The 142,082-nt window shown below is 47.6% G+C and overlaps 2 protein-coding genes and 2 pseudogenes across 4 annotated transcripts; all 4 read left to right on the top strand.

Annotated features, from left to right (window-relative positions):
- Positions 1–33,140: 33,140 nt before the first annotated feature.
- LIMA1 (LIM domain and actin binding 1) lies at positions 33,141–96,018 on the top strand. 2 transcript variants are annotated; one of them, XM_040988718.1, is made up of 10 exons: positions 33,141–33,277; positions 46,687–46,732; positions 54,878–55,288; positions 68,857–68,941; positions 72,926–73,074; positions 75,918–76,025; positions 82,430–82,487; positions 83,805–83,917; positions 91,797–91,930; positions 94,348–96,018. In XM_040988718.1, exons 1-10 carry the CDS (start codon positions 33,159–33,161, stop codon positions 95,354–95,356), a joined length of 2,232 nt encoding a protein of 743 aa, XP_040844652.1. In that variant the 5' UTR covers positions 33,141–33,158; the 3' UTR covers positions 95,357–96,018. The 2 variants fall into 2 exon arrangements, with proteins under 2 accessions (XP_040844652.1, XP_040844644.1); XM_040988710.1 differs by having other exon boundaries at positions 33,158–33,277; positions 83,808–83,917.
- LOC121161829 lies at positions 71,119–71,700 on the top strand (annotated as a pseudogene).
- A 5,006-nt stretch (positions 96,019–101,024) lies between the features above and the next one.
- On the top strand, positions 101,025–131,002 carry CERS5 (ceramide synthase 5). 2 transcript variants are annotated; one of them, XM_040978960.1, is made up of 10 exons: positions 101,025–101,287; positions 118,094–118,199; positions 118,736–118,866; positions 119,438–119,495; positions 122,407–122,457; positions 123,125–123,217; positions 126,836–126,964; positions 127,045–127,151; positions 128,126–128,282; positions 128,982–130,138. In XM_040978960.1, exons 1-10 carry the CDS (start codon positions 101,097–101,099, stop codon positions 129,282–129,284), a joined length of 1,326 nt encoding a protein of 441 aa, XP_040834894.1. In that variant the 5' UTR covers positions 101,025–101,096; the 3' UTR covers positions 129,285–130,138. The 2 variants fall into 2 exon arrangements, with proteins under 2 accessions (XP_040834894.1, XP_040834901.1); XM_040978967.1 differs by lacking the exon at positions 128,982–130,138 and adding an exon at positions 130,151–131,002 and having other exon boundaries at positions 101,039–101,287.
- Positions 120,187–120,340, top strand: LOC121164165 (annotated as a pseudogene).
- Positions 131,003–142,082: the final 11,080 nt, after the last annotated feature.

The following is a 142,082-nucleotide window of genomic DNA, read 5'->3' as shown; positions in this document are numbered from 1 at the left end:
TTTCCCAGGTGTAGTAGCAGGGAGCCGGATCAGAAGTGGAGTAGGCAGGAATGGAATCAGTACCTTACCTATTATTTGCCGAACTTCCGCCTGCTGCGTCGACCCTGCCCTTCCCTGAAATGGTGGACGTGGCAAACCTGCTGCTCCACAGCACTGCCCCGCCCCTCCCCCCTTATTTATTCTGTAACAGAGTTTATGATATGGAAAACTTTACAGTCCCTCAAGCAGGTGCTGTCTTGGATAGGAAAGTACTGTCTCTGTTTATTTCACTAACCGTCAGTAGGTCATCCTGATAGACTTGGTTTTTGATTTCCGCAATCATTTGATTTTTCCATAAATGGAAATTCAGGCTAATCCCCACGTCTTATTTTCCTCGAGACCCATCTTTCAGAACAAGTGACATTTGCTCAGATCTGGCTTCTGTCTCCGACACGCGAGGATCTCGGTCTGTCCCAGCGTGGTACCCAAGTAGCCCTGTCACTGTTGTCCTCCTTAGACCGAGTGAACAACTTTCCTTGCTCTTCTGTCCGTCTGGTTTTCTTGACGTGACTGCTTCTCCATCTGCTAATCCAACCTCCACCAGCTCAGTCTTCATGCCCCTTAAATGCAGTGTTTGACACCCACTTGACCAGCACATGGCACACCTTCTTCCTGTTTGATTGATTTCCGTGGCTTTACGACTCCCTTTGCAAGGGTATCTGTTTGTATGTCTTTCTTCGTGTTTTATTCTCTTATACATAAACACATACACATATTTTTGTACATTTATACTATATTCCAAATTAAAAACCTGGAAAAGTGATAAAGAAGACAAAACCATGTATATTCCAAAATCAGGGAATTTCATCCTGCTCATGTTGTTTTTCCCTGACAAACACACATAAGCACCCGGATGATTGAGCATGTGCTGTTACAGTAGATGTGGTTTTGCCTCTCTTGTCCTTTGTTATTTTCCATACCCTCTGAATCATTTATAAATAATAATTCTTGTGGATGTTTGATACCCTACTGTATTCATGTTACCTAATGTAACTATGTTTTTGGATCTTCTTAAAAATATATTTTGAAGTGAAAAGCCCGAGAGCTAATGTATTCCTCAGTCTTTGTGCAAGTCACTCATCATCTCCTTACGTGTGATTCTCAAAAGTTGAATTGCCACTCAGAGGACATGAGCATTTAAAAATGCTCAAGCTGCTCCCAAACCATTTTTCATAAAAACTAAACTGGTTAACATTCTTCCTGTGGCAAGTATGAATGCCACTTAGGTCATCTCTGGTAAAACTGATTTAAAAAAAAAATTTATTCATTTTTATTTGAAAGGCAAATTTTACAGAGAGAAGAGAGACACAGAGAGAAGTCTTCCATCCACTGGTTCACTCCCCAAATGGCTACAACAACAGCCAAAGCTGAGCCAATCCGAAGCGTGGAACCAGGAGCTTCCTCTGGGTCTCCCAAAGCCTTGCTCCATCCTCCATCGCTTTCCCAGGCCATAAAACAGGGAGCTGGATTGGAAATGTAGCAGCTGGGACATAAACCAGCGCCCGTGTGGGATGGCAGTGCCACAAGGCTGAGGATTCGCTTGCTGTGCCACCGTGCCAGCTCCAAAACTTATTCTTTATCTAAGTTTTTACATTTGTATCAGTAAAAGTGACTGTGTGTATTTCTTGAGAGAGCAAACATTTCCCATGCATTCATTCCCATTCCTGTGTCTTCTGTGAATTGTCTTATTGGTTAATCCTATTCTGTTTTTATTTGCTTGTTAACATTTTAATTCTATTGGCTTTCTGTTTGAGGTTCTTTTCATTTACTTGGGGATGTTTTCAGAGGGAGCACAAATATTTATTAGTGCAAATGGAATGAATAGAGTGCTACCGTGGGACATCACGGAGCCCTGCGGGGCGTGTGCTCAGAGCCAGGTTGCTCCCTTGGGGTTGTGGCCAGCCAATCAGGCGATCTCGGGCGTCACTCATTGACTCAGAGCCCCAACTGTAAGATGAGAGGGTTAGGCTATTGATCTCAAAGTCCATACAACCTCCGTGCTGAAGGAGAACTTTAGAGCTGCTCTTTCCTGGTCACTCAGCCTCGTCCCCAGCCTGTCACCTGTTCTAGGTGTATGCAGCCTCATGCAGCCACGGCAGTTTCCACTCTCATAGCAAGGTTCAATGGAGCCTGGGGGAAATTGAGTTTGTTGTTGCTTTTTCATTTTCAGGATAGTAGAATTGAACAGATGAGTACAGCATGTACCAGATACTCCCACAAGAACCTTGCTGGCTGATGCTGCAAAATCTTATCATCCAAGTGGATGTGTGATTTCCACTCTCCCGGACGGAAGCTATTTTTACTGGGTGTTGTCTGTGTGTGATTTGTATCTGGTGTTCATCTTTCAGGATATTGTTTTCAAATACCTAACCAATTGTTTGCCTTTTAATTTTTTATGTGATAACTTGTAACTTATCTATAAATCTTTTTATTTGGGGTTGCTTTGTGGCTTTTATGTTTAGAAGGTATTCACCGTAGTGATAGGTTAAATGTTTATTTTCATTTGCTTCTTTAAAAAAAAGTCTTAAATGAATAAATAAATCTTTTATTTTTCTTCTTTTTTGGTTATTATTTTGCATGATACAGTTTTGTAGGTATAGGGAATTCCTCCCTCCCCTTTTTTCTCCCCTGACTGTTTTCCCATATTAAATAAATGAATCTTAACAAAAGGTCTGGGGGTGGCCAGGCATTGCGGCATAGCAGATTGAACCTCTGCCTTTTCTACAGGTATCGCATGGTCATCAGCGGCTCCACTGCTGATCCAGCTCCCTGCTGATGTGCCTGAGAAAGCAGCAGGAGACAGCCTAAGCACTCAGGCTCCAGCATGTGTATGGGGTCTCAGAAAAAGCTTGTGCCTCCTGGATTCAGGCTGGCCCACCCAGCTCTGACCATTGCAACCTTTTGGAGGATGAATCAGTAGATGGAAGATCTCTGTCTGTCTCTCAAATAAGTCCATTAAAAATTAATTGTATTTATTTGAATGGCATCTACTTGCTCATTTACTGCTGCAGTGGTTACAACAGCCAGGACTGGGCAGGATCCAGGTCTCCCACGTGGGCAGCAGGACCCCAAGCACGTGGACCATTATCTGCTGCTTTCCCAGTCACATCCGAAGCAGGGCCGCTGGGATTCAACCATCACTGTAATGTGGGATGCCAGCATCCTAGGCAAAAGCGTAACTTGTTGAGCCCCAAGTTCAGCCCCTCATTTTCACCTATTTTTATGATATTATTTTTAACTCTTTGTCTCAAATTTACTTTGGAGTCCCGTATTACAAAATTAGTGCTTTTGCACATCTGAACTCCAGCTCCACACGCCTGGCTTCCTGTTGAATTCCCTGCATGGTGTCTGCATTGCGCACCTGCCTCTGCCCCTTCTCCTTCAGGAGGAAGTTTGAGGTTGCCTTGAACACTTCGGTCCTTCTCTTCTCCCACCCTGAATCAATCACCAAGCTTGCTTGAGGCTACCTAATAGTGATCATGGCTCTTTTATCTTCTAATTCACTTTTTTTTTGGGGGGGGGCGGGTAGAGTTCTTGAGCAATCCCTAGGGTTGACTTCAGCTTTTACCTTTCAATCCAGATGTACCATTAAAGAAAAGGGGGTGGGGGACACTAATTTTCCAAGCATGGTCCTCTTCAGTGCCAGCATCAGGGTTACCTGGGAGTTTGTTGACATGACAAACACTCAGATCCAAGCAAGATCTGGGTGCGTGTCAATGTGCTGGCAGGAGGGAGCTGGGAATCGGATGGTTAAACAAGTGTCTCCAAACTACCCAGAGACACACTTGAAGGAAACCGATGCCCAAATCAATTATGTCTAGACCCCTCCCCACTGCCCACCAGACAGCCTGATATTCCAGGTTTATCTCCTGAGGTGCCCCACACCCCCAGCCTGGCACTAGAGCCTTAAAGTGACTCACTGTTTCCTGGACTGGCCCTGCCCTTTTCCTGTCTCCTGCAGTTCCCACAGCCACTTGCTCCTCCCCTTCCTCCAACCCCCCTCACTTCCCTGGAAATCCTTTTCTTTAAGGACCTAAATCAAATGCTACATTATTTTAATTTTAAAAAAATCATTTTCTAATTGCTTCTATTTAAATAGGTGGTGCCCGCCCAGAGTTCCCTCAGCACTGTTTTTACTTCATCTTGGCTCAGTGTTCTTGCTGTTTATGAATTATTGCTTCATTGTAATATTATAAGCCTTGTAAGTGTGAAAACTTTCTTTTTCATTTTGTACCCATTATGCGTTTAGAAAACAAATACTCAAGCTCATGATGTTCGAATACTTTGCAAAGCTCATGGAAAATGGAATTACAAGTTGTTTTGGTGCAAAAACTTTTTAAATCCATGCATAGTTTTTCATACTACCCATTTTACACAAACTTATTTAAAATGTATCAGGGATGGGGCCAGCACAGTGACACAGCAGGCAAATCCTCTACCTGTGGCACCAGCATCCCATAAGGTTGCCAGTTCATGTCCTGGCTGCTCCACTTCCCATCCAGCTCCCTGCTTGGACCCCTACGTCTATACTGGAGACACAAAAGAGCCCCCTGGCTGCTGGCTTCAGACTGGCCCAGGTCTGGCCATTGCAGCCACTTAGGGAGTGAACCTATGAATGAAACAGCTCTCTCACACTCTGTCTCCCTCCTTCCCTCCCTCTCTCTCGCTTTCGCTCTCCTCTCTCTACAACGATTTCAGGTAAAAATAAAAATAAATCATTTTTTTAAATGCACCATGGTATGGGTAAAGCCACTGTTTGCAACATCAGCATTCCATGTGGGTGTCAGTTCCAGGACTGGCTGCTCCACGCTTGATCCAGGTTCCTGTTAATGCGCTTGGGAAAGCAGTAGAACATGGCCTAAATGCTTGGGCTCCTGCACCCATGTGTGAGACCAGAAGAAGCTCCTGGCTGCTGGTTTTGTCCTGGCCTGACCTTGCCCCTCCAGGGAGTGAAAGAGTGGATGAAATATTCTCTCTCTCTTTCTCTATAATCCTTGTAAGTAGACAAATAGATCTTTTTAAAAATTTTTGTGAGAGAAAAAGAGAACATATTTCCATCCTCTTGTTTAGTCCCCAAATGCCTGTGACTCTGGAAGCTAAGAACTCAGTCCAGATTTTGCATGTGATTTGCAGGAACCAAGTCACTGGAGCCATCACTGTTGCTTCCCAAGGTGTACATGAGCAAGAAGCTGAAGCAAAGATCCAGAGCCATGGAACTGGAGCGGTAGCCTAGTGGCTAAAGTCCTCGCCTTGCACATGCCAGGATCCTGTATAGGTGCTAGTTCTAATCCAGGCAGCCCTGCTTCCCATCCAACTCCCCACTTGTGACCTGGGAAGACAGTTGAGAACAACCCAAAGCCTTGGGATACTGCACTTGTGTCAGAGACCTGGAAGAAGCTCCTGGCTCTTGGTTTCAGATCAGCTCGGCTCTGGCTGTTGAGACCACTTGGGGAGTGAATCAGTGGATGGAAGATCTTCCTCTCTGTCTCTTCTCCTTTCTGCATATCTGACTTTCCAATAAAACTAAATAAATCTTTTTAAAAAAAAAAAGATCCAGAGCCAGGACTTGAACCCAAGCGCTCCATTATAGGACGTGGGCATCTTACCCCAGTGGCTTAACAGCTATGTTTAGTGAACGTATCTGATCTTGCAGAGGTACTGTTGAAAGTAACTATGTTTCCTTTTGTATCAGACTTAGAAAAAAAAGAGACATCTTCATTTGCTTTTCAGCTCCTCTCTTTCCTCTCCAGTCTTCTCCCCCACCCTCTAGCCACATTATTCCTACCTCAGCACCTTTGCTTCTTTTCTCTGCCCATCTGTTCGCCTGGCTGGCTGCCTGTATCCTCCCTGCTACAAATGTCATTCTCTGACCACTGTCCACCGAGCCACCCTTTCCCACCACCACTCCAGGCACTCTTGTGTTTCCTTCGCAAAGCCCATGGCACTCGTTAGGAGCCTGCTGCCCCCCGCTGGAAGGGAGGACTGTGTCTGTCACTGTTCATGTTCCGGCCGTCACACCCGCAGCATTGCCCAGCACATAGTAGGTGCTCAGGAAATCTCTGCCATGTGAATGGATGAGCCTTGAAGATACGCTTCAAAACCATTGCCATTGCTATGATTTCTAACAGACAGCAGCTCAAAGTAATTCCATCTGGGTTCACATCGGGTAGCAGTCTCCGAAGATTTCTGAAGGTTACAGGACAAAGGTTTGGCTGTGGTGACAACTGGGGTTCCGTTCCATCTCTGGTTTTCCGCGGGGTTGCCAGGATCCAGGCCACCATTCTGTTGGACAATACTAGCCTCTTAGCTCTTGTTACAATTCAGCAGCAAGTATAGCAGACCTGGGATCCAGCTGGCTGGGAACCTCATTCAACGAGAAGTTTCCTTCTACTTCCCTTCTCTGGCAGAAAACTACCTAGACTCCTGCAGGGAAATGACATTATTCCATCAACCTAAATGTGACAGTGTTTGACAAACACTTTCAGCAACACCTCCGAGCAAAAGGCTTCTGATTAACCTTTGGCTAAATCAGACATTGTAACTAATTAGTTCTAATTTCATCTTGTTTCTCTTTAAAATGTTTTTCTTCTTAACACAGGCTTGATTTATTTTAAATAATGCTTCTGACAGTGGTTTTTCATTTTGTTTTGATGTTACCATCAGTAATTTGATCATCAATGATTTAACCCTCATAGTCATATTCTATGAATTCATGTCTCTTCTTCAGAACTTGAGGCTTAAAGGATGGACATTTTGCAGAGTGGGTTTTTTTTTTTTTAAGATTTATTTATTTTTATTGGGAAGGCAGATATACAGAGAGGATGAGAGACAGAGACAAAGATCTTCCACCCGATGTTTTCACTCCCCAAGTGGCCACAAAGCTGGAGCCGATCCAAAGCCAGGAGCCAGGAGCTTCTTCTGGGTCTCCCATGCAGGTGCAGGGTCCCAAGGCTTTGGACCGTCCTCGACTGCTTTCCCAGGCCACAAGCAGGGAGCTGGATGGGTAGTGAGGCCAGCTGTTGCAGGCATTTGAAAAGTGAACCAGCAGATCGAAGATCTCTCTGTCTCTTTGCTTTCAATTACGTAAAAACTTATTTACTGGGGCTGATGGCATAGTGTCTTAAGCTAGTACTTGTGATGCCAACATTCTATATGAATTCTGGTTTGAGTCCCAGCTGCTTCACCTAATCCAGCTTCCTGCTAGTGCACCTGGGAAAGCATCAGAAGATGATGGCCCACGTAAGTCCCGCTACCTACTTGGGGGCCCCAGATGGAGCTCCTGGCCCCCGTCTCAGCCCTTACTACTGTGGTCATTTGGAAAGTGAATCGATGTATGGAATCTCACCCTCTCTGTTTCTGTCTCTCTGTGATTCTGCCTTTCAAATAAATAAATCTTTTGTAAAAAATGTATGTACTAAATCGACCAAAAAAAAATTGAAGTCCAGGGAATTTTCTTGATTTTGTTCATACTTTCTGAAAGATCATTGCCCAATAAATTTCTCTTAGTTTTTATAGTTCCATAATTTACTGCAGACAAACAGGAAAATGTAATTAAAACATGAACATTAAGATGAGCATGTATGTCCCCAGTCCTTCAGAAATAGAATTAGTGTTCATTAGTCCAGATAAGTAGCAGAATTTTGTCACTCCCACGGCTGTGTGATTTGGTAATTCTTTATGTAAGCAGCCCCACTTATACTTATCTTTGGCTAACACATTGTCCTGTTAGCTTCTCAGATTTTTGAAGAAGGAAAAGATTAGAGAGTTTGCCTAGAGAAGACTCACTTTTTAATAAACGTGTTTAATTCTCTTGCTTGAAGGGATTGGTTAAATTGATCTGAAATGGCTCTTCAGATTGAGCAAGTCTTGAAAAAAGCATATCATCTAGAGTTTCAGATAAGAAGAATGGACACTAGGCCTTTCCTGGAAATGGCCAGGAGTGAAACTAAAGAAGCCCTGTGTTTGGAGAAACCCTGATCAATTATTAAGGACAGAGGAGCCCCGTAAGAAGGTGGTGTCTTTAACAGATGCTGCCTTCTGAAAGCAAATGTCTCTGCGAGTGTTTCTTCCACCTTCAGGACTTAGCAAGACTCTTCATGAAGTGTGGAACTTGTGGTGTCTCAGCAGGTCCTAGATGGTGCAGGTGCAGTTTGGTTGAGGCAGAAGGCTGCTGGCTACTGACGTGACACTCTTTTTCATCCACATGGCAAACATTTGTCACACCCCTGCTGCACCGGACCAGTGCAGTGCTGCGGCTGATATGCAGCATGGAATAGTTAAAGGTTAAAGAAGAGGCAGGCTGTTGGAAGGACATCTAGGGTTTGTATGAGTCTTGTCCAGTTGGAAATTTCCACATGCTGCTTCTATTAACTACACTTTTCACTATTTTACACCTTAATCTTGGGGTTACTGACATCAGAGTCTATTTTTACCAAAAAAGATTTTTCTTACTATGTTTACCAAAATAAATTTTTTTAAAAGCCTGCATTGGATTTGTTGGCTCTTACAATGAGTTAATTATCAACCAAGGAGGGAAAGGTCAGGAGGGAAGGAACCAAATGAATAAACAATGAATTAGATTTAAGGGAGAGCTAAACTTAAGTTACAGCTTATAATTTCTTAATTTAAAGGAGAAAAATATTAGAAAAGTTCTGAATGGTTCATGATAACCTACAAATTTTAGACAGAAGTCAATTTTGCAGGGTTTTTTGTTTGTTTGTTTGTTTGTTTTTCTGGAAAGGCAGATTTATAGAGAGAAGAGACAGAGAAAAGGTCTTCCATCCGCTGCAGCTGGCTGCAATTGCTGGAGCTCAGCCAATCTGAAGGCAGGAGCCAAGAGCCTCTTCTGGGTCTCCCACGCTAGTGCAGGGTCCCAAGGCTTTAGGCTGTCCTCTACTGCTTTCCCAGGCCACAAGCAGGGAGGTGGATGGTAAGTGGAGCAGCCGGGACACGAACCAGTGCCCATATGTGATCCCACAGCTTCCAAGATGGAGAATTAGCCAATTGAACCATCATGCTGGGCCCCCAAAGTCAAGTTTTAAAGACTGATTGAGTTGTTATTTATCTGTTTGATATGTGACAAATACCACAGCTATGTAAAAAGTTAATTTGAGTTTTATTAGTGCAAGAAGATACTAAAGTGCATAGAATAAGGTAATAAAGGTAATCCAAGAAGATTATAATTATATTATCTGCAACTTAAAAGTTCTTTTTTTTTTTTTCTTTTTAGATTGATTTTTATTGGAAAGGCAGATCAGATTTACAGAGAGAAACATCTTCCATGTGCTGATTCACACCCCAAATGGCTGCAATGGCCAGAGCTGAGCCAATCTAAGAGCAGGAGCTTCTTCCAGGTCTCCCACACAGGGACAGGGTCCCAAGGCTTTGGGCCATTCTTCACTACTTTCCCAGACCATAATCAGGGGGCTGGATGGGATGGGAAGTGGAGCAACCGGAACATGAACCGGTGCCCATACAGGATCCTGGCGTTTGCAAGGTGAGGATTTAGCCACTCAGCCCATCACACCAGGCCCAGCTTGTGAGTTCTTGTAGAAGTGTTAGTAACACCTAAAATATAGCCCTCCAAGGTATAATTTGATAGACTTAGTCTTTGTAGTGCAGTGAAAACAATGTCAGGATTTTAAGCAGGTCTGGTGTTCTTGGTGAATTCACCACTTTTGGGGCTGGTATTGTGGCATAGCAGGGAAAGATTTTTATGCAATAACAACATCTTACATAGGGTTCCAGACTGAGCTCCGTCCAGCTCCCTGCTTGTGGGAGCGTCTGGGAAAGCAGCAGAGAATGGTCGCAGTACTTGGGTGCCTGCAGCCGTGTGAGAGACCTGAACAAAGCTCCTGGCTTTATCAGTTGCGGCTGTTTGTTTAGGGAGTGAATCATCAGATGGAAGATCTCTCTGTCTCTCCTCCTCTTTCTGCAACCCTTTCAAATGAATAAATGTGTTTTTTTTTTTTTTTTAAAATAGTATCAGTTTCTCCAAGATGACATTGGATGGCATTTTTCATTGGTGGCTTGACAGGAGTAACTTGACCCTAAAATTACTTTTCTGGTTTACTCTCTGCATTGGAGATCATTTTATTTCCAGCCTACTCTCTTAAAAAAGTGAGTAAGAGCCAACATGTATTCAGTTTCCTTGTTGGGGGATGGCGGTCCAGTTCCTTGTCTCAGATGCACACAAGAATTCACAGATCAGTAGACATCCCCAGAAGGTCAGGAAATGGACAGCCGTCACTCACCTAAAAATCCCTGTCCCCTTGCTGGAAACCCTGCTGCCACCCCCACGTGCCTCCAGGTCACCAACAGGGATGACAACAGAACCTCACTCCAAACTCCCACTCCCTCTAACTCAAGAAAAACGATTAACTTTTCTAACTGTTTGAGTGGACAGTGATTCTTCTTTTGAGTACATTCCTATGAATGTGAAATAAGCAGTTAAAACTGTCTGATAAATGATAAATGCTCGATAACGGATAGGTTTGCCACCACCACTATTATTATCTGTTAAGCATTTATTTTAGCAATGAGCCAAAGGAACATTTCAGAGATGATGAGACTAAAGCATAGAGTGATTTTCCTGATGTGAGTGGTAGGTTCAGTATTTTGGCTTGGGACGAAAGGAACCTCAGGAACAGGCAATGACATGTGGCTCAGTCCATTTCTAGAGTCAATATCCACAGAAGTCAAGGCCGGCCCAGGCCACTACTAAATATTCAGAAGACGTGCTCTGCGGTGTGCTGCTAGAGTATGAACTTGAAGGTCTGCAGATTGTCTCAAATTCCTACGAGTGTGACCTTGAGCGAAGTGTTGCGTTTTTCCCAGGCTCTATTTCTTCCTCTACGAGAGCCATATTGGCTTCATGCTATTATAAAGATTAAGCGAGTGAGACCAAGTGGAATGGGATGGTGTACATAGAGCACCTGGCATACAGTTATTGCCCAGTAATCAATCCCCAAGTTTATGCTAGAGAGGGCCAAAAGTTTACCTCAATTCTGACTTATACTATCTAGGAGCAAGGCAGGTAGGGCCTGGGTCAGCCTCCTCATTCTGACCAGTAACCCTAGGATCAAGCCAAGTGCTTTTTGCATTAGAATCCTCAGGGACCCTTTTCAGAAAAATTAGCACCACCATCCTGAAAACCTGTAGATCGGCTAATAGAGGGTGGCTGCTGAAGCGCCACACAAAACTCGTCTGTTAATGCTTGGGTTGTCACATCGCCTGTCAGGCTCCTCCTGGGCCAGTGCTCTGAAAGGAATACTAACGAGCAGCCAGGGGCGGGCACCCTGCAAAAGGGAACTCGGCTGAAACGAGGCTCTCGTCTGTATAGTCAAGAGGCATTTCTGTTTGGAAAGAATATTAATGAGGTCTGGATAAGAATCAGACACCGGGAAAGGACAGCTGCTCTGAGAGGCAGCTTGAATTGTACAAGGAGTTACACATGATATTCAGAAAGTCTTTGTGCAGTGAAAGCCATTAAGTCGTAGAGATAATAATTTATAAATGACATTTTAAAAATAAATGTAGTCTCAAAAAGTTCAATGTATTGAATGGCCAATACACATTTTGAAATATGCCCAGCCTCACCCATGATTAAATGAATTAAAACTAATGAAATCATGTACCATTTTCACATATATCCTATCAGGAAAAAAAATCTCGCTCTGCCTCTTCCTCTTTCTCTATGTAACTCTGCCTTCCAAATAAAATAGATAAACCTTTATTTAAAACCTTTATTTAAAAAAAAAATACCCTAAACAAAGATTTGAAAAGAAATGGGTGAAGCTGGGAGTTGGGTGCAGGTTTGATCACCTGTCTGCTTGGCCAGGTTGGAGTCCCAGTCTAGCTTCTGATTCCAGCTTCCTGCTACTGTACATCCTGGAAGGCAAGAGGTGATGGCTCAAGTGCTTGGGTTTCTACTCCCCACACGGGAAACCTGGATTAAATTCCAAGATTCTGGTTTTGTTCTGGCCTGGGGCATGTGTGGCGAACTAGTGGGTAGATGATCTCTGTCTTTGCTGTGTGTGTGTACGTGTGCCTGCCTTTAAAATAAAATTTAACATTTTTTGGACCCGGCACGGCAGCCTAGCGGCTAAAGTCCTCACCTTGAACACACCAGTTTCCCACATGGGCGCCGGTTCCAATCCTGGAAGCCCAGCGTTCCCATCCAGCTCCCTGCTCGTGGCCTGGGAAAGCAGTCGAGGACGGCCCAAAGCCTTGGGACTCCACACCTGCTTGGGAGACCCAGAAGAGGCTCCTGGCTTCAGATGGGTGCAGCTCTGGCCGTTGCAGCCACTTGGGGAGTGAATCATCGAATGGAAGATCTTCCTCTCTGTTTCTTCTCCTCTCTGTAGGTCTGATTTTGCAATAAAAAATAAAATCAATGTTTAAAATTTTTTTAAAATAAAAGTAAAATGAAACTTTTTTTTTTTAAGGAAATGGGTGGTTTTTCCACTCAGGTAACACCCTTGGGACGTTCTTCCCCCATCAGAACTTCTAATACATTCCCAAGTGGGCATGTTCCCATTCCGCAGGTGCTGATGCAGTGTGAGGGAGAAGGGGCACCCCTACCCCTTAGCTCCTGCAGACACAGGAGAAAAAGAGTTTGAAACATTTGTCCCACCCACCTTCCTTCATACCTGGACTCTCCTCACCCTAATTGGAGACCCACATGGGCATTCATCTCTCTCAACTATGTGGACAATGTTAAATAATAAGTGATTTTTCTTATTAGATATAAACATTTTGATGTTACAAAGAGACCACTCATTTCTTTCTACTAGTATCACTCCACGATTTTGGCACCAATACCTCTGCAGCTGACACAAATGAATATTTATAAATTATCAGAGCCTTGTAAGTAGGTTTGTCGAGACCGTATGACCTGTCAGCTAAGCCAAGCCTGTGTTCTGTTAGCTAAACCTTTAGCATGTGTAATGGATGTGTCTTAGACACGGAGGCCTTCGAAGGCTGAGAAGCTCCAGCTGTAGCTTCAAGCAGCGTGCCAGGTGCTGTTTGGCATTTGTTATCTCTCTTTATATTTCAAAGCACCCTGTAGGGCAGGTTTATCATCCTCCTTTTACGCAGAAGCAAAGTGAATTGCACCTGCTCTACCTCCAGTCAGATCTGGGATCAGCTGATGTGTGCGTTGTTTTCCATGGCCTCCAGACAAACACATGAGCGGAGGGGATGTGAGCAGCGTGTGGGGACACAGAGACTTCTCAGGGACCTCATCTAAGTGACTTTCCAAATAGAATCACCTTTGGGTCTTTAAAAAAACATTTTAAATTGTAGTTCATTTATTTATCTGTGCCCTCACCAACACTTGTCAGACTACAGTTCTTTTAGCCACACTCCGCAGGAAGAAATATTTTTGCATTCCTACCCAGTTTATGGTAGAATTTACAATGTACACTGTGTGGGGGACACTCTGACATTTTCTATTGAGTTTGGTTGTTTTTAGTGAAAGCCGACATGCAGGTTCTGACCAGGGTAACTGATTCATAACTCAGTGATGGTGACTTTGGTTAGAAACACACTCAGCTATTTCAACGCCTTCATTTTACACACAGGGAAAAAACAAGACTCCGAAGGGGACTTGTTCAGGGATGTACTAAAAGTTGGCGGCAAATTTGAGATGAGAGCCCAAGCCTTTGGCTTCTGGCTTTACCTTTGACATCTCGGTAGATTACACTTGCTCTCAATTGCAGCGGATAAACACAAAACAGAGGTGAACGTTTGGCCCAGCGATTGGGTGTCCTCATTGCTATGCCCACACACCTCCTCGGAATGCCAAGGTTCCAGACCCAGCCCCGCTTCTGATCCCAGCTTCTCTGGGAGGCTACAGGAAGTAGGGTGCCTGCTGCTCCTGTAGGGGGTCAGCATTGGCTTCCTGGCTTCTGGCCTCAGCCTAATGCAGCCCCTGTTACTTTGCTCAGGCATTTGGGGAGTGAACCAGTGGATGGGAGCTCTCTTTTTTTAATCCCTCCTGCTCAAATACAATTTCAACATAAATAATTTTTACTCAGACTATTTTTTTAAAGATATTTTTTCTTAAGCAACATTTTAGACCTAGCAAAACAACTACAGGAGAAAAATAACTACATTTTAATGATCCTGAGTCCCTGGCCTACACAATGGTTGGATGCTCCCTGGGTAGGAAAGCTCTTAGTGAATGAGACAAAATGGACCTCCAGTCAGGCAGATCAAGCTTATCAGTTCAATCCTCCAGGCTCAGTTCGTCCAAGCCTCATTTTACTTTTGGTTCAGGTACGTTTATCGATTTATTAGAACAGCAGAATGGCGGAGACAGTGACAGACCACCTCCATCTGCTCGTTTACTCCCCAAATGCTGCAAGAGCCGTAAGTCAACCAGGCTGAAGCCAGGAGCCAGGAACCCTGCCCCTGTGTCCCACAGAGGTGGCATGCTGCCCCCAGGGCGCACGTTAGCACAACTCAGAACCAATCCTCCATCTGCTTTCCAAGGGCAACCATTTTCCTTCCAATGCAGATCTGAATGACATATAAAAATCTGAAGCAGGCAATATAAAAAATCAGTTATCCTGCGGTTTTTCTGTTGTTGGAATGTGTAATAGGACTTCAGCCCTTTAATTCTTTTGCAACATATGATGAGGAAACTTCTGACACTAGAATCACTTCACGGTTCTTGCTAAATATGGTTTTTCTGGGCCCTACTCCAGATCTGATGAATCAGAATTATGGGATGGGACCTGGAACTTAACAGTGTAAACAAGTTTCCTAGGTGATTCATATTTTCACTCAAGTTTGGTTATGACTTAATTTCAATTTTGTCCTCCCTCTTATTTCTTATCTTGACTCCTGTCAGATTTCTGGAATTACTATCTGGATTCGGTCCAGGCAAAGCCAGTAAGTATTTATTAGTATTAATAGGAAGATACCTGAATTATATAAAAAAGAGGGATTGAACATAGCAGCCTGAATTGATGCGATGCAGTGTTGTTCTATTAAGTGTAGCGTTGCAAACTCTGTTTTGATGGCTGTATCCACAGTGATTTGTTTCGGGAGAAACCCAAGCTGCTATATTGTTTCATTTTTTTTCTACCACCCTGCCCCCAAAGCTAGTTTATAAAAGTAGCTGAATCCAACAGATGACTTCAGATACCTGTTATCCCTGTATTCATTAGCAAACACTTGGGGGCCCACCATCTGTCAGGCAGTGTTCTGAGAGTCAAAATGCAATGTGATCAAAAGATTGCAATGTGATCAGTTTTTAAGGGTAAATCTAGTATCTGTTTGGAGTCCTACAGCCGACCCCTGCTGCTCAGCTTCCCCACTCAGATTCCTGCAGGTGCATTCTAGAGACAGAAGAGGGTGGCTGAAGTACTTGGGGCTCTGTGAAGTTTCTTGGCTTCTGGCCCCTTGCTGGCTTTTGGAGATATTTGGGAAGTGAACCAGCAGATGGAGTGTGTGTGTGTGTGTGTGTGTGTGTGTGTGTGTGGTGCCTTTTTAGGTAGATGAGGAAGCGCAGAGGTTAGTAACTGATCTGAGATCACACAGCTGTTGTATGGTAGGAAAGTCAAACAACTGCCTAACTCACTTTGTGTCACTGTGTTAGTTTTTAATTAATTATTTATTTTTTAAAATAATCTTACATAGTTGATTAGGGTACAAAGGGACAAGGGCTACAGGAAAGTGGGTAAGACCATTGTTTTCACACTAATATCATCATTTTTCCCCCTGTATCTGGGATCAGGGGAGAAACAAAGGGAGAAGCCCCAGCCGACCACCCATCCTAGGTCCCCGATGTGGGGCATGCTCCAAGGGTCCTGCTTAAGCAGTTTTGATAGTTCAACAGTTCTGAACTCCTGCAAATCTCACCGCTCTAAGCACGAGGAAATCACTTCAAAATCCACTGGCTGACATAGTCTCTTCCTGGTTGGGGTTCTGAGATCAGCAGTTCAGTTCGAGGGATCTCCAAAGAAGCTTCGTCTGAGGTGATCCCAGACCTGATTCTTGTGTGTGCTTGCCAGTACAGGGTCTAGCACAGTCCATCGCTCCAATCAGCTTATGCACATGCTGGTCTTTGCAATTGCTGGGTCAGTTCTGTTTCCAGCCCTGTCTTCCACACTAACCAATGGGTGTTGCAGTCCAGCCCAATCCAGCCCACTCCATACTCGGCCCCCACACAAACCAGTGGGAGCTGCAGCCTATTCAGGGTGACTCCCCATATCCCCACCAGGCCTGCTCCCTCCCCTGGTTCCCAGACTTGTTCAGTCTGTCCCACATCCCATTTAGCTCCCATACATGTCAATGGGCATTGAAGCCTAGTTCAACCCAACCAGCCCTACTTTCCAGCCCACACACATACTGGTGGGTGCCTTTCTGTCTAGCTACCCCTGCCTCTGTCCTGGTTTTCGTGCTCTCCAGTGGGAGTGGTAACCCACGAGGGAGGTGCCCACTATTTCCCTCCTAGGTCACTCCTACTCCCTGATTATGCACTCTCCAGGTGGTTCTGCAGTTTGACTTGACAGAATTAGCCCCCAGTGCCAGCCTCTGCCAGCTGATGCTGCGGCAAAGACCAACCAACCCTCACCCACTCTACTTTTTGCTTGAACCAGAATAGTCAGCCCAACCTGGCTTTTCCCTGATCTAGCTCGCATGAGGCCCACAGGTGTTATAGCTCTGCCTGGTCTGGTCTGTCCCCATCTCAACTCAAGCTCTCCAATGGGAGTGGTTGTCCAGCAGGAGAGCCCACATTCCCCCTGCTGGCTTTGCTCTCTCCCTCCCTGGTTCTCACGTGTGCTGTTTGGGCACTGCAGCCACATCTGGTACAGCTCACTTCACCTTGGCATTCCTTAATGTGCACTGGCTTGTGTCATGACTAAACTTGGCCTGACCCACACTCTATTCTGGTGTTCAGAATTGCCAGCGGTTGATGTGAACGGGTTCAGCCTGGTCAACCTATGCCAAATGTATGCTGGTGGGTATCTTTCTCTGGCCTGGTCTGGGTTGCTCCATATCATAATTCTTGCACTCACCTGTAGGGACTGTGTCCCAACAGAGGAGTTTCCCAAGCTCCTCCATTAGAACCTCTCCCATTGCCAGATCTTGCGCATACTGGTGGGTCCATCATCAGCCCTAGTTAGTCCACCTCCTGTCATGTTAGGAACAGTGGCCTTTCCTTGCTAGCCTTCAATCCATTCCAATTCTTACTGTTGGATATTTCAGCCCAGCCAAGGCTCATATATATCCAGACACTGCTCACACATGGTTCAGTAGGGGCAAAGACCCAGCCTAGTCCATCCTATATCTACCCAGGTTCTCCAGAGCACCAAATGGTGCTGACATCTAGTCCAGTTAGGTGTACCGAGTCCCAGTTCACACTTATGCCAAGGGAGATTACAGCCATATCCAGACCAGAAGGCAGCCACCACTCTGGCCCCAACACTCTCCCTTGGGAACCCCAACCCAGCAAGGGTGTACACTCACAACTCCCCAACCGAGCCTATTCCCAGCCCTAGACTACACACATGCCAGTGGTTGCTCTGACCCAGTTGGCTTAACCCCTAACCTGTCTCAGCCCTTGCCTTCGATGCTGTGGTCTAGTATCCCTGGCTCATGCAGACCAGTCGGTATAAGAGCTTAATTTGGCATGACCTATGCTCCGTCCTGATTTCTGTTCTTCCTTGTGAGTTAAGGTTTGCTTGGCCCTGCCCGGTCCACCCCCTTCCAGTTGCAGCTTGGCCCACCCCACATCCTAGTTTAGGATGCACATTCGGGTGCTGCTGGCTTGACCTGTCAGTTCCTTTACCCGTAAGTGATGGCAGGTTCCATGGTCACACCTAGCTTAGCCTATCACCACCCCAGCTTGCGAGCTAACTAGTGGGACTAGTATTTCTACAGGGTTTAGCCCACACATCCCGCACAGAATCTACCCCCCAGACCCGGTTCTCTCACATGCTAGTTAGTGTCTTGACCTTGCTAAGTGTGACACGCCCTCTGTTCCACCACTCAGTCAGGTACTGGTACCTAGCCTTGCCAGACAGACCCCCATCCATAGCTTTCATGTGGACTGTTGTGTGGCAGTCAGTGATGCTCTATGCTAACAGCCCATCTCAGGATTCCCATGTGGGCTGGTCAATCAGTCTCGCCCAAATAGATCTTATGGACTCTCCCCTCCAAACCACCAGGTCTCAGCCCCCATGCTTGCCAGAAAGTTCCATGACCCCGTTGCTGGGAATCACCAAGAATTCATCCCTCACCTACACTCACACTAGCCTTATCCATGGATGTCCCAAGGAAGCAATTACATATCCTAAAAAACCCAGAGCTCGCCACCGGACAGCCAGCAGGCAGAGCCTCACACCCAACGGGCGCACTGGCCACCAAAGCCTAAGACTTGCTCACTGTGTGGCAGCGGTGACTTTGGCTAGCTAAGGTATGTAAAAGTTTATAATTTTTTTTTTTTTTACAAAAACTCAAAAGAAGAAATTTGCACATCTCTCTACAATTAGAAAGAGGCAAAATAGGAACCTCTCAATTGTCTTTTTTTTTAAAAGATATATTTATTTTTATTGGAAAGGCAGGTCAGATTTATAGAAAGAAGGAGGAACAGAAAAAAAAAGATTATTTTTTTCTAAAAGATTTATTTGTTGGGGGCTGGTGCCGTGGTGTAGTGGTTAGGGTCCTCGCCTTGAATGCGCCAGGATCCCATATGGGTGCTAGTTCTGGTCCCGGTGGCCCTACTTCCTGTCCAGCTCCCTGCTTGTGGCCTGGGAGGGCAGTCGAAGATGGCCCAGGGCTTTGGGACCCTGCACCTGTGTGGGAGACTCAGAAGAGCTCCTGGCTCAGGGCTTTGGATGGGCTCAGCACTAGCCGTTGCGGCCGCTTTGGGGGTGGGCTATCGGATGGAAGATCTTCCTCTCTGTCTCTCATCCTCTCTGTATATCTGCCTTTCCAATAAAGATAAATGGATCTTTAAATGAAATTTTTTTGTTTGTTTTGTTTTTATTGGAAAGTCAGATATATAGAAAGGAGGAGAAACAGAAAGGAAGATTTTCTCTCTGCTGATTCACTCCCCAAATGGCCATAACTGAACCAGTCTGAAGCCAGGAGCTTCTTTGGGTCTCCCACACAGGTGCAGAGTCCCAAGCATTTGCACCGTCCTCGACTGCTTTCCCAGGCCACAAGCAGAGGAGCTGGATGGGAAGTGGAGCAGCTGAGACATGAACTGGTGCAGAGATTGTTACTGATCCATGTGGGATCCCGGTGCTTGGCAAGGTGATTATTTAGGCCACTGCTCAATTGTGCCTAGCCCTTTAAGTTGTCTTTGTAGCTTCAGACCTTGAGTACGTTTTATAGCATCATATTATCTTCTCTACTGATTTGTTTGATGCAAGGAAAAAATTCACCTGTCAACTTCTGTTTAGGGAAAAATAAACTTAGAGGGGTAGAGAGGTTGAGAAAGTAAAACGCAGGTAGTTTGGCCTATGTTGTGTATTTTTGGATAGTGGAAGCTATTCCCCTGACTGGATGTCAGGAAGGCTTTGGGAGTCGGCTGATGTAAATGGTGAATACTTCCCTGTGATGACTGAGCCGAGGTGAGCCGCTTCAGAGATCTGATGCTTGAGTGGTTAGTCCCTGGAAACAGGAGAGTGAAAAAGAGGAGTCTGAAACCATTTAAGAATCGTTCGAAAAACAGGAAAGGAATCTGGAAAGTTGAATTTAAGAAAAAGTCAGGGAAAGTAAGATTGCAAAATGAAGAGCTTCATGAACCATTCAGATGGTGACAGAGTGATAAAAGCTGAGCCAGGGCTCTGGGATGAACAAGAGGTCTGTTGTGACCTTCAGGAGAACAATAGCAGTGGGATGGCGGGAGTGGAAGCCACCGTAGGCAGAGGAATGGATGGGAGCTGAGAAAGTGAGCACGCGGAGACCAGCTTTGACTGACAGCAGGAGAGAGGTGGGGTCATAGCTGACGGAAACGAGATTTATAAGAGAAAGCCGACTTTAAAAGCTTGATAAATTCAAGGCATGCAGATATTCATCTTTATATCCATACCTGTTAAAAATGGAAGCCTGTGTGTGTGTGTGTGTGTGTGTCGGGTGCACACATTGCAAGGTGCTGGTGGAATCAGTTTCGGAGGAGACGTGGCCCCCGGCTGGACAGTCCCCAGGCCTGACTCAGCGAGCACAGGGACGGACACCCGCATCCCTGGAAGGGCAGAGAGTGAGTCAGTGAAGACCAGTGCTTGTGAGTGGCTTTGAAGGCTTAACCTCATTCCTTGATTCTTTGGTGAGCAGCTTCCCTAGGGGGAGGTTGCTTCTGTTGCACAACTTGGTTTTTTCTTGCCCTTGTTCTGTTTGTTTGTTTGTTTTAAGCCACAAAATCTCCTTAAAAGGAGACAGAGATTGTTACTGCAGTGACTGTGTCCTGACGCAAACATCTGGTTCCTTATGACCCCTGGGAACGTGGTCAGTGTTACAAACATCCTATTGTCTGGGTGCATGTTTCTGCGGATACCTGGCGGAGTCTCTTCTAAGAACAGTGGCAGCAGTGATGCTAACATGCCTGCAAACTTGTCTGTCATCATGCTTCTGGACAACAAAGTAGAGAGCCCTTTGTATTTGGTATTTGAAGTTATTTAATGATTTCATTTTCTTCATAGCGTTGGAGTCTACATCAATGTTTGAATAAGCTAAAATTACTGAATAACTCACAGTACTAAAAAACAATAGTATATGCTTTCTCAGCAGTCTTGTTTTGTTTTGTTTTAAGATTCATTTCTTTTCATTGGAAAGGCAGATTTACAGAGAGGAGAGACACAGAAAGATCTTCCATTTGCTGGTTCACTCCCCCCGCACCCTCAGTGGCCAGAGCTGTGCTGATCTGAAGACAGGAGCCAGGAGCTTTCTTTTTGGTCCCCCACGTGGGTACAGGTCCTTGGGCTTTTGGGCCATCCTCAACTGCTCTCCCAGGCCACAAGCAGAGAGCTGCATGGGAAGTGGAGCAGCAAGGACATGAACTGGCAACCATATGGGATCCCAGCACACGAAGAGGAAAGATTAACCTATGAGCCATTACACCAGGCCATTTCTCAGCAATCTTAGGACTGCGTGATATCAGAGAAAGAAGTTACAAGTTCCTTGTTCCTAGCTCTGACCCGGGCTACCCCCAGCTGTTGCCTGCATTTGGGAAGTGGAGGGAAGATCTTTCAAATAAGCTGCAAATAAATAAGAATAATAAAATAGATAAAATACATGTACTATTGTGGAAATAATTGTAACTTAGATCCTGCGGAGGAGGGGAGAACCTGTATTTGAACATTTTCCATGTTGTTTTGATTTAAAATTCCTCTTTGTACCTTGAAGTTGTCTTTTTTTTTTCTTTCTTTTAACTAGTTGCTCCTTTTTACTTGTTGATATTCAACTAAAGAAATTCTAAAACTCTGCAATCTCATTGTAAAAGATAACATTTTTCTCTTAGTAAGCTTGGACTCTGTTCTAGTTTTCTGTCTGTATTCAGGCAGCTATATACTGCTTGCTCAAGTAATCTCTTGGGACAGAGGGGGTAGGAGGGAGGAGGGGTGGAGCTGAGATTGCATTTATAAGAACAGGATTTTATGAGTGGCTTCTGGGAGGGCTATTGTGGTGGCAAGTCCATTTGCTTTTGTCCCAGCCTGGCAGAGAGATTTCCCTGGCATAGGTGAGTCTGTAAGTAAATTTGTTAGAATAAGTTTCGTGGTGCGGCCAAGGGCCTCACCCTGAGCAATAGCTTAAGGAAGCAGATACCAAACTCCCTGTGAGTCACTGCCCAACCCTTCGGCTGTTCAAGGACCTTTGTTCTAGAAATCTTTATCTTCGGGCCACATCTCACCCAGGACTCCTGCCCCACTCAGGCTCCCTGGTTTGAGAAAAGGCATTGACCAGGGATTTAAACTGTAGCTGTAAAGTACATCAACCGGTAGCTGGGAAATGTGGCTGAGGCCCCTCAATGCAAAAAAAAAAAGAGGGAGATTAGGTTGCTGGATTTCAAAACATCTGTCAAAGTGAAAACTGTATATGTATCTACAGCTCTCTCCTCAGTAGTCTCTTGCTCTCAATTAAGATTTGTTCCTTTAAAAGGCACAGTGGTTGGCCTGGCACAATGGCTCGGTGGCTAAAATCCTCAGCTTGCCAAGCACCAGGATCCCATATGGGCGCTGGTTCTATTCCCAGCACCTCTATTTCCCACCTAGCTCTCTGCTTGTGGCCTGGGAGAGCAGTTGAGGATGACCCTAAACCTTGGGATCCTGCACCCATGTGGGAGATGTGGAAGAGGCTCCGGGCTCCTGACTTTGGACCAGCTCAGCTGCGGCCGTTGAGGCCACTTTGGGAGTGAAGCAACAGACAGAAGATCTTCTCTGTCTCCTCCTCTCTGTATATCTGACTTTCCAATAAAAATAAATCTTTAAAAAAAAAAAAGGCAGAGTGGTAGACAGGGCTGGCACTACGGTGGATCAGGTAAAGCTGACACTGGTTCAGGTCCTGGCTGCTCCACTTCCAATCCAGCATCCTGCTGATGTACCTGGGAAAGCAGAAGAGGCTGGTCCTAGTGCCTGGGCCCCTGCACCCACGTGGGAGAACCAGAGGAAGCTCCTGGCTGCTGATTTCAGAATGACCCAGACCCTCTCTCTCTCTCTGTAACTCTACCCTGCAAATAAAATTTTTTAAAAATTAAGGAAACAACAAAACGGAATGGTTAAACAGAGAAAGAGAGACCTTCCATCTACTGACTCACTGTCCAGAAGCCTTTATGAGCCAAAGCTGGGCCAAGCAGAAGCCAGAAGACTGAAACTTTCCGAGTCTCCTACTTGGGTGGCAGGGACCCCAGGTCATCTTTTTGCTGCTTTCCCAGGCACGTGAGTAGATGGATCAAAAGCAGAGCAGCCAGGACTCCGAACTGACACCGAGGTCCAGGCTGCCAGTGTCGGAGAGCCTGGGAACCCGCTGCATTTCAAGGCAGACTCCAGCAGTTCCCTTTCCTATAGATCTCATAAGCTAAAATCCCCTTCCTGTTTAATCAACTTTTTAAATTCTTTTTTTTTAATATTTATTTTTATTAGAAAGGCAGATATACAGAGAGAAGGAGACACAGAGTGAAAGATCTTTTGTCCACTGGTTCACTCCCCAAGTGGCCCAATGGCCAGAGCTGAGCCAATCTGAAGCCTGGAGCCAGGAGCCTGTTCTGGGTCTCTCACATCGGTGCAGGATCCCAAGGCTTTGGGTGGGCCTCTACTGCTTTCCCAGGCCACAAACAGGGAGCTGGATGGAAAGTAGAGCAGCCAGGATTAGAATCGGCACCCATATGGGATCCCAGCATGTGCAAGACTTGAGGCCACTGCGCTAGAACCAGCTTTTTTAATTCTTACGCTCAACTGCCTACCATTTCCACAGTCCTTCCTTCACAGTTGATCCGGAAGTCAGATGCGTGTGACTTAAGAGAATAAATTTGGAATCTGACAGTCTGAAAATAAGATCCTTATGTGAGGGAGATGGAATGGCTAGAGATACCACAGCTTGGAAACAGACCTCTGAAAACTGAGATGCTCATTTATAGTGGAGAATATTTCTAGCCAGTTTATAATGATTTTAAAATTTCCCTGAGGGCAGGAATGTTGATCTCACCATTCTGGGATGATGGAGTCATCCGTGGGTATCCACAAGGGGATTAGATTCAGGATTCCTCACAGATACCGAAGTCCAAGGATGCTCAAGCCCTTGTGTAACCTATGTAACATCCTGCACCATACTTTAAATCATTTCTAGACTATTTATAATACCTAGTCCAAGGCAGATGCTACATAAATAATTATATTATGCTGTATCATTTGGGGAATGATGTATGTCTGTGCATATTTCATACCAATGGAAGATTTTTTTAAGATTGATTTAGTTTTATTGGAAAGGCAGATTTACAGAAAAAAAGGAGAGACAGAGAGAAAGATCTTCCATCCATTGGTTCATTCCCCAAATGGCCACCTTGGCCCAGAAGCTGAGCTGATCTAAACCGAGGAGCTTCTTCCAGGTCTTCAATGTGGGTGCAGGGTCCCGAGGCTTTGGACCATCCTCTGCTGCTTTCCCAGGCCACAAGCAGGGAGCTGGGTGGGAAGTGGAGCAGCTGGGACATGAACAGGCACCCATATGCAATGCCAGTGCTTGCAGGAGGAGGATTAGCCAGTTGAGCCATTATACTGGTCCCTTCCAAACATTTTTGATCCATGGTCGATTAACTGGAGAATCTACAGATAAGGAAGTGGATCAGACTTCCATTCCTCTCTTAAGAACTGTTTGCTGTTTCAAAGATTTCTTCATTTCATTTTAAACGCAGAGTAATAGAGAATAACAGCTTCACTCTCCAAATGGTCTAATAGCCAAGGGCAGACCAGGCTGGAGTCAGGAGTCAGAAATGCCAGCTGCAATTTTAGCACTGCAAGCAGTAGCTTAACCCATTGCCCCACAGCCCCACAGCCCCCAGCCCCACAGTCCTATAGTTCCACAGTCCTATAGTCCCACAGCCCCCAGCCCCACAGCCCACAGCCCCATAGCCCACAGCCCCCAGCCCCACAGCCCCACAGCCCCAAGCCCCACGTCCTATAGTCCCACAGCCCCCAGCCCCACAGCCCACAGCCCCATAGCCCACAGCCCCCAGCCCCACAGCCCCACAGCCCCACAGCCCCACAGTCCTATAGTCCCACAGCCCCCAGCCCCCCAGCCCCCCAGCCCCACAGCCCCACAGCCCCACAGCCCCCAGCCCACAGCCCCACAGCCCCCAGCCCCCAGCCCCACAGCCCCACAGCCCCCAGCCCCACAGTCCTATAGTCCCACAGTCCTATAGTCCCACAGCCCTAGCCTCTAATTTGTATGGTTTTATAGCTAGGTCGTTTGGGGATTTTTCTACTCAGTTTTCCACCTTAGCCAAAGCGGAGGTTTGAGTTATTATTCTTTACTTCTAGTGGAAAGAAAATGGACTTTGGAATCAAACAGTACAGATTTGAATCTCAGCTCGGCTACTTTATAGCTAAATGATATTTGCAAAGTTAGTAGATCTGAATCTTGGTTTCTTTATGATATAATAAAACTAATTTATAGAATGGCGATGAGGATTGATATGTATGCTTTATGTAAAGGAGGTATTTCCAAGAGTCTGATTTCCGTCTTCAGCTATGAATCGGTTGCTTCCTACAGGATGTCATTTGGGGTTCCCCCCCCCCGATATGCATAACTGAACATACATAACAAAGAGAATTCTTCTTCCTTACTCTGTGTTGGTGGCATCAGCAGTTTTTAATTATTCAGGTTTGAACCGGTCAGTACTCTCTTCCTGCCTCTATGTTCCACCTCCCGTGATTTGAACCTCATCTTTTCCTTACACAGCTTTAGAATCTTCTGAACCAGCACCTTAGACATCAGTCTTTTCCCCTCTTAGCAAGTTGCCTTTTTTTTTTTTTTTTTTTTGGAAATATTTTTATTGGAAAGGCAGATTTACAGAGAGAAGGAGAGAGAAAGCTCTTCCGTGCTCTGGTTCACTCACTCCTCAAGTGGCCACAATGGCTGGAGCTGAGCCAATCGAAAGCAATCGCCAGGAGCTTCTTCCAGGTCTCCCATGCAGGTGCAGGGTCCCAAGGCTTTGGGCCGTCCTTGATGCTTTCCCAGGTCACAGCCAGGGAGCTGGATGGGAAGTGGAGCAGCCCGGATAGAAACCAATGCCCATATGGGATCTTGGTGCATGCAAGGCAAGGATTTACTCACTGAGCCATTGCACTGGGCCCAATCCTTTTCTTTTTTTTTTTTTTTTAAGGCTTATTCTTATTTGAGAGACAGAGTGACAGAAAAGGAAAGGCAGAGAAAGAAATCTTCCACTCATTTAGTTCTCCAAAGTGCTATAATGACCGGGGCTGGTCAAGCTGAAAGGATTAACCAGGAACTCCATCCACACAGGTCTCCCACGTGGTACACGGGCCCCACTGCTTGGGCTCTCTTCCACTGCTTTCCCAGGTTCATTAGTAAGGAACAAAGTCCAAAGCACAAGACTGCTATGCAAGCCAGCACTCGGATATAGAATATCAACATTGCAGGCAGCCTCCTATCTAGCTGCACCACAAGGGAGAGTAGTCTAGAACATGGTGGTGTTGAGTTACATGCCTTTGTTCTAAAGATTTATTTGTTGGAAAGGCAGAGTTAGAAGGAAAGGCAGAGAGAGGAAGAGAAAAAGAGAGCTTCCATCTGCTGTTTCAGTCCCTAAATGGTTAGAGTTTCCAGGGCTGGGCCAGGTCTAAGCCAAGATCCAGAAACCAATCGAGGTCTCCCATGTGGGTGGCAGGAACCCAACCCAATGAACTTGAGCCATTCCCACTGCTTCCTAGGGTTTTCATTAGCAGGAAACTAGAATTGGGAACAGACCCGGGACTCAAATCCAGGCATTCAGATATGGGGCGCAAGCATTTCAACCTATGACCTAACCGTTCGGCCTAATACCCACTCCTCTTGCTTTTACAGAGAGAAGGAGAGACAGAAAGATCTTCCATCTGCTGCTATACTCCCCAGATGGCCACAATGCCTGGAATAGAGCCAATCCAAAACCAGGAGCCAGGAGCCTCTTCTGGGTCTCCCACACGGGTGCAGGGTCCCAAGGCTTTGGGCCGTCCTTGACTGCTTTCCCAGGACACAAGCAGGGAGCTGGATGGGAAGTGCAGCAACTGGGACATGTACTGGCAACCATTTGGTATGCCAGCACTGCAGCCTGGAGATTAGCTTGCTGAGCCACCATGCCAGCCCCTATGGTTGCTTTTACAAAAACTTTTTGTGCTTCTTCATGAAAACTGAGTCATGCAGAGCTCTTATCTTATAGATATGGATACTGAGACTCAAGGAAGTTATTATTTTTATTTGTAGTAAAGGTCGGGCCTGTACTAAGCATAGCACCTTGAGACTGAACCTCACCCCTGCATACCCACGGGCTGGGTTAGAATATCGCCCAAGGTTTCCAAGGCTCTTCCCAGTCTTGCCTCATTCTGTCTTTTCCTATCTTATCTTCAGCTTCCCTAACAGATCAAGTCGGACTCACTCCTCAAAGTTGCATAGGTCGTTCCTCCCATCTGAGATGCGCCTTCCTTCTCCTGTCCTTAACTCTGTTGAAATGTTGTCCATTCTTAAGTCACAAGTCAATTCCATGTTGTTTTTTCCCTTTCTTTCTCACCAAGCCAGAAAGACAGGTCTTGGGTCTCTAGACCATGCATTGCCTCTGTAAGTAGTATGCCTTGTTGGATTTAGCTGTGTACCTGTTAGCAAGCCCCGTAGATTGTGAGCGCTGTTTGGGCATGGTGCCCTCCCTCTCCCTGCCTCTAGAAAGGAGTCCTTTGGGATGCAGCGAGTTCCGCTGCTGCTATGATACAGCATTCTGTACAGGCTGCTTCAGTCTCAGCTCCAACTCTGATCTATCCCTTAGTTAATGCTGAGTTGTTAAGCCTCTGCATTCACGTGGGTGACCTGGAAGAATTACAGATAAGGAGAGAGAGGAAAAAAAAAAAATTCCACCCACTGGTTCACTGCCCAAATCTTTTTTTTTTTCTTTTGTTTTTATTATATTTTTTATAATCTTTACATAGTTACTTAGGATAAAAAGGTTCAATTGCTACAGGAAAGTGGGTCAGACTATTATTTCCATATTGTTTCCTTCATGTATCTGAGGTAAAGGGGGATATTAAGGGAGAAGCCCCACCCAGTTTCCACCCACCCCAGGTCCCGGATGTAGGGTATGCTCTGAGGTTCTTGCTCAAGTGGATTTGATAGTTCCCCAGTTATGAATCGCTGCCAGTCTTGCCTCTCCGAGCACGATGAGGTCGTTGAAGAATCCACTGATTGACATAGTCCATCATAGAGTCTCTGTTTGCCCAGTATTTCGCTGCCAACATATTGCTGAGGTGCTTGATTGACTTGTTAGGTCTTCTGTCTTTACATGGTTAGGGCTCTGAGTCTGGCAGTTCAATTGGGGAAATCCCCAAAGAAACTTTGTCTGAGGTGTTCCCAGACCAGGTTCTTGTGTGTACTAGCAAGTACAGGGCCCAGCACAGTCCATTGACCTGATCAGCTGGTGGTTGTAATTGCTGAGTTGGTTCTGTTTTCAGCCCTATCTTCCACTGGAACCAATGGGTGTTGCAGTCCAGCCTGGTTCTGTCCAGCACATACTTGGCATCACTTAAACCAGTGGGAACTGCAGCCTAGTCAGAGCGCCCCACAGTAACCCCTACCAGGCCTGCCCCCTACCCTGGTTTGCCAGTATGTGTAGGAGACTCATCCACTCTGTCCCACATCCCATTTGGCTCTCATACATGTCAATGGGTATTAAAGCTTAGTTCCATCTAACCAGCTCAACTATCCAGCCACCCTGTCTAGACAGCCTCTCTGTCTAGCCACCCCAACCCCTGTCCTAGTTTTCGTGCCCTCCTGTGTGGGTCATTCTCCAAATCTTAACCCACTATTCCTCAAAGCCAACTCCTAAATTAAAAAAATTCTAGGGCCCAGTGCAGTGGCCTAGTAGCCAAAGTCCTCGCCTTGAACACACCAAGATCCCAAATGGGCACCAGTTCTAGTCCCAGCAGCTCCGCTTCCCATCCAGCTCCCTGCTTGTGTCCTGGGAAAGCCGTTGACGATGGCCCAAAGCCTTGGGACCCTGCACCCAAGTGGGAGACCCAAAACAAGCTCCTGGCTCCTGACGTCAGTGCAGCACTGGCCATTGTGGTCACTTGGGGAGTGAATCATCGGATGGAAGATCTTCCTCTCTTTCTTTCCTCCTCTCTGTATATCTGCCTTTCCAATAAAAATAATAAATAAATCTTAAAAATGATAAACACCTTGGAAAAAAGAAAATATGAGTTATCAATGAGGGAGAAGAGTTGCGTCTACATTTAAAGGATAAAATAAGAAGCAACTTACTGATAATAAATTCAACAGCAAAGATAAAATGGATATAAGTAACTCCATAAAAGGTTTTTATTCTTTATTTGGTAACTTATTTAAGAGATGGCTATTCAGAGAACTTGCATCCGCTGGCTCACTCCTCATATGCCTGCAAGGCTGGGCTGCATGCTGGTCTTCCATAGAAGTGGCAGGGCTAGGTGCGGTGGCCTAGAAACTAAAGTCCTGTCTTGAACGCACCGGGATCCCACATGGGCACTGGTTCTAATCCCAGGAGCACAACTTTCCATTCAGCTCCCTGCCTGTAGCCTGGGAAGGCGGTCAAGGATGGAAGATCTTCCTGTGTGTATATGTCTTTGCAATAATAATAATAATAATAATAATAATAATGTAATCATCTAGCTTGGGCACAGTGCAATAGCCTAATGGCAAAATCTTGCCTTGCAAGTGCCAGAATCCCATATGGGTGCCAGTTCATATCCCGGCAGCTCCATTTCCCTTCCAGCTCCCTGCTTGTGGCCTGGGAAAGCAGTAGAGGATGGCCCAAAGCCTTGGGATACTGCACCCACATGGGAGACCTGGAGGAAGTTCCTGGCTCCTGGCTTCGGATTAGCTCCAGCTCCAGCCGTTGCAGCCGCTTAGGGAGTGAATCATCAGACAGAAGATCTCCCTCTCTGTCTCTCCTCCTCTCTGTACATCTGCCTTTCCAATAAAAGTAAATAAATCTTTAAAATAAGTAAATCCTTTGCGGCCAGTGCTATGGTAAAGCCACCACCTGTAGCACCAGCATTCTATACAGACACTGGTACAAGTCCCGATTACTCCACTTCCCATTCAGCTCCCTTCTAGTGCACCTGGGAAAGCAGAGGAGCAGGGCCCAGCTGTTTGGGCCTGCGCCACATCTGTGAGAGGCTTGGAAGAAGCCCCCGGTTCCTGGCTTCAGCCTGGCCCAGCCCTGCTCATTGCAGCCATATGGGGCGTACACCAGCTCGTGGAAGATCAATCTCCCCTTAGCCTTCTGGCCGAGAGTAACCAAAACCGTGAATCGAAATGTAGGAATTAACTCCGCTTTGTCATGTTTGGTTCCTCAAGTAATTCATGCTTTTTCCACTTTTTACAAGTAGATTTGAGAACATATTTTACATACATCTTCCCCTTCAACGTGAAGTTAATGGCTGTAGAAGGAAATTTGCGCTTACATAAGCTTACCAAATGTTTTCACATGTTGGTTAACATGTCCTAAACCTGGCTTAAAAGGCCACTGTGTAGTTTTATGTAATTTTGTTTATCTGAGTTGTTGGTTGCTGCCCTGTCTTCTGCTCACTGGAAAAGGCTGACAGTGTTTGTGAGCCTGTCAGTTACAAAGTGGAAAGTGGTTTTCATGTGTTATTTAGAAGTTTCAGGTTTATTTCAAAGAACATGTAGACTGAAGGCCATAGAGTCCAGGAAAAAGCAATATGTCTTTAAAAGATTTATTTATTTTATTTTTAATCACAAAGTCAGATTATACAGAGAGGAGGAGAGACAGAGAGGAAGGTCTTCTGTCTGATGATTCACTCCCCAGGGAACCGCAATGGCTGATCCAAAGCCAGGAGCCAGGAACTTCTTCTGGGTCTCCCACGCGGGTGCAGGGTCCCAAGGCTTTGGGCTGTCCTCGACTGCTTTCCCAGGCCACAAGCAGGGAGCTGGGTGGGAAGTGGGGCCGGGATTGGAATTGGTGCTCATATGAGATCTTGGCGCGTTCAAGGCAAGGGCTTTAGCCACTAAGCCACCGCACTAGGCCCAGTAATAGTATTTTTTTCAAAAAATGTTGTTGCTTCCTTATTCTGTATCAAGGACTTTTGTCTTTTTTATTGCTCATAAGGACACTATGAAAAATCCAAGTTTTAGGGGAAGGAAGCTAAATGCATATGAGGGCAACACTGCTAACTGTAACAGCATATGTCTGTGTAACTCCACATATCTGTCTCTGACACAAGAATTCCTGACCATTGGCACACTTGTGGTATGCTACCTTCCAACTCAGGGCTTAATACAGATTAACCAAATCACAGAACTAGTCATATATTATAGATGTCAAGAGCTTTGGCACAAAAAGAGACTTATCTTTTAATTATGTCTTCCTATAAATATTTCAGAATTTTTTTTTATTAAAAGGGATATATGCAGAAAGAAAAGCCTTCCATCCGTTGGTTTGTACCCTGGATGTCTGCAACACTTGGGGTTAGAACGAGGCTGAGGCTGGGAGCGTGGTAGTACTACCTGATAAACCACATAAACTGCCTGATCAGCTGTACTCTGCGTCTGGCCAAGACAGCTTCAAACAGTGCCTTCTGAAAAGAATTCAAAAAGCACAAGGCAAATAGCAGGCATTTGGCCTAGAGTTTTGGCTAGGAGGCCCTCATTGCCTATCAGAGTGCTCATTCACGTTCCAATGCCTGCGATTTCAATCCAGCTTCCAGCTAATGCTCCTCAGAGGAGAGCAGATCATGACCCAAATACTGGACCCTGCTGCCCGTGTGGGAGACTCAGAAGGAGTACTGAGCCTTCCACCTGGGCCAGCCCTGGCTGCCCTGGGCATTTGGGAAGTGAGCCAGAACATGGAATGTCTTTTTGGCTCTCCTGCTGTGTCACTCTGCTTCCCAGATAAACAAATGTTTAAACACACACACACACACACACACACACACACACAAACACAATCCGGGTTAACGGATAGAGACGACATGATGCAAAAGTTTAGCTTTGACTGTTCTTTAAAGAGATTTTAGAAAGTAATATAAGCGTAATTTATTTCATGAATTTAAAGTCAATTATTCCCCAGTTGTTTGCAGACTTAAAAATAATAAGAATTGGGCCTGGCACGGTAGCCAGGTGGCTAAAGTCCTCACCTGTGCATGTACCAGGATCCCATATGGGTGCCAGTTCATGTCCCAGCTGCCCTGCTTCCCAACCAGCTCCCTGCTTGTGTCCTAGGAAGGCAGTCAAAGACCACCCAAGGCCTAGGGACCCTGCACCCTCATGGGAGACATGGAGGAGGCTGCTGGCTCCTAGCTTCAGATCGGCTCAGCTCAACTCCAGGCGTTGCAACCACTTGGGCGGTAGGCTAGCAGACAGAGGATCTTTCTCTCTGTCTCTCCTCGTTGTAGATCTGATTTTCCAATAAAAAAAAAATTCTTTAAAAACAATAGTAAAAAGAATTATAAGAGTCAGTGCTAATATACTTAAAATGCTTTTTAAAAATAAAAGTATGTATATTTATTTTTATTAAAAAGGCAGATCAGAACGAGAGAAAGATCTTCCATCCACTCCCCACATGGGCACAACAGCCAGAGCTGGATCAATCTATAGCCAGGAGCTTCTTCCAGTCTTCCATATGGGTGCAGGGTCCCAAGGCTTTGGACCATTCTTGCTTTCCTAGGCCATAGGCAAGGAACTAGACGGGAAGTGGAGCAGCCAGGACATCAGCTGGCACCTGCCTATATTGTATCCCGGCTCTTGCAAGGTGAAGATTTAGACAATAAGCTATCGCATTGGGCCCTTAAAATGCTTCTAATGCTCTTATAATGTGCCTAGTTCTTTAGCTGCATTATCGCTTTAAGTCTACACTAAAGCCCTTTAAAGATGATATTATTCTCATTTTTCAGCTAAATTGTGTCATTTGTTCTAAGTAGCGAAGTTGTGATTTCACTGAAGTCCTTGTTCTGTTATGCTAGCTGTGTCCTCTCATCTCTTCCCGACACCGAGTGGCTCCTGCTAGAGAGCTTGTGGGCAGAGCGCAGCCAGAGGAACCCCGGGTGCCCGTAGAACTTCATTTGGATCTGGCTCTTGTTCCTCCCCTGGGATGTAATTCAGAGGAGGGGGACATTTCACTCCAAACGTGTCGTTGGAAGAGACTTAAGTTCAGGAAAAGGCCAGTCAGTATTTACACAGTAGAGTCAGTCATACAGAGAAGGAGCTGGAAGAGGCCTTAGGGATCGTCTCATCTAACCTTTTTTTTTTTTTTTTTGCAAAGTTGGACCAAGATTGCACAGTCTGGGGGGAAAGCAGTGGACAAGTCTTATCTAGAGCTCTGCTCTGCCTGCCAATCCCTGGGCGCTGGAGACTCCTCCCCTGCATCTAACGTTCTGATTTTCTGTCCTCGTATAGGTCTTTCGGTATCCGTAGCCAAGATGGAATCAACTCCATTTAACAGGCGGCAATGGACTTCCATGTCACTGAGGGTGACAGCAAAAGAACTTTCTCTGGTCAACAAGAACAAGTCGTCGGCCATTGTAGAAATATTCTCCAAGTAAGTGCTGAGCCTGGTCTGGAGGACCATCTGTCTTGGTTGCGCGTTGCCATCTGTCAGGAACGGTGGTGAAGGAGGTGCAGGTGCAAGGGGGTGTGGTGAGCACCTCCTGGCTCAGGCACCCTAGAAGAGAAAGGGGGAGAGGAGGGTGGCAACTTGCATTTTTGTTTCATTGGGGAAAGAGTTACAAGCACAAAAGGCAATGATAACAAACATAGTTTCAAAGCAGAATGCCAGCAAGGACAACAGGAATCAGAGTGAGAATGGGACTGAGTTAAAAGAGAGGCCTTTGGGGGCCCGGCAGGATAGTGTAGTGGTTAACGCCCTCGCTTTGAACACACCGAGATCCCATATGGGCACCGGTTGTAGTCACTTGGGGAGTGAATCATCAGCCGGAAGATCTTTCTCTCTGTCTCTCCTCCTCTCTGTATATCTGCCTTTCCAAAATAATAAATAAATAAATCTTTAAAAAGAGAAAGAGAGCTTTATGGGCAGGAGCTGAGCAGAAAGGCTTTCTGAAGTTTAAGGCAAATTTTTCCTTTAGAGGAAGGGGGTGTTAGGTTATACTTGACATCTGCACTGCTCAATGTGAGAACCACTATATCCATGACTATTTAGACTTAAACTGGTCGAAACTAAAACATCATTTACAATTCAGCGTATCAGCTACGTCCGTCACATTTCCAGTGCCCGGGAACCTGTGGCTACTGTCTTGAACAGTACAGAGACATTTTGTCATTGCACAAGCTTTTGCTAAACAATGCAATCTGTGTTTGCCCGGCTGTCTGCCTGGTCAATAAAGGTTTATTGACACACAGCTGTGCACATTTGTGTATTGTCTGTGGCTGGTTTCCTGCTATAACAGTGGAGTTATAGTTGCAGCTGAAACCATGTCACCCTCAGAAGTCTGACATAACGACTGGCTCTAAGAAAAGTGTACTGACCCCTGCCACCCCGGATCATGACTTCTTTGTCTCAAGGCGCCAGTCCTGTGTATTTTATTACTGCTAGCGTGTAGCTGTAAGCCAGTGACTATGGAAACACTAGCAAATGTTCAGGGACTGGTGTATGTAAATAATGTGCCAGAACTGGCAAATACGTTGACCACCCAGAGGTGCCAGGGTACGGGAAAGACCTTGAACACACATAGGCTTACCTCATGAGAAGTGTTTCCAAGTAATAGGATGCTGCTACACATTTTGTAGAAGAAAGAGTTAAAGAAAGTGATTCTGGAAGCTGTATCAAGGACACAGTAAAATGCCAATAGAAAAATCCCGCTATCTGCAATGTCACCTTTTTCTTCAAGAACAAATGAATCAAACACCTGCTCTGTGTAAAATGCTGCCCTTCCAAATCCTTGACCTTGGTTCCTACTTGATGCAGTAGGGGTCAAAGTGAGGTGAAATAGCTCCTTTACAATACATTTACAATAACTCCTTCTACAATACATTGCAAGGACTGTTCAAGCCAGAAATAAAAGAGAATCCATAAAGATACTTCAGAGGGGAAAAAAAGAAGCAGAAAGCTAGGAAGCTACTTAAACTTAACCCTGACCTCAAGGAATTAAACAATATAATTTAGGTCTCCAAACTTTCCCGATCCTAAGAATGACCTGGGGTACTTAACTAATAATACGGTGTTTTGATTCCCCATGACTGTGTTAAAAACAAGTTGTCCACAATGTGGTGTCATCTGTCTTCTAGCTTGAGAATCTCCGACTTGTGGGCAGGGCTTGTCCGTGCCATACTCAGCTTCAGCCATGGTGACTGTAGGTGGGGGCCACTGCCGTCTAAAGGCTCCTTGCTCACCAACGGGCGGTGATGCTGGCTGCCATCTGAGATCTCAGCGGGAGCCGTGGTCATCACCTCCACACATGGCCGGTCCATGTGTCCGCTTGGCTCGCTGACTGGATATCTGGGGCGAGAATCCAGAGACGGAGGGAAGAGGACGAAGAAGGGAGTTGGAATCCGGGTTGCCTTTTGTGACCTAGCCGCAAAGCCATTCACTATCAGTCCTGTCACTCTGTCTTCATTAGAGGGGATTAACCAAGGCTGGCTTCTTTTCACAAGGGGATTCAACTCTACCTTCTGATGGGTGGTTTTTTTTTCAGAAATGTTTTAAAATCATCCTTGGTGACTTCCCAGGGCACTCCTCTGAAGATACTGATTTATCTGGGAAAGGCCTAGGAGCTTGTGTTTTGAGCAAGACAACGATATATATATATACATATTCATCTTCAGGGAAGTTTGAGGAGCACTGGGAATGGAACAGATGGACTTAGGAAACCTAGGTGGTAAACTTGAACATGAAGCAGAATGAGTACGTTTTAAGACAGGAGGTTCTAGCAAAGGATTACGGAAGCTTAACATGAATAAAGGGAATCAGGAATCAAGCCATCTGGCATGGAGAAATACAGAAGGGGAACAGGGACTGGTACGGTTCAGCTGGGACAGGTGGCCGAGAGAGCTGTGCTAAGGCCTGGATCTTGTTAGGTAACAGTGAACACCGTTGAAGGAGAGTGACAGGAACGGACTTGCGTGTTAGAACGGCGCATGTCACTGTGTCCGAGGTGTATTGGGAAGGTGAGCTAATTGCCAGCATGGAAACAATTTATGAGGCTGTCCCAGGAACCCAAGTGAAGGCTGTTGAGGGTGGGGGTAACATGCCGTGGCAAGGATACAAAGCAGTGTTGAGATATGATTAATGGGATTTGGCAGCTCCTTCTTCTGCAGAGAAACTTCTGTGCATTCTTACCCTTTCCACCTCTCTCATCCCGGCCTTGCTTGGGGTTGTCTCTGAGTAGTGGCTGCCAGCTCTTTCTGCATTTGCTTCTCAGAAATGTGCTGGGGCCGGGTGCTAGGGTCACCCCTCTGCTACCTCCCCAGTTCCATCTCCCATTTGTTGTTTCTCATGCTTGTATCCACAGCACACTCCTGCCCTCCCCCGCGTTGCGGAAGAGCATCGGCCTCTGGGACGTCATTCTCCTTTCAGTGTTTCTTGTTGCAGGTGTTGGCATTTCTAAGTGAGGCACAACTTCCTTGTACGGCATAGTCGTCACCCTGCCCTCCTCCAAGTGCTAGCAGCATGCCCTGGCATGACGAACAGAGAAAATAGGAATGCAGGAGAAAAGTCAACAAGATGAGAAACGCTTACAACCCCAGATGCCCAGGGCCGGGGGCACTTCTAGTGAGCAACCACTGTCCACATGGATGACTTTTGTAATAGTTTCACTCATAACTTCTTCTTTTTTTTCAATAGAATGTATTTACTAATTTATTTCAAACTTGGAGTGACAGAAAGAGGGAGAGACTGGATCTTCCATCCACCGGTTCTCTCCCCGCATGGACTAGAGCCAGGCCTAAAGCATGGGCACAGAACCCCACATAGGTCTCCCATGTGAGTGTCAGAGACCCAAGTACTTGAGCTGACATCCATCGCCTCGCCAGGCACACATGCAGGGAGCTGAATCAGAAGCATAGGGGAGCTGGGACTGGACCCCCAGAGGTGACTTCACATGCTGGGCCACAGTGCCTACCCGAAATTTCTCCATCTTCCCTGCTTGTTCAGCTCGCTTCTGGTGGCTGTGCTTCTGCCTCCTGTGTCAACCTGATGCTCCTCTGAAATGGCTCATTTAGCAAAGCCTGCTGGAGCCTCCCGAGCTTCCACTCGGTCTCACTAGCCCTGTCCTGGGCACCAGCCCCCTCCCTTCATAGCTTCTCCCGTCCCCTGCCAGTGTGGGCAGCCCCTCTGCAGACACTTACCTCTCACTCAGTGCCCTTTCACACCCTCTGTACTCTCCAGCCCAGCTACTTCCCCCAAGGCCTTGGATCTTGCAATAGCTCTGATTAGAGGAAGTCAGAAGGGCCTATTCATTGCAGGGGCCCTTTTCATCTTTCAGAAAGAAAATACAAAGGGACCTTCGATGTCTCTTCCTCATAGCATCATGGGTTTAACTGTCTTTCCCTCTAAAGGTTACTAAGGGCAAATGGCAATTATGCCAACTTGTAAATCCTCAATTCATTTCAGTAGAATCAGCATGCCAAGCATCTTGCTAGACTTTTGAGAGAAATGTATATTTCTTGTGGGTTTTTTTTTTTTTAAGATTTATTTGTTTTCATGCGAAAAGCAGATATACAGAAAGAAAGAGAAGCAAGAAGATCTTCCATCTGCTGATTCACTCCCCAAGTGGCCACAGCAGCCAGAGCTGAGCCAATCCAAAGCCAGGAGCCAGGAACTTCTTCTGGGTCTCCCATGCGGCTGTGGAATCCCAAGGCTTTGGGCCATCCTCGACTGCTTTCCCAGGCCAGAAGCAGGGAACTGGATGGGAAGCAAAGCCGCCGGGATTAGAACTGGCGTCCATATGGGATCCCAGTGCGTCATGCAAGGCAAGGACTTTAGCCACTAGGCTACTGCACCAGGTCCAATATATACTCTTTCTAATTCTAATAAACAATGTGAGAGAAAGTACTTTATCCCTGATATATAACTGAGACAGAGAGTAATCTGCGTAAGTTAATATTTAGCCTTGTTACTGTTTAGTACAGGTCTTTGATTGATTTTTACCTTATGTTGAGCTGGCTCTGGAGGACGAGTAAAATTGTATGTGGTAGGCTGCAAGATGGTGACCCATTTGTTCAAGGGCACAGAAGTGCACAGTGTTACACACTTAAGACAGCAAAAACCCATCAAGGATCTGGGGTTATCTTATAGTTTTCATACTAAAGGGAGACAGGGTGTAGTGCTCTTAGCCACAAAGTACAATATGAATTTCTTTTTTTTTTTTTAAGGATTTGTTTATTTTTATTGCAAAGTCAAATATATAGAGAAGGAGGAGAGACAAACAGGAAGATCTTCTGTCCAATGATTCACTCCCCAAGTGATCACAACGGCCAGTGCTATGCCGATCCAAAGCCAGGAGCTGGAAGCTCTTCCGGGTCTCCCACATGGGTGCAGGCTCCCAATGCTCTGGGCTGCCCTTGACTGCTTCCCCAGGCCACAAGCAGGGAGCTGGATGGGAAGCAGGACCAACAAAATTAGAACCAGCGCCCATATGGGATCCTGGGTGCGTTCCAAGGCTAGGACCTTAGCCCCTAGGCCACTGTGGTGGACTCAATACTAATTTCTATTTCCAACACCTAGTGATGGTTTTCTGATTTTATATGCAAATATATGCCAAAAGTATTTTTATATGCAAAAAAATATTTATTGGAAAAGCATAGTTACAGAGAGGGAGGGACAGACAGAGAAAAATCTTCCAGTTCACTCCCCAGATGGCTGATTTGGCTGGATCCGGGCCAGGATAAGGAGCTGGAACTCTTTTTGAATCTCTCATTTGATGGCTAGGAGCCCCAGTATTGGACCATTGTCCACTGCTTTTCCCAGGTGCATCAGCTCCCCGGCAGCCCCGCTTCCCATCCAGCTCCCTGCCGGTGGTCCGGGAAAGCAGTCAAGGACGGCCCAAAGCTTTGGGACCCTGCACCCGCGTGGGAGACCCGGAAGAGGCTCCTGGCTTCGGATCGGCATAGCATTGGCCATTGCGCTCACTTGGGGAGTGAATCATCGGACAGAAGGTCTTCCTCTCTGTCTCTCCTCTCTATATATCCGCCTTTCCAATGAAAAAATAAAATAAAATATTTTTTTAAAAAAAAGATTTACTAAATCTAAGACCAGTGTTGTGGCACAATGGATCTAGTTGCTGCCTACAACACCGGCCTCCCATCCAGGAGAATCTTTGGTTCAATTCCCAGCTGCTCTGCTTCCAATCCAGCTCCCTGCTAGACGTGTCTGGGAAGGGAGCAGATGTCGTCCAAAGTATGTTAACCCCCGCCAGCCACCTGGGGGACCCAGATGGAGTTCCTGGTTCCTGGCTTCAGCCTGGACCAGCCCAGATGGAAAGTGCTTGCTCACTCTCTGCCTTTCAAAATAAATAAAGCTTTCCTTTTTTTTTTTAAATTTAAATATACTATATAAACTTTAGGAGTTTCTAACCAGAGACTAGCCTCTGCATATGCATATGCAGGAAGCTTAATCTGGTTAGTTGAGTCTGACTTTTTAATTGTTAATACATTTTATGTTTAGACATACTAAATTATTATTTTGCCACAAAAGCTTGGGTCTCAGCGGTTCTTAGAACCTCAGCCTAATTGGTCTACATTTCCAACTTTATAAACCACTAGATTTGAGAGAAGAGTTCTTACTGGCAGGGTGATTTGAACAGCTCCCTTTAGTCTCCTGCCCTCTGACCTCAGCGTGACGTGACCCTTCATGAAAGTGGATTCGGGTAGAAGTCGGTTGCTTTACAAAAGGTCCCTCTTCGACAGATGATTTATAATTAAGGGGAAACTAGTTCAGCAGTTTTCAAGCCATCTTTGCCGAGTTCTTCACAGACCCTAGGGCTAGTTTTGGAGAGGATGGGAAGATCTAAAGGGCTAGGCCCATGACCTTCCACCCAGCCATCCCACTTTGATCCCTTTTATATGGAATACTCTAAATAAGACAGCATTTAGAAAGAGCTGGACGAGTCTGAAACCCACAGATCTGGGCAACCTTTGTCTTCTCACTCCTCTAACAGATCGGGAACTTGAGGTCCAGCAGGCATGAGTGAAGGTCAGGGAGGCCGCAGAGCTGGCAGGCGCCGCAGGAGGCGAGGGTTCCTCCAGGATGGGCAATGGTATCACTCCTCCTACTCATTATAAGTATCCATTCCCAGGAAAGGAGAGAGTTCATGCTGAGTTTCTGTGGCTCTTCTTCCTTAAGACAAAACTGACCATCGGCTCCCCCTGGCTAGCTTCCTCTCCTTTGGCTTCTCTGTAACGTTTCAGTGTGAAATCCTTCCAGGACTAAAGGGCACGCTGCGAAACCTTGGGAGTTTCCATTTTCCCTTTCTTGGCTCCTAGTTCCCTTTGCTCTGTTTGGGGGCGTGCAAGCCAGAGTCATAGCTCAGGAACTCTGTTTTCTGGCCTTAGAAAAATTCAAGACACTGTTACTACTCCCCAGATGATTTTAGCATCCTCATCAGCTGCCTGCCTCATAGCCGAGCATTGACAAGCAGTTGCAAGATTAAGTTCTGCTGTGAGGAGAAAGAGATGACACCACAGAAAATCCTGGAAGGGATCAGGGGTGTGGCTTTAGCTATAGAAATTTCATGGCAGATCGTTTTTCCTCAAATTGGAACTTCAAAATGCCCTTTCCCAAATAATTACCTTCACATTTCATGTCAGAATCTTGCACGTTGCTGTGGTTGTCTTTGAATAGTGGTTAAGGCTGGAATCCTGTTTGAACATTGAATTCAAAAGCATTAGGTCCAGAGTCTGTTGGCTTTCTGAGAACCCAAAATATACATGTACCAAAGGGAGCCAGCGTTCTGGCATGGTGGGTTAAGAGCAGCTGCCTGCAGTGCTGACATCCCATATGGGTCAGGGGTTCACGTTCCACTAGCTCCACTTCTGATTCAGTTCCGTACTAGTATGTTTGGGGATGCAGTGGAAGATGGCCCAAGTATTGGGGCCTCTGCAGCCACACAGGAGACCCAGGTGGAATTTCTGGCTCCTGAGTTCAGCCTGGCCCAGCACTGGCCGTCGTGGTCATTTGGTAATGAAGTAATGGATGGAAGATCTTTCTCTCTCTTTCCCCCTCTCTCCCTCCCTCTCTCCCTTTTTCTTTTCTTACCTTTTCTCCTGCCTCCCTCCGTGCGTGTGTGTATGTGTGTGTTTGCCTCTTTCTGTAACTTGGCTTTTCAAATACATACTAAGAGCAAAAATAAGTACCAAGGACTTGGAGTTAGCATTTGGTCTAGTGGGGAAAGATGCTCCACATGCCACATCAGAATACCTGAGTTCAATACCCAGATCTGGCTCCTGACTCTAGCTTCCTGCTGGTACAGACCCTGAAAGAGACCTGGATTGAGTTCCTAGCTCCTGGCTTTGGCACAGGCATTTAAGAAATGAACCAGTTGATAGTTGCTTTCTTTCTTTTCTTTTCTCTCTCTTCTCTCCCTCCCTCCCTCACTCCCCCATTACTGTTCCTCTCCCCCTCCCTCTTTTTGTTTTTAAAGGTTTATTTATTTTTATTTGAAAAGCAGATATGCAGAGAGATAAAGAAAGGAAGAAAGAGAGCTTCCTTCCCCTGGCTCACTCCCCAAATGACCACAACAGCTGGAACTGGACCAGTCTGAAGCTGGGAGCTTCTTGCAAGTCTCCCGCGTGGGTTCAGTGTCCCAAATACTGCCGCCGTTTTCCACTGCCTTCCCAGGTACATTAGCAGGGAGCTGGATTTGGAGTTGAGCTGGGACTCAAACCAATGTGTGCATGGGATGCCAATGCTGCAGGCAGAGGCTTAGTCTGATATACCACAACACCAAACCTATCTCAGTATCTCTTTCATACATACATACACACACGCACACACGCACAATTTTTTTTAAAATCTGAGGCCAGTGTTGCGATATAGTGGTGTCTTGGGTAAAGCTAGCACCTATGATGCTACCATCCCATTTTGGCACCAGTTCTTGTCTGGCTGTTCCACTTTCAGTCCACCTCCCAGCTGATGACCTGGAAAAAGCAGAAGATAGCCCAAGTGTCAGGGCCCTACCACTCTCTTGGGGGAGCAGGATGAAGCCTTTGGCTTTGGCCTGGCCTGGTCCTAGCCATTGCAGCCACCTGAGCAGTGAACCAACACATAGAAGAGCTCTCTGCCTCTTCCTCTGTAAGTCTGGCTTTCAAATAAATATTAAGGGGGAAAAAACACTTTGGAAGAAGCCTTGGTATAGAGCCTTTCTCACTATGTATCTTTGTAGCTAGAATCTTGTTAGAAGGGTTGACATGATGGCATAGCAAGCTAATGCCTCAGCCTATGGTAATGGCATCCCATATGGACAAGAGTTGGAATCCTGGCTACTCCAATTCTCTCTCTTTCTTTAAAGAATTATTTATTTGTTTTTATTGCAAAACATATCAGATTTACAGAGAGAAAGAGGGACAAAGAGAAAGATCTTCCGTCTATTGGTTCACTTCCTAAATGACCACAACAGCCAGAGCTCAGCCTGTCTGAAACGAGGAGCTTTCTTTTGAGTCTCCCACATGAGTGCAGGGTCCCAAGGCTTTGGGCATCCTCTGCTGCTTTCCCAGGCCACAAACAGGGAACTGAGATAGGAAGCAGAGCAACCAGGACACAGAAACAGCACCTATATGGGGTCCCGACACTGGCAAGGTGAGGATTTAGCCATTGGCCATCACACTGGCTACTCCACTTCTGATCCAGCTCTGCTTGTGCCTTGGGAAAGCATTGGAAAATGGTCCAAAGCCTTGGAATGCTGCATCTACATAGGAGACCAAGAAGAAGCTTCTGGTTCCCAGCTTCAAATGGGCTCAGTTCTTGGCCGTTCTGGCCATCTGGGGAGTGAACCAACAGAAAGAAAATCTCTTACTCCCTCCTTCTCTGTCTATAAAATCTGCCTTTCCGATAAAAATAAATCTTAGGGGGAAAGAATCTGATTACAAACAAAGGATGGGAGGGCACAACATGGTAACCTAGTAGCTCTAAGTCCTTGCCTTACACGTGCTGGGATCCCATATGGTGGCCAGTTCTAATCCTGGCTGCTGCACTTCCCATCCAGCTTCCTGCTTGTGGCCTAGGAAAGTGGTCAAGGACTGCCCAAAGCCTTGGGACCCTGCACCCATGTGGGAGACCTGGAAGAAGCTTCTGAAGCTTCTGGCTCCTGGCTCCTGGCTTTAGATTAGCTCAGCTCCAACCGTTGTGGTCACTTGAGGAGTGAACCAGCAGGCGGAAGATCGTTTTCTCTCTGTCTCCTTCTTTGTGTATATCTGCCTTTGCAATATGAAAAAATAAGGAAAGAAAGGAAGGAAGGAAGAGACAGAGAGAAAGAAAAAGAAGGAAAGAAAGAAGGAAGGAAGGAAGGAAAAGAAAGAAAAAAGGAAGGAAGGAAGGAAGGAAGAAAGAAAGAAAGAAAGAAAGAAAGAAAGAAAGAAAGAAAGAAAGAAAGAAAGACAGAAAGGAAGAAAGAAAGAAAAGAAAGAAAAAAGAAAAAAGAAAAAGAGAAAAACAGGGCCCGACATGGTAGCTCGGCGGCTTAAGTCCTCACCTTGCATGCACCAAGATCCCATATGGTGGCCAGTTCTAATCCCGGCAGCCCTGTTTCCCATCCAGCTCCCTGCTTGTGGCCTGGGAAAGCAGTCGAGGATGAACCGAGCCTTTGGGACCCTGGGGCCTGTGGGTAACCTAGAGTGGGTTCGTGGCTCCTGGCTTCAGATCAGCTCAGCTCCCGCCATTGTAGCCACTTGGGGAGTGAATCATCCTCCTCTCTTGTCTCTCCTCCTCTCTGTATATCTGATTTTGCAATACAAATAAATAAAGCTTAAAAAAAAAATAAAGGATGGGAATAATATTTCAGTGGGAGTTTCGAAACAGGAATGAAGACAATCATCAATGTGTACACCAGGTGTCACAGCTGCCTGGGTACTAGAAGAAGCCGGCTGACAGGGAAACTCTGATGATTTAATATGTTTCTCTAAGGACAGTAAAGGGACGGGAACCTCTGAGCTTATTTACTCAGCTAATCACTTGTAAATACCTTGCCTTGGAGAACAATTGGCTAAGTATAAACCCAACTGCTGATGGCTCTGGGTTTCAAGGATTGTTGCTGTAATGCACTGCAGTGGGTTATCCAAGGGGTGTGGAAAAGCAGGCTCAAGGCCCATTCTGCATTCCTGTTTAGCTGCAATCCACTGTGTTTCTGAACTCCCACTTCTGAGGAATCAGAAGAGATATTAGCACAAGTGGAAGAAAATACGTACACAAAGACATTTGCCAAAGAACTCTTTGTAGTAATGAAAACACTGGGAACGGGGCCGGGGTCATGGTGCAGTAGGTAAAGCTGCTGTCTCGGCTTCCCGTAGCTTCATGCCAGCTTCTGTCCTGGCTGCTCTGCTTCTGGCCCAGCTCACTGCACTTGGGAAAGCAGTGAAAGATGGCCCAAATGCTTGGACACCTGCCAGCAACAGGGGAGACCTGCTCTAAGTTCCCCGCTCTTAGATTCTGCCTGAATCAACCCCAGTCTTTAAAGCCATTTGTTTGTGGGTTTGAACTAGCATATGGAAGACCTCTCTCTCTCTTTCTCTGTCACTCTGCCCTTCTAATATGTAAAATAAATCTTTTTTTTTTTTAAGAATCCAGATGCCCATTAAAGCTAAAGGAATCTGGGTAAATGAATGAGCTTTTAAAATATTTGTCTTTATTTATTTGAAAGACAAGATTATAGATTGAGAGAGAGAAGTCTTCTGTTCATTGAGTCACTCCCTCAATTGTCACAACAGCATGGGAGCCTAAAGCCAGGAGCCAGGAGCCTCTTCCAGGTCTCCCTAGCAGGTGCAGGGTCCCAAGGCTTTGGGCCATCCTCTGGTGCCTTCCCAGGTCATAAGCAGGGAGCTGGATGGGAAGTGGAGCAGCTGGAGTGCTAATATGTGCCCATATGAGATGCTGGCATCGAAGACTGTGACTTAATGCACTACACTGCGATGCCAACCACTTAATGATTTTTATAATGCCAGAGCACCGCCAACATCACCAAGAACTGCCTAGACAACCGGAGGCACTCTGATTGCTAAATCAAGAGGTTGCTCCTTAGCACCTCTCACTTCCTTCCCCTCGCCCTGTTTTTGCTTTCCTTGGATTTTCTGGCACTTTCCTGGTTTCCTCCAACATCTTTGTTTCTTGTCATTCTCTCTTACATTCCTTCCTCCTCTGAAAACTAATAAGCATTTGAGTAAGTCCTGGACATCTCTCTCTCTCTCTCTTTTTTTTAAAGATTTATTTATTTATGTTGTAGAGTCAGAGGAGAGACAGAGAGGAAGATCTTCCGTCCAATGATTCACTCCCCAAGTGACCATAAGGGCCAGAGCTGAGGTGATTCGAAGCCAGGAGCCAGGAGCCTCTTCCGGGTCTCCCACACGGGTTCAGGGTCCCAAGGCTTTGGGCCATCCTTGACTGCTTTCCCAGGCCACAGGCAGGGAGTTGGGGGGAAGCAGGGCCTCTGGGCTTAGAACCAGCTCCCATACGGGATCCTGGCACATGCAAGGCGAGGACTTCAGCTGCATCAGGCCCTGGGCATCTTCTTATACTGCACATTCTTTGTAGATGTTTTAAAAAGATGTATTCATTTTTAGTTTTATTTGAAAGAGAGAAAGAATGAGACACACACGGAGAGACAGAGACCTTCCATCTACTGGTTCACTCCTCGAATGGCCACAACAAACAGAGCTGGGCTGACCTGAAACCAGGAGCTCTTCCAGGTCTCCGCCATGAATACATGGGCCCAATGACTTTGGCTCTTCTCTGCTGCAGGGAGCTCAATCAGAGGTGGAGCTGCCAGAACATAAACCAGTGCCCATATAGGATGCCGGCACCACAGATGGAGGATTAGCATGCTGTGCCATGACACTGGCCCCTCTTTGCAGATTTTGTAAAAATGATACCATCTACATATTATTTTAATACCATGTGTGGGCAAATACATATCAATAAAAAATAAATATAAAACAAATATAAAAATATAAATAACCTGCCCAGTCTCTCTTCCAAGGTCAGAATTGACACAGCTCTAACACCGAACTGTTGGAGTTAAAAAGAAATATTGTTTTTTACTGTTGTTTATTTGAAAGGCGAAGTGAAAGAGAGCTCTGGCTGCTGGTTCCTTCTTCCAGTTCCTGCAGTCCCTAGGGCTCGACCAGCTGAAGCTGGGAGCCCAGAACTCCTTCTTGGTCTCCCTGTGGGTCCCAGGGGACCCAGGTTCTTGAGGTGTTATCTGCTGCTTCCCAGGATACACATCCACAAGAAGCTGGAAGAGAAGCGTAGGCTGGACTTGAACCGATGCACTCCAGTATGGGATGCAGGGCTCTCGAGTGGCAGCCTCACCCACCATAGTGTAAGACCTATTCCCCAATTTTTATTTTTGAGAGGTAGAGAAAAGCCACACACACACAGGATCACGGGATGTATTTTCATGCTGCAAATGCCCAGCCTGCTCTGCACGAGGCTGAGCCAAAGCTGGGAACGAGGACGTCGATCCACGTTGTTTCTGTAGGTGGCAGAACCCACGCGTCGCAGAGTGGAATGCAGGTGTCCCAACCAGCGTCTGAACTGCTGGTCCAAATGCCTGCCTCACCTGTAGCTTTTTTTTTTTTGCTAGCGTTTGGCCTCCTGCACCTGGATCCTTTTGTTGTAACAGGGTGAATGACTGGAATAACTACAGGGCTGTTCTGGTTCTCTGCTCCTTCAGTGGAGTTGGTTAAGAACAATTGCTAGCAGAAGGAGGTATGCACAAATGGTTTCTTAAAGATTGAGAAATTCAAATGCAAGTTTAATAAGAACATTCCCTTTTCTCTCCTTCCCTGAAGGTACCAAAAAGCAGCTGAAGAAGCAAACATGGACAAGAAGAGAAGCGTAAGTATTCAGAGTCCCTGAGATGTGGGCGCTCCAGGGCGCAGCCGGGTGACCAAGGCCCTAGCACCCTCCGTGTCGGCCAGGCTGGACATGCGTTCCTGCTGCTCTGACTCTGAGCCATGCACGCAGGGTGAACTGGTGCCAGGTGCAGGAAACCTCACTCTTTCACCGACCTAAGGTTTTCCTTTTGAATCATACTTTTCTCTCCTGTGCTGAGTGAAGGATGTAAGGTCAAGTGCTTTGCCTGAGGGGAGTGAAATGGCTCCACCATGTACTTCAGTGGGAGCGCAGTGTCTCCTAGGCTGGCATCATTATTTCCCAAAGCAGAGGGCTGGAATGTTTCTGTCTGTGCACGCAAATGGTATAAGCTGTGCAAACTGTTGCGATTCTCTGGGTTCTTCGTTCAAAGCAAACTCCTTGATCCAGTCTGCTTAGAAGCAAAATACATAAAAGGCAAAAAGTCCAGAATAAACTCTCGAGTTTTCTACTCTCCCTGCTTCTAAACTTCCTGCTGGGCTGGATAATGTGTTTCTTTTGAAATCCTCTTCAATTTGGTCTTACAGGGAAGAGCTCATCTATTTGGGCAAGAATTCTTTAATGTGGCTGGCGTTACAGGAGCATGCTACTGGCAGCTTTCAGCATCTGTTTAAATTAGCACATGACTTGCTTCTGTCAGTCTCTTCTCTCTACGGGGTAAATACTGACCAGGACCTTGGCATCATTTTTCTGTAATTAGAAAATGGATCTCTGGCGCATTACAAGAAAAAAAGCTGGTGTGATTTCATTCAATTGCTGGTCTCTTTTATCCTTCTCTCTCCTTCTTGTTTCTGCCTTTTCCTCCTCCAATCCTTCTTTCCTTCACACATTCATTTCTCTGGTCTTCAAAGAATATCTACTGCACACCAAGCACTGTTTGAGGCCCTAAAAAATAGAGACTACAACTCTGCCCTTGTGGAGTTGACATTCTAGTAGGAAAAATGAAAAAAAAAAAAAGTGTGTGAGTGAGAGTGTATATATGTGACTGTGTGTGTGTGGGTGTGCGCACGTGGGAATGTCAGGAGCGATTAGTGCTGTGCATAGCCTAAGAAGGAAAGAAGGAAGGAGTGTGGTGTTGGGCCTCTGGCAGGAAAACATCGTCACAATTATCGGAGAAGATGAGCTAAGCAGAAGAACTAGCAGTAGGCACAGCATGTGCAAATGCCTGGAAACCAAAAGAGGTGTTGATGTACTGATGCAGTGTGTCAAGCTGCTACTTGCGATGCCAGCATCCCCTATCGGAGGCCCAATGTGAGTACCAGGTACTCTGTTTCTGATCCAGCTTCCTGCCTTCCTCAGAAGGCTGCAGATGATGCCCCAAGCGTTTGGGTCCCTGCCACCTGCATGGGAGATGGAGTACTGGCTTAACTTTGGCTTGGCCCAGCCCGGCTGTTGTAACCACTTGGGGTATCATCAGAGGGTGTATTGGTTTCTCTGTCTCTCTGCCTTCCAAGGAGAGAAGGGGAGAGAGAGAAGGAAGGAAGGAAGAGAGAAAGAGGAAGGAAGAAAAAAGAACAGAGCTGTCTTACAGTGTTTGAAGAATACAGAGAAAAAGATTAGGGTCATTCTGAGGGACTTTGCATTAGCTCTGAAAGCAAAGAGGCCTTTTGAGGGTTCATGTATAACAGTGATGTTATCTTTAAAAAAATATAAAAAATAATAATTTAAGTCAGATAACGCGGTTTCCTACATGGGTGACAGGGACCCAAGCACTTGGGCCACCATCTGTTGCCTTCCTAGGCACATTAGCAGGAAGGAAGCAGAGCAGCACTCCAATATGGAAGGCCTAGCATGTGCCAGGATCCCATAAGGGTGCAGTTCGTGTCCCAGCTGTTCCATTCCCCATCCAGCTCCCTGCCTGTAACCTGGGAAAGCAGTCAAGGACAGCCCAAAGCCTCGGGACCCTGCAGCCGTGTGGGAGACCTGGAGAAGTTCCTGACTTCAGAACGGCTAGGTCCCAGCTGTTGTAGCCACTTGGGGAGTGAACCAACAGATGGAAGATTTTTCTCTCTGTTCTCTTTCTCTCTGTAAATCTGAGTTTCCAATAAAATAAAATAAACCTTTAAAAAAAAAAGAAACCATGTAAGGGACATTTGTAATGATATGATATATGATATGAGATATCGTATGACAGCTGTAATGATATGATAATGAGCCGGACTCAGGTAGTATTGAAAGTGAAAAGTAGTGGTAGGAAGATAGAAGATAAGAAATAGAAGAACCAAGAAGGGTAACAATGTCGTTTTGTGTCTAAATATCATTAAACTAACTTAAAAAATACTATTTATTGAGATGGAAAGACTACAATAAAAGCAGATTTGGAGAGGAAATAGTAGAAGCCTAGTTTAGGACATGTTAAATATTGAGTGTTTTACTAACACATCCAAGTGGAAATGTCAAGTAAAAAGTTGGGTGTACAAATCTGGAATTGGAAGAGAAACAAACTGGAGATAAAATGGACCTGGATCAAAGAGTTACTGGTGCCTTAAGCCATGACGTGTATGAGATGAACCTAGGGAGCAGAGATGAGGACAGAGGGGTCCGATACCTGAACTCAGGGGTGTTGTAAGAGATAGGGAGGAAGCAGCAGAGAAGAGGAAGGGGAGGCGACCATAGGAAAAAGAGAATGGGGTTCTGGGAGCCGAGTCAAGAGTGTTTCTAAGTAAGTTGGACACCTGGGTAAGCTGAGAATTGTTGAGAATTGTTGATCGTATTGAGCAACCCGAAGGTCATGGATGACCCTGTACTGTTGGGGAGTGGTCGGATAAAGGGTTAACTGGATTTGGTTCAAGACAGAGAGGGATGAGAGACCAACAGTATAGACAGTCATTTGTGGAACATTGCTAACAAGCCAGCGCTGAGACATGAGAAGGGTGAGATATATTCCCTGCTATCTTGGAAGTATCTAGAGTCTGGAAGACAAATCTGAAAGCCCAGGTGTGATAAATATCATATTTTAGGAGGGGCCTGTAGCTGTGCAGTTATGCCATATCAAGGAAGGTTTCCCAGAGGAAGTGGTGCCTGACTGAACCCCAAGTGGCCAATAGGGATTAAGCAATGGGAGGTCCAGAGAGAGGCAGGAAGACTATGTCAGAGGAAGCAGTATTTTTTTTATATTATTATTTATTTGAAAGAGTTAGAGAGAGAGGAATAAACAGAACCAGGTCTCTTCCATCTGTCTATTCACTACCATCCCCCCAGATGGCTGCACCTGCCAGGACCAAGCCAGACCAAAGTCAGAATCCGGGAGCTCCATCTGCATCTCTCACATGGAGCATGGGAGGCCCATGCACTTGGGCCATCTTCCACTGCCTTTTCCAGACCGTTAGCAGGGAACTGGGTCAGAAGTGAGTGGCTGGGCCCGGCGCAGTGGTTGAGGTCCTCGCCTTGCACGCCCGGGATCCCATATGGGTGCCGCTTCCCTTCCAGCTCCCTGCTTGTGGCCTGGGAAGGCAGTTGAGGACAGCCCAAAGCTTTGGGACCCTGCACCCGCGCGGGAGACCCGGAAGAGCTTCCTGGCTTCGGGTTGGCATAGCATCGGCTGTTGCACTCACTTGGGGAGTGAATCATCGGATGGAAGATCTTCCTCTCTGTCTCTCCTCTCTGTATATCTGCCTTTTCAATAAAAATAAAATAAATCTTAAAAAAAAAAAGGAAGAAGTGAGTGGCTGAGGCAGGAACAGGCACCATATGGAATGCTGGCGTTACAAGCAGCAGCTTCACCTACTGTACAACAAGCACTCTTGGCAGGTAACATGAGAACTGTCACATTCACCAGGATTTTAGGATAGGAAATAGCTGGAGAGTGAAAGGCAAAAATGAAAGCTTCCAGCCAGGAATGAGTTTAAGATGTCTATAAATTTTCTAGATAGAATTTAAAGATCTATTTGTTCTGTTTTGTTTTGGTTTTTAATGGAAAGGCAGATTTACAGAGAGGAGAGACAGAGAAAGATCTTCCACCCGCTGGTTCACTCACCAAGTGGCCTCAATGGCCAGAGCTGAGCTGATCTGAAGCCAGGAGCCTCTTCTGGGTCTCCCACATGTGTACAGGATCCCAAGACCTTGAGCCATCGTCCACTGCTTTCCCAGGCCACAAGCAGGGAGCTGGATGGGAAGTGGAGCAGACAGGACATGAAACCGGTGCCCATATGGGATCCTGGTGCAAGAACCTAAGACAAAGGGACCCCGCCATGTCAAAGAGGGACAGAGAAGTCTGTAGAGAAAATTGAGGTTTAGCCAGAGAAATGGTAATAAATCTAGGAAACGGAACTGCACTCCAGTGCCAGCTTTATTTAAATATCCTTTGATAGGTGGAATAACTGAAGCCCAAACAAAGGAAGGGACTTGGCCAGGGCCCTGCATCTCAGGGTACCACTCATCCCCATCCCAAGTCAGATGCTCCTACAGAAAGGGGTCTGAGCTGCATGTCCTGGATGGGCCCTGGTTCACACAGCCACTATGAGCCAGAGGTAAATGTGCTGAGGTTCTCAACCAAGCTGTGCAGAGCTGATATCATATAGAGAAAGGAGGCTGCAACGTTTGCATGGCAACTGCTGCAACCTTTAAAAACTTTCAGCCTTCATGGCTTTCTACTGCCTTAGCCTAGGAAAATACTTAGGAAAAACAACAAAACAAAAACATTGCCTTGATTCAAGTAACACCAGCTGGCACTTCCCATTATTTTCTGTCCACTAGCCTGGAAACAGCTCAGACTGGAGCCCATAACCCAGGATCAGGATTTGGACACTCAGTTTAATTGATCATCGTTAAGAAATGTGGCTGGGGGCCCGGCACGGTGGTGCAGTGGTTAAGGTCCTCGCCTTGCACACCCGGGATCCCACATGGGCGCCGGTTCTAATCCCATAAGGCCCGTCTTCCCTTCCAGCTCCCTGCTTGTGGCCTGGGAAAGCAGTGGAGGACGGCCCAAAGCTTTGGGACCCTGCACCCGCGTGGGAGACCCGGAAGAGGCTCCTGGCTTCGGATCGGCATAGCATCGACTGTTGTGCTCACTTGGGGAGTGAATCATCGGACGGAAGATCTTCCTCTCTGTCTCTCCTCTCTGTATATCTGCCTTTCCAATAAAAATTAAAATAAATCTTAAAAAAAAAAAAAAAGAAAGAAATGTGGCCGGAAGAGTGGGAAGGGCCACCCACTTACAATAATTGTCACCAGTTCCTGGGTGCTGATATGTGAAATACCACACTGCATACATTGATATAGTCACATTTTTTAATCTTTTTAATCTCTACAGCAGCCTGTATAGTGTTACCCAGAAATTTTAAAAGCTACCCAAGGTCACTGGGCTACATGTTCATTGTGGAAGATAAATATAGTGACCCATTATCCAGTGGTAATCTAAGCTGTCTTGTCTTATACACATCAATGGTGTTCTCCAGCCTGCTCTTAGCTGCTGCTTTTGTGTGTATGTGTGTGTTTAAGATTTATTTATTTTTATTGGAAGGCAGATATACAGAGAGAAGGAGAGACAGGAAGATCTTCCATCCGATGATTCACTCCTCAAGTAACTGCAATGGCTAGAGCTGAGCCAATCTGAAGCCAAGAGCCAGGAGCCTCTTCCAGGTCTACCACATGGGTGCAGGGTCCCAAGGCTTTGGGCCGTCCTTGACTGCTTTCCCAGGTCATAAGCAGGGAGCTGGATGGGAAGCAGGGCCGTCAGGATTAGAAACGGTGCCCATATGGGATCCCGGGCGTGCAAGGCGAGGACTTCAACCACTATGCTATTGTGCCAGGCCCAGCTGCTGCTTTTTGTTAAGATTTGTTTATTTGAAAGGCAGAATCAGAGACAGATTTGCTCCCTTAGGTGGTCACAGCGGCCAGGCTGAAGCCAGGAGCCTAGAACTCTGTCTGCCTTTCCCGCATGGGTGGCAGGGACCAAGTTCTGCTTTCCCAGACACCTTAGCAGGGAGCTGCATTCAAATCAGCACCCACAAAGGCTGCCAGGGAGGGAGCTGCTTAACTTACTGTGCCACATGCAGCCCCTTACCTGTCGTTTCTGTCCTGTGCCTTCTGCTTCATCCTCAGCCTTGTCTCCTAATGCCTGAAGCAACAGCGTGGCCTAGGCAACACCCCCAGGAGTGATTTAAGGGGCCCCCTTGGTACTGTCAAGCCATATGGCATTGCCCTTCCCCTTCTTGTTGCCCCATTCTCACATCTGTAAACGTGTGCTCTTCAGAGCTCCTTTCTGCTTTCTGAGAGCTCTCCCTTGTGCTGGTTTAGTCACCGGATGCCCACAGCAAGCAGCTCTGGGCCAGGTAGAAGCCAAGAGACTAGGATTCTATCCGAGTCTCCCACGTGAGCGTCAGGGACTGACTTTCCGGAGCCGTTGTCTGCCCTCAAGGATCTGCATGAGAGCGGTGCCGGGAGTTGAACCCAGGAGGCATTCAAACAGGGGATGAGGCTATCCCAGGTGGCATCACTGCAACACATGCCTGCCCCAAGACGAAAGCGCCCTGTAATTAAAGAGCGTGCTGGGGCTGCTGCAGAGGGGTATTTAGCTAAGCCTCTGCCTGCCATGCCAGCCTCCCAAATGAGTGCCGGTTTGAGTTACAGCTGCCCCACTTCCAATCCAGATCCCTGCTTTTATGGCTTGGAAAAGCAGCAGAGTGACCCTAGTGCTTGGGCCCCTGCTCCCACATGGGAGATGCGGAAGAGGCTCCTGGCTTCTGGCTTACGATCAAGCTCAGCTCAGTCGTTGCAATCATTTGGGGGAGCCAGAACCAGGCATCGAATACAGCATTATAATGTGGGATGTTTCGTGTCTTAACAGTGTTGTAATAGCTAAGCCCACGCCTGGAGCGATCTTTCTTTGTTTCCGGACATAAACTTCTGCCTCTCTATCTCTGGTCCATACATGCTTTTCCCAGTGAGTCATCTTGGAAGCTACGATTTAAACACCAGAATCAAGCAGCTGTTTTCTGTCACTTCCCCTCCACCCCCAAGCTTTGCCGTCCCTTGATGAAGTGGCTCTCAGAATGCATTCAGAAGAGTAAGAGGGTGAGAGACTTAATTCCCAATATAGCCGCTAATCCTGTTTAATTCCCCCAAGTCTTTCAGTCCTGGGCTGTTTGTCCTTCCATTCCCAACTGACTGCCGGAGGAGGTACAGCTCACAGGAATGGAGGATCGGAAAGTGTCAGAGTTTGAAGTTTACCAGGAAGGTGGGGCTCTTCACTGTTTTCGAAGTACTCTCAAAGTACGTGACAGTTTTATGTCAGCGGGCGTGTTTCCTGGACTAGGGGACAACTGTGGCAATTCCGGGGTGGTTTGCAATCTGCCTTGACGTGCGTAGACTAATACCGTCTGTGGTCCCGGTGAGAGTGGACTCTTGCATGGGGAAGTGTGTGCGCACTTGATCCTGAGAGGAGGTGGTGACCCTGTTCTCACAGAGTACCTGCACATTCCTCAGCCAGGGCGCCTGAAAAAATGGTGAATTTTCACTGAGAATTTATCCACAGATGAAATAGGTAGAGAATCAAACCCATATGTAAAACTGTAATGAGTTTATGAGCATGTAGAGCACGTCAAATATGTTGATATTTTTGCAAACACTTGTAAAAGTGTGCTAACTTTTTTGAGTCGTCCCAGACCGCGGCAGCTCGCAGAGCCAAGCTCCTTAAGGATCCGAGCTGCTCCCACTCAGCTCCCTTGTGTCTTTGTCTTGTTCAAAGAAAAGCCAAAGGGAATTCAGTCATTCTGGAGTCTAATGAACTTTCATGAATGCAGAGTTACAGTGCTCAAAACACCTGGCATTTTGCTTTCTCTGATTTTCCGCAGGGATCTCGGAATAAAATTCTCTGCACTGTAATAACTATCATTAGAGCTGGGCTCCCCTTTCTTCTCCTTTTGTCCTTATAAGGCCATCCTGTTTTCTCACTTCCTGCTGCCGCTCCTGACTTTGTGTGTCTTCCCCTCTCCCTCTCCCGGGTGGATGCCTTCTCCATGTGGCAGGGCTCTAACTGTTCACAGCTGTCTGAACCGGCCAGGGGAGCAGCTGCAGCTTGCAGTTTCAACTTTCATTTCACAAAGAACAACATGCTGGAAGGTTCCCGCAAGGCAAGTCCTAAACGGCTCGCTCTTCTCCTCCTTCTAGAACCCTGAGAGCTTCCCCCCGCACTTGAGAAAGGGGACCCTGACTGTGCTGAAGAAGAAGTGGGAGAACCCAGCCGAGGCCCGCACGGACCCGCCGCGGGGCAGCAGCGTGGAGAGCAGGCACCGAGCCGGCCACCCTGCCACCGAAGCCAGCGCCTCTGCCCCTGGGCTCCGAGCCGACCGGCCGCGTCTGGCATCACCCCCTGAGACCCTCTCTCAGCGCATCGAGGACTGCGAGGCCCACACGACGGAAAGCAGAAAGATGGAAAACTGTCTGGGAGAGTTCAGGCAGGAAGTAGAAAAACCCGAGATTAGTGAGAACACAGAAGTTTCGGGCAAGATAGAGAAATACAACGTTCCGCTGAACAGGCTTAAGATGATGTTTGAGAAAGGTGAATCAGCCCAAACGAAGGTAAGAACGGGCTGGGGTTAAAAGCTGAGAAGGGCAACAAAGCTGTCGCCCCGGCTAGACAGCTGGAACAGGGTCCAAGTGTGTGTTCAGCGCGTCTCGTGGTTCCAGTTGAGTGAATGAGTTCTGTAGGTGCTCAGATTTGTTAAGGCTCCGACTCAGTTTCGTGTTAATTCAGGCACAGGCTGAAATTCAAGTAAGTAGTTATCTGAAAATGAAGACTTGCCCTTTTAATGCGTCTTCCTGTGGCTGCTGTCATTCCTAGCCCGGGGTGATGGAATTACTGCTGAGTCTGGCTCTGTGCAGGACACGGCTGCAGACTGAGGCTTAGTGGTCTCTCTGCTAGCTGAATCCCCTCTCCTCATCTCAACTTCCTCGTCTTTGCCTTCCAACAAATGGTTTCTACCGGCTAAAATCCTCTCCCAGAAAAAACCCATGAAGACAGCCAGACTGGCTGTAGCTTTCAGAGGTTTTAACTTGCAAATGCATGGGGTTGCATTTTCCTGCAACTGCTAATGAAATCTGATCTTTCGTGTGGATTGCAGAGCCAATCCCCAGAGGGCATTATTTAACTAGAAAATGAGTTACACATGCTGGTGACTTACAACAGAATCCAGGGACCGCAGAGCTGGTCAATTTTTCCAATTTTCTCATACTTTCCTACATATCTGGCTTTGTACGCGGGGATGGTTAGTTACAACAGTCATTATAATGAAATAAACAGATGCAGCGGAGGATGAAGCCATCATTGACTCCAGATTCCGTCTTGATGGGACGGCCGAATTTTTTTGCAGGCTAAATATTTTGGCCCTACTCCCTCTTTTTTGTGAAGCAATGGGAGAACACATCCTCTCTGAGATTTAAAAAAAAAAAAAAAAGACAAAAAGTTAGCTCATCCTGTAGTTCACAGTTGTAACTCCTGTGGCGTTGTCCTTATCTCTTGTTGCTTTCCTGCCAGGGAAAGCTCTTGAATGTAACAGAAGCACCTCTTTGAGGAGAGAGGAAGAATCTGCAAAGCTTTGTAAAGCCAGAACCCTTCTCCACAATCCAGCTTCAACATTGAAACCCGCTGGCAAGAGACACCACCAGGAGCAGTTTTGTTAGCTTTCTTCCACTCTCTTCCCTCCCAGTTTTTAGTCCTCCTAGGCCTGCCAACTCCCTCTTCTCCCTTTATGATCTTATTTAATTGAAATGAGAGAAAGAATTTTCAATGGAAGGGGGAAAAAAATGTCAGAAATCCTGAAGCGAGAGGAAGGGGCTTTGTGGTGACTCAGAGCACCATTGTGCGGCTGGTGTTCAGACCCCGCTCAGGGGCAGGCTGGCTGATGTCATAGCAGCGCACACAATGCGGATTCAGTGCAAAAGGCTGCTGCGTGTCGCAACTGGCCCGAGGTAGGAAATGACTGGGACCGCAGCAAGCAGAAATGCTGAGTGCGTATGAGGATCTGGCAAGAGACTTTTTTTTTTTTTCTGATAAGTGTTTAGCGAGAGATGGTTCGGAACAAACCTGCGTGTGCCTTGTTGAAACGATTGCTGGTGGCACTGGGCAGTCTGATGGCCGAAAGATGGGAAGGTGGAGGGAACTCGAGAGTCCCTTGGGGTTTTTTAGGTTTGGGTTTTTGTGTGGGGATGCCCTTTTTAACTTCCTGATTGTTGAATTACTTTATGACTTATTGAGCTGCTCAAGGAATCTACCTTTTGGTTTTTTAGGTGCTTCTGAGCAAGCATCATTATCCATGTTGGAAACAGTAGAGATCAGGGGGTTTTTTTAACTTGAATTTTAAGATTCGTTTGTTTATTTGAAAGGCAGAGTTAGAAGGACAGAGATTTCTTGTCCACTGCATCACCCCCAAATGGACCAGCAGCCTTGGCTGAACCAGACCAAAGCCAGAAGCCTGGACCTCCATCCTGGTCTCCTACTCGGGGTCAGAGGCCAGACCTCTTGGGTCAGGCAGGTTAGCAGGGAGCTGGATCAGAAGTGGACCAGCCAGGACTCAAACTGGTACTAAGCCAGGAGTGGACCAGCCAGGACTCAAACTGGTACTAAGCCAGGAGTGGACCAGCCAGGACTCAAACTGGTACTCCTATGCAATGCCGGTGTCACTGGAAGGCTTACCACACTGTAGCACAGCACAAGCCTCCTATTTCATTTGTGTGTTGATCTGGGTTTTAGGTAGCTGAGGTGACTATTCTGGGAATCGATGTATGAAAAACGACCTGCTCAGAGCTGGCATTGTGGCAGATTCAATTAAGCTGCCGCTTACTACATTGGCATTCCATGTCAGTAACTAGCTCAATTTCCCATGGCTCCGCTTTCTTTAAAAATAATAATAATAATAATAATTGGACAGGGAGACATACATACAGAGAGGAGGAAAGACAGAGAGGAAGAACATCTGTTCCCTGATTCACTCCCCAAGTGACCACAAAAGCCAGAGCTGAGCTGATCCGAAGCCAGGAGCCAGGAGCTTCTTCCAGGTCTCCAACGCAGGTGCAGTGTCCCAAGGCTTTGGGCCGTCCTCGACTGCTTTCCCAGGCCACAAGCAGGGAGCTGGATGGGAAGCAGCGCCATCAGGATTAGAACTGGTGCCCTGTAGGTGCAAAATGAATGCTTTAGCCACTAGGCTACCGTGCCGGGCCCCATTGCTCAACTTTCAGTCTAACCTCCTACTCATTGAGCCTGGAAGACAGCAGCCCGAGTACTTGGACCCTTGCCACCTATGTGGGAGACCCAGATAGAGTTGTTGGCTTCTGACTTCAGCCTGGCCCAGCTCTGGCTGTTGTACACATTTGGGGAGTCAACCAACAGAAGTTTTCTCTCTTGCTCGTTCTCTGACACTTCCTTTCAAATAAATAAATCTTTTTTTTTTTTTTTAAGAATTGGTCATCAACAGGTTATAAACAATATCCAAGTACTGTTGACCTTTGCATCCTTAAGCTTTAGAGACCTTAGAAGCTGAGAACCTGCAATCTCCTTCCTAGAAATCACCAAGCAAAGCAGGGAATTTCTGAAAGGCTGCTAAGGCCTGTGTCCTTGCGTTCCCAAGGATGCGTTTGGGTGAGCACGATCCTCGGAAAGGAAAATAAGGACCAGATATTAGGATTGCTTCTTTCTATATTTGTATTCAATTTGAATGATTACCCTTTCCTTAGAGCAGAGTGAACGCATTGCTGTAGCTCCAGGAAGGGAGGCTGCAGGGCAGGCTGCTCTGGGTTCTTCTGCACAGGCCTGACTGCTGCTGCTTCCTGCAGAGTTTCCTTCCTACGGGAGAGGAGTTAGATAAAGATACAGAAGATAAATAAAGGAAAATGGCTCTTGCCCCAAATCCCGAGAGACATAAACACTAACTAAGGAGGAAGGAATGAGAGATTCGTTCATAAATTAATAAAATTCCAACTGTATTTCTTTCTCGTTTTTCTTTTTTCCATTGTCCATGGCTTATTTTAATGCTTTCAGTTCATCATATTTTCGTTGATTTGCATTTATATGTTTTAAAGGTAACTCAGTACTTTCAGATAAAATAGAAGTAGGTATGATAGCAATGACAGTTGACCTGGCCCCATCCACCTCACTGCTGTCTGTGCTTAGACTCTGGCCCCTCAGCTTTCCCCCCCCCACCCATTGTCAGGATCGTAGGTATGGATATAACATTAAAGTACCAAGAAAAGTTTTGCTAGCATCAGAATAAAAGCATCTTTTCCCCAGCTAGTCCAACATTTTTGTGGTTTTCCTCCTAAGTTTCCAGAAGTGACGCTTGGTATTTTGTTCTACGTAACACCGGTGTAGGACAGTACGGATGTGTTGGTGTAGCAGAGGGGACCATGAAGAGAATACACAAGCAAGCTAAAGTCAAATCTGTGTTTATCAGATACTCCATGCAAGGACAACTGATCTATAGTCTGCATCCAAAGAAGCAGTTTATCCCTTCCTTGTTTACGTCTTCAGTATTCCTGTGTTGTATTCACAAGATAGAATAGCACAGAAGAAAGAAAAGAAGCAGATCTTCCATCCACGGTTCGTTCCCCAGATGACTGCAATAGCCAGGGCCGGGCGAGGCTAAAGCCAGGAATTCCATCCGGGTCTCTGTCACGTGACTGGCTGGGATTCAGGCGCCGTTATCTGCTGCTTCCCGGACAGGTTAGCAGGTAGTCAGACTGGAAGCAGAATGGTTTGTACTGCAGCCAGCACACCCAGCAGCAGCTTAATCTATCGCACCACAAGGCCCGTCCTTTCTTTCCTTCCTGCTTTTTTTCCCCCCAGTTTTTATCATTTTCATGTATTAGAGTATACAAGTGAGCATGTGCCAGTCCCAATTTGCTGGTTCATCCCCCAGACACTTGCAATGGCCAGGGGCTGAGCCGAGTCACGTCTTCTATATGGATGGCAGGAATTCCAGGACTGTAGTCAGGAGCCAGACCCAGGAATTGAACCCCTGCTTCTCCGGGGGTCATGGGCATTCTCAAATGGCTGCTTCTGTGTGGCCCTTCCTGCTGGACAGGTGCGTGTCCAGCGGGAATTCTCTGATTGTTACACACACACACACACACACACACAATAGCATTTTATCTTCTCTTGATTAAGAATTGTCTGTGTTCCCTTTTCTACTTAATGTGATATAATAAAAATATTTTTCTGCCTTGTTAGTATGTGTTAAGTAGATTATACAGGTTTTCTAAGAAGAGTATAACTCCAGAGATGTTCAGAATTAATATGTATAATTACGGTCATAATTTTAAATTGAATTCAAAGAATAAAAAGGATTTAACTGTCAACATCACTGTTAGGCCTAGTATAATTTCCTAACATAGGGGAATGTATCTTTAGTCAGCAAATCAGAAATCTCAAATTAACCTAAGATTTAACCTCAAGTAGATAATGCTGCTAGTGCTTCAAAGCTTAGCTGCCTGGGCCCAGCATCGGGCCCAGCACTCAGTATCCCAAATCACAGGGCCTGGGTTTAGATCCCAACTCCATTCTCCCATTCCACTTTTCTGTGACTGTGCACCCGGGGAGGCAGCATTGGTAGTTCAGGTAATGGGGTGCCCCGCCACCCACATGGGAGACCTGAGTCAATTGCCTGGCTCCCAGCCCAGCTCTTACAGGTATTTGGGAAGTAAACTAGCAAATAGAGATCTCTGCCTCCTGGATTTAAAATATACATATGGATAATTGGTTTTGCATGTTATTGTTAAAGGTAGTAAAAATTATCTTTTTTTTCTATCAATACCCGCTTTGCATATATCACATGGAAACTTTTTTTGGCTGATTTGGTATATTCATATATGGTTCAAAAGTTTGTAATTGGCAGGACAGCCTCAATGTTGCTCTGATGTTTTGTTCGTAAGCACATTGCTTCTGTATACTACACAGAGGCGTAAGTTAGGTTTTAAAGATACCAATCCAAGAACTCTGGTATTTTTTTTTCACCATTTCTTGTCCTGAATGGCTGACCTTGGTGTGCTGGCTGGAGACCAGTCATCTCTGCTTCTTTTCTTTTCTTTTTTAAGATTTATTTATTTTTATTCGAAAGTCAAATTTACAGAAAGATCTTCTATCCGCTGGCTCACTCCCTAACTGGCCACATCAACCAGAGTTGAGCCAATCCGAAGCCAGGAGCTTCTTCCCGGTCTTCCATGCGGGTGCAGGGTTCCAAGGCTTTGGGCCATCTTTGACTGCTTTCCCAGGCCACAAGCAGGGAACAGGAAGGGAAGCGGAGCAGCCGGGACACAAACCATATGGGATCCTGGCATATGCAAGAAGAGGACTTTAGCCACTGGGCTACCATGCCGGGCCCATCTCTGCTTATTTTCATACCAGCTAATTACTTGCCTGCTAGTTGCATTACAACAAAGCTTGTTGAAGAGTGATGTCAGGGGATAAGCTAGTGCCTAGGCCAAGTTGACATGCCTCAGTTTGAGAAATCAGATCCTTCATTTCCTCCCCCACCCCTGAACATCATCACCTTTGTCTCCCAGCTGCTGGACTCACTCCTGGATTAGACAGCAGAGGTGTGTATCCATATGAATGTGTTATAGTCACTTCCTCTAGTCTTCTCTTTGTTCGATGAGCTATAGTGTGCGAGAAATTCCCATCAAGCTTGCTGACGTAAAGATTCTAGAATTGTGAGGGACTTTAAGTGGTTATTTAATCCAGTGCACTGCTTATAGGCAGCTTGGATACTATAAACCCAGTTTTATAGATGGAAACAGCTGAAGTTAGGAAAGTAAGCCAGTATATCCAATGTCATGTGGCTGGTTAACAGCAGAACAAGGACTAGGGTTGTGTAACTTGTCGTATGCCCTATAGCTCTGTCTCTATGGATATTATAGTAACTGAATCAAAACAGCTGGCCAGGACCCTACGTAGCTTTGGAATTTAATGAGACTGGGAAGAGTTAAAAACATACTAACAGCTGTGCTCTCAAAGACAGTGATTCTCATCTCTATCTTCCCACATTTTGTACTTAATGAAAAGAATAAGGAGAATTTATTGGAATACAAGAGATTTGCACAGCAACTTAGAAGGTTGTGGTTTGCAAATTTTTTTTTTCTAATTTGAGAAGCAAAGAGAGACGGTTCCCACATCTGCTAATCCAATCCTCAAGTGCCCTCTTCCAGCTATCAAACGTAGGTACTTCAATATAGAAGATGGGTACTTGAGTTGCTAAGCCGTTTGCCTACCCTAACCCTGTTATTCTTATCATGTAAACTCAACACTCTTCTAAACACATGGTGAATAAACCAAAAAGAAAAAGTCAAGTAAACCAGAAATAAATAAATAAATAAATAAATAAATAACTTGTCAGTTATACTCTGAAGTTGATTATTTTTTATTCTTACTGTTATATAACTACTTTTTCTTAAAAGATGTATCTATTTATTTGTCTATTTAAAAGGCAATGAGGGAAAGAGAGAGAAAGGAAGGAAGGAGGGAGTGAGGGAGGGAAAGAGAGAATGTGAAAATGAGTGTTTCATTTATTGCTTCATTCCCCAAATGCCTTCAACAGGCAGCGTGAGGCCAGACCAAAGTGAGGAGCCAGGAGCTCCTTTCAGGGCTCCCGCATGGACAGCAACTATTCAGATCTTGAAGCACCGTCTTCTGCCTTCCCGGGCAATTAGCAGGAAGCTAGATCACAAGTGGAGTAGCTGGGACTCAAACCAGCCACTCCAGTATGGGATATGAGTGTCTCAAACAGTAGCTTAATATGCTGTACCATAGCAGCCACCACGCACAACTGGTTTTCAAGTGGATTTAGTTACTGCACGTTGTTTTGTGGGGTTTATTTCCAGTTTTATTTGGAAGGTATAGAAAAGAGAAGAACATAGATCTTTCTCATCCCTCACTCCGCAAGGGCCCAGAGTGCTTGGGACTGGGCCAGGTTGAAATCAGGAACCAGAAACTCGGTTGAGTACCCAACCTTGGTGGGCATCAGCTGCTACCTCCTAGGGTAGGCGTTAGTAGGAGGCAGAGCCAGGATTCCAATCCAGATACTGGGACGTGGAATGTGGGCATTCAATCATGGTCTTAACTGCTAAGCTGAGCATTAACCCTGGCTGATCTGTTTTTCTTTTCTTTTTTAAGATTTGTTTTTATTGGAAAGTCAGACATACAGAGAATGACAGAGAGGAAGATCTTCCATCCACTAGTTCACTCCCCATATGACCTGTAGGGCCAGAGCTGAGCCGATCCAAAGCCAGGAGCTTCTTCCAGGACTCCCACACGGGAGCAGGGTCCCAGATCTTTGGGCCGTCGTTAACTGCTTTCCCAGGCCACAAGCAGGGAGCGGGATGGGAAGCAGGGCTGCAGGATATGAACCAGTGCACCCATGTGGGATCCCAGCGTGTGCAAAGTGAGGACTTTAGCTGCTAGGCTACTGCGCAGGGTTCCAGCTGGTCTTTTTTATATACATCTTGCTATGGATCTAACTAATACATGGAGCTATCCTCTTATGGCAATGTAATATTTCATTATGCAGTTTAATCATTCCTTAATAATTGGATTACTTTTTAGCATAATAGGAAGCTTTTGTGCCACAGTAGGTTAAACCATAGCGTGGGCACCCACATCCCATAGCAAAATGCTGGTTTGAGTCCCAGCTACTCCATGTTTCTGATCCAGCTTACTGCTGTGTGCCCGGGAGGCAGTGGGGAATGGTCCGAGTACTTGAGAGTCTGCCTCTGACAGATAGACCGGGTCCCAGGCTCCTGCCTTCCGCTTGGCACAGCCCCAGTTGTTGCAGGCATTTGGGGAGTGAATCAACAAGTGAAAAATTAGTATCTCTCCCTGTTTCTTTCCCTCTGCCTTTCAAATCTGTGTTTACTTGTTCATTTTCTTTGAGCTATATTGCCAAAGTGTTAGTATCCTGGTCTAAAGATGCCGAGTGACTCAGGAACCGTTGTTCTCACATATATTCAACTTGTTCTGTAGGATTATGCTGTTTTATAACTAGTGCAGCCGGAAGACACACTGTCCATAGCTTTGTCAGCATTTGGCTTTACCATTCTTATCGGTTTGTGTTGTGGATACAAAGGATTATCTCTCTCTCTTTTTTTTCCTAACTGTGAGAATAATTTTTTATCGAAAGCTTAGAGGTATAGAAAATGCAGGGAAATCCTAGCCATAAAGAGCTTTAATTTTGTCCCAAGAGCATACCTAAAGAAAGGCATTTTTATCTCTGAATCCTTTGAGAAGTTAAAGCTAAATCTCCTCCCCACCCCTTGATCCCCATGTTTAGTTTAGCACAGTCCTGTTTTCCCATAAAAGCCTGCTTTCCCCGTCCCCTTGACTCTGGAGGATGGGAGAGTTAAAAGGAAAGTCAAAGTTAAAAGGTTAAAGGAAGTGGCTGAGTCAGTTCTCAGTCAATTGGAAATCAGCATTTATTTATTAGGTGCCAAAACTCAAGAGAATAAGCTTCTAAAGAGAATTTTTTTTTCTCCCAGAAAATAAAGCTGTAAGGGCTAGGAAATCCTACACTGTTACTTCTTTAGATCCTGACCTGCTGTGTTTCTTTAGAAAAGAAATTCCAGAAATTGGAAATCCTACAGTCTGCTGGCCCAAAGTCTCGGACTCTGATCGTGTTGGAGCACTTCACTGCCTTGGGTCTGCGGGTTTCAGGGGCATTCACGGTCAGCCCGCCAGGAAGGAGGACTCCAGGGGTCAAGTAAGACCCCAGACAGCACATTCCAGAAAGTCTTTAAGTGTCTTAACTTTTCTCTTTTCATGATAGATTATGAAAAGGCTCCTTCAAGAATCTGAGAAAAAAAAAAAAAACTGAAATGTAATGAAAGTCTATGAAAGAAGAGTACTTTGGTATCAAAATTTCTGTTATATGTTTGGGTTTTTTTTTCCCCCCTCTATGTCCTTGGGAATTATTGGAGCAAACACCTCCTTTTTCCTGTACCTCAGATAGCCACTCATAAAATTAATCTCAAATACACTGGAGATCTTGTTATTCTTGATATCTGAGTGGTTGGGCAGTGGAAAGGAACTGAAAGTGCACAGTGCTTCAGCTGGGCTCGCGTCACGTCATGTCATCTCAGGGCCAGTGGAACTGAGTGTCAAATGCATTGCTTCCTTTTTTTTATCTAAGACCAAATGGGTTATGTTCACTCATTTTTATAATGCTTAAAAAATTAGTTCTATGTATTGATACTATTATAGGACCAAAAGCCTTTTTTTTTTTACTTTTTAAAAAGATATATATGTATATATTAAGATTTTATTTATTTTACTGGAAAGTCAGAGTTATAGAAAGAGAAGAGGGGAGAGAGAGATCCTCCAAATGACTGCAGTGGGGCCCAGCATTATAGCTCAGCTGGCTGATCCTCCCCTTACAAGCGGCAGCATCCCATATGAGCACCAGTTCGTGTCCCAGCTGCTCCACTTCCCATCCAGCTCCCTGTTTGCAGCCTGGGAAAGCAGTCGAGGACGGCCCAAAGCCTTGGGACCCTGCACCCACGTGAGAGTCCCAGAGGAAGCTCCTGGCTCCTAGCTTCAGATCAGCTCAGTTCTGGCTGTTGTTGCTACTTAGAAAGTGAACTAGTGGATGGAAGATCTTTTTATGTGTCACTCCTTCTCTCTGCAAAGCTGCCTTTACAATAACAATAAATCTTTTTTTAAAAAAATGACCGCGGGCCCGGCGCGGTGGCGCAAGTGGTTAAAGGTCCTCGCCTTGCACGCCCGGGATCCCATATGGGCGCCGGTTCTAATCCCGGCAGCCCCGCTTCCCTTCCAGCTCCCTGCCTGTGGCCTGGGAAAGCAGTTGAGGACAGCCCAAAGCTTTGGGACCCTGCACCCGCGTGGGAGACCCGGAAGAGGCTCCTGGCTTCGGATCGGCATAGTATCGGCCCGTTGCGCTCACTTGGGGAGTGAATCATCGGACGGAAGATCTTCCTCTCTGTCTCTCCTCTCTGTATATCCGCCTTTCCTATGAAAAAATAATAAAAATAAATCTTTAAAAAAATGACCGCAACAACCGGAGCTGAGCCAGTCCGATTCAAAGCTGGGAGCCAGGAGTCCTGGATCTCCAACACAGGTGTGGACTAATACACAGATGGATTATTCCCACTTTTGGGGTCCTGGGGATAATCGTGTGAACATTTGTATACAAGTTTTTGGTTATGTTTTCATTTCTCGAGAGTCTGTGAGAGTACTTCAGTCTGTGGAGGGGCCTGTGCATTGGCTTAACTGGCTAATCCTCCACCTCCAGGTGCTGGCATCCCATGTGGGTGGCAGTTTGTGTCCCAGCTGCTCCACTTCCCATCCAGCTCCCTGCCTGTGACCTGGGAAAGCAGTCAAGGACAGCCCAAAGCCTTGGGACCCTGCATCCGTGTGGGAGACACAGAAGAGGCTCCTGGCTTCAAATCAGTTCAGTTTTGGCTATTTTTGTGCCTTTGAGGAGTGAACTAGTGGATGGGAGATACTTCTGTCTCTTCTCTCTCTAAATCTGCCTTTCCAAGAAAATAAATAAATCTTTTCTAAAAAATGTAAATTGTAAAGCTGAATAAAGATAAAATAAGCTGTATGTATGCTAAAATTTTTAGTTTTAGTTCTTATTAGCATCATTACAATCAAACCAACCCTTGGTCCTAATTTCTTCCTTTTTTTAAAAAAAATATACATATGTGTGTACATACATACATTATATATGTGTGTATATATACACACATGTGTATGTGTGTGTGTATCTTCTTTTTGAAAAGCAGAGTTGCAGAAAGAAAAGAGACAGAAATCTTCTATCCACTAGTTCACTCCCCAAGTGGCCACACTGGCTGGAGCTGGACTGGTCCAAGCTGGGAGCTTCTGCTTTTTCCATGGGGGCGCAGGGTTCCAAGGCTTTGGGCTACCCTCCACTGCTTTCCTAGGCCATAAATAGGGAGCTCGATTGGAAATGGAGCAGCCAGAACTTGAACTGGTGCCCATATGGGATGCTGGCGCTGCAGGTAGAAGCTTACTGTGCTACACCATGGCACCAGCTGCTCAGGTAACATATTTCCTATCTCCTTAGGAGTATGGGGCTTTTGGTGGGGGGGCTTGTTTGTTTGTTTTTAAGATATAAACATGCAGTTCATCATTTTAGGTTTTACTGCCAAGTTGATTGATCTACTGAACTGAATGGTTTCATCGCCATTTACTAAAATTTAACTCAAAAAGGAGGCACATGTTCCATATGTCAGGGTGGATTTTAGCTCTCTCCCCTATTCCAGGAGGTCTAGGGACAATGAGATGGGGATGACAGCGTTCAGTTAGAGGTTCCCGTTCCAAGCTGAATAAACACGCTCCACGCCCTGTGTGCTGTGGGGCATGTCTGTGACCTCACACGCATCGTGTGGCTTTCCAGCTTTATTTATTTTTAAGCTTAAAAATGTCCCCAGAGGAGTGGAGAAAGGTTTTCTTTCCTCCCTAACAAAACGGAAGACGGAGATTAGAACAGGATCACTTGAGCGCTTCTCTCATCGCCTCCCAGCTGGAAATGTTTCCATCTCGTAAGAGCCGGCAGTGTCCCGCATCTGGGCTCCACGCGTGCAAGCCTCAGCACCATCTCCCTGCGGTTTCAGGCTGTTTCCAGAACGTCAGCTTCGTCTGTCCGTCATAGCCACCCTGCTTCCTGCCGTAACACTAGCAGGGAGCACGCTTGTCCTTACACTGTGCCTTTTCCAGCAGAAGGTCTGCTGGGTTCTTGGAATGTTCTTGCAGTCTGCAGAGCACTGCCGCATGGAAAGCATGTTCCCACTCTCACACTGGATCGTTTGTCATCCTCCGTGGAGATCCAGCTTAGAAAGGAAAAGGATGAACGTAGCAAGTTACGTATCCGCGGAATGCTTCATTCCAAATCCGTGCCGCCTTCTTTTCTGTATATCCTGTAGATGCCAATGGGAAGGTGTGGTCTCTGCCCTCTGTGAGCCCAATAGTGAAGTAGAGAGCTACACGCTGGTCTGATGGGCACTGCAGTGAGATTACTCCAGATCCTTGAAGGGACAGCAGTTGCCCATCAACAGGGTAATCCTGCTGCAGAGAGCCTCACTCACAGCGCTGTGGTCTTCACAGCAACTTTCTGTTCCCGGAGACTGAGCTCATCCAGAGAATTGCCTGGGTCAGAAGGACCAGGTCCAGAACAGGCCTTCTGTGACATGGCAAATACTTTCGATTAAACTCAAGGGGTGATTGGAAATTTGGGAAAGCATATTGAATAGGAGAGTAAAATTGATTTATATTTTGAGGATAATTACTTTGCGTTGTTTGGGGTAATGGCCACATCAGAGAGAGTGGGTTCGATGCTGAAACAGAGCCAGTTGAAATGATAACACAGTGGCAGTCATTTGGTCTCACTCTTAAGATGTACATAATTCCAGCACAGAAATACCTGGATTCACATCCCAGCTCCGGCTCTGGATTCCAGCTGACACTCATGTGGCAGACTGGGACTGAGTCCCGACTTTGGCTCTGGCGCCAGCCCATTCCTGCCCTTTGCAGGCATTAAAAAAAAAAAAAGTACAAGGTAGAAGACATGAACAAAGACAGTAGGAGCAGGGATTATCAGGGATGGGGAGGAGGAGCCACAAATGCTTCCAACTGGGGCCACATACCATTCCCTTCTGTGATGGCCTAAATGACGGCCTTAAGGTAGTCGGGTCATGATGTCCAGAACAACCAGGGATGGACCAGGTTAAATCTAGGAGCCAGGAACTCCATCTGGGGCCCCCACATGGGTGGCAGGGACCCAGCCACTGGTGTCATCGCCTGCCACCTCCCAAGATGCATCAGGAGGAAGGCAGATCAGAAGCACAAAGCTGCGGGGACTCCACCCAGCACTCTGACGTGATATGTGGTAGTCTTTAGCAGCGGTTAACCTGATGCGCCACAACACTTGCCCCTGGAGTTGCTTCCCAGTCCCATTGCATGGCATCTGTGTTTCGGATTTATAGTGCCTTTATTTTTAACTTCTGAGACATGTCTGATATTTTCTGGATTTTCTTTATAAAGGAAATTTATAAGCCTCCTTTCTGATCGTTGCATCAAGATTTCCTGTCTTCTCTGCGACACTTAGCACTGGGTTTTGTTTTCCAAACAGAATCTTTGGGCCCATGGCCGAAGCTCAGGTGGAAGGAGGATCTCTGAAAACAGCTGTTCTCTGGATGACTTGGACATGAGCCCAGGTAAGCAGAGGTCACTGTGGGTGAAGTCCTCTTTTTTTTTTTTAAAGATTTATTTATTTACTGGAAAGTCAGATATACAGAGAGGAGGAGAGACAGAGAGGAAGATCTTCCATCCGATGATTCACTCCCCAGGTGAGCACAACGGCCGGTGCTACGCTGATCCAAAGCCAGGATCCAGGAACTTCTTCCGGGTATCTCACACGGGTGCAGGGTCCCAAGGCTTTGGGCCGTCCTCCACTGCTTTCCCGGGCCACAAGCAGGGAGCTGGATGGAAAGTGGAGCTGCCGGGACACGAACTGGTGCCCATATGGGATCCCGGCGTGTTCAAGGTGAGGACTTTAGCCGCTAGGCCACGCCGCCGGGCCCTGGGTGAAGTCCTCTTGGACATACCTTGTGGGCTCAAAGCTAACACGTTAAAAGATTTATTTCTGTTTATTTATTTTTAAGATTTATTTATTTTTATTAGGAAGATGGATTTTTACAAAGAGGGAGAGAGAGTGATGGTCTTCCAAGTAACCACAATCGCCAGAGCTAAGCTGATCAGAAGCTGGGAGCCAGGAGCTTCTTCCAGGTCTCTGAAAGGGAACTGGATCAGAAGCAGAGTAGCTGGGGTACGACCAGCAACAGTATGTGATGCCAGAGTCACAGGGTGGGGGTTAGCTTGATGTGCCACTGCTCCAACTTCCATTTTTTCTTTCTTTCTTTCTTTCTTCCTTTCTTTTTTTTCTTTTTTTTTTTTTTAGGATTTATTTACTTTTACTGGAAAGGCAGGTTTATAGAGAGAAGGAGAGATAGAAAGATCTTCTGTCTGCTGGTTCACTCCCCAAATGGCTGCAACAGCTAGAGCTGAGCCAATCCGAAGCCGGGAGCCAGCAGCTTCTTCCAAGTCTCCCGCATGGGTGCAGGGTCCCAAGGCTTTGGGCCATCCTGAACTGCTTTCCCGGGCCACAAACAGGAAGCTGGAAGGGAAGTGGAGCAGCTGGGACACCAACCAATGCCTTTATGAATCCTGGCGCATGCCAGGCAAGGATTTAGCCACTAGACTATTGCACTGAGCCCTGTTTTTTTGTGTTTTGTTTTGTTTAGGCAGATTTTACAGAGATCCTGCAGGCTCAACTCAGTGGCCAGGATCCCACATGGGCAACAGCTCATGTCCTAGCTGTTCCACATCCATCGCTGGTTCACTTCCCAAGTGGCCTGCTAGGGCCAGAGCTGAGCTAATCCAAAGCCCGGAGCTTCTGGATTTCCCATATGGGTGCAGGGCCCCAAGGATTTAGTCCATCTTCTGCTGGGTGGGAAATGGAGCAGCCGGGACATGAAATAGTACCCATGTGGGATGCCAGTGCTTGCATGGCAAATAATTAGCCTAATGAGCCATCACACGACCCCCTCTTCTTGTACTTTCAACTTACTCTCGTCATTGGTAACCTGTCTTATCCAAAGGGCACCTGTAAGGGGTTGTAAATGACTCCTCCAGAGCATCGCAAGCTTGAGAGCTTTCATACATGGACTGTATCCTTTATCATGATTATCTCCTGTGACCAAGGGTAACATGAGACTGTGAATAGAGTTGCTATGTTTGAAAGGGGACCTGTATAGGTTCCTCACAAAAGAAAAAAATAACAATAACACAGGAAATCATAGGCCTCCTAGTAATCGAAAACAGTGCAATCGAAGCAGAATGTGGGGGGCAGTGTGATGGTACAGCAACTTAAGCCAACTCTTGCAACGCCGGCATCGCTTATGAGCTCATCCCAAATGAGCAGTGCCAGTTGCTCCTTTTGTGATGCAGCTTCCTGCTGACATGCCTAGGAAAGCAGCAGAAGATGGCCCAAGGGCTTCGCTCCCTGTGGCCACATAGGAGACCTCGGTGGAGTTGCAGGCTCCTGGCTCCTGCCTGATCTGGCCCAGTCCCTGCTGTTGTAGCCATTTGCGGAGTGAACTGGCAGATAGAGAATATCTCTCCCCCTCTCCTTCCGCACTTTGTAACTTTGCCTTTAAAATAAATAAATCTTTAAAAACAGACACCAAAAAAAATTTTTTTAAGCATTGAGGCTTTTTTTTTTCATTCAGTGTGCCACCAAAGAGCTTCGTGTCAGCATTGGCTGCCACTCTACCCATTGTTACCAGCATTGTAAGAACAGTAAGTAGCGAAGTGCCCAAGTACTAGTGTGCTAATGTCAAGGGCCTTCTGTCTGAGTCAGAAGAAGGCAAGAGCAGATGGGTTCCCACTGTGTGGCTGCATGGTGTCAGAAATACAGGAGCAGCTCTCCTCTGAAGCCCTGGAGGCTTTCCGTATTTCTTCCAATCAGTCCATTATAAAAAGCTGTGGCAAAGATGGCTTTCATATTCAAGCAGGTCTCCACCCTTCCGTGTCATCCGCATTAACAAGGTGTTCTTCTGTGCCAGCGCCGACAGGCTCCACACAGGTGTGCCGAATGCTTTTGGAAAGCCCCAGGGCACAGCGACCTGGGTTCACACTGGCCAAGGCATCATGTGCCTCTGCACCAACCTGCAGAACAAGGAACCTGTGGTTGAGGCCGTAGCCATGGCCAAGTTCAAGTTCCTTGGACAAGAGAAAAACTTCAGCTCAAAGCAAAAGAGCGTCACCCAGGCTGGTGTGGATGAACTTGAAGAGCTGGCGGCTGAGAAGCAGCTCACATAGCTGTGGGCTCAGATACGTCCCATCATGGTCTCCTGGGCAAGTGCTGAGCACTCGCGAGCACTTCCACTACCCTGCCCTCTCGTCAGTCACATAATCAGTCGCAAATCCTGTTTGCTGTTAAGAAAAAGACAGCATCGAAATCTCATGTATCTTTTGCATTTATTTTCAACTAACCATAGTTTAGAATATACAGGGATCAAATATGTTGAAGGTTCCTTTTTTTGGTGTTAGGAGTGTTCGCAAATATTGTCTTAGAAACGATGATTCTATTCCTCATTTTCTTCTTCGTACTTTCAGGGGAAGAAATGAGCCCTTCGATTTCCAAAGTCAAATATGTAGAATCGTTCAACCATTTCAATCCCATTTGGGTTTTATGGGGGGAGGATGAGGTTTTTTGGGGTTTTTTTTTTTTAAGATTTATTTATTTTTATTGGAAAGGCAGATATACAGAGAGAAGGAAAGACAGGAAGATCTTCCACTGGAGCTGAGCCAATCTGAAACCAGGAGCCAGGAGTTTCTCCAAGGTCTCCCACATGGGTGCAGGTCCCAAGGCTTTGGACCTTCCTCTAAAACTTCCCCAGGCAGCAAACAGAAGCTAGAAGGAAAGTGCAGTAGCTGGGATACAAACCAATGCCCATATGGGATCCCAGCACTTGCAAGGCAAGTACATTAGCCACTGGGCTACCACACCAGGCCTTTTTCTTTTCCTTTCTTTTTTAAGAGATTTACTTATTTAGGGCCCGGCATGGTAGCTTAGTGGCTGAAGGTCCTCACCTTGAATGCGCCAGGATCTCATAAGGATGCCAGTTCATGTTTCAGCTGCTCCACTTCCCATCTTGTGGCCTGGGAAAGCAGTAGAGAACAGCCCAAAGCCTTGGGACCCTGCTCCCATATGGGAGGCTTGGAAGAAGCTCCTGGCTCCTGGCTTCAGATTGGCTCAGCTCTGGCTTTTGTAGCCACTAGGGGAGTGAATGAGCAGATGGAAGATTTTTATTTTTATTTCTCCTTCTCTCTATTCATCTGCATTTGAGAAACAATCTTCCACCCACTGGTTCACTCCCCTAGACGGCCACAGCAGTCAGGGCTTAGCCGGGAGCTTCTTTCCGGTCTCGCACATCAGTGCAGGGACTCAAGCACTTGCGCCTTCCGCTGCTTTCCTAGGCCATTCAGCAGCGAGCTGGATCAAAACAGTGGTAACTGGCACACCATCCAGAGCATGTGTGCGATCCGGCACGGCAGGCAGCAGCTTTAGAGGCTGTGCCACCACACCAGCACCTTCTTTGATCTTCCTACAAAGCCTGTTATTCATGTGCTTCCAGGCCAGTCGTCATCTTCGGCATTCAACCTAGAGAAAAACGAGGGTAGGCGAAATCTGGAACTTCCACGCCTCTCAGAAACTTCCATAAAGGATCGAATGGCCAAGTACCAAGCAGCTGTGTCCAAACAAAGCAGTTCAACCAACTACACAGTATGTGTTCTGAACCCTTCGTTTCACTATTTGTTCATTCATTGGGCACTGGGCACCAGGTCCAGGAGATGTCCCCTCCCACCCCCCAGCCGGCCCTTCTCGCTCTGCCCTGCCCCTTTCCCTTGCAGCTAAATCCTCCCCTGGCTTCATTGGGAACCCTTGCCTTGTTCAGCCCTGACTTCAGTCTCCTGAGGCTCATCTCTGCCTCACACCGAATTTTCCTGATGTTACCAGCCAGCAACGTCTTTGGGAACTTTGCTGCCTCTTGTAGTGACTGTTCTATCGGTGGTATTGTATTAGTTTTAACAGAAGTGCTTATTTTGCTTTTTGAGGGAAGAAGGGAGAGTATCTATCGGAAGGAAAGAACAGATGTTCACCATGAACAGGAGACCTTTTGCAATGCTTTAGTGAGACATCATTCACGTTAACATAAAATCACCATTTAAACTCTTCAATATAGTGGTTTTTAAACATACTTGCAAGACTTTGTAGCTGTCACTACGGTCTCGTTCCACAACAGTTCAGATATACCAAAAGCAAAGAACCCCCGTACGTACCAGTGCAGTCACTCCCAGTTTGTGCCTCTTGTCGCCACCCTGTCTCGGTGGTACTGTCCCATCTGGACAGTTGATACAAAGGAATCATCTGATACGTGGTCTACTTAATCCTTAATTCTTCTGGTGTGATGATTTCCTGTAGAGATAGCCCAGGGTTGAAAAGGGGGAAAGAAATGACAAGAAGGCAATGTGCTCAGTGAGCACAAACATCTAATATTTTAACTTGCCGTTTGTTAGATTCGCCGCTCGCCAAAACGTTAAATTCACCGACCACAAGGGAAAGAATAACTCGGCCAAATTTATATGAAAAGAATTCAGAAGGCCTTTATTTCAGGGAACCACAGTCACGGGCTGCCCTTCCCCATGCAGCAGACATAGATGTGAGGGAGTGGGCTGCAGAGGAAGAAGGGCGCGGAAGAGACGGGGAGGGGGCTTTTAAACGCTCCTTGACACGGAAGCGGAAACAGGGGGTCGCCTCGGCCCTTATTGGTGGGGGAGATGGGTCTGTGCCCCTCATTGGTGCAACGGTGGTCTCACTGTCTCAGGGGTCCGCCAGAATTCCACCATCTGGTCCAGGTCTGGTTGGAGGCAAACTCCGCCCTCCTCCGGTTACCTTGGTAACCATCACCATTTTACACCTTCCTATGCTTCCCTGGCAAGCTGCTACCGTGGCACCTGTTAAATAGAAATTATCTTTATAAAGTGATTTATTTCTAAATACATACATGTACAAGTCTTTCAAATTACAAACTATTAATCTCTCAATGTCCTAATTAGGATATAATTAGGATGTAACTGAATTTTGTTACAGACTGAATGGAAAGGCCTCATATTAGAAACTGTATTGTGTATCCCAACAGTTAAGCCTTCTTTTCTCTACACAATTAGGTTTGCAGTCTCCAGGAGTATTGTTCAAATGTTCTCTGGGCTCTGCGTAGTCATTTCACTTGTAGTCTTAGGAAACAGCAGTAAAGTGGAGCATCACAACCCACTCTTCGCTGTAAATGCAGATTTCTCTTGGAAGGCAGACCAAAAGACAGAGCAAATATAGGTGTTCCGGAACCTTCTGTTTGCTCTTGTTACAGGCTTTGCAGCTTTCTCACTGTCTTCCTACAGCAAACATTTCAACCAAGTGACTCCCTGACTAGAAAAACCAGTTTAGTGACTTTTTTTTTTAACTTTCAGTAGTGTTACTGCATTACGGTTCTGCCCCGGAGTTGTTAAGCGTTGAAAGTCTTAAGGAATTCTTGTAAAATGTGTGCATTTTATCTCATCCCAGAAGCATTCCGCAGGCCGTAACGAGGCACAGACTCCCTGGCAGTGGCTCCTGAGGCGGGGCTTTTAGCTGAGGTTAGACAGGGAGCAGTGGGCTGGGATGTGTCTGCAGTGCTGCTGGAGGCAGCTCCGCCTCCTAGATGTACCTCCGGACAGGGCCACACCTGCATGGGGCAGTCACACATTCCCAGGCCATAAATGGCTTGTTTCCTCCCATGCCTAAAGATCACAGAGAACAGAGAGGTGCTACGTTAACCAGATGACTAACGCCATAGCCATTTACTTGGTTAGCTTGATTTTACATCTCATTGGTAAGTTAACTTTAACATTCTGGCCAAAAACAAGTATGATTAGGCTTGCTCCTTGTGACACTACTAGTGCATGCTTTTTTAATGTTGAAGCTTTGAAATGATAAGTAGAATAAGGTATGTCTTCAATTTAACTTTGTTAGTATAATGTGTGAACTTTTCCTAAAAGTTTTTGAACGTCACGCAAAAAAAAAAAAAAAAAAAAGATTGTCATGTCATGAAGTATAATTTTGGTTTTGATGTGAATGCATCATCCCTGTCTCTCTTTCTAGGCCGGGCATTTATGTATCTGGTCAGTATGTTTTCTTCATTATTGGCACTTTGCATCTCCTTCTCCCTGCTCCAGAAGGGTCTTTTCTGGTCAGTCTCACGAGCTTTGCATTCCCACCAGCTGCGCTGCTCCAAGAGTGAATCACAAGAATGGTGTGTGCTGGGGCGTGGTCTCTGGATGTGTCTAACGAGCACCGGTTTTAGACTAGCTTCCAGATCCTTTAACTCTGAGGGGTGTGCCCACACAGCTGCTTTTGTCAACTCACTGCTTGTGAGAGTGAAAGGGTTGCTTTGACCTGAAGCCTCTTAGAAGAATTTGATGGCTTTTTTTTTTTTCCTTAGCATTCCAAGTATACTTAATAGATGTGCTATGAGGAGAATGGAATGGTGAGCTTATTTTTTTTTTCCCTAACAGATTATTTTTATTTTGTAGAATGAACTGAAAGCCGGAGGTGGTGAAATGAAAAGCCATAAATTGGAGCAAAAAGAGAATGTGCCCCCGGGCCCTGAGGTCTGCAACTCCCATCCCGAGGGAGAAAAGGTGGGTTCACACAGCTGCTCTCCAGCTGCCGAGGAAGCATGTGTTCTAAATTAGGTGCTAAAATTAGAAATAGCTGAAACTCCGGGCTATACAGTGTCTGGGAATTTGGTAACAGCTGCCAGGACAGATTGTCATTTTTGCAGGTCACATAATTTCAGTTGGGGAGTCTGGGTAGCTGACCAAATAATGAGCCTGCCTTGGAAAATGTTTTTTTGCTGAGTGAAGGCTCACGTGGCATAGAGAGCTAAAGTGACTTTTTTGGGGCGGGGGGGATGGAAGGAATGGAGAGGGAGGAAAGCGGACCAACAGAGAGGAAGAGAAGAGGGTCTTCCGTTTGCCAGCACCGGGCAGACCAAAGCCAGGAGCAGGGAACTCCAACTGAGTCTCCCACATGGGTGGTAGGAACACAAGATCTTGAGCAGGAAACTAATTTGGACACGAGCTGAGACTCCAACCCAGACACACTCACGCGGGATGCAGGTACTCCAAGGCGCGTCTCAACCTCTACCCCAAGCACTCACCCCTAGTGAATGTCCTCATTTATTATGTGTGCTATCCCTAAAATATTTGTATAGTCTTAATTTAAGTATGTACCTAATATGTGGAGATAAATATATATATATCTATTTAAAGATTTATTTCTTTTTATTGGAAAGGCAGATTTACAGAGAAGAGAGAGAAAAAAAGCTCTTCCTGGTTCACTAACCCCAAGTGGCCACAACAACTGAAGCTGAACCTATCTGAAGCCAGGAGCTTCCTCCAGTTCTCTCATGTGGGTGGAGGGTCCCTAAGGCTTTGGGCCATCCTCCACTGCTTTCCCAGGCCACAGACAGGGAGCTGGATGGGAAGTGGAGCAGCTGGGACATGAACTGGCACCCATATGGGATCCTGGTGTGTGCAAGATGAGGATTTAGCCACCGAGCCATCGCACTGGGTCCCCAGTTTGAAGGTCATTCAGCAGTGTGTCCAATCCATTTGGGGTATGGTTCAGCAGCAAAAGCTGTTATATCGAGTGTAGGAAATACTGGGTGGTAGCAGAAGCAGATGGGATGGGGAGCAGATCAAGGACTGTAAAACCGTGTGACAGGTACCAGGAGAGAGGCATCCTGGACGCTGGAGCTCAGCCTCAGGTCCACTTGATCTGACTTGCTGAAGAAGGGGCTCTCTGAGCCACATCTTGAGGAGTGTGTAGAAATAGGCCAAGTGAGTGTCAGTGTCAGGACTGGGCCTCCTCAGTTGCTGATGCCTGTGGAGTGGACAGCATGTCCAGATGCACACGAGGAACGTGACAGCCAGCTCATCTAGGTCAGTAGATGACTCGTCAGAGGACAGAAAGCAGAACAGCTTGGAGAATTCTCCTGGCCCGGCTTTACAGCACCTTCCTGGGTCTAGGGATGCACTAAGGTGGACTTGGTCAACCAGTGACCTTGGAAAGATTTTTCTGCTGCAATTAAACCAACTATTAAAACTACTCAGGTAACACTCTTGGAATATTCCTCCCCACGTTGGGGTTTCTAAGGTGTCACCAAGTGACTGACTCTCCTGGTGCTGATGAAGTTTGACAGCGAGAAGAGACTCCGCCCCTTCCTCCCCTGTGGACACAAAAGAAAAAAAAAGAATCATGTCCCACCTACCTTTCTCATGTCAGTCCTGCCCATCTTAATCAGAGGCACGCGTGGAGCATTCCTGTCAACTATGTGAATAATATTAAAAAGAAAATTAAAAATTTTTAAAAGAAAAATAAGCTAAGTAAATTAGGGAAAATTGCATGAGCATAAGAAGGACATACAGGGAACCCAGCATGATGGCTCAGTGGCTGAATCCTCCACTTGCAAGCACCAGGATCCCATATGGGCACAGGTTCGTGTCCCAGCTGCTCCACTTCCCATCCTGCTCCCTGCCTGAGGCCTGGGAAAGCATTGGAGAATGGCCTAAAGCCTTGGGACCCTGCATCCAAGTGAGGGACCCTAAGGAAGCCCCTGGTTTCGGATCAGCCCAGTTCTAGCCATTGAGGCCACTTGCAGAGGGATCCAACAGATGGAGGATCTTTCTCTCTGTATCGCCTTATAATAAATAAATTTTTTTTAAAAAAAAAAAAAGGGCATACAGACACAGCAGAGGCTTGGAAACCATATTGTGGCTTACTGATGAATCATAGGTTTGGGAGTTTGGCTGGAGTGTGAAGCACACACAGACAGAGAAGAGAGACAGGTGGAGGAAGGCCGGGCCAAGATCTGCAACGCTGTGCGTGCGTTGGAAGAAGTCTCACAGTCATGGAAAGTCACTGAATGCTTCCAAGAACTCACTTTAGTGTTTTATGCATTAATCATTAAATGAATACCTTCATTGCGGTAAGCAGCAATATTTATGTCAGTTTTGTTTATCATGCTGTCTGCCAACCTAAAACCCAGTCTCTTCAGTCTTCCTGTCCCTATGGAAAATCAAATGAGAGATGAAGGGTAAGCTTTCAAATCCATCACAGGGATTTATCTCAGGAGAAAAGGTCACTGATTCGGTTACGCCTGTGATGCCGTTCTTCCAAGACAAAAATGTTTTAACAACAATCATTTTCTCAGGCTGGCATTGTGACAGAGCGTGTGAAGGTACCACTGAGTGCTGATCCATGTCCCACCTGCTCTGCTTCCAATCCAGTGCCCTGCTATTGGGCTGAGGAAAAGCATTGCGAGGTAGCCCCAGTGTTTGGCCACCTGCTGCCCACATGGGAGACATGAAAAAGCTCCTAGCTCGACCCAGCCCAGCCCTCTAGGAAGTGAACCAGCAGCAGGAAGATCTCTGCTTCACTCTGTCCTTCCCCCACCCTCTTTGTAGCTGTGACTTTCAAATAAATAACTAAATCTTGTGACACACACACAGCAATAGGGGCTGGCGCAGTGGAGTATCGGGCTAATCATCTACCTGCAAGCGCTGGCATCCCATATGGGAGCCAACTCATGTTCCGGTTGTCCCCCTTTCTGTCCAGCTGCCTGCTTATGGGCTGGGAAAAGCAGCAGAAGATGGCTCAAGGGTTTGCACTCCTGCTGCCCTCAAGGGAGACATGAAAAAAGCTCCTGGCTTTGGCCTGGCAAGCCCTGACAAGTGCAGCATTCTAGGGAATGAACCAACAGCTGGAAGATCTCTTTCAGTCTGTTGCTCTCTCTATAGTTCTGACTTTCAAAAAACAAATCAATAAAACTTAAAAAAAAAAAACAGTCATTTTCAAACTTAAACACAGATTTTTGAACATATAATAACACATTAACATTTACAGTAACTCACACAGTATAAACAACATTAACACTTTATGTTGAGATAATACTTGATAGGCATGTGTTACACAGTAATATAATCATACAATCATCAAACACATATTTTTAGTGAAGTTGCATTTCTTTTTTATTTATTTAAAGAACAGAGAGAGACAGAGCAATCTTCCATAAGCTGGCTTACTCGCTGTTTGCCCGTAACAGCCAGGGCCAGGTCAGGCCAAAACCAAGAACGCAAAACTGTCTGGATCTCCAACGTGGACGAAAGGGCCCCAAGTGGCTGAGTCACCACCTGCTGCGTGCCAGGGTGTGCACCAGCAGGAAGCTGGGTGAGAAGACAGGGGGCTCACATAGGGTGCAGGCACCCCAAGCAGTGTCCCAGGCACTCCCCCACAACGCCCACCCCAACTTGTACATGTGGTTGCAGCAGTGGGCTCAGGCATCGGTCTCTAGGCCCCATGCTACGCGTTATGTTTTCCCCTTAAACTGCCTGTTTGTCTCCTGTTTCCAATGGGAGATTATTTCTCAAAAATAACTGAGTAAATATGTTTGGAATTTTCTGTGTATAATATAAAACGTTTTTAAATCCCTTCCTTGTCTACCTTACAAACATAATCTAGAAAATAATCCTCCGCAAAAGAATATTGGGGTTTGCTCTAATCAGATATCGCATTTCCTTCTGGACTTTTTTCATACTGATATGAAACTGGAACTCTAAACCAAACTAAAGGATCGGGACATTTAAATAATAGCCTAAAAAGACTTCAGTATGACTAAATGACAGACTGGGAAGTGGGTGTGGAAGAGAAGGGTTTAAGATAGTACTCCAGTGAGGTAGCCGAATGCATGGCCAGGACCCTGTGTGGGCGCTGGTTTGTGTCCTGGCTGCTCTGCTTCCTTTCCAGCTCCCTGCCTGTGGCGAGGGAGGGCACTGGAGGGTGGCCGGGTGGCTGGGTGGCCTGGGAAACCTGTGCCCATGTGGGGGACCTGGAGGAGGTTCCTGGCTCCTGACTTCAGACTGGCTCAGCACTGACTGTTGTGGCCACTTGGGGATTGAACCAGCAGATGAAAGCTCTTTTTCTCTGTCTCTCCTTCACTCTGTAGATCTAACTTTCCAATAAAAATAAGCAACTCTTAAAAAAAAATAATAAAAGATAGCACATATTGGGGCTAACACCATGGCATCGTGGGCTAAGCCCCCATCTTCAACGTAGGGATCCTGTATGGGTGCTGGTTCATGTCCCAGCTGCTTCCACTTCCAGTCCAGCTCCCCGCTTATGACATGGGAAAGTAGCAGAAGCTGGCCCAAGGCCTAAGGCCTGCACTAATATGGGAGACCCAGAAGAAGCTCCTGGCTCCTGGCTTCAGATCAGCTCAGCTCCAGCTCTTATGGCCATTTTGGGAGTGAACCAGCAGATGGAAGACCTTTCACTCCATCTTTGTTTCCCTCTAAAGCTCTTTGAAATCAAAATAAATACATACTTTAAAATACATATGTATGTTCTTCATGTTCACCCTGCAGGTTTGTAAACTGCAGAGGCCCGGTCCCTATCCTTCTGTTAGCCTCTCTTGTTAACCAATTCTTTAGCACTAGATGAATTTTTCTGACTTTTAATATAAACAGACTTGAAATGGACTATTTTACCGAAGTATTGTTTTTCCTTTTCTTGTAAGTTAATTTGTACTTTCATATCATGAAGAGTTTGATCAAATCTCACCTGTGGCAGCATCAAAGTCACACGGTTGCCCGTGTGTGGTCATGTCATGATTGGCATTCAGTTTACCCCAAAGGCTCGGGGTGATCACATTGGAGGTGAGAGAACAACAGCCTGAGATGGATGTCCCTAGAATTAGCAAAATCAGAAAGCTGTTTTAAAGCTGGACACAACTTGCAGAAAATGTATTCCTTGTTAGTAAATGAAATGATACATGTAGGGCCTGGCGGCGTGGCCTAGCGGCTAAAGTCCTCACCTTGAATGCACCGGGATCCCATATGGGCACTGGTTCTAATCCAGCCGGCCCCACTTCCCACCCAGCTCCCTGCTTGTGGCCTGGGAAAGCAGTGGAGGACGGTCCAAAGTCTTGGGACTCTGCATGCACGTGGCAGACCTGGAGGAAGTTCCTGGCTTCCAGCTCAGATCAGTGCAGCACCAGCTGTTGCGGTCACTTAGGGAGTGAATCATCAGCGGAAGATCTTCCTCTCTGTCTCTCCTCCTCTCTGTATATCTGACTTTGCAATAAAAATAAATCTTAAAAAAAGGAAATAGTACATGTAGGGCGATTAGTTGGGTGCTTATATTGCTTTGTTTCATGCCATGTCAGAATGAGTGTTATGAAAGAGTAGAAGAATGGTCATGCTGAAATGCAGGTGCAGTCTGCCAACAACTTGATCTCCACTGTAAATTTATTCAGCACATTAGACATCCTGACATAAACACTCAACGCTACCAGCATGCAAATGAAAGGGCATTATGTGTAGAGTGTACAGCGGGTCACTTTTACATCCTTTACGATTTTGTGTTTGGAGGAAGTCAGTGGCAAGGCTTAGGAGCCAGTGGGAAGGAGGGAGAGAAGCAGATGGATTCCATTGTGTCAGATGTATCGGGTGAGTATCAGATAAACTTTTTTTTTTTAAACTATCAAAAAGTCTTCTGTGTGGTCCAGCTTGTCTCAACAGAATACATCTCGTTGGGAAATAGCTAGGAAAGGAAGAGCAAGTACAGTCCTTTTGCGCAGGTGCTTTGTCTTACCTTGTGGAGCATGGTGCTTCCACGGCGAGGGGCGCTGCTGCCCTAGATATCCGGGGTGGCATTTTGCTCCCATCCCACCCCCGCTCTCCCCGCGTGGAGAGCTATGGTTTACAAGTTCTTTTATAAAGAGAGATGAGGCACACTCTTGGCAGTTGCATGCAGTCTGTTTCTCGCGCTACTCTGTAATTGAGAGGCACGCTAATATCCTCATAAAAGACAATTTGCTGCCACTTGTTTAAATGCTCAGCTGTTCCAGTGCCCGTTATTCCCCCCCAGGCAGCCGGGGACTGACTGGAGTCAGCAGGTTTTTATGGTATTAACAGCAGCTTGCTCTTTTATTTTTAATGTGATTCTTAATCCCCCCCATCTTTTTTTTTTTTTTTCTTTGTAGGTTTCTACAGCTGAGACTAGCCAGGCTGTCCGTTCCCCGCCTGCTGGAGATGCGTCCTGTAAGCCTCTGATGTTGGGAGGGAAGGGTGAGGTCCTTGTCCGACAGCTGTTTTCAATTCTGGTACACACCCGTTGCTGACAGGGTTCAGAAAACCTGCCGAGTCTGACAGCAAGCTGATGAAATCTCCCGCTCGGCTGTAAGGACTGAAGGTGGAAGACATTCCGCACGTCGCATGGTTTAGGGGAAGGCAGATTCGAATACGCATGATTAACTTGCTGCGTTTCTAATTGAACTTATCCTGCTTTTTTGCACTATACCATTCCAGAATTAAAACTGCATACACTGATTTTGAGCTTTCATTTAGTAGATGTTTAAGCAAGGAGGATTTTGTTCATTTACAGGGATAAAACAATGGTACGAGTTGAAGAACCTCTTTGAGTTTTTCTGTGGGTGTTGAGTTCTGCCATCTTTTCATCCTGTTCTGGAATCATTTTGATCCCAAAGTAAAAAAAAAAAAAAAAAAACAACAGTTTGGTTTTCACCAAGTCCATTTTTGGTTCTGTTTTTCAGTATGTTTTTTTGAAATGTTTATGGATCTCTAGCTCCTCCCCCAGCTAATTAGATGCTGAAAACACCACAGCCAAAGCAGAAGGCATGCGCTCAACACATCCCTGGCCAATCTTGCCTTGCATTTTTCAGAGGCAAACTCTGCTGTTCGGATCCAAGAATATTCCTTTTGCAATCATTTGGCTTAGATGTGAAAGCTGAGCTTTGATGAGATTTGCAAAATATTGTTTTTAAAATAAGCCATAATCTTCTATTACTGTGTTGACTCAACTCGAGATTTCTAAGGAATTCTTTTATGGCTGCTCAGAAGCTGTGTAAACGGCTTTTCTATTCTGCTACTGAGGTGAATGCCCCAGCAGGAAATTAACTCATGAAGTTGGCACCTGTATGATCATGAAGCAGAGCTTCGCGGAGCCCTTTTCTGCAGTCCTCACCCATGGGTATCTGCTAACCAAACCTGGCAGGTGCGCATGGATTAAAATTCCTGTTCTCACACTCCCCCATTTTTCTAATTTCGGTGAACCACCCCAGAAGCCACTGGAAATATAAACTATCAGAAGAACACCAAAGTCAGTAAACAGCCTTGAAAAAAAGACAAATACTCCAGAATAGAAAGGTGTTTTCAGGATTCTTCTGGGATGTGGCAGAAGATGAGAAAGAGCCTAGGTTTGTGTGTCGGAGCCGAGGCTCCTCATGGTATTGAGAGGACGTGTCGTTCATGGACAGTGCCCCGACTTTGTCTTCTGGGAAAGCCTTTTCGGGAACTTCCCTTACAGTACAATAAAATGTCTTCCTTTTGTAACTCAAGCAGGTAACGCCCAGGTTAAGAGTGAGGCCCAGCAGCCTGTCCACGCCAAGCCACTGAGTCCAGATGCAAGAGCCTCCAGCCTTCCTGAAACTTCTCCTCCTAAGTCAGTGAAGGTATGATGGCCGAGTATCCCTGAACCTGCAAAGACGGACCTGTTAGGGAGCCCGATACACCTTCAGTCCTTGCGGCTGCTGCCATCCGCGGTAGCACCAGATAACGCGCCCCTGTCCGCCAGGCACTGTGCCCAGAAACATCCTGTCCTCTGTTCAGGCGGTTGGTCCCAGATGTTTCTCTCTAGTTGGAAATCTGGAAAATTCTGGAAACTTTGTAAAGAAAACCTGAAGTTAAAATCATGTGACTTTAATGTCCAAGTTCATACATTTGTGAAAAGGTGAAGCCCATAAAGTGAGAAATATGAGAAATCTGTTTTTACAAAAAAATCAACATCTTGGGCAGGATGATGCCACGCTGAAACCGAGGCTCTCTGGCCTGCGTGTGGCTTAGCATTTTTTAAGAAATGTTGTAACTAATGGGAGGTCCACATGGGTCTGCACCCCCTTCATCCTTGTAATCAATATTAAAATAAAAACAATTTGTTTAATGTAACCACTGGAAAGGGAGTAGGCTACCCCATTTTCTGTCAATTCAGCCTTGAAGCTACGCTTTATACCAGGGCATGAAAGTAGATGGCTAGGAATATACAAAAGTTTTTATATGCTAAGAAAGTTTTACTGGGCTACTCAGTCTCTGGTGGTCTTATAGTCCCCAAATTCTAAAAACAACTTTGTCTTTTCTGAGAAAACACAGATTTCATAAAAATAAGACACCCCCCCCCAAAAAAAAAGCTTGCAAGTCCCCTCCAAGACTAACCTGTGGCCTGTTACCTGATTTGTTTCCGTGACAGCCTTGCTCATGCCTGGTTGCCGCATGAGCAAACATCCTCACCCTTCTGTAGTGTCTTTCTCCTCTGCCGCTCTCTGAAGTCGCTGGGTTCTATTTTCAAGGTTTCCTAGAGGAATGCATTCGATAAGAATTATTTTCAGGCGGTTTGTGCTGCCCTAATGTTGTACCCATGCCGTCAGCTTCTGTCTCTTTACCGTGTATACTTGGCCCTTTGCTCCAGTTTTGCTGCACACAACGGTTGTAGGGAAGTCATAGGGGAGGGTGTGGAACAACAGAAGAAAACAGAGAATCCAAGATTTAAATGGTACAGGTATAAGGGAACAAGAAATCTTTTTTTTTTTTTGAAAGATTTATTTCCTTTATTTCAAAGAATGACAGAGAAGGCAAGGCACAGAAAGCGATCTTGCATCCAGTCATTGGCTGTAGCAGCCAGGGCTGGACCAGGCCAAAGCCAGGAGTCCAGAGCTCCAGCCAGGTCTCCCATAAGGTGACAGGGGCCCGAGTGTCATCTTCTGTACCATCTTCTGCTGCTTTCCCAGGCTTATTGGCAGGGAGCTGGGTTAGAAGTTGAGCAGCTGGGACTCAAACTGCTACACCCCTATGGGATGCCATTGTCTCAACTCTGGCCCAGAAGGATACAGAGTGATTTTAAAGAAAGGTGAGATGTAGGAGCCACCATTGTGGCAAAGCAGGTAGTATCTCTGTCTGCAATGCCTGCATCCTACGTGATACTGCTTCATGTCCCGGCTGCTCTGCTTCCCATCCAGCTCCTGCTTATGGCCTGGGAAAGCAGAGGAAGATGGCCCAAGCCCTTGAGTCCCTGCCACCCGCGTGGGAGACCCGAATGAAGCTCCTGGCTCCTGGCTTTGGCCTAACCCAGCCCTGATCACTGTGGCCATCTAGGGAATGAACCAGTAGATGGAAAGATTCTCTAACTCCTCTGAGTTTCCAATAAATAAGTCTTTAGAAAGAAAGTTGAGATCTATGTGATAAGTAAGGTTTTTGGAATGGGACAAAAAGTGGAAAAAAAAAATTTGAGAAAGCAAGGACAAAATGTAGAACTCTGCACTTTGACTCAGCCTGACAAGGTGTGGCCTTGGAGAGCTGCTGCTGCTGTCCTCAGCACTTGCCTGGCATCTGGATGACAAGCAGCAAAGGCCCCCAGCTACCTTCCCCTGCAACTGTAACTCCGCTCCTTCCCCTGCAACTGTAACTCCTCCCCTGCAACTGTAACTCCGTTCCTTCCACTGCAACTGTTACTCCACTCTCAGAGGTCCTTGTTTGTGGTTCCTACAAGTGCTAGCAGATTTGACCTAAATCCTGGATCCCTCCTAACAGAGGACTCGGCTAATATAAATCTGTTCTGAACAGTAGTTCTCAACATAGCCTTCCTTCCCTGCCTCAGTTACTAGACATGAGCTTATCCTGGGCTCAGCTGATCCTGTAGTAAGTTGAATTCCCCTCTGATTCCGATGGAGCTGATGCATGTGAGTGCAGGACAGAGGAGGACAGAGCCTTCTAGCACCTGTCTCAGACCATGCCTGCTCCCTGACCCTGCTCGCTCAGCAGGAGCAAGCAGACAGCCCGGCACTCACACATGTATGCTTCAGCTTGTGGATGTTGTGTTAAAGTGAGAATCAACTGGCCCAACTGCCTTTGTTTGCCTGTGGTCCGGAGCTCCAGTGACCATGGTGCACTTTGCCTGGGGTGGGACCCAATTACAACTCCAAGGGCAGTTTGGTTTTTTGCCCTTCAAATTCCCCCTTTGGAGTCTGCAGGCAGAGTGGATGTGTATGGGAAGACCTGCTTATGGGTATAGACAGTGCAACAGAAGTTGCTTCTCCACTTTGGAAAATTACATAAAGCTAAGAATAAACTTGCTCACTCAGAATAGATTTTGAGGTCCCACACATCCTGGAAAATAGCTGTTCCTACCGCCTGCCTGCCTATTATTGAAAATAGGACATGTAAGGTAGAGACTCAATTCCTTTCAAATTTTAGTTCCATCAGGGAAAAAAATAACATAGTCCTTTGAAAGTTAGGACTTTTGTGTACTTTCAACATGCTGCAGATCTCAGTTGATGGGACTTGAGCTAATAAGGTTGAAGTTGTTCTGAGAACAGCTCTGTAAGCCCTGAGAAAAGGGTCAGGCCCTTCTTGCTTAAGAGACTCAGGATTTTCTGTAGACTGATTTATTTATTTGAAAGAGTTAGGGTGAGACAGGCAGAAAGAGAGAGAGATCTTTCATCTGCTAGTTCATTCGCCGGTGACTGCAGTGACAAGGACCAGGCCAGAGCCAGGAACCAGGAGCTCACACCTGGATGCCAGGGGCTCAAGGACTTGGGCCATCTTCCTCTACTTTCTCAGGAACATGAATAGGGAGCTGGATCAAAAGTGAAACAGCCAGGCCCGTGTGGTAGCCCAGTGGCTAAAGTCCTTGCCTTGCATGCACCAGGATCCCATATGGATGCCAGTTCTAATCCCAGAGTCCCTGCTTCCCATCCAGCTCCATGCTTGTGGCCTGGGAAAGCAGTCAAGGATGGCCCAAAGCCTTGGGACCCCGCACCCATGTGGGAAGAAGCTCCTGGCTCCTGGTTTCGGATCAGCTCAGCTCTGGCCAATGCAGTCACTTGGGGAGTAAATCAGTGGACAGAAGATCTTTCTGTATATCTGACTTTCCAATAAAAATTAAAAAGAAATCTTTTTTAAAAAATGTGGAACAGCCAAGACACAAATTGGCACCAATATGGAACGCCAATATCACGGGCAGTTGGTTTTTCTCCTATTCCACAATGCTGGTCCATTTCTGGTTTTTGTTTGTTTCATTTTAAAGATTCGGTTACTTTGAAAGCAGAGAAAGAGAGGGAGAGACATAGGTATCTTCCATCTGCTGACTGACTCCCCAGATAGCCACAATAGCCCTGTTTGGGCCAAGTCGAAGCCAGGAGCCAGGGACTCCATCTGAATCTCCTGCATGAACGGCAGGGTCTTGAGCAACTGGGCCACCATCCAGAGCATTCCCAGGCATGTTAGCAGGGAGATGTACAGGAAATAGCACAGCTGGGATCTTGGCATATGGGATGCTGGTGTTGTGAGCAGTACTACAACCCCTGCCCCAACTCGGAGGTTTTTGTTAACTACATCACAGTAAAGTTGGGGTTGGGGAGATTTGAGGTTTCTTAAGCTTTATAACCTCCCGTGAAAGAAGTAACCGCCCCAAATGTTTGCAGAGCGGAGGGAAAGGCCAGCCGATGTGCTGCCTCTGGGAACTTATGTTCATTTCTACCATACCCGAGACAGTCCTGTCCTGGGCTTCCTCCGTTGGCTAGTCCTGCTCCTGGATGTAAAGAGAGAATATGCAGCTACCTGCTAAGAGTGCCACTCATGGTGCCTTGCGAGCTGTCTGTCCCTTTGGACATCACAGGGTAAGAGCTTTGATGCTGTTTTGCAAAGCTGCCGGAATCATGCCAGGAGGGCTCCTAGCATCTTCTCTCTGTGTGTGCAGTGCTTTTTCAGTGCACTGACCTTCCTCCATCCCCCAGTGCTTTCACGGAGAGCTTCCCAGCCAAGCAAGGGGTTAAGGGTACCCGGAACCAGCACAACCAGTTGCTGTGTGGTGGTGCAAGATTTCAGTTTTATTATTTAGATATTTTACACAAATTGGAAGGAGGAAATGCAAGGCATTCTGTGATGTTCTATCAGGAAAATAAAGACTGACATCAATACGGAAGTCTCTCCTGACCTCACTGTACCTAAGCACTTAGCATCACTTAGCTGCAGCTCGTTGACACGCATGCGCACGCGCGCACACAAAAAAATGTATGTGAGGTGAGAGGGTGAAGGAAGGTCGATGCAGGTTTATGGGGAAAATAGCCTAAGTGTGCACTCACCAGCAGAGGGGCACCGTCTCATGGGGAAGCACGGAGTTTAAGGGCGTCCACTATTTACATGCTGCTTCCCTCGACCCAGAGTATCCCGAAGGCGTGCTCGGTGCATTTTAGTTGGAAGCAAAGTAAAGACTCTCACAATGCTGTAGCAAGATTACTTTCCTTTGGGTTAGTATTTGCTCTCTTTCCCCGGAAGAGTTGCCTTCCACCAGGGAAAAACAAACGAACCAGGGCAGCTGAGAACATGCCTTGCGGGTTTGTTGAGTCAGGAGTTCTGGGTGTCAATACGGCGGCTGACATCCCAATGAAAAACGGTACGGAAAAGGATGAAAAACATCTCTTACTAACAGAAAAAAAAAAAAAATATATATATATATACATATACATGCTCGCAGAGATAAAAACCAGCTGGCACTCTCACATTGGCAGTGCCAAGTCTGAGCATGCCTGGAGGCATGGGCAGGATGTCTGCCAGGACTACGATAATGGTAGAGATTTTTGAGCACTGACTATGCTTCCTGTTGTCTGAATAGACACGGGGGCAATTACAGGAAAAAAAAATGGCTGAAAGCCCAGGACAGAGAAAATAAAGGGGAAGCACAGCCACAGCCACTGTGACCTGGCATCCTTCCCTGTTGGGATCCTCAACCATGAGGTCCCCTGGGCAGCTGCCATGCACCCTAAATAATATCCGGAGGGTTTAACAGGAGTACTGGGAACCGGGTCGGTCTGGCTGGAGAAGAGCTTTTGGTTACTTGCTTGTTTGCTCTGGCAGTCTATTAATTTGATATGAAGGAAAAGGAATTCTCACTTGGGTGGGTGAAGGCCGTGGGTCTGTTGTGGGAATTAGTAAAGACACTAAAGAATTATGAATGAGACCCTCCTAGCACTGCTGAGCGGGGAGAGGTTCCGGCCGCGGGGAGATGCATGTGAGGCTGATGTGCCGTCACGGGCGTGGTCACTTGAGAATAGGTCACTTGGTTCTGCGTCTCTGAGTTTCAGCCCGGTGTCAGTCGAGCACACCTGGGCGAGCCGAATGCTGTGTATTCACTGAAGGTTCCTGTTTGTCTCTTGCAGCTTCCGCCTCCTGCTCCCGGTACCTAATTTCTGCTCCTGCCTTCCACTTTCCTCCTAATGTGAGCTCAACTTTGACTTTCTCCCAGGGTCTCCTCTCTGTTCTCTGGGCTGCACGCTTCCACGGTGTGTGTGTGGAGGCGTGCTTCAGTCCCTCCGTTCAGTCCTCCTTAGCACACACCCAGTCCCTCTGTCCCAAGGGGAGTTACTGCCCACTGCTCTGTCCTTATTGGCCAGAATGAGTATTTATTCTCCTAAATCCAGTTCATGCAGTCAAAAATGATCACCTCTGTGTAACTGAAAAATATTTTTTGGTCTGACAAAAATGTTTTTGTGCTAAGTGAATTGTCATTTGTGCAGACTGTCTCCGGTGATCTCAATTGTACCATCACACCTAGGTTATGTCTATTACATTTCAATGTGCGCCCCGCATGCATCACAAGAGCCTGATCCTTTTAACAGGAATCTAATTAAACATCTGTATTTAAGTTCTATCTTGATAGAAGTATCCATAATAAGAAAAAAAAAAAGTTCTGAGTTCAAAGCAATTCCTTCATTTTTCCCGAAAAGTATTCAGTACAGTAACTTGGAGGCCCATCTAGATGTCTCCCTTAAGCTTTGATTTCTTAGGAAAAAAATTTTTTTTTTCTTTTTAGGACTCTGTCCCTGGAATGAAGAATGATATGCTTTAACTAGCCATTTCCACTCAATTTTGTTGTTCTTGTTTTCTGCAGTAAAATTGTTAGCAAAATTTAATGGCAACAATACACCTGGCAGGCAGACTGACAGGCAGCTCCACTCAGAACTGGGGCCCTTTTCCACTTTTGTTAAGTCGCTTAGACTTTCACTAAGGTGTCTACCACTACTTTCATGAAACTCCTTTTTGTAAATTTCATTTTCTATTCTCATTGCTTACATAAATCCACCTGGAAAATTCTCAGTTTTTTGCTTGACTTCCCAATGAATCATGGAGCAGTGAACTTGCCATCTGAATTTTTGCTGGGGGTGAGGAGGGTTGCCTCTTTCCAGATTTTTGTTTTAAATCAAAATATTGTTTGCCTCATAACGTGTTTCATTTTAGGCTTAAATATGCAGGTCCTGGGCCTTGGGGTCAGTTTGTATTGTTGACCACCCCGTGTGGGTTTTTGTCGGGATTTTTTTCCTGGGTGAGATCCCAAGTGCTGGCTGCTTGCTCATCTCCTGGCCCACGTGACCGCGTTGGGCAAGTGCGGGGCAACACACACTTACAGGCTTTTGACTTCTACTGCCCTGCAATTGACAGCCATGTAACCCATTCTTCTCATGTAAAAACTTGCATTTTTGGAATCCTACCTTTTCTTAGCATTAGAATACCAACTATTTTCTATTCTTTAAAGTTACCGGGAGACCCACTGTATCCACCCAGTTCTACATTTGACAGGCAGTTCATTGACTGGCGCCTTCTCCCATACAGTCCCTCCCTTTATTCTCCATTGTTTTTAGAAATTGTTTACAACCACTAGCTTAAGTGAGCTGTGCCTTGGAGTCCTGATAAAATGGTTTGTCTTTTATAAGTGATTCCTTTCATGTGTCGGTTTTGACCTGTTGAGTGTTCTGCCTCATTGACTGAGCAAGTCAGAGTCGTAGGCAGAGTGGCGATAAAAGCTGCTTGACTGAAACCCCTTTTCCTAATTCCCCAAGCCAAATGTTCTTCCTCTCCTTGAGGTGTGTCCCCCTTCAGCCTGACACTCGTCTGTCCTGCTGGGACAGCACTTGCAGTCCTTTCTCCTGTGTGTGTGGACATTGCCTCGCAATCCATGCCCCCTCCACGCTGCCCCATGCTCCTGACCTGTGTGAGTGTGAGAGTGTGTGTGTGTGTGTGTGTGTGTCTGTGTGGCTTCTCTGAGCCTCTGTGCAGTCCACTCCCAGCTCAGTGCAGCTACAGCCAGACCAGATAAGTTGGGGAAGGAATCCAGGGGAGCCTCTTGGCATCAGGGAGTCAATTGATAGAATGGTAGCTGGGTTAGTGCGCCCATGAGGACTGACAGCTAAGGGAGTCCTGAGCTAAAGCAGTACATCCTAGGCCCCATCTCAGCAGAGTCCTGACACAGCCCTGCCTTCGCTAAACCTACACTTGGCCCTCTTCTAGAAGTTCCAGGCACCTGCACGAGAGACCTGTGTGGAATGTCAGAAGACAGTGTACCCCATGGAACGTCTCCTGGCCAACCAGCAAGTGTTTCACATCAGCTGCTTCCGTTGCTCCCATTGCAACAACAAACTCAGGTAATGCAGACGCAAGGCCCTCTCGCCATGTTGGCTCTTAGAGCGCTGGTCCTACAAGGTGGTGTGTTAATGGTGTTCTCCGGAAGATTCTGAAGAGACAGTGACAGATCTTTCATAGCGAATTATAATGGTGTTTAGAGCTGCTTGGTATGTTGATGTGTTCATTTACATGTTAGAACTGCAGCTTACACAACACAGCTTTGTAGGTTTAAAAAAAAAAGTGAAATAAAAAAAAACAAAACAGAAAAACCCATGTGACTTACCTTAGTAGAATGCTTTCCCTTCGTGTCAAAGAATCATAAGGCTAGGAAATCTCAAGAGGTTACTGTACTTCAAGGGGTTCAATAAATAGTAATAACAATAACAGTAATCCAGAGAACATGTATCTTTCTCTGTGTTGTTTTAATTTCCTTGAGAGACAGACAGATGGGCATAGCACTCCCATCCGCTGGCTCACTCCCCAAATGCCCACAGCTGCAGGCCCAGCCAAAATCCAGGAACTCAGCCGAGTCTCCCATGGGGGTGGTTGGAGCCCAGTTGCTGAGCCATCGCCATTGCCTCCCAGGCTCTCTGCGTTAGCAGGAAGCTTCAACCAAGAGCCAGAGGCAGGTGTCAAAATAAGGCAGCCCAGTTTGGAATGTGGCTATCCTAACTTGGTGTCTTCATTGCTGAGCCAAATACTCACCCCCTAAAATACCCTAGAAAGATGCCCTCCCTGGCAGGGCTAGCATTATAACAGCAAATTAAGCCATTGCCTGGGACACCCCAATCCCATATTGGAGTGCTGGTTTTAATCCCAGCTACTCCATTTCTGATCCAGCTTTGTACTCACGTGCCTGGGAGGGCAACAGAAGATGGTATAAATACTTGGTCCCCTGCCACCAAAGTGGGAGACCCAGATGGACTTCCTGGCTCCAGGCTTCAGAGTCCTGCAGCCTTGGCTGTCACACCATTTGGGGAGTGAACCAACAGATAGTGGAAGATGTATGTGTGTGTCTTTCCCTCTCTGTCACTCTGCCTTTCAAATAAATAAATAAAATCTTTAAAAAGATTCCCTGGCATCCATGAGACTCTCCCTTGTGGTAGCTTCCAAGACCTCTTGCTCATCAGTTCTTTTTATACCTACTGTCTTCAGTCTTGTTGTTTTTTTTTTTCCTACAAAGCATATTATTTCTTCTGTGGCAACATTGTTGTTTGTGTACCCCCTGTAAAATGTGTTACCCCACAAGAGACACCAACTCTCCTTTCAAGTTCCTAGTGCTGATCTTAGGGGATACCTCCTCCTGCCTGCTGGCTGTGACTGTTGGTTGACCACTTGTAGCTCTTTAGCACCAACCATCTGCAAAGCATTATACACATTCCTGTGCAGCAGTGCTTTTTTTTTTTTTTCAATGTTTATTTATTTTATTGGAAAGGCAAATGTACAGAGAGGAAGAGAGACAGAGAGGAAGATCTTCCGTCCGATGATTCACTCCCCAAGTGGCCCCAACAGCCAGTGCTGAGCCAATCCGAAGCCAGGAGCCAGGAACTTCTTTCCAGGTCTCCCACGCGGGTGCAGGGTCCCAATGCCTTGGGCCATCCTCAACTGCTCTCCCAGGCCACAAGCAGGGAGCTGGATGGGAAGTGGGGCTGCTGGGATTAGAACCAGCGCCCATCCCAGCAAGTTTAAGGCGAGGACTTTAACCATTACGGTATTGTGCTGGGCCCCGCAGCAGTACTTTTAAACCATAATATCGGTAGGAAACTAAGAGGAAAAGGATTCAACAGGGTTGGGCGCTAGAGCCAAGCGGCTAAAGTCCTTGCCTAGCATCCCATATGGGCGCTGGTTCCTAATCCCAGCTGCTGTACTTCCCATCCAGCTCCCTGCTTGTGGCCTGAGAAGGCAGTGAAGGAAGGCGCAAAGCCTTGGGACTCTGCACCCACGTGGGAGACCCAGAACAGGCTCCTGGCTTCAGATCAGCTCAGCTCTGGCCATTGTGGGCACTTGGGGGAATGAATCATCGGATGAAAGATCTCTGTCTCTCTTCCTCTGTATATATCTGACTTTTCAGTTAATAAAATAAAACGTTAAAGATTCAGCAATACTGCGGAACACGTGTGAGGGATCAGAGCTAGGCAGTATAACCTAGTCAAGACTTTGTGGAAAAAGTCGTCTGTGAACTGTTTTTGTCAGAGGAGAGTAAAGTCTTTTGAAGAAGACTGGCCTGTGAAGGTTCAGTGTTGGAGGCAAAGCTCCTTTGTGGAAGGAGAGCAACAGTGATGTGTTTCCGAGAGGGTGGGAAGTGTAGGTCACACATGTGCTTTGAAAGTCACCCTAGCATCTTCTAAATATAACGGAACTGTCCAACTTTAGCCTCCTGGTGCACAGGAAAGCATAAAGAGCTGCTAACTTTACGTTCTTTTTCTGTTAACAACAGTCTAGGAACTTACGCGTCTCTACACGGGCGAATCTATTGCAAGCCTCACTTCAATCAACTCTTTAAATCCAAAGGTAACTATGACGAAGGCTTCGGGCACAGACCACACAAAGATCTGTGGGTCAGCAAAAGTGAACATGAAGAGATTTCAGAGAGACCAGCCCAGCTCACGCATGCAGGGGAGACCCTTCCAAGCCCGGGGGTAGAAGATGCCCCCATCGCAAAGGTGGGCATGCTGGCAGCGAGCATGGAAGCCAAGGCGGCCTCCCCGCGAGAGAAGGAGGACAGGCCCGCTGAAACTAAGAAGCTGAGGATCGCCTGGCCACCGCCCACCGAGCTCAGCAGTTCCGGGAGTGCCTTGGAGGAAGGCATCAAAGTGTCTAAGCCCAAATGGCCTCCCGAGGAGGACAGCAGCAAGCCCGAAGCCCCTGAGGACGTCGACCTGGACCTGAAGAAGCTCAGGCGATCTTCCTCCCTCAAGGAAAGGAGCCGTCCGTTCACCGTAGCTGCTTCGTTCCGAACCACTTCCCTCAAGGGCCCCAAAACATCATCCCCACCTGTCAAGAAAGGTTGGAGCGTGTCTGAGCCCTGTGATGAGCTGGCAGGAGGATTGATGGAGGAGAGGAAGCAAGCGGGAAGCACGAAGGCCTCCCAGAGGAACGGGAGTGTGCGGGAGACAAGCTGGCAGCACAGGGAATCAGAGGAAGAGGAGTTGGGGAGGAGAAGTCAGGAGATTCGGGGTTTTGAGGTGGGCAGTGAGGATCTTTTAGAAAACGGTGCAAATTTAGATGAAGATGATAGCAGCCACATCCAGCAGCGATCTCCACTGGAACCCAAGTCTCCCGATTGGTCCAGCTTCGCAGACAACACTCCCACCAAAGAATTCACAGCCCAGAGCCAGAAATCGCAGGATGTGGGGTTCTGGGAGGGGGAAGTGGTCAGAGAGCTGTCTGTGGAAGAGCAGATCAAGAGAAATCGGTACTACGACGAGGACGAGGATGAAGAGTGACAGATTGGTGACAGTGCTGGGTCTGAAATTCATGTTTGCGGGCCACTGCCCTTTATCGAAGTGATGCACGGCGGACGGGTGTCTTCATGCGAACTGTCATTTACACGGACTCTCAAGAGAACTCCAGCCAGCGGCTTAAGCAAACCAGTCCGAAGTGCCAGCCATGGCACTGCTGAAATCCGCTTTTGCAATGACGACACGCATCAGAGCTGCAGGGTCTTATATGGAAGCAGGGAAATCCTCCAGCTGACACAGTGACATGGTCTGAATCCCACTGAATCCCGAAGAGCAATATTAAAATAGATGATGGCTAGTGCATTGTTATACTGCAAATTGCTATTGTGGAATTAGAAAACAGACCCAAGGGATGTAGGGTCCTAGACGTTATGACTGAATGCACTTTAGTATAAAGGGCACAGTTTGTATCTTTTTCAAAGGAATATCCATTTAAATTTTTTTTTTTAGTACTCAGCTATTAAGGGATCCAATATTTAGTCTTTTAAAAAAAATTTTTTTAGGGGGAATTTTCTTAATCTCATATCTAGAGAAAACTTGCTACTTTGGTTCTCGCTGTCAGCCTCCACCCTCGGCTGAACTGCAGGGCTGTGATGCAGTCATCTTTTCAAAGCAGCTTTTGAGGCCGTTATAGAAGCTCGGTCCTTGGAAAGATCGCTCGCCACCCATGTCCACTGTGGCCTTGACAATGAATCTGGCCCCAGGTGACCTGCTTTTCCGGGAGTGTGTCTCCTCGTTAAAGCTGCAGTGTTCTGCAGGGTCTCTGGGATCACTATTCATTACACTCCATGTAGGAGCAAACTGAGGGGCTTCATGGAGGGGTGATAGAAAGAACCTTCTTAAACTCGTTCTAGGATAGCCTCTTTCTAAGATGTTGATTTTTAAGTGCTTATCAGCTCTGAAATCTTTTGGTGTTGATGGTAGACAGTATTCCTGGGGTGAAATTTAACCAATTCTTGGCCTTTTTCTCGGACTGTTTTCTGTCTTAATTAAGGCTTCGGGCACTGGGCCCCATATCCCATGTCGAATGCCTAGAATCAAGGGCTGGCTCCATTTCCAATCCAGTTGTCTGTGGCCTAGGAGACAGCAGGTGGCGGCTCAAGTATTTGGGGCCCTTCCACCCATGTGGGAGACCTGGATGGAGCTCTGGCTCCTGGCTTGGGCCTGGCTCAGTTTGGTTATGGTGGGCATTTGGAAGGTGAACCAGCAAGTGGAAGATTGATATTCATCATCTCTTTTTTCCCTTTCAAAAAAAAACTTTGAAACATTATCAACTTGAGTACATTTGTACATAATCAATATTCCAAATTGTATGTGTGGGAGGCAGAGGTATTTTAACCTATAGGGTCTTCTTTGTACCGCCTTTATAGGGATTTAGCTCTAATGTTTTTAGAGATGTAAAATATTTTGCTTTCTTACAGCCTTGCTTAGTCTGAAACATTTTTATTCAATAAAGATTTTAATTTACATTTCAACTTTTCAGCGTGCTTTTTTCTTCTTTCCTTTTTTTTTTTTTTTTTACATTGTTGCAGTCTGTCAGCATCTAATTTTACATTAGCAGTTTGGGAAAACAAGTGGGGCAAAATGTATTCTTTTAGGTGGATGAGACCTGTAAATACAACGCACCACTAGGTGGTGCTGTTGCATTGGTCTTGGGCTGCTCTGGAAAAGCAGCTTGGCAAGAGAATTTTGTTACTAAAATGAGCTGTTTGGGGCCCGGCATGGTGGCCTAGCAGCTAAAGTCCTCGCCTTGAACGCACCCAGATCCCATATGGGCACTGGTTCTAATCCTGGAGGCCCTGCCTTCCATCCAACTCCCCGCCAGTGGCCTGGGAAAGCAGTTAAGAATTGCCCAACGCCCTGGGACCCTGCACCTGCAAGGGAGACCCAGAAGAAGCTCCTGGCTCCTGGCTTCGGATCAGCTCAGCTCCAGTCATTGCAGTCATTTGGGGAAGAGTCTCATTATATGGAAAATCTTCCTCTCTATCCCTCCTCCTCTCTGTATATCTGACCTTCCAATAAAAAAAATTAATGCACTATTTTTTATACCAATATAAAATCCAATGGTAGTTTTTAATCTTCATTATGCCCAGCATTTAATAATCTACTTTACAATGAAACTTAACAAAGAATTTTTGAATGTACTGAGACTGGGATGCTTTTGGGTAGAACCCTGCCTCTTAGGGTTTGTGCCTTTGTTTTTTTCTGGTTTTTATGTAATGGTAAGATGAAGTGTGGATTTCCCTGGAGGTGAGTGTGCCTTCTGAGTGGGTGGCATCGTATTATTGTCTCCTGCCCTTGCCCCAAGCTGGAGTCCTTTAGACGCCTTCTTCGTGACCCAGTGTGGAAGGCCCTAGCAGCATACGCAGTCGGCTTAGTGCATCATATGCGACAGTAGGATAAAGTGAGTTTCTGCACTGGTGAGACAGGAAAAGGGGCCATCTTAGAACTTGGCGCCAGGAGGCTGCCGACGAGCCTGCCAGGCCAGTCCGCTTCAGCAGCATGCTTGGGTCGCTCTTGGTCCAAGTGAAAGCTACACCAATGGCTTTCATCCTGTGTTTCAAAGCAGTATGTCTTCCGAGAGCCAAAGAGAAGTGACACAGGTACATTTCTCTGAGGGTAAAATTACTCATTGGTATTCAAACCAAGGTCGCTGTGCACCACGGGTGCCTGCATGCCAGGTTAGGGCATTCTGTTCTCAGGACTCCGACTGAAGTCCCGAACCCGGAGCAGTGTAGCTGGGCTTACACTGTGTCTTGACGGCAGACAGGGCAGTTACCGTTATGGCAGCAGCTCTGAGTTTATTAGAAGTGAGAAATGGAAACTCACGGGGTCTACCCCCGAATCTCCTGAAATCAGAATCCCTGGTGGGCCCCAGAAGACTTCAACTGCGTGGGATGGGAGCTGAGCTTTTAGTCCACTCGCGGGCACGGGCTGCTTTTTTGTCCTTCTCAAGCTCTTAAAATGGCATATGCATGCCTTGTTGTAAAGTTGTCTGTTCTTCAACACGAAGTATCGATTTCATCATTCATCTTTTTTTTTTTTCTGTTAGATCATTCTAGATAAAGCCTGGTAATTAACCCTGAAGCCGGGTTAGCTCAGTCGGGCACCCCACTAAGGCTTCCCTCCTTGTCAAAGCAGATTCACAAAAGAGAAGAACCCAAAGTTAAGACAGTTTGTCGGACGAGAGCTCCAGTCTGAAGACATTGTTTACGTCTCATCTGCGTAACCTTGGGCAGCCTGTTTGGTCTCTTTGGACTTCAGTTTATTAGTTTATTTCTCTATAAATGAGTGGGAATGATACCACCCCTTTGACAGGGAAAAGGGGTAAAATAATTTGCGTGCAGCTCCTGGCACATAGTAAATGTCATCAAACGTTGGCCACCATCTATTTCTCCTTCAGTCTCTCTTCTGAATGATGTCCATTTCCACGTTACTTTCCTTCCCTTATCCGGTGAGAATACATTTAAGATTTATTTTTTTTATTATTATTTTTTTTTTATTGGAAAGGCAGATATACAGAGAGGAGAGACAGAGAGGAAGGTCTTCCGTCCGATGATTCACTCCCCAAGTGAGCGCAACGGGCCGATACTCTGCCGATCCGAAGCCAGGAGCCTCTTCCGGGTCTCCCACACGGGTGCAGGGTCCCAAAGCTTTGGGCCATCCTCAACTGCTTTCCCAGGCCACAGGCAGGGAGCTGGAAGGGAAGCGGGGCTGCCGGGATTAGAACCGGCGCCCATATGGGATCCCGGGCGTGCAAGGCGAGGACCTTTAACCACTTGCGCCACCGTGCCGGGCCCGAGAATACATTTAAAATAAAGAATTCATTCGAAATAAAAATCCAAAGCCCATTTTTCTTCCCTGAAGAAAAGTTCCTAAATTTTTAAGGGATGAAGCCAGAGCTGGGAAGGGCTGGAGCTCCTGCAGTTACGGAGGGAGGAAAAGATGGCGAGCAGAAGGAACTGCGCGGAGCTGAGCGAGGCTGAGGCGGACACTGCTGAGGAGTCGGCCTTCCGCGCTCGGGGAGGCCGGCCTGAGGAGCCGGTGTGGCCCGGACCGAGCACTGAGGAGCCCGGGGACCGAGCACTGAGCCCGGGGACCGAGTACTGAGCCCGAGGACCGAGCACTGAGCACGGGGACCGAGCACTGAGCCCCGGGACCGAGCACTGAGGAGCCGGTGCGGCCCGGACCAAGCACTGAACTCGGTGACCGAGCACTGAGCCCGGGGACCGAGTACTGAGCACGGGGACCGAGCACTGAGGAGCCGGTGCGGCCCGGACCGAGCACTGAGCCCGGGGACTGAGCACTGAGCACGGGGACCGAGTACTGAGCCCAGGGACCGAGCACTGAGGAGCCGGTGCGGCGGACTGAGTACTGAGCCCGGGGACCGAGCACTGAGGAGCCGGTGCGGCCCGGACTGAGCACTGAGCCCGGGGACCGAGCACTGAGCACGGGGACCGAGTACTGAGCCGGGGGACCGAGCACTGAGCACGGGGACCGAGCACTGAGCACGGGGACCGAGCACTGAGCCCAGGGACCGAGCACTGAGCCCGGGGACCGAGCACTGAGCCCAGGGACCGAGCACTGAGGAGCCGGTGCGGCGGACTGAGTACTGAGCCCGGGGACCAAGCACTGAGCCGGGGACCAAGCACTGAGCCCGGGGACCGAGCACTGAGGAGCCGGTGTGGCCCCGACCGAGCACTGAGGAGCACGGGGACCGAGCACTGAGGAGCCCGGGGATCGAGCACTGAGCCCGGGGACCGAGCACTGAGCACGGGGACTGAGCACTGAGCCCGGGGTCCGAGCACTGAGCCCGAGGACCGAGCACTGAGCCCGGGGATCGCGCACTGAGCCCGGGGATCGAGCACTGAGCCGGGCGGCCAGACTGAGTACTGAGCACGGGGACCGAGCACTGAGGAGCTCCAGCCCGAAGGCCGGAGGCGAGGGGCGTTGCCGTGCCTGGAAGAAGCGAGCGATGAAGAAGCGTGGTCCCGGCAAAAAGGGGCGGGGCCGGGAGGGGTGGGACCATGGCGGGACGGGGGCGGGGCGGAGCTGGGTGGGCGGGACCCGGAAGGGGTGTGCCCAGGTGATAGGACCATGGTAAATGGGGACTCGGCCACAGTGGGCGGAGCCATAAGGGGGCGTGGCCAGGTGGATGGGCTGTGGAGGGTGGGGCCATGGTGGGGCGGGGCGAGGGCGCGGCTGCGGTGGGCGGGGCCAGGGTGGGGGTCACGGCGGGGCGGGGATGATGCAGGGGCAGCCGCTGGGTGGGTGGGGTTCTTGCAGGGGCGGGGCGCGGGCTGGGTGGGCGGGGCCCCACGGTCTGCGTGCCGAGTCTCGGGCCCATTAGAGCGCGTGATGGGTGGGGCCATGGGGCGGGGCGCGGCTCGGTGGGCGGGACTGCAGGGCCTCCGTGTCTCCGAGCCCGGTGCCCAGGAGGGGGCGTGGCCGGGCCCAGGAGGGGGCGTGGCCGGGCCCGCAGGCCCAGCCGCCTGGGGGAGGCGAGCGGGAAATGGCCGGTGAGGGAGGTGGGCGGGGAGGCGGGATGGGCGGTGCGGCGGCCCGGCCTCTCGGAGCGGGAGGGCTGAAGGATGGCCGGGACCGAAGGGGCCGGAAGGGGGTGGCCGTAGGCCCGACCCCGCCCCGGGGCTGCCTCCCCGCGGGTTCCGTTGGCTGTGGCGGCGGCTGAGGGCTGTGGCGGCGGTGGCCGCGGGGCGGGCGTAAGATGGCGACTGCGGCGGCGGGAGCCCTGGGCCTGCTGTGGGGCTGGCTGTGGAACGAGCGCTTTTGGCTGCCCCAGAACGTGAGCTGGGCCGACCTGGAGGGGCCGGGCGACGGCTACCCGCGTGCCCGGCACATCCTCTCGGTGTTCCCGCTGGCGGCGGGCGTCTTCTCCGTGAGGCTGCTGTTCGAACGGTGAGAAGCCCGCGAGCTAGCGGCGGCCCGCGGACGCGGCGAGCCGGGGCGGCGGGAGAGCCCGAGGGCCGGAAGCAGGAGCGGAGGGGGAGCCCGGAAGCCGGAGTGGGAGTCAGAGCCGCGGTCCTGGGGAGCCCTGCATCCCGGAGCTCGCCTCTCGGGGGTCTCTACAGCAGGTGGAGGGCGCGCGCTCCGCAGAGACCCCCCCCCCTCCAAACGAGGAAACGGGAAGTGCAGCCCTGGCACCCCAAGGGGGTCTCCCGGCAGAAGCAATGGGGTCGGTGTGCCGGGGAGCTCCAGTCTTCTGGGTTGGGAGAAGACCACCGGTTAGGCCCCTGCGCCTTGCCGTGTGTCTCGGCTCGAGGGCGTTTATCTGTAGGGCAGTAGAAATCTGGTTGCAATGTAGGGTGTGGTGGAGCCTAAGGCCTCCAAAGCAGGGGAAACTCAAGATTGGCTACTGAACGGCCCTGGAGCCCCCAGTGGCCGGAGAAGTCGCCTGGAAGGGCTGGCCAGCGGCAGGGGTCATTGTCAGAGTTGAGCGGAAGCCCTCTTGGAAGGGAGTTGAGCAGACTCGCTGCCCACTTTGCCCAGCCATGTGCTTTGGGGGAAAATGACTTCACCCTTCTTCGTGTGAGCGGACCATTCGCTGAGGGCTTGATGCGATGATTTTATACAAAGTAGACCGTGCAGGCTTTCGACCCCGTCGACTCAGACTCCTTCAGCACGGGGCTCGGGGGATGGGGGTGGCACCGTTGACGGCTTGTGCTCGGTTTGCCATTATCCGGAGCGCTTGTGTCTGTAATGCAGGAGGGAGCACATTGCAGGCAAAATAACGTTACTCCCGGAAAAGGTAATACCTGTTGTAGATTGCTTTCGTAATGTATCTAGTCATTCATCCATTTACTCATAGTATCTGTGTTGTCATCAGGCTGTTGTAGCAGATAGGAGTTTAAGTGCAAAAGTCTTTTTGTTGTTGTTGTTGTTTGTTTGTTTAGTTAAAGCACATGTAACCCAAAGATCTGTTTCTGTGTCCCCAGGAACTTAGTATTATGTGAGTGGGGTGCTTTTGTTTTCTAAGTATAACCGTAGTGTTAAGCATTCCTGGGTGAAGGCACAAACCACTTTTCTTTCAGATTAGAAATACATTTTACCCAAGTAGTCTATGACTTGGCATCTGTGTATGAAGGTTGAAAAAAGAGAAAGGCAAATTAAACGACTTAAACAGAAAATACAAGATTGGAGACCAAAAAAAGAAAGTTCATTGTAAGAACAGCCTGTACTTTTCATACAAATACATGTGTCGATGCTAAGAGGAAATAGCTGGTTGCTCTTTCGATACTAATTTAATACAAATTCTTATCATTGGATTCCAGAGGGTTCCATCAGGTGACTGAAGAGATGTATCTACTTGCTGTCAGAGTGCTGGAGAGGATCTTTTACCTGTGGGAATTCTATCTGGATGTTTCTATGGTACTCAGTGTCAGGGGAGCGCAGGACAGATAGCACTACGGCGCTGAGAGCATTCTAGAATGGTAGTCCGTGGCCAGTAACAAGGACATCTTGTTTGTTACATGTGTGCTTGTAGAAAGATTTTAACCCTAGAGTGTTGATATTTTTGTTTACTCTGCTACTTCAATAAGTAATTAGAATTGACTGCCGGGTTGCCAGTTCCTTTCCGTCCAGTCTTCTCTATAAAGGGAATACAAGCCACCCTTAGAGAACAATAAAGGACCTAACAGAAGGAACATGCAGGGACAGTTAGGTTTTCCTGCAGCCTCTCGTTTCTTAAACCCCATTTTCACACAGAGAAACAGAGAGAGAGAAAGATACTTTCCTCTTCTGATTCACTCCCCCAAATGGCTGTAACATCTAGAGCTAAGCTAGTCCAAAGCCGGGAGCTGCCTCGGAGCCTCCCATCCTGGGTGCAGGGGCCATGGACTGGGGCAGTCCTCAGCTCTCCCAGGCCGGAAGCAGGGACTGGATGAGAAGCGGAGCGGCCAGGGCCAGAGCCGAGTACTCTCCGCAGGTGGATGCTCACCCCTGGGAAGGAGCCAGAGGTGGAGGCCAGGTAATTTTCCCCAGCTCAATGCTCTTTCCACTGTATAATCATGGCCATCTTTTCCTGAACCCTAATTCACCTTTCAACTGTTAATATTTAACCTCCTGTCTCTCATATTCCAGGATTTGGAAAACAAATCATGTTGATCCTATTCTTCATTATTTAATAAGATGCATTTGACTTGAATTTGGGGAGGGGTTCAAATTATTATATATATTTTAAAGATTGATTAATCTGGGCCCGGCAGCGTGGCCTAGTGGCTAAAAGTCCTCGCCATGAACGCGCCGGGATCCCATATTGGCGCCGGTTCTAATCCCGGCAGCTCCACTTCCCATCCAGCTGCCTGTTTGTGACCTGGGAAAGCAGTCGAGGACAGCCCAAAGCCTTGGGACCCTGCACCCGCGTGGGAGACCAGGAGGAAGTTCCTGGATCCTGGCTTCGGATCGGCATAACATCGGCCGTTGTGCTCACTTGGGGAGTGAATCATCGGATGGAAGATCTTCCCCTTTGTCTCTTCTCCTCTTTGTATATCTGACTTTCCAAAAAGTAAATAAATCTTTTTTTTTTTTTTTCAAAAAAAAAGATTGATTAATCTGCTTGAAGACTGAGTTACAGAGAGATGGAGAGACAGACCTGTCTGCTGGTTCACTCCCCAGATTGCCACAATATCTGGAGCTCTGCCAGTCTGAAGCTAGGAGCCAGGAGCTTCTTCCACATTTCCCACAGGAGTTGCAGGGGACCCAGTACCTGGATCACCCTCCACTGCTTTCCCAGGGACATTAACAGAGAGCAGCCAGGACAAAAACTGGCCCCCATATGGGGTGTCAGTGCTGACCACCACACTGACGCTTGTACATTGAATGAGGTTTTCCACTATTTCTTTTTTAAAGATTTACTTATTTTTCTTGGAAATGCAGATTTGCAAGGAGCAGGAGGTACAGAAAGAAAGATCTTCCATCACTGCTTCACTGCCCAAGTGGCCTTGAGCCCGGGCCAAGCCTGTCTGAAACCTGGAACCAAACGCTGCTTCTGGGTCTCCCACACTGGTGCAGGGTCCCAAGGCCTTGGCCGTCCTCGACTGCTGTCCCAGGCCACAGTCAGGGAGCTGGATGGGAAGTGGAGCAGCTGGGATTAGAACCAGCGCCCATATGGGATTCCAGTGCATGCAAGGCAAGGACTTCAGCCTCTAGGCTACCACAGCAGGCCCTCGCTTCTTCTTTATTGATGGTTTCTATTGTGTTTTCAGTTATCTCCCAGAGAGTAAATACTCCCTATAGAGTTTGCAATTATTTCTTGCTTTGTCTCCTTCTCATTAACAACCATTTGAATTTCTACATATTTTGGAGAACTTCAGCTATATCTGACTACACATAGAATGTTTGTATCTAGCTCTGGTTTTATTCGGGAGCTACAGAGGTCAGTCATTCCAAACACACAACACAGGCCCTCCTTTGTGGGCTGCTGTTGCCAGGCTGCCCTCAGCGTGCAGCACCTGGCGCAAGGCCTCCTCAGCTGCAGCATATGGCCAGCAGGCACTTAGTGAATGAGACGGGTTCAGTCATCTGAGACCCGAGGAGTCGCCTGGAATCTAGATCGTTGACCTGAAACAGGCATTCGGCTTAATTAAGAGGTGAAATTATAAATCTTTGTCTCTGTTGTTAAATTTCACTTGCAAGCGCTACATTTGCAAGTTGAACACTTGCACATCTTTCTCTTCAGATACATTCTCACACTGCCACCCCCATGCACGCCGTCACAGGAGAGATAAGAAACCCTTCAATTTGTTTCCTTTAATATTATGTTGCTGATGGAAATGTGAGGGAGAGAACAGTCCGGGCCAACTCTACCAGACCTGCTCAACTGAATTTTAAAGGTGATATGTTTAAAGCGTAATATCTAGTTCCTTGAATTTGTTTTCTGGAATCAACAAGGAGTTTGCTAATAAGGATGCCATCAGACCTGGGTGGGCTCATTGATTTGGAATAAGCTATTGCAATGGGAGCGTTTTACTGCCAGAATAAAATCATTTGGGGACTGATAGAGGGATGAGCAGTGTGTTGGGCTCTTACTACCTAGGCGACCTTGCTGGGGTGTGTGGAAGGACCATCTCCACTCCGTTTCACTCGGAACTGAACGTGCTCACTGCGTGCCTGACAGCAGGCCTGGTGTGTGTTCATTAATGACTCTTTTCATCTTGAACTTATAAGCCTCACAACCTCAGCTGCAAATTGCCTTTTTTTTTTTTCTTGTCCTCCCCACTTCTGCTTTCTAAGTGGGGAAGAGCTTTTTCTCTCTTCCTGACAGGCCCGCTACCCTCCTCCCAGATTTGTCGTATCACAGCGTTGCGGTCCAGTATTTGTAAGTCCTCCACGCAGAGGAGAAAGGCTTTAAGGAAAAGTGGCCATGGCTGCTGACTGGGTTGTAAGGGAGACACCCCATTCCACTGCATCCCTGAAGGTGTTCTGTTGGCATTATTGCGTTGTCACTGCAGAATTATATCAGGCTTGCAGGTCCAGCAAAGCAACATTCGACAAGATGGCCACGTGGCCCTTCCAGAGTTCCAGCTGGCTGGAAGCTTGCTGTGTCGTCCCTCCTCTCTGGGAAAGCTTTGCCAGCCCTTCCTGCACAGTGGGTGTTGATCTCCTGGGACAACTCTGGAATATTGTCGTTAGGATTAGGTTCCTGCCTGATCCCTGGAGACAGTGTATTTGTTGCTGCAGAGAAGCCTGTCAGATGCAGCTCCTGACTTAGAAGACTCCGCTCTCCCGATTAGTAGACAGTCAAGGGAGGGAGCGAGTAAATCTGTACCTGACTTACGGAAAAGGAACATGGAGATCCACCTATTTTGTCTTCCTCTGTGAGGTATTTTAAGCAAATAGAAGCTGAGTTTTGGTCTGTTTGTATTATGTTCACTTTTATTTTATCTTTAGGGAAGATAATGGAGGAGTTAACTGCAAAGGGGGTTAAAGGTAAATACAACTTTAAAAAAAAAATCTTAAAAACAGTTGGACCCTGGTCCACGCAGTAGCCTAGTGGCTAAAGTCCTCGCTCTGAACGCGCCTGGATCCCATATGGGCGCCAGTTCATATCCTGGCTGCTCCACTTTCCTTCCAGTTCCCTACTGTGGCCTGGGAAAGCAGTCGAGGAAGGCCCAAAGCCTTGGGACCCTGCACCCGCGTGGGAGACCTGGAGGGAGCTCCTGGCTCCTGGCTTTGGATCAACTCAGCTCTGGCCATTGTGACCACTTGAGGAGTAGAACAATAGATGGAACATCTTTCTGTCTCTCATTCTCTATATACATCTGACTTTCCAATAAAGTAAATCAGTAAAAGATTTTTTAAAATCCTAACACTTTTCTTAGCTATGAAGAATAATTCCCTCTAAATTAATCTAGAATTGTGCTGTGTACAATGGCCATAGCTACGGGTGGTTGAGGATTTTGGGTGTGACAAGTCAGAATTAGGATGTGGTACTAGTGTAAAACATTGGATTTCAAAGACTTAGCACAGAAGAAAGCACACCGCACGGTCTCAGTTTTTACAGTGATTATGCATTGACTTGATTGTATAGTATCGTATCTATAGTAGATTGAATATATCAGACTTAGCAAAATATACTATCAAGATAGTTTTTACACTTTAAAAGAGATTTGTTTGTTTAAAAGGCACAGAGAGAGAGTGCTTCCACCTGCTGGTTCACTCCCCAGCTGCCCAACATGCTGATGTCATGAGTCGGGAGCCACCTTGGACCTCCCACGTGAGGGGCAGGAGCCCATGTGTGCCCTCGTCTGCTGCCCGCCCCCTCCCCCCCCCCTTGCACTGAGGGAGGCTGGATCAGCAGGCACGTCCACAGGGCTTGGCCTGCACCCTGCAAGGGAATCCTGGGGTCTCCACTGCAGCTTGGCCTTGGCACCCCCACACCCCCACCTCCAGTCCCCTCACTGTGGCACTGACAACCAAGTATTTCTTGGACTGTGGAGGGTAGTAAAAATCTCATGGGAAAGAGCGTCCCACTGCCCTTTTTCCTCCAGCTCACTTATTGACTGCGTGTGTGGGTGTTTCTACTTAAAGAAATGCAAAAACAAAGTTGTGCAATCGTTCGTTCATTTACAAAGATAAATGAAGGTGGGCGTTTGGCATGATAGTGAAGACGTCACTTAGGGCATCTACATCCTGTTGGAGTGCCAGCTGTCCTGCCTCCAGCTTCCAGTGAGTACAGGTGGTGGAGGAAGTAGTCGGGGCCCTGCCTCCCTGTGAGACAGCTGAACTGGGTCCCAGGACCATCCAGCTCCTGCCCAGCAAAGCCCAACTGGTACCACCATTTGGGCAGTGAATCGACAGTTGGAAAATCTGGGAGTGTCTGCAGTTTTTTAGTTGTATCTGCCTTTCAAATAAATAAAGTTAATAATTATTTTTAAGGTTTATTTTTATTGGAAAGTCAGATGTCACATACGGAGAAGAGGAGAGAGAGAGAGAGGAGGATCTTCTGTCCATTGATTCACTCCCCAAGTGGCTGCATCGGCCAGAGCTGCACCAATCCAAAGCCAGGGACCCAGAGCCCCTTCTGGTTCTCCCATGCAGGCACAGGATCCCAAGGCTTTGGGCTATCCTCTGCTGCTTTCCCAGGCTACAAGCAGGGAGCTGGATGGGAAGTGGAATGGCCAGGATTAGAACCGATGGCCATATGGGATCCAAGAGCATGCAAGGTGAGGACTTTGGGCACTAGGCTACCCAATTGATAACATTTTAAAAGAGGTAAGTGCACTTAAAGGAATGAGTGGGTTTACTCTTCCACTTTGGTTTAGACTCTTATTAGTATTCTCAGTACAACTGTTCTAGCACATTCGAATGATCAGATACACCAAAAATAATATTGGCATTTATTACCCAAGAAAAACATCTCATAACGCTAAATTCTTTTGCTTCTATCTAGATAAATAATCTCAATTCTTGTTTCCAGCTTGATCATCTTTCCTGGACAGTTTTCATGTACTTTTTACTTAGCCTACTCAGGTTTATAGTGGAAAGCAAGGAGGAGGGTGAAATGAATGATGCTGGAAGCATTGTCAGGTCACAGCTGAGATTTCAAAAAAAAAAAAAAAAGTAGGACCCAGCATTGATAATCTAGTAGCTAAAGTTCTTGGCTTGAATGTGCTGGAATCCCATATTGGCACTGGTTCTAATCCCGGCAGCTCCACTTCCCATCCAGCTCCCTGCTTGTGGCCTGGGAAAGCAGTGGAGGACAGCCCAAAGCCTTGGGACCCTGCACCCACATGGGAGACCTGGAAGAAGCTCCTGGCTTCAGATCAGCTCAGCTGCACAACCAGCCATTGCAGCCACTTGGGGAGTGAGTCATCGGCAGAAGATCTTCTCTCTGTATCTTAGTTTCCAATTAAAATAAATAAATTTATAAAACAAAAAAGCAATTTCAGAGACCTTGCACAAATCAGTTGTATAGACCTTGAATGCAGTGCTGTGCTGTGTGAAGATGACTATCAGATTGGGCTGTTTTTGTATTCTTGTCTCCTCCAGACCATATGTAAGGCGGTGTGTATCAGTGGTTCCGTGTGTGCGGGATAGGTGATGAATACCTGCTTCAGACATTGGCTCCTGCATTTGTATGCTCTGCTGCAGGGGCTTCTCGGAATATGTGATCTCAGGACTCTTATGAATATTGACTGAGAAAGTTTAAAAGTATGTATTAAGTCACTTAAAAATAATGGGGGAAGGGCCTGGCACAATAGCCTAGTGGCTAAAACTCCTTGCCTTGCATGCCTGGGATCCCATGTGGGTGCTGGTTCGTATCCTGGCTGCTCCACTTCCCATCCAGCTCCCTGCATGTGGCCTGGGAAAGCAGTAGAGAGTGGCCCAAGGTCTTGGACCCTTAACCCATGTGGGAGACCGGAAGAAGCTCCTGGCTTCAGATTGGCTCAACACCAACCGTTGCAGCTACTTGGGGAGTGAACCAGCAGATGGAAAATCTTTCTCTCTGTTCTTCACTCTGCAAATCTTATTTTTCAATAAAAATAAATAAATCTTTAAAAGAAAGACTTCTAAAAATAAGTAAATTTTAAAAAACAAAAAGATAATGGGGCACCAGTGTTGTAGCATAGTGGATTAAGCTGCCGCCTGGAATGCCAGCATCCCATATAATTGCCAGTTCAAGATGCAGCTGCTCCACTTCTGATCCAGCTTCCTGCTAATGCACCTAGGAGGGCAACAAAACCCAAACATTGGGGACCCTGAACCCACGTGAGAGACTTAGAAGAAACTCCGGAGTGTTGGCTTCCTGATGGCCTGATTGTTGTATCCAGTCGGGACTGAACCAATACCTGGAAGATCTCTCTCGATATCTTTTTCTCTCTCTCTCTCCATATATATAATATGACATTTTTCATGCTTTTATTGTTTCCTGGCCTAATAGAAGGCACTTAGGTTCTCATATCTGTTTCTGCCTTAAGTCTGTTGTGTTAGGTTTTTTGGCTGAAGATCATGAAGAAAATTTGACATACAAAACAATCTTCTTTTCTTTAGAATGATTTATTTTTATTGGGAAGGCAGAATTAGAGAAGGAGAGAGAGAAAAAAAGATTCTCCCATCACGCTCCGAGGACCACTTGCTACTATTCAACAAAATTGCAAAGTAGCTGTGTCTAGCTGATGCATTGTAACATTGTATACACTTGGAATCTGTTTTCATTACATTCTTTGAAAGGGAGGGAGACAGATCTCTTCCATCTGCTGGTTCAGGTCCCGCCTGGCTGCAGTGGCAGGGCTGGGCTAGGCTCATGCCAGAAGCTAAACTGCCAAGCCAGGAAGGAAGGAAACATAGGGGGCTTTGCTTTTGTCTTAGGATTTCTTTTTTTTTTCTTTCTTTCTTTTTTAATTTGAAAGGCAAATTTACAGAGAGAAGGAGAGAGAGAGGCCTTCCACCCATGGTTCATTGCCCAAATGACTACAATGTTTGGAGCTGAGCCCATCCGAAGCCAGGAGCCAGAAGCTTCTTTCTGCTGTGTGGTTGCTGAAGCCCAAGAACATGGGCCATGCTCCACTGCTTTCCCAGGTCATAAACAGGGAGTCAGATTGGAAATAGAGCAGCCAGGACCAGAACGGGTGCCCATATGGCATTCTGGGATTGCCAGCAGAGGATCAGCTTGCTTGACCACCAGACTTCAGTCCTCTTTTGCTGCCTTTCCAGAAATCTGGATTGGCAGTGAGGCAACCAGAACTCAAACCAGCACCCAGATGGGATGTGGGCACCACATGCAGAGGCTTAGTCTACTGTGCCGTTGTGCTGGCCCCTCTGTTTCTGCTTTGTTTCAAATACAAAGGTCTTTGTGCTTTTGTTTTTTAAAGATTGATTTGAAAGAGTTGGAGAGAGAAGAGGAGCTTTTGCACCCGCTGACCGCGCCCTAGAGGGCTGCAGCAACTGGCACTGGGCCAGGCCAAAGCCAGGAACCAGGGGCCTCGTCCAGATCTCCCACACAGGATGGCCTGAACACTCAGCCATCCTCTGCTGCTTTCCCCAGGCCATTGGCTGGATCAGAAGTAGAGCAGCTGAGACAGGAAGTGGTGCCCTGGTGGGATGCCCGCGGCACAGCTCATGGGTTAAGCCACTGTCTACTGCACAGGCATCTCATGTCAGCGCCAGTTCCACTTCCAGACCAGTTCATTGCTAATGTTCCTAGAAGAGCAACAAGAGGCCCAGGTGCTTAGACTCCTCCTGCCACCCACATGGGAGACCAGGATACAGCTTCAGGCTCCTGCCTTCCACCTGGCCAGCCCCTGCTATTATAATCAACCGGGGAGTGCATGTTCCTAAAAATGTAGAAGGGACCCAGAGCAGTGCCTCAGCAGCCTAATCCTCTGCCTCCAAGCAGCAGCATCCAAATGGGCACAGGTTCTAGTCCCTGCTGTTACATTTCTCATCCAGCTCCCTGCCTGTGGCCTGGGAAAACAGTGGAGCATTGGCCAAAGCTTTGGGACCCCATATCCATATGGAAGATCCAGAACAAGCTTCTGGCTCCTAGCTTCGGATCTGCCAAGCTTTGGCCGTTGCAGCTACTTGGTGATGAACCAATGGATGGAAGACCTTTCTCTCTCTCCTTCTCTCTGTAAATTTGAGCTACTTTTAAAATATAAATAAATGCACTGACAGGCCCAGTTCAATGGCTCAATTGGCTAATCTTCCCCCTTCAAGTCCAGGATCCCATATGGGCACTGGTTCGTGTCCCGGCAGCTCCACTTCCCATCCAGCTCCCTGCCTGTGGCCTGGGAAAGCAGTCTGGGATGGCCCAGTCTGAGGGTCCTGCAGCTACATAAGAGCCTGAAGAGCTCCTGGCTTCAGATCAGCTCAGCTATGGCTGTTGTAGCCACCTGGACAGTGAACCAACAGATAGAAGATTTTTCTGTCTCTCTTCTCTTTCAATAAAAGTAAATCTTTTAAGAATCTAAAAGAAAAAAAAAATGCACTAACTTGTGTATGTATTTATACAGAATGTGCAAAATAATGTAGGGAATCACCAATATACAAAAAGTGTTGGTATAATTTAATCATTCTTAAACTTTTGTTCTTGGAATTATGGTGGGTTTTTTTTTTGCCGTTAAATTACATTTTATAATTCTTAAATCTCTTTGCCGTCTGGAAGCTGAATTTTCATGTCGGCTTCTACATTTGATCTATTTTGACATGTGGTATAATCTATGGAAATTTCACAAGAAAGACAAAAAACATTATTCTTAAGAAGTTGCAGAATTATGAAGACTATTGAAATGGTTTTGACCTTGCACCCCTTAAGACTCCAGAACTGCAGAGGTCTCTGGCGCACCTTTCAGCTGATATGGTCCAGGCTGCCAGAGGGTAAATGCCAGCTGCTTTGGAGTTTGGCCAACCCAGATGCCTGTTTCATAGGTTTTACCAAATGCTAGTCCTTTGAATGATGCTTTCCAAAGCTGTGGTTTCTTGGGGTGGGTGCACAGCTCAGCAGTAAGAGGCCGGCCTCCCCCGTCAGTCCCCAAATTCAGTTCCCGCTTGACTCTGCTGCAGCTTCTGACCAGTGCAGATCCTGGGAGGCGGCAAGGACGGGCCATGTTGGGGTCCTGCTGCCCACAGGACAGACTCATCCTAAATTCCTAGTTTCCAGTTTTGACTTGGCACCGTCCCAGTTCTTTTTTTTCTTTTAAGATTTATTTTTATTATTTTTTCATTGGAAAGGTGGATATACAGAGAGGAGAGACAGAGAGGAAGATCTTCCGTCCGATGATTCACTCCCCAAGTGAGCGCAACGGTCGATGCTATGCCGATCCAAAGCCAGGAGCCTCTTCCGGGTCTCCCACGCGGGTGCAGGGTCCCAAAGCTTTGGGCCATCCTAGACTGCTTTCCCAGGCCACAGGCAGGGAGCTGGAAGGGAAGCGGGGCTGCCGGGATTAGAACCGGCGCCCATATGGGATCCCGGGCGTGCAAGGCGAGGACCTTAACCACTTGCGCCACCGCACCGGGCCCCACCGTCCCAGTTCTAATGAGCATTCCCCAAGTAACCTCAATGGCTGGTGCTGCGCCAATCCAAAATCAGGAGCCAGGAGCCTCTTCCAGGTCTCCCATACAGGCGCAGGATCCCAAGGCTTTGGGCATTCTGGCTGCTCCTCTTCTCGTCCAGTTCCCTGCTATGTCGTAAGAAAGCAGTAGAAACTGGTCTACAGTCTTGGGACCCTGAATCCATGTGGGAGATCTGGAAGAAGTCCTGGCTTCTGGTTTCGGATAGGCTCAGCTACAACTGTTGCGGGCTCTTGGGGAGTAAATCAGTAGATGGAAGATCTTTGTCTCTCCTTCTCTATAAATCTGCCTTTCCAATAAAAATTATCTTTTTAAGATTTATTTATTTTTATTGCAAAGTCAGATATATAGAGAAAGGAGGAGAGACAGGAAGATTTCCGTCCATTGATTCACTCCCCAAGTGACTGCAATGGCTGGAGCTGTGCCAATCCGAAGCCAGGAGCCAGGAGCTCTTCCAGATCTCCCATACAGTTGCAGGGTCCCAAGGCTCTGGGTCGTCCTCGACTGCTTTCGCAGACCACAGGCAGGGAACTGGGTAGAAGCAGGGCCGCTGGAATTAGAACTGACACCCGTATGGACTTTAGCCGCTAGACCATTACACTGGGCCCTTAATTTATATATATATATGTATATATATATATATATTCTCAGGGTTCCAACAGGTACTGCTGACTGGATGCAGTAGCTTTATGTTTTTCACTGAACTCTTTAAATGGGCAGGATGTGAACTAATGACAACTGTAGGAATGTCCAGATGATGACAGTTTTTATTTTGGCATCACCCGGTGGGGTACAGACCTGTCCCTGTGGCATGAAAGAGGATTTCTACCAGTCGTCCCAGGGATTACCCAAGCAGAAATACCCATTGCTGTGAAAATGAGAACTGCTTTTCAGTGACAGTGAAGTGTGACATGTCATTACACCAAGTCGCAGGTGTACAGATGTGCAGCTGTTGACGTCTGCCAGCCAGAGGAGCCCTCTGAGCGCCTGGGGTTAGGGAGAGGCCTGGCTCACAGGGAGGGAAGGAGAACCACAAAGGCTGTTCTCTGGTTTTGGATCTTGATGCGGTTAGGAGGATGGGGAGAGAGGGAGAGATGAAGAAGTGCTTTGATCTCTGAGGGGACAGTGGTCAGTAGCAGTCTCCTGAATGCTGAGTAACCCTGGATCCAACCTGAGCCAGGAAGAGCAGGACTGGGCACCAGTAGTCGGGTCGGTGGTCAGTTAGCAGCTGCCACGCACAGAGCCTTAGTGAATACAAAAGCCGCCTGTCATCCGTGTCACAGGCAGGTTCAACGTAGACCGAGGATGAAGGTATCAGTGTCACACACAATCACATACCAGCCGTGTCAACTGAGATGTCTAATAGCATTGACCTTTGAGTGGGAGTTTGTTTTTACCTCCCGTGTAAAAGAGAATTGAGTTACTGATGTGACAGACTTTGTACTCGCAATAAATGTTTCCTTACAGCTCAGTATCTTCACTGATAAGAGTTAAAAAAATTTTCACAGAGAAAGATAAGTTTCTTATTCTCAGTTCTTTCTTTAGAGATAACAAGTCTAACTTCAAGTGCAGACCAAGAAATAGGTCAAGATAGGTCACCCTGTACCTCACAGGCAGAGTTCCATCCTGGGAGTGTCTAAGCTACTAAGAGGCCTAAAACTGGTTGATATTTTTGTTAAAGAACCAGGCCCTCAGAGTTTCTTAAAGTTGTATCTGTTTGCTTGAAAGACAGCATTGGCAGCAATACAGAACTGTTGAACTATCAAAAGACCACTTCAGCAGTGCCCTCGGAGCATGCCCCACACGAGACGGGGAGGATGGCTAGGTGTGGCTTCTCCCTTTATCTCCCCCCTGCCCTTGCCCCAGACACAGAAAAAAAAATGTGTAAACAAGGGTCTTGCCCACTTTCCTGTAGCCCTTGACCCTTTGTGCCCTAATCAACTATGTAGAAGATTGTCAAAAAAAAATAATATATTTTTTTAAAAAAGCAGCACAAGAGAGAAATCTTCCATCCATAGATTCATTTCCCATATGCCTGCAACAGCCAGGGCTGAGCCAGGCCGTCCTGGTAGCTTGTCAGACTAGCCCTCCACCAGCAGCACAGGCATCCCATGTGGAGGATGGCTCAAGCCCGCAGCCCCTGACCCTGAAGGGGAGGCCTGGAGCACGAACCGCAGGGCAATAGTAACTCAGACCTCACGTGATTGTCCCTCCTCCTGCTTCATGCCCCGGAGGACTGACATGCTCTGTCCGGGAAGCTTACCTGAAATGCAGCTTTCCCTCCTTGCCAAGGGATGGGCTGTGCTAGCTACCCGGTCAGTTTCTCATTTTTAAAGATCCAAAAGTTGTAACTTATAGTTGATAACAGAATTTTACTGTTTTAAAAATCTTGGGGACGGATGCAGTGGCTCAACAGGCTAATCCTGCACCTATGGGTGCTGGCGTCATCTAAGTCCCAGCTGCTCCACTTCCTATCCAGCTCTCTAATTATACCCTGGGAAGGCAGCAGAGGATGGCCCAAGTGCCTGCGACCCTGCATCCCTGTGGGAGACTCAGAAGAAGCTCCAGGCTCCCGGTTTCAGATCAGCTCAGCTCTAACCATTTCAGACATTTGGGGAATGAACCAGCAGGTGGAAGATCTTTCTCTCTGTCTCTCCTCTCTGCATCTGCTTTTTCCAATCAAAATAAAGTTTTTTTTTTTAAATAATTTTGTATAACTCCTTCTAGATGATGAAACTAAGATCCAAGAGATTAAGTGACTTAACCAAGTTTTATGACTTACTGATTAGTGATAGATCTAGGAATAGAACTGAGTGTAAATAGGTCACTTCCTCCTGCTCTTCCTGACTTTTTGGTTTATCTCCTCAGAACTGAAGTTCTAAATATTCCTCTACTGTTTTCTTCAATTAGGCAGAAAGGTTCTGTGAGTTAGGAAGAAGTCGATCTCAAGGCTACTTTCTCCTTCTATTAAGATCTCTTTAGTCCTTTGATATAAGGAAAAACTTCCACCTTTTAGGTACCACTCTATTTTTAGGTCATATGTATATAGTATATAAATATTATATAATTATTATATATATTACATATGTATTGCCAGCACGTGCAAAGACTTTAGGTGCTAGGCTACTGCATTGGGCCCAATAAAAATCTTTTTTTTTTTTTAATTGTTTTAAAATTGCGGGTCTGGAATATGGCTCGAATTTCAGTTTGTTTTGTTTTCTTTTCCTCTGAGGTGAAAGTGAATATTGAGCCATTCCATGTGCTGCCGGCAGGAAGCAGAGAACAGATCCTGAGAGCAGATCCTGCCCCTGCAGCAGCAGGCTGGGCAGTGGGGCAGTGTCCCGAGCTTCTGCTGTGGGCTTCGTTTGGAGACTTATTTATTTTGAAAGCATTACAGAAAAGAGAGGGAGCGTGAGCTATTCCATCCACTGGTTCACTCCCCTGCTGGCTGCATGAGTCAGGACTGGGTCATGCCAAAGCCGGGAGCCAGGGGCTTCTCCCACATCTCCCAGATGCGTCACAGGGGCCCAGATATTGGGGTTAAATATTTGATCTGCTTTTCCCAGACCATTAATAGGGAGCTGGATTGGAAGTGAAGCAGCCAGGACACAAATTGGTCCCCATGTGGGATGCTAGCATTAGACACCAGCCCCGGCGTTCTGTGTTTTTCTGTTTGTTTGTTTGTTTAAGATTTATTTCTTTTTAGTAGAAAGGCAGTTACCAAGAGAAAGACCTGCCATCGCTGGTTCTCTCCCCAGATGGCTGCAACAGCCAGAACTGAACCAGTCCCCAGCCAGGAGCCAGGAGCTTTTCCAGGCCTCAGGCAGGCAGCTGGATCAGAAGTGGTGCAGCCAGGCCATGAACTGGTTCCCACGTGGGGTGCTGGTGCTTGGGGACATAGAATTGCACTTAACCGACACGCCAGCCCCCAACATCATTGCTGAAGGCTTTTTTGTTTGTTTTTTGACAAGTCTATGTTACCGGTCACAATTAAGTTCAATTCATAATTCTCTCCAGTCCAGCTCCCTGCAGATGGTGGGAAAGCAGCAGACATGGCCCCAGTGCACCCTTGCTACTCCTATGAGAGGCTGAAAAGAAACTCCTGTCTTGGGGCCCGGTGCAATACCCTAGTGGCTAAATTCCTCACTTTGCACACACCGGGATCCCATATGGGCACTGGTTCTAATCCCAGCGGCCCTGCTTCCCTTCCAGCTCCCTGCTTGTGGCCTGGGAAAGCAGTGGAGGACGGCCCAAAGATTTGGGACCCTGCACCCGCATGGGAAACCCAGAAGAGCTCCTGGCTCCTGGCTTCGGCTCAGCTCAGTTCAGCTCCAGCCATTGCGCTCACTTGGAGAGTGAAACAGCAGACGGAAGATCTTCCTCTCTGTCTCTCCTCTCTGTATATCTGACTTTGCAATAAAAATAAATAAATCTTACAAAACAGAAAGAAAAACTCCTGCCTCCTGGCTTTAGCCTGCTCCAGCCCCAGCTGTTCCAGCTCTTTAGGCATTGAACCAGCAGATGGAAGATATCTCTCGGTAGCTCTGCCTTGCGATAACTCAGTCTTTAAATAGAGCTTCCAGAAAGTGCAGTAATGCTGTTGGTGTGGACCATATGATGAGTAGCAAGGATATTGATATTATCTTCAAGTTATAGATGAAGAAACTGGGACAGCTTGACTTGACAAAATGATATAATCAGGAAATGGCAGGACGGTAATTTGATCTCTTTTTTTTTTTTTTTTACTTCAAAGCTCAACAAGTGATAAGTCAGCAAAAAAGCTCTGTTTCAACTTTTTGTGTGTGTGTGTGTGTGATTTTTTTTGAGAAGCAGAAAAAGAGATCTCTCACCTGCTAGTCCACCCTTTCTATCTCTTCAGCGGGCTTAAGCGGGGAGCTGGGAAAGCATGCCAGGGTGTGGGAACTCGCTGCTGCCCCCCAGGAGCTGGGGGCAGCCAGGAGCCAGAGCCCAGCAAGTCCAGAGCGAGGCGCGGTCACCACTGCCTGCTCGGGCGGGGGGGGGGGGTGAAATGGCCACCTGCCAGGAGCTCATGAACCGGTCAGTTCCCCAGTGTGTTGATCGCGGCATCCCGGATGAAATCAGAGATTTGCAGCGTTCGCCCTGTTGCTGTCCTCCTCAGGACTGGCCTTCTGCTGCAGCACGTGTCGAACTGCCCTTTGGTTTTCTCTGTTGCAGGTTCATTGCCAAACCCTGTGCACTCCATGTTGGCATCGAGGACAGAGGGCCTGCTCTGGTCCCATCCAATGCCATCCTTGAGAAGGTGTTTGTATCCATTACCAAGGTAAGTGGGCAGAGAAACAGGCGAATTGCTGAGGGGGGTTGCCCCGCCGGGCAGGGAGAGGACAGACAGAATGGGGTGGTCTTTAACGTGGGGGTCGTCTCCGCAGCCTGAAAGGCCCGCCCTACATAGTCAAGTTCATGCCTTGAGTTTCAGGCCCAGCAGTCATCTCCACCTCTTTGCCCAAATCACATCATGTTTGTTTTTCTTTGCTCCAGCTTCTGCTGTTACTTAGTTGCATATCAGAATGGGCGTGGTATGGGTGATATTTAGAGTTTGGGTTTTATTGCCTTTTTTTTTTATCCGCTTGGACTTGAGGGTGAAGACCCACGAGGAGGATGTGTCTGTGAGTAGTAAAGGCCCATGACCTACAAGATAGGGCTTCTTGCTAGCAATGACTGTGGGATGAAACCTGGAATGATAACCATCAGTTGAGCCAGTGTCGTTCTCACGCTGCTGCCAACTAGCGAGTCAGAGGGATGAAAGGAGGAGGAGCTGGAGGAGAATTGAGTGGTCCACCTCTGGTCCTATGTCCACAGTATCCTGACGAGCAAAGGCTGGAGGGCCTATCCAAGCAACTGGACTGGGATGTCCGAAAAATCCAGTGCTGGTTTCGCCACCGGAGGAACCAGGACAAGCCCCCAACGCTCACTAAGTTCTGTGAAAGCATGTAGGTGTGCAGAGGGAGATGGGGGGCGGGGAGATGGTGGGACACGGCTGGGGTTCTCTTCCTGGCAGTCATTCCCACGGGGTGCTCGGCTGAGGATGGGAAGGCCTGACTCAGCTGTTACAGGGCAAGGAGGAGAAAATCAGAAAGCTTATCTTCAGTCCCGCACAGCCAGATGTGGCTCCATTTTTTTCTCCCATTACCCAAATGGCTTCAGAGTGACTTCTGTAACTTTGCACATCTTGATGGGGACAATAGCAGCTTACTCTAGATGACATTTTCGTGAGAAACATCTCTTCCCAGCAAATGCTATACTTCATTTCACTGGGTTTCTTGGAAGTGAAATATAGTATCAGTCATTGCCATGCTCCCCCTGTCGTCAGGTGTCTGATAGGGAAGAAAAGAATTGACGCCAGCATGTCCTTGCGGAAGTCTGCTTGACACAGGCTGGAGGTGACAATGTCTGCCACTATTCAGGGAAACTCAGCTGCCTCATGAGTAGCTGTCTCCTCACTCCCTCCAGGACTCTCTTCTGAATGGACACTCGTCTAACCTGTGCTTTTTGCCCACCCAGGTGGCGATTCACTTTTTATTTATGTATATTCTGCTACGGGATTAGATTTCTCTGGTCGGTGAGTCTGAACTTCTCTTGTCTTCCGATTGGGTGCTAACCAAGCATGGATCTCCAGATAGGGGAGCAAAGTTCTTTACTCTTTGTTTTTCCCTAAGTGCTCTTCCTCTGTGGTGCCGGCACGTTGCCAGATTGTCTTCTGTCCAGGACCTGACTTCAGTAACCTCTTGACCCCGCCTGTCATGCTCATAGTAATAGAAGCAACTAAATTGGAACAGTACTTAATGATTCGCAAGTACTTACCACAAATCCTGAACTGGGATCAATTTCACCTGCCAAATGGATGAAACGATGTTATTCTCACTTTCCACTTGTTCAGAGTCCAAGAATTGCAGGCCGTTGTGATTCCTGATTGCGTGTTTTCCCGTGTGCCACATGATTTCTCTCTAGATGATGTGATTATACTTTGAAAATAAAGGGAGTCAGACACCAGGCAGAACTGGGGTTTTAAAACGACTCCCTCCGTACGTTGCTAAATCCAAAAGAAAATCATCGCCAAGGATGTGAACGGTGCAGAGTGACATGACCATGAGCGACCAGTCTGACCTTACTAACATTCTGGTCAGTCCTTGGAACACTATACCAAGAGCTATGAATACGTCTAATTTTGAAGCACACACAGACATCCAAAATAGACCATGTTCTGGACCATAAGCTGCAGACTAGTGATGCCTTACAAAATATATTCTCTCATACTTACCTGGCTGGGAGATGCCATGACCACGAAGGGGGTTCTCCCGGGGCGAGGCTTATCCACTGCACTCCGCGCGTGCTGACCCTGCGACCTCCCCAAATGCGGGAAACACGACTGCATAATGTGTGGTAGTGGGGGCTGCGTTGCTTACTAAATATAGATGTATATTCTCTGAACATAATGAGATCATTATAGAAATAAATAATCATAAGGTAATAGAGAACATATTTACAAGTTAACTCTCTTAATTGTAAGGGAAATTAGAAAATATCTTTAATTATATGCTGAAAATATACTAAACCAGTGTGATACTGCTACAGCAAACTGAAAATTTTATATCATAAAAGAAGGGCTTGAGTCAGTAATCTAGGTTTCTACTTCCTAACCTAGACAAAGAATAAAGTAAACCCAAAGAAAGTTACAGAAAGAAAATGTAGAAATTCATGAGCTACACATGAAACAGTTGGTAAAATAAAGCCAGAAATCAGGTTTCTGAAAAGTTTGATTAAAATTGGTAATAGCCTATTGTTGCAGTCATCTGGAGAGTAAACTAATAAATGAAAGATCTTTCTTTCTCAGTCTGCCTTTCAACCAAATAAACAAAGGTTTTTTTTGTTTGTTTGTTTGTTTGTTTTTAAAGAAGAAGAAGATCATAATAGGACCCAGCACAATAGCTTACAGGTGAAAGTCCTCAGCTAATGTGTGCCAAGATCCCATATGGACACCACTTCTACACTGGATCTTAGCCAAAAGCCCAAGAAGTGATGGACGTGGGTTCTAATCCTGGCAGCTCCACTTCCCATCCAGCTCCCTGCTTGTGGCCTGGGAAAGCAGTCGAGGACAGCCTAAAGGCTTGGGACCCTGCACCTGTGTGGGAGACCCGGAAAAGCTCCAGGCTTCTGGCTTCAGATTGGCTCAGCTCCAGCCGTTGCGCTCACTTAGGGAGTGAATCATTGGATGGACAATGTTCCTCTCTGTCTCTCCTCCTCTCTGTATATCAGACTTTGCAATAAAAAATCAATAATTTTTTTTTTCTAAGAAGTGGCAGGGCCCAGGTGCTTGGCCCATGCTCTCAGGCGTGATATCTGGGGCTGGATCGCAAGCAGCAGCCCAACTTGCTGTGCCCCAACACCTGCCCCTGCTGTGCTCCTTTACGATTGATTTGTTTGTTTCAAAGGCGGCGTAACACACAAGAGGAAGAGACCAGAAAGGGATTTTTTTCATTCCCTGGTTCAGCCAGGTCTGGCCCAGACCCAAGCCAGAAGCCTGGAACTCTTTCTACACGTATCGAGTGGCCAGTATCTGTTGCTTTCCCAGGCACATTACAAGGAAGTGGATGAGAAGCAGAGTAGCCAGTTTGCAAACCAGCACTCCAGTATGGGATGCAGATATTACAAACAGTGGCTTACCGTGCTGTACAGCAATGCCAGCCCTGTATTATTGAATGGTCTCACTGTCTTCCTGCTTCCCAGATTTTTATATCCCAGGTAGTAATAGGTAGTAATAGTCTTCTATTTATAATAACATTTCCTTGGGGCCAGCACTGTGGCAGAGTAAGCTAACCCTCACCTGTGGTATTGGCATCCCATATGGGTGCCAGTTCAGATCCAGTGTAACTCCCCACTTATGGCCTGGGAGGCCCTGCATCTCTCTGAGGGGCCTGGAAGAAACTCAAGGCTTCTGGCTTCAGACCAACCCAGCTCAGGCCATGTGGCCATTTGTCTGTCCTCTCTCTGTAACTGTCTTTCAAATCAAAATAATTTAATCTTTAAACACACACTCACACTTGTAGAAGAAAAATCTAACCATTTTTTTGATCCTTTAGAGATTCTCAGATCTGTCAAGGCAATTCTTTCTTCTGTCTCTGTTGCCGCTGGCATGGAGAGAAAGCATACAAGGCACACAGGATGTACAGAGCATAGAGGGCACACAGGGTGTACAGGGCATAGGGGGCACACAGGGTGTGCAGGGCATAGGGAGCACACAGGGTGTACAGAGTGTAGGGGGGCACACAGGTTGTGCAGAGCATAGGGGGCACACGGTGTACAGGGTGTACAGGGCGTAGAGGGCACACAGGGTGTACAGGGCATAGGGGGCACACAGGGTGTACAGGGCATAGAGGGCACACACGGTGCATAGGAAGTCAGGACATGCAAGTGGTCTTGAAGCAGGGCAGATGGGAATCCTGAGACTAACCAGCATTATCTGTTCTCTTTAGTCACCTTGGTTCTGGGACACCCGGCAGTGCTGGCATAGCTATCCATATCAGGTAAAATCTGAGCTGTGGAGTTCATGGAAACTACATGTTTAAAAATCCAATGCATGGATTTCAAAAGTTTTTGCACCAAAATTATTTTATTTCCCTGCATATGTGTACAGAGTGGGGTGGGTAGAATGTTTTGCCAGCCAAGGACAGATGGCATTCCCCCAGGTATGTCCAGGGTACCATAGCAGTGAAATCCAGGGAGCTTTTTGTTGCAAGTTCCCCATTAGGGCTGGGAACAAAAGTAGTTCCCCTGCATGTAATGAGGTACTTTCTGGCAGGGTGTCCTGTTTATATATCAGTGCCAATTTAGCCTTCTCTTAAGTGCATCTCGGTTCTAACCTGTTCCAGACAAATGTGAAAGAACTGTCGAGCAATGGGGAAGCAAGGCCTGAGTGTATTTAATTGTTTGAAAAGCACTAACTAGATGTATTGATGGATTGTGCTCTAATGTGAAATAACCGTAACTCATCTGCTAGAGATGAATCCTAAGAGGGTGTGTGGGAGCAGAGGAAAGATACTGACAATCTTCACACTTTCCAAAATCCCTGAGCTCTTGGGAAGTGCTGGGGAGGAGAGATATCTGACCGGGGAGGTGCTGGTCCTGCAAGGTGGAGGAAGTGTTGTTGATGGAAGGTGCCTTCAGCTGTAACTACTGTTTTCTCTCTTCCAGCCTCTTTCAAATGGACTTTACTACTATTATGTCATGGAACTGGCCTTCTATTGGTCTCTTATGTTCTCTCAGTTTATAGACATTAAAAGAAAGGTAAGGACCTGAATTCCCTCAGCGCCTCAACTTTCTGCATCCTCCTCTCTAGCAGCCATTGCGACAGGTGTCCTCGCTGACGAGCCCACCGGGAGGGAGATAGGTGTGGGAGGGGAGGACTGTTGGGATTGGACAGTGTCCCCAGCAAGGAAGCTCACTCAATGATCAAGTCTGTGTCACAGTGAAGGCTGCCCAGGGTGAGGGCGTTAGCCGGCAGAGAGGTATGCTGCTTGTGCTGCGAGCTCCTCAAGGCTCTGCCGTGTCCAGAGCTCAGAAAATGAGCTAAGACTTGGATATCAAGGCCTGATTCTAAAAAAAAGTCCTGATTCTTCAAAAGTTGCATCTGGTGTTTGTGTGACACTGGGTGACAGACACATGTGTCTTTTTCACCATCCTTTTCATTTATTTCACTTACTCAAAGAATGTCAGCTGGAAGGGATCTTACAATTTGTTTCAGAAACAAAGAAGTGAATTGACTTGCCCATGCAATTAGTTATAAGTAATTTTTAAAATGTAGTTACTTCTTTGAAATGCAAAGTTACAGAGCTGTAGGAGGGAGGGAGGGAGACAGATCCGTCCATGGTTGATCTACTGGCTCACTCCCTGAATGGCTATGCCAGCCAGGGATATGCCAGCCTGGAGCTGAGGGCACCCAGGTCTCCCTTCTGCTGCTTTCCCAGACGTGTTACCAGGAAGCTGGGTCAGAAGTGGGCCCACCAGGACTCAAACCAGCGCTCATATGAGACGCCATTCTCACAGGCAGTGGCTTAACGTTTGCACTGCAAATGTCGGCACCTCAAAATGATTTGAATTTTCTGTAACTAGACATAAAGGGCAGAATCTCTACTTTTTCCTTTTTTTTAAATTTTTAATTTTTGAATTTTATGGTACAGTTCTGTAGAGTCTGGAACTCCCCCTCCACTCACCGCCACGTGCTGACACTAACAGTCCACACCTGAGGCAGCTGCAGACACTAACCCTGACCTGTCACTAGCTCCCGATGACCTCGGGGGGGACTGTTAGCATTAAAGAAATTGGATAAGGGGTTCTGACACCTCTCATTGTCGAAGTCAGGGAACACACATCTTGTTATTAAGATTTTGTTTTACTACATGTCATATAAAAAAGTTTGAAATGCATGTATAAATTTTAAAACGTAGCAGACTGTATACTTGTAAGATCATCAGTAAAGATCTAGAACATTATTAATACCGTGATATATACATGGAGAGCACAGACTTGTCACCTACTTTCTCTCACCTTCTGCCCCTCACAAGGCTCAGAAGTATTCAACAGATATCTCTGATAACTCGAGTATCTATAGGTTTTTCCAGATCTGACCTTAGCATTTGAACCCAAAACATACTTGGAGCCTTAAATCTAAAAGCAGAGGGTCCGGCGCAGTAGCTTAGCTGCTTAAGTCCTCATCTTGCATGCACTGGGATCTCACATGGGCACCAGCTCTTTTTTTTTTTTGACAATCTTTACATAGTTAATTAGGTCATAAAGGGTCAAGGACTACAGGAAAGTGGGTGAGACCATTGTTTCTACACTTTTTTTTCTGTATCCGGGGCAAACGGGGAGATAAAGGGAAGAAGCCCCACCCAGTCTCCCACCCATCCCAGGTCCCGGATGTGGAGCATGCTCCGAGGGCACTGCTCAGGTGGTTTCGATAGTTCAGTAGTTAGGAATTGCTGCCAGTCTTGCCATTCCAAGCACAATGAAATCTCTCCAGAATCCACTGACTGACACAGTCCACCTTAGAGTCTCTGTTTGCCCAGTTTTTCACTGCCAACATTTGGCTGGGGTAGTTGGCTGATTTGTTCTGTCCTCTGTTGTGGTGCCAGGTGTCCTCTGCAGGTTCTGATGGACTGCCATATCCTCCATGTGCACCTGGATATGCTGTCCACTGCTCTGTCTGAGCTCTGAGGAGGCTTGGCTCTGGCACTCGCATTCCTTGGCAGACCAAGGAACCTGCACTTCTCTTCATGGTTAGGGTTTTGAGTCCAGCAGTTCGATTTGGGAGATCCCCAAAGAAACTTTGTCTGAGGTGTTCCCAGACCAGGTTCTTGTGTGTACTTGCAAGCACAGGGCCCAGCACAGTCCATTGCCCCAATCAGCTGGTGGTTGCAATTGCTGGGTTGGTTCTGCTTCCAGCCCTGTCTTCCACTGGAACCAATGGGTGTTGCAGTCCAGCCTGGTTCTGCCCAGCACACACTCAGTCCTCGCATAAACCAGCTGGAGCTGTAGTCTAGTCAGAGTGACCACAATAACCCCCACCAGGCCTGCCCTCTGCCCTGGTTCCTGCGTTTGCCCATATGTACCACAGACTTGGCCAGTCTGTCCCACATCCCATTCAACTCTCATACCTGTCAATGGGCATTGAAGCCTAGTTCAACCCAACGAGCCTGACTATCCAACCCACACACATGCTGGTGGTTGCCGTTCTATCCAGCCACCCCTGCCCCCAACTTGACAGATTAGCCACTGGTGCCAGCATCTGCTATCTGATGCTGTGGCAAAGCCCAACCAACCCTCACCCATTCTGCTTTATGTTTGTAGCAGTAGGGACAGTCAACCAAGCCTGGCTCTTCCCTGATCTGGCTCACATGAGGCCCACAAAGTATTGTAGCCCTGCCTGATCTGGTCTGCCCCCATCCCAACTCATGCTTTCCAGTAGGCGAGGTGTTCCAACAAGGGGGCCCTCCACATTCCCCCTACCGGTTTTACTCCATCTCTCCCTGGTTCCTACTAGCTGGGTGCTGCGGCCCAGTCTGGATTGGCCCACCTCACTTCAGCATTTGCTAGTGGGTGCTGTAGCCTAGCCTAGCCTGGCCCGGTCCACCCCCAATTCCAGCTGGTGGGGCACCAATTCTAATCCTAGTGGCCCTGCTTCCCATCCAGCTCCCTGCCTGTGGCCTGGGAAAGCAGTCAAGGTCAGTCCAAGGCCTTGGGACCCTGTACCCACGTGGGAGACCTGGAGGAAGCTCCAGGCTCCTGGTTTCAGATCATTTCAGCTCTGGCTGTTGCAGCCACTTGGGGAGTGAATCAACAGATGGAAGGTCTTCCTCTCTGTCTCTCCTTCTGTCTGTACACCTGCCTTTAAGATTGAAAAAAATAAATCTTTCAAAAAAAATCTGAAAGCAGGAAGTGCTTTGCAATAAGATGGAGCGTTTAACTAAAAAGCATTTATCTGGAACTTTGTGGAAAAGTTTAGCATTGCTCCTTTACAGACATTTCCTTTCTCTTGGATCCCTTCAGTTTAAATGTCTTCCATTAGAGCCAGAAAGCTTTAGAATCTCAGGGACGTGTAAGCTTTGTGTGTCCCAGCACCGCCTGGGAGATTTCTCCCAGGTGTCAGCTCAGCATGCGTGCTCGACAGATTCCGCAGTGATCAAAGAAAATGGCTCTGCTGTATGCTTCAGGTGTAGTAGCACAGACTGGGTCAGTCACTGGAGGGATGCTGGCTTAAATGCCAGGCGGCTCCTTCAGGGAGAACGTAATCAAAGTGGACCCTGTGAGGGGTAGTGGTCAGACCCTCAGAGTAATGCAAGAAGCTGGCCTAGCTGGCATTGCCACAGCTTTGCCCTTAGCTCATGCAGTGCCTTTCCTTCTTAGGACTTCCTGCTTATGTTTGTGCATCATTTGGCGACTATTGGGCTTATCACCTTCTCCTACATCAACAACATGGTCCGGGTGGGAACCCTGGTCATGTGTCTGCATGATGCCTCAGACTTCTTGCTGGAGGTAAGACTCCAACTTTGTATCCGCTTCTTCCCTTGTGAGAACTGACCCTCGTCCCAACTCAGTCCTCTTCCTTTTCACAGGCAGCTAAGCTAGCAAATTATGCCAAGTATCAGCGACTGTGTGACACCCTCTTCGTGATCTTCGGTGCTGTTTTTGTGGTCACTCGTCTAGCAATCTATCCAGTCTGGTAGGTGGCATGCCTTTGGAGCTGTGTTAGGTATGTGGTGAACAGGAAACGGGGAGCCCTATTGTCCTACTGCTTCCTTGGCCTAAGTCAGCCCTTTGTAGAACTCGCCCAGGACCTCCGCCGCCTTCCACGAGGCTCCCAGCTCAGGAGAGCAGTTCATTGGCTTTTGGCTTTCCTGACTCCTTTCTGAGGGACAGTGCTCCTTTTCTGAGTCCTCCCTTTGCCTTTTGCACTGATTACAAAATACTTAGGCTCTTTTCGCTCATGATGTTCTTGCTGTATACCCATTTTTTCACCCTGACCAACACATACACGGATGATGATGAAGATAATGATGATGATGAAAGCAAATTGACAGAGATCTTCCATCTGTTGGCTTTGTCCCCAAATGGCCCTGACAGTCAGGGCTGGGCCAGGCCAAAGCCAGGAACCTGGAATTCCATCCTGGTCCCCATGTGGATGGTAGGGATCCAAGGACGTGGGCCATCTTCTGCTGCCTTCCCAGGTACATGAGCTTGGAATTGGATCAGAAGCAGTGTAGCCAGAACTCAAAACTCAAACTCACTGCTCCAAGATGGGCCACAGATGTTGTAAAGAGCGGCTGCCCACTGTGACACACAGTTCTACAGCCAGCAGTTCATGCTGCAGTCAGTGACCCTTTGGGGTGCAGACTCTGCTTAGTCTCAGAGAATCTGCTACTACTGTCTTGCATATACTAGATCTGAAACTGCCTATTGGAAGTGACTGACAGTGTGACTGTCATAAGAGTTGTAGCTCCTGTGCTCTTAAAAATAGAAAACCCCACAGTCTCTCTCCTTTCTTCATGCTTTCTCACTGTGGATAAATAACCCTGAAATCCAACTGATTGAAGGTATGGGAAAGGCGCACACAAGTCCCTTTCTCCCAGGGAGTGCCACCTCGTTCCTGTGTGCCCAGCTTTAACCTTGGAATCTGACACTTGACTTCTCTTCCAGGATTCTGAACACGACCCTCTTTGAGAGCTGGGAGATGATTGGACCCTATCCTTCCTGGTGGCTCTTCAATGGCCTGCTCCTGGTCCTACAGGTTCTGCATATCGTCTGGTCCTACCTAATTGCACGAATTGCTTTCAAAGCCTTTATCCGAGGAAAGGTGAGAAGGCAGGATGGTTTCTTTGGGCTGTGTGGGGAGATGTGCGTTAGCCAACAGGCTGTCTTGCTGTCTGGCCTTGTGATTCCCACGTGGACAGGCAAGCCTAGCATAAAGCCCAGGGCTCCAGAGTGCTTACCCTGCAATGTTTGTGAATGTTGCAAGGGGAAGGATCCATCGTCTTCCTGTCCCTTAAGACTGACTGCAGGTGAAGAGCAAGTGGGCTTTGGAGTTGAGAGAAGGCTTCCCCCATTTCCTGCCCCTCAGCTACCATCTTCGAAGGGTTGCACATTCTTTCTCAGCCCAAGCGGCCTTTTCCAAAGGAGATCACAGGCAGAGCACCAAGATAGAAACATCAGACTGCTGGAGTGCTTAGGAGGGGGTGCTGGGAAGGCGGTCAGCTGTGTGCCTGCCTCCCCGCCTCTCTTGTATAAGGCAGGGGTCTTACGTGTTTAATATAAAAGTCTGCAGGCTCAGTGATGCCATTGTTAAATTTCATTAGGAAACTCAGTATTGCGTTTCTCAAGTGGTGGGGACAGATTAGCCCAGCAGTTTGAGCCTTCAGGAATACAGAATCCTGAGTGGGAGGAACAGTGGGTGGAGTGGCCTGGGTATGTGTGCTCTTCTGTGCTGTCATGGTAGGTGGCTCAGTGCACTGATGCACCTTGCTATAGCGACTGCGTGTCTTTCTTTCCTGACCAGGTGGCCTGTCCAGGAAGGATTAGACCCCGACTCTGTACTCTCCACTCTTTTCTCACCTCCTTCCTTTTTTCTATGCCTGCTGGGAGTTGGACAGTCCCATCTCTTGCATGTAAGTGTATCTGTGCTTCTAGTGCTGGGGGAAGCGGTTCTCTTCCTGTTCTCCATTCTGTGCCCCTGTGTTTGTCTCCGAGCTCCTCTCTCCTGAGCTGTGGGGCTGTGACTACAGCCCAGCTCGCCAGGTCCTTTCCCCTCCTATCCAGAGACATTGTGCCCCCTGGTGGAAATGTCCTAATCATCAGGTGACCAAGTTAGTCTGGGATCAGACGTCCACAGCCTGTAATAATAAACTGTTGATTATGGGAATGATCCAGAATAAATGGCCACCTTCTGGGCAACAGCATCTGTAGCTCTGCTCCTCTTCACTCCTTTCTCTCCCTTACTTTTTGGTCCTGATTTTAATTATAGATTTATGATCCACGAGTTCAGAGGTCAGAAGTCTAGTACTAGACTCACAGGGTTTTTCCTCCTCACATTTATGACCCATGAGACTTTAAAGTCATTTTTTCATTTGCAGGACATTTTGTTTTAGAAAACATTATTCTTTCTCAAACTCTTCACCTGAAAATGCAAAACACAAAAGCTCACTGTCAGATGTGCAGGTTTGTGGGTGACAAAGTGGGAATGGCGTCCTCTCCAGCAACCGCCTGCCCTCGGGGCAGCTAAGTGTCAGGTGACCTAGACAGGGAAAGGAGAGAAGATTTGGCTGTGGTGTCATGAAATAATAAGGCCCGAGGCCAGAAGTAATGGAGACTTCTGCTAAAGCTCCCATGGATCAGGTTTGAGGAGAACAAAACCCAGGATAGCCAAGCTGCATAAGTGCAGCGTCCACGGCACACAAGACGGAGGCAACAGGACCGTCATGGGTGGTTCTCTGGTTAACTGTCAGCCGTGACTAAGGGAATGATGGCAGCGCTCAGAGCTCTGAAGGAAAGGTGCTCTGCTACAGGATTAGATAGAATAAAGAGAAAGACGGAACTCAGGCGAAGCTCCAGAACACGAGTGCAGCCAGGTGTCGCCAGGAAGAGGGCCAGACTGGGGACTCTGCTCAGGCGGTGGCTCTGGGAGCCTGACCTTTCTCACTTCCCTGCCTTTGGTTCCGTGCCACGCAGGTGTCCAAGGATGACCGCAGTGATGTGGAGAGCAGCTCAGAAGAGGAAGATGTGGCCACGTGCACAAAGGGCCCCTGTGGCAGCAGCTCCAGCAACGGGGCCAACTGTGTGAACGGTCACATGGGAGGCAGCCACTGGGCCGAAGAGTAAAGTGGCTGGTATGGGTGCTTGAGCACACGTGGACTAGGTAGGCCACCAGCAGCCCACGCTGTTGGGGCCTCCCCACATCTCCACTCCTGTGGGACTGCAAGGCACTGAGGAGAATCAAACAGGCAAATATTTTCACTTTTTTTTTTAAATGTCTGCCATTTTGTATTTAATAGCCTTCAGGTCCTTAAATAATGTTATTTGCTCTGTGTGTGCGCGCGCGTGTGTATGTGTGTGTGTGTGAGAGAGAGAGAGAGAGAGATCGTCTGAGTTGACACAGTTTGGGACTGGGGCCACTAGGCCTCACCTGGTCCTCTGACCACCTCTGAAATTGTGCTGCCGGGACTGTCCTCCCTCGCTGCCCTGGGCTCTTGAGAGCCTCTGGACCGCCAGAATGGAGCCGTCAAGTTCAGCCCCCCGGTTTCTGCACTGTTCTTCTCTTGGAGCTGGAATCTCTTGCATTGATGAAGTTGTGTAGAAACAGAGAGCCATGGGTGGACAGCCAGGACTGCTGCAGCCTCCAGCCACATCCCCTCCCTACCAGCTGATGCTGACAGGGACGGCCACCAGCTCCCTGCTCTTTACTCAACGGTACGCGGGGAGGGTGGAGAGGGGAGCTGAGGGCGCAGGACAGCAGCCGTCAGGGGGCCGCTCTTGGTTGGATGCTGATGTTTACTCGTCCTGATTAAAAGTGCTTCAACCCTCCTCATGTGGCCTATTCAGTAATTTTGCCCCCACAATTTTTTCTGGTCTGATTCAAAAGCACTGAACACCAAATTCTACCTTTGGGGGATGGGGTGAGGAGAGCTACATTTTTTGAAGTGCACTATGCCCATTTTACCACCGTCGTCGTCATTTTTTTTTAAGATTATTTTTTTTTTAAAGATTTATTTTTTTATTTTTATTGGAAAGGCAGATATACAGAGAAGAGAGACAGAGAGGAAGATCTTCCGTCAGATGATTCACTCCCCGAGTGAGCGCAACGGGCCGATACTATGCCGATCCGAAGCCAGGAGCCTCTTCCGGGTCTCCCACGTGGGTATTGGGTCCCAAAGTTTTGGGCCGTCCTCGACTGCTTTCCTGGGCCACAGGCAGGGAGCTGGAAGGGAAGCAGGGCTGCCGGGATAGAACTGGCTCCCACATGGGATCCTGGGCATGCAAGGCGAGGACCTTAACCACTGCGCCACCGTGCCGGGCCCTTAAGATTATTTTTATTGCAAAGTCGGATATACAGAGAGGAGGAGGGACAGAGAGGAAGATCTTCCATTCACTGATTCACTTCCCAAGTGGCCACAACGGCCGGTGCTGCGCTGATCCAAAGCCAGGAGCCAGGAACTTCCTCCTATCTCCCATGCAAGTGCAGAGTCCCAAGGCTTTGGGCTGTCCTCGACTGCTTTCCCAGGCCACAAGCAGAGAGCTGGATGGGAAGTGGGGCTGCCGGGATTAGAATTGGTGTCCATATGAGATTCCAGCATGTGCAAGGCGAGGACTTTATCCACTAGGCTACTGCACCGCGCCCGAGAGACTGGATTGTAAAAAGACTCGCTTACTACAGGGATAGGAAAATTAAGTTCTAAGTAGTCATTTGGTCAGAGCTCATCAAGACTAAAAGATATGTTGTGCATTTAGTCTCTCAGCATGCCCTCTTATTAAATAGAAGAATTGTGGCTATGAGTCGAAAGGCTTTTAAACATCAGACAAAATGCTTACTTTGCTTTTTGAAATTTTATAGAACTGCCTTTGTTAATAGAGTATTAGTTAGTTGGCCTAGTTAATCAAACAGTACAACCAAGTGGTATAATAGCTAGCCTGTGACTCTTAGCACATGTCGGGCACTGTATTAAACACACACGATGCAGATGAGCCAAAAAATGGGATAACTTTCCCAAGGCTCGTCAGCATTGAGGCATAGTGGGTAAAGCTGCCACTTAGCACGCCGGCATCCCAGCTTCACTTCTGATCCAGCTCCCTTCTAACAGGCTTGGAGAAGCAGTGGAAGATGGCTTAAGTGGGAGACCAGAAGCTCTTGGTCCAACTCTTGCTGCTGCAGCCATCTGGGAAGATAGAACCAGCACAATGAAATGCTCTCTCCTCTCTAACTTTCAAATAAATCAAACTTTCAACCAATAAGATGAGGGACCAGCAGTGTGGTGTAGCAGGTAAATCCCCTCCCAGCCAGTGGGTTTGGAAGTGGAGGAGCCAGGACTTGAATGAGGAGCTCTGATGTTGCATCTGGGAGACCCAAGTGGGACCGACTGGCAGCCCCAGAACACCCACCCCACCCCACTGTCACTGTTCTGAGTCACTAGATCTGTATTGGCCACCACGATACCTGTTCTGCCACTGGAAGGGTAGATGTCAAGCATTTAGCCAGAGGTACACAGCCATCAGCTGCCCATGGGTGAGGGTCCAGCAAAGACCAGTCCCAGGAACCGAATCTTGTTCTGTGAAGGAACTGAGTGTATGGTTGGAGTGGGTGTGAAACTTTGGGTGGTAGGGAGTTTTGAGTACCAAGCAAGAAGCTAACAGTGTTCTTAGCATAGCAAGACTACCATAATATCCGTTTTGTAGATGTCCTAAGAAGTTTTCAAGCCTGAGAAAAACCCAAATCAGCAAAGTAAGATAAGGGGGCTGGTGCCATGGCGTGGTAGGTTAATCCTCCACCTGTAGCACTGGCATCCCACATGGGCGCTCGCTCACGTCCTGGGACCTCTGCACCCACGTGGGAGACCCACAAGAATCTCCTGGCTTTGGCCCAGCTACAGCCGTTGAGACCAATTTAGGGAGTGAATTGATCAGCAGATGGAAGATGTCTTTTCTATAACACTGCCTTTCAAGCAAGTCTTTAAAAAACTCAAGTATTTGGGGGGTAAGCATTTGGCACAGTGAGCAAGATGCCCCTTGGGATGCGAGCATCATAAATTCTAGGCCAGATACCCTCCCCAGTTCTCTGAATTTAATCCAAGTTCTTTAGAGTTCAGATCCATTATTCATGGAGGGAGATATTTTCAGATCAGTGACATTATGTGACCACTGTGTGGTAGGCGCTGTGACGGGAGCTGGGAACATGAGGATGAACATGACTGGGTTCATATTACAGTAAGTTTTTCAAAAAATAGTAAAACATCATAAAGAAATGAAATGAGAGCTATTTTAAATTGTTCTTGGTGAGGTGAAGAAAACTTGAAAGTGAAACTGGGCCATTAAAGGTAATAGAGGCACTTTGGCTGCCCGTGTCTAGTGGCGCTGTCTGCATCCAAGCCCGGGCTCTGCTCCCGTTCTAGCTTCCTGAGAATTCGCGCCTCGGGAGGACGACGCATGACCGCCCAGGTGCTCTGAGCTGGCCCAGCCTCAGCTGCTGCGTGTTTGGGAGTGAACCAGCAGCAGGGAGATTTTATTCTCTTGTTCCTTTGCTGCCTCATCTCTCGTCCCTTACCCACCGACTTCCCAGCCCCCCCCATCTCTCCACCTTTCAAATAAAGAAGTCGGATAAGGCCTCCGCCTGTGGCGCCGGCATCCACACAGCAGCACTTGAGGTGCGAGCTGCTCCACTTCCAGTCCTGCTCCCTGCTGATGCACCCGGGACAGCAGAGCCTGGCTCCAGAACCCAGCCCTGCACCCGCCCGCGAGACCCAGAAGCTCCTGCCCGGCTGCAGCCATTTGGGAAGTGAGCCGGTGGATGGAAGATCTCTGTCTTGCCCTGTCTCTGAACTCTGCCTTTCAAATAAATACATCTTTTTAAAGTATTTTTCTTTACAAGCAGGGAAGAGGCGACTTGAGCTGCCCACACTGCTATCAGTGCCTGGGTTCAGATCCCTGAGGCAGGAGATGGCCCAGGATTTGGGTTTTTGCCAACCACATGAGGACCTGGGTTGAGTCCTGTCTTCCCAGCTTTATGCTGGCCCAGCTGCAGCTGTTAGAGCCATTTGGGGAGAAACTCGATGGAAAGAAGAGTTCTCTGTGTGTCTGCCTCTTTTGTCAGACAAGCAATGGCAAATGTGTTTAGAGAAGACACGAGGGCCTGGTGCAATAGCTCAACAGACTAATCCTCTCCCTTCTAGGGCTAGGATTCCATATGAGCACCAAGTTTGGGTCCTGGATGCTCCGCTTTCTGTCCAGCTCCTTCCCTGCAGTCTGGAAAAGGAGAGAATGAGCCAAAGCCGTGGGACCCTGCGCCCACAGGGGAGAGCTCCTGGCTCCTGGGCTTGGATCAGCTCAGCTCTGGCCATTGGCCATTTGGGGAGTGAACCAGTGGAAAGACCTTTCCTCTCTATAGATCTGCCTTTCCAATAAAAATAAATCTAAAAAAAAAAAAGAAATGAGAGCAAATGAAAATTCTGGCTTAGACTAAGACAAACATCCAGAAATGGTGGTTGAAAAGACAATTTTTGGGCCCAGCGCGGTGGTGCAGCGGTTAAGGTCCTCACCTTGCATGCCCAGGATCCTATATGGGTGCCGGTTCTAATCCTGGCAGCTCCACTTCCCATCCAGCTCCCTGCCTGTGGCCTGGGAAAGCAGTCAAGGACGGCCCAAAGCTTTGGGACCCTGCACCTGCATGGGAGACCTGGAAGAGATTCCTGGCTCCTGGCTTCGGATCGGCTCAGCATCGGCCGTTGCGCTCACTTGGGGAGTGAATCATCGGACAGAAGATCTTCCTCTCTGTCTCTCTTCTCTGTATATCCACCTTTCCAATAAAAATAAAATAAATTTTTAAACAAAGAAAAAAGAAAAGACAATTTTTAAAATGTCTTATCTGAGGGCCCGGCGCCGTGGCCTAGTGGCTAAAGTCGTTGCCTTGAATGCGCCGGAATCTCATGTGGACACTGGTTCTAATCCCGGCAGCTCCACTTCCCATCCAGCTCCCTGCTTGTGGCCTGGGAAAGCAGTCGAGGACAGCCCAAAACCTTGGGACCCTGCACCCACGTGGGAGACCTGGAGGTTCCTGGCTCCTAGCTTCGGATCGGCTCAGCACCGGCCGTTGCAGCCTCTTGGGGAGTGAATCATTGGACTGAAGATCTTCCTCTCTGTCTCTCCTCTCTATATAAGTGACTTTGTAATAAAAATAAAGTTTTAGGAGAAAATGTCTATCCGAGTTCCCAGTAATGAAGAGTCCCAAAAAGGCACAAAGAGCAGATGGCAGAACAGCTGATTCAATTACTGCAGAAATGAGGGCGTCCTCACCAAAAGGCTTTCATTCCAGCAGTGGGAGCCAGGACTGCAGGGCAGACTTTGGCCTAGCAATCCGGAAGCTGCTTAGGATGCCTTTGTCCCGCATTGCAGTACCTGAGTTTTCCAGCTCGAGTGCCTACTGCAGTTGCTTGCCAGTCCAGACCCCAAAAGGCAACGGAGGGGGTTCAAGTAGTTGTCAAGGCTCCTGGCATTCACTGGGAAGCCTGGACTGATGAACCTGCACCCAGGTTGGACCCAGCACGCCATATTTGAATGCTTTTTAAATGATGTTTACATAGTTGATTAGAATGGGAAGGATCAAGGACTAGGGGACAGTGGGAGAGGCCATTGTTTCCACATTTTCTCTTCCTTCTTCCTGTATCTGGGCAGAGAAGGGGAGAAGTCACACCCAGCTTCTCAACCTTCTCAGTCCCTGGAGATGGGGAACAGCCACCTGACGTCATCCCAGAGTCCCCGGCGTCGAGCATGTGCTGAGGGTTCCACTCCAGTGGTTTCCACAGTTCTGACATGCTGTCCATCTCGCCAGGCCAAGGATGAGGAAATCCTTCCAGGGTCCATTGGCTGACACAGTCCACCTTAGCGTCTCCATTTCACTGATATTCACTGTCAACCCTTGTCTGGGGTAGTTGAACAATTTGTTCGGCCCTCCTTCCTGTGCTAAAGTACCGCATGTCCTCTGCAGGATCCGGTGGGCTGCCAAGTCCTCCATGTCCATCTGGGTGTGCTGCTACTCCACCTGAGCCACTGAGGAAGCCCAGTTCTGACGCATACTCCGTCAGAGCACAGGTCCTGTCGCTCTCCCCATGGTTGGAGTTCTGAGTCTAGTGCTTTAGTTGGGGGCAGAGGGAACCTCAAAGAAATCTCGTCAGGTGATCTTAGACATAACTCGTGTGTGCCCACCAGTAGAGGGCCTGGCTTGGTCTGTCAACTACATCAGCCTACACAAACATTAGTAGATGCAATTGCTGGGTGAGATCTCTCTCCAGCCCTGTCTTACGCAAATCAATGGGTGTTGCGGCCCAGCCCAAGTCAGAGTAACCCCCAATAACTCTCACTGGGCTGACCCCTAGCCCTGGTTCCTGTGCCTGCCAGCATGTACAGTGGACTGTTCCAGTCTGTCCCACGTCACATTTAACTAATTAGGTGAGGAATCCTAATTCCAACCAACCAACCTACTCCACCTACCAGCCTACATTCAGGCCAGCAGGTGCCAACACCTGTCTAGCCAGGCCCGCCCCAAGTCCTGGTTCTCATGCTCACCAGCAGGAGTTGCAGCCCATCAGAGAGGTGCTGACAATGTCCCTACTGGATCCGCTCCCTGCCTTGGATATTGCACTATCTAGGTAGTTCTGCAATCTAACTCAACAGGACTTGCCCCCAGTCCCAGCACTTGCCAGCTGATTCTGTGGCAAAGCCAAACCAGCCTGCCATTACTTTGGTTTCTGTCTGCACCAATAGATACAGTTGGTTAGCCCAGCCTGGCTCGCCCTTTAACCCAAATCACATGCAGGCCAACAGATGCTGTAGCCCAGCCCAGCCTGGTCTGCCCCAGTCCTAATCATGTTCACCAACAGGAGCAGTGGCCCAGCAGAGGAATCCCCACAGCTCCCCTACCACGCTTGGACCACCCCCCAACCTAGTCTTGCCTGTGTTAGGTACTGTATCCTCCCAGATATAGGTCTCATGTGGCTCAGCAGGAGACGAGACCTATACCAGCCCGTTCTACACTCACCGTCTCATCAGCGCCAGTGGATGCTAGAATCTAGCCCAGTTCAGTACTCCCCAGACCCAGTCCACACCCATGATGAGGGATACTGCAGTCATGTCCATCCCAGACCACTGCCCCCATTCTGGCTTTCAATCTCACCAGTGGGAATACAACCCAATGAGGGGGCGGGGGATTCCCTAAGCTCTCCAACCAGGCCTGTTCCCAGCCACAGTTCCTATGCATGCTAGTGGTTGCTCTGACTCAGCTCGGCATAGCCCACCCTCCATCTTGGCCTTTGCCATCAGATGTTGCAACCTGGCCTGGCCTGACCTGCCCCCAATCCCTACTTGCTGGTGGGTGCTGAAGCCTAGTGCTGCCAAGTTGGCACCCATCCCTGATTTGTGTAAACTGGTAGGTGTGATAGCCTAGCCTGGCATGACTCACATTCCAGCCTGACTCCTCCACTTGCAGGTGAGCTAAGGTTGGCCTTGCCCTGGCAAGTCTGCCCTCCTCAAGAATTAAACCATGCACTTACCAACAGGAGGAGCTACCCTGCCCGGCCTGACCAACACCCAGGTCTGAGTCACATGTTCACCAGTGGGAGTTAAGCCCACCAGGGGAACTTCCCACGTTCCCCCACCAGGCCCAGATCTCACACATGCCAGTGGATACTAGGCCATTACCTGGCATAGTCCATCCCCTCTGTCTCTGTGAGCTGGTGGATGATGCAGCCCAGCTTGTCCCACACCACACTCGATTCTTGAGTGTGCCTGCAGGTGCTGCAGCCTGGATCAGCCCAGCCCATTCCCAATCCCAGTACCCATGCATGTGAGAGGGTTCATGGTTATGCCCAGTTCAGCCCTTCACCACCCCCAGCTCTTGAACAAAGCAGCAAATACTGCAGTTCCACAGGGGCGGGTTCACATACACCTCACAGATTCTGCCCCCAGATCTGATTCTCTCATGTGCTAGTTAGTGTCATGGCCCAGCCAAACATTACCTGTTCCCTGTCCCAACTCCACTAGCAGGTACTGTGATCTAGACCTGCCAGATTCCCAGCTCTAGCTTTAGTGCGAGCCGGTGAGTGCTATTTGGCAGTGGTCAATGATAACTGCCCCAGCGCAGGTCTCCCATGTGGGCTGCTGCTTCAGCCTGACCCTTAAATATCTCCAGTCCCCCTCCAGTCTCAGCCCCCTCACTTGCCTGCACATACAGTGGCCTTAGACAAGCCATTGTAGAGTGAGCTTGCACACAGGCGCTCTCTCTCAATCTGTTTCTCCCTCTGCCTCTCAAATAAATTTGTTAAATTTTTCAAAGTATACTTTGTTTTCAGGATAATTACATGGTTGATCGGGGTGGGAAGCATCAAGGGTAAGGGATAAATGGGTGAAATCAAATTTACAAATGCGCTATTTCTTCTTGTTTCTGGAGGAAGCAGAGAGATAAAGGGAGAAGTCACACCTGGCTTTCCAAATGTCCAGTACCCAGGGGTGAGGAAACACCACCCAGTATCCGCCAGGGTCCCAGTGTGTGCATGTTCTGAGGGTTCTGCCCAAGGGGTTTAAATAGTTCCTTTTTATATACAATTTTTTCCTGTTCACAATTTCAAGATTTATTTTATTTTTATTGGAAAGTCAAAGAAGAGGAGAGGCAGAGAAAAAGATCTTCCATCCATTGATACACTCCCCAAGTGGCTGCAATGGCCGGAGCTGAGCTGATCCATAGCCAGGAGCCCAGAGCCAATTCCAGGTCTCCCACATGGGTGCACCATCCCAACGCTTTGGGCCGTCCTTGACAGCTTTCCCAGCCACAAGCAGAGAGCTGGATGGGAAGTGGAGCTGCCGGGATACCAACCAGTGCCCATATGGGATCCCAGTGCGTTCAAGGCGAGGACTTTATCCACTAGGCTACTGCATCAGGCCCTGGATAGTTCTGAAATGCTGTCAGTTTCGCTAATCCAAGGATGATACAACCCTCCTAATGTCCTTTGGCTGCCACAGTCAACCTCAAGTCTCCATTCATCCACATTTTTCTGTCATCATTTGGCTGGGGTAGTTGTCCAATTTGCTCCGTTCTCCTTTTTCTGCTATGGTACCAAATGGGCTGCCATATTCTCCATGTGCATCAGAGTCTATGTCCATTATTCCACCTTTTTCACTGAGGAGGACATATTCTTGCAGGTGAGCCCAAGGACCCAGGTCAGGTGTCCCAAGCCTCACTGGATTCCCCACCCCGGAACTCACAAACCCAGCACCCACCTCACAGGTAGTTCCAAGGACCCAAGCCAGGTGGCCCAAGCCCCACCAGATCACTCACCCCCAGGCTCCATGAACCTGGCAGCCACTTTCCAGATGGGCCCAAGGACCAGGTCCAGGCAACCCGAACCTCACCGGATCCCCTACCCCTGGGGCTCAGGAACCTGGCACTCAGCTTGCCAGGCAGGCCCCAGGCCCCAGGCCAGGCAACACAATCCCCACCACAGCCCCAACTCCTGGGGCTCATGAATCCGACACCCACTCACCTCGGGCTGGCATGGCTCACCTCACCTCAGCACCCACTGTTGTATTGTGCAGCCTGGCTCAGTCTAGTCTGCCCCCAATTCCAGCTCCTGCTGGGTGCTGCAGCCTAGCCCAGCCCAGCCTGATCCCTGACCTGGCCCTAATGTGAACTGGCTGGTGTTGTGGTCTGACCTGGCTCCTCCCACACCCTGTCCTGGTTCTTATATCTGCCAGTGGATGTTATCAATGGGCCCAGACTGGTCTGTACCCAGACCTGGCCCACATGTCTGCCGGCGGGTACTGTAACATGGCATGGTTTGGGCTGCTCCTTGCCTGCAGGGGCTGCGTCCCAATGAAGGAGTTTCCCAAGATCCTCTATCAGGCCTCCTCCCAGCGGCAGTTCTCGCACACGCCAGTGTGTCGTTGGCCTAGGTTGACTTAATCTACCTCCTGTCCTGGCAGGAACAGTGACCTTGCTTAACCGGCCCACACCCATTCTGGCTCTTACTGTTGGGTGTCGCAGCCCAGCAATACCTAGTCTGCACCCAGACACAGCTTTCACGTGGTTCAGTGGGAGTCAAGACTAGCCCAGCCCGTTCTACACCCACCCTGGCTCTCACAAGCACCAGTGGGTGCTAAAGTCTAGCCTGGTCTGCTGATCCCCAGACCCAGTCCACATCTACTTTGATGGAGGCTACAGCCATGTCCAGCCCAGCTTGTCCTCACCAGCAAAAACCACAACCCAGCTGGGACGTCCCCTTAGCTCCGCAGCCAGTCCTGCTCCTATCCACAGCTTTTGGACAAGCAAACGGGGCCTGCAGTTCCACATATCTGCTCGACGGATTCTGCTACCAAACCCGATTCTCCCACGTGCTAGCTATCATCATGGCCCATCTTTTTTTTAATTTATTGGAAAGTCAGATATACAGAGAGGAGGAGAGACAGAGAGGAAGATCTTCTGTCCAATGACTCACTCCCCAAGTGAGCGCAATGGCCGATGCTATGCCGATCCAAAGCCAGGAGCCAGGAATCTCTTCCAGGTCTCCCATGCAGGTGCAGGGTCCCAGTGCTCTGGGCCATCCTCGACTGCTTTCCTGGGCCACAAGCAAGCAGGGAGCTGGATGGGAAGTGGAGCTGCCGGGATTAGAACAGGTGCCTATATGGGATCCCGGCGCGTTCAAGGTGAAGACTTTAGCTGCTAGGCCACGCCGCCGGGCCCCATCATGGCCCATCTTAATATCACCCGTCCCCTGTTCCTTCTCTCACCGGTAAGCCCCAGCCTTAACTTTAGCGTGTTCCAGTGAGTGATGCTTGATGATGGTTGATGCTAACTACCCCAGCTCAGGTCTCCCACGTGTGCTTGTGTTTCAGCCTGACCGTTAAAGGCCCTCGAGTTCCCCCTTCGAAACCATTTGGTCTCAGTGCCTCTTACATACCTGTACAGTGGCCTTCTCCATGGAAGTGCCTCAGCAGTAATTCCTCACCTGGCCATGAACCCCAAGGCCAGCAATCACCACCACCTGTGCAATCACCCTTTCCCCCTGCAAATCCACACCCCAAACCCGGAGTGTGTCACCGGGTGGCCCAGGCCCTCTCCCAGGGAACCACGCGGCCTGGCTGAACGTACCTCCAGGCCGGGGGAAACCTGAAGGCCTGCCAAGTCTCCCTTCTCCCTTCATCCCATTCAGCTGTCTGCACCTCCAAAGTATAATATTTTATAATAATAATAATGATAATAAATAGAAAGCAAGGAAGCTTGAATGCCTGGCCTTGTGGATGGCCTTAAGTTCTCGACCTGCCCTCTTTGTGAGTTTGAGAACCTAAGTGTGTACTTCTAAGTGGTTTGAGAAACCACCATGCCATCCCCCAAAGGTCAAGAGAGAGAGAGGTCCTCCACCTGCTGATCCACTCCCCAAAGAGTCACAATGGTCAGAGCTGAGCCAGACGACAGCCAGGATCCTAGAATTCCATCCTGTCTCCGTCACGGGTGACAGGGACCCAAGATGTGGGCCATCTCCCACTGCTGCCCAAGGTGCATTAGCAGGGAGCTGGATTTGAGGTGGAGCAACCGAGACTCAAACCAGCACTCCTGTGAGACTCCTGCATCACAGGCTGAGGCTTAACTTGCTATACCACAATGCCAGCTCCCACATACATCTCCTTAAATGAGTTCAGTTCTGAATTTATTCCAGCCCTGTTTTTCCCCTGTGATTCAGTGACGTGACCTACTAATAAATATTCCCATTTCTCATATATACATTGATTTCTTTCTGCATTCATTCTTCTATACATTAATCTATTTGCCTGCACTTAAGGTGAGAACTGTTCACTATGTCTTGATATCTCATAAGCACAACATATTTGTTCATTTTCAAAATTGTTTTAGCTA

Source organism: Ochotona curzoniae, unplaced genomic scaffold, assembly GCF_017591425.1.
Source record: "Ochotona curzoniae isolate NIBS_2020 unplaced genomic scaffold, NIBS_Ocur_1.0 contig_1014, whole genome shotgun sequence".
NCBI lineage: Eukaryota > Metazoa > Chordata > Mammalia > Lagomorpha > Ochotonidae > Ochotona > Ochotona curzoniae.
The sequence above is the reverse complement of the archived record's forward strand: the minus strand, read 5'-3'. Positions and strand labels throughout refer to the sequence as shown.

Coding starts and splice junctions, on each gene's coding strand:
- LIMA1 (XM_040988718.1), top strand. CDS start 33,159: ATGGAATCAACTCCATTTAACAGGCGGCAATGGACTTCCATGTCACTG. Junction 83,918..91,796: donor CTCCTCCTAAGTCAGTGAAG/GTATGATGGCCG, acceptor GCCCTCTTCTAG/AAGTTCCAGGCACCTGCACG. Junction 91,931..94,347: donor CATTGCAACAACAAACTCAG/GTAATGCAGACG, acceptor TGTTAACAACAG/TCTAGGAACTTACGCGTCTC.
- CERS5 (XM_040978960.1), top strand. CDS start 101,097: ATGGCGACTGCGGCGGCGGGAGCCCTGGGCCTGCTGTGGGGCTGGCTG. Junction 118,200..118,735: donor TGTTTGTATCCATTACCAAG/GTAAGTGGGCAG, acceptor CTATGTCCACAG/TATCCTGACGAGCAAAGGCT. Junction 126,965..127,044: donor CCTCAGACTTCTTGCTGGAG/GTAAGACTCCAA, acceptor TCCTTTTCACAG/GCAGCTAAGCTAGCAAATTA.